At 41.1% G+C, this 144,179-nt stretch overlaps 4 protein-coding genes and 1 non-coding gene across 10 annotated transcripts in view; all 5 read right to left on the reverse strand.

Annotated features, from left to right (window-relative positions):
- Positions 1-325, reverse strand: part of LOC116988345 (tRNA selenocysteine 1 associated protein 1) — a 19,437-nt gene extending 19,112 nt beyond the window's left edge. For 4 of the 5 annotated variants that reach the window (XR_004415918.1, XM_033044965.1, XM_033044968.1 and 1 more), the window contains exon 1: positions 84-298. Coding sequence is in view for 4 of the 5 variants with exons in the window: in XM_033044965.1 (XP_032900856.1) it covers positions 84-110 (27 nt within the window). In the remaining variant the exon portion in view is untranslated. Of the gene's footprint in view, positions 1-83 lie in introns of all 5 variants that reach the window. The other variant, XM_033044966.1, reaches the window with a different exon arrangement.
- A 4,683-nt stretch (positions 326-5,008) lies between these two features.
- On the reverse strand, positions 5,009-29,235 carry ppp1r8 (protein phosphatase 1 regulatory subunit 8). Of its 2 annotated transcripts, XM_033044969.1 has the most exons (7): positions 29,096-29,235; positions 19,666-19,726; positions 16,501-16,654; positions 15,623-15,840; positions 14,996-15,140; positions 10,845-10,909; positions 5,009-8,400 (listed from the first exon to the last, which is right to left on the reverse strand). In XM_033044969.1, the coding sequence occupies exons 1-7, from the start codon at positions 29,137-29,139 to the stop codon at positions 8,041-8,043; spliced, it is 1,047 nt and encodes a 348-aa protein (XP_032900860.1). In that variant the 5' UTR covers positions 29,140-29,235; the 3' UTR covers positions 5,009-8,040. The 2 variants fall into 2 exon arrangements, with proteins under 2 accessions (XP_032900860.1, XP_032900861.1); XM_033044970.1 differs by lacking the exon at positions 16,501-16,654 and having other exon boundaries at positions 29,096-29,207.
- LOC116988682 lies at positions 18,538-18,693 on the reverse strand. Its single transcript, XR_004416033.1, has one exon.
- A 4,015-nt stretch (positions 29,236-33,250) lies between the features above and the next one.
- matn1 (matrilin 1) lies at positions 33,251-64,346 on the reverse strand. Its single transcript, XM_033044971.1, has 8 exons — positions 64,112-64,346; positions 57,637-57,980; positions 51,904-52,126; positions 50,543-50,665; positions 48,887-49,291; positions 46,200-46,349; positions 38,158-38,244; positions 33,251-33,687 (listed from the first exon to the last, which is right to left on the reverse strand). The coding sequence occupies exons 1-8, from the start codon at positions 64,212-64,214 to the stop codon at positions 33,635-33,637; spliced, it is 1,488 nt and encodes a 495-aa protein (XP_032900862.1). The 5' UTR covers positions 64,215-64,346; the 3' UTR covers positions 33,251-33,634.
- An 8,136-nt stretch (positions 64,347-72,482) lies between these two features.
- laptm5 (lysosomal protein transmembrane 5) lies at positions 72,483-88,677 on the reverse strand. Its single transcript, XM_033044972.1, has 8 exons — positions 88,413-88,677; positions 82,908-83,016; positions 81,959-82,035; positions 79,286-79,417; positions 77,119-77,214; positions 75,735-75,833; positions 74,885-74,922; positions 72,483-74,532 (listed from the first exon to the last, which is right to left on the reverse strand). Coding segments are annotated over exons 1-8 (648 nt in total). The 5' UTR covers positions 88,509-88,677; the 3' UTR covers positions 72,483-74,531.
- Between the last annotated feature and the right edge of the window lie 55,502 nt (positions 88,678-144,179).

The raw sequence follows: 144,179 nt of genomic DNA on the forward strand, positions 1-144,179 counted from the left end.
GGCCGCGGCCCCCGACTGACAGCGGCAGCTGCCCCCAAGCCCAGCCCCTGGCAACGCTCGGCCTCCCGCCGCCTCACACTCACATCGCCCATCCACAGGCTGCGCGACATCTTCCTCGCCCCCCGCGCTCTTCTCCTTCACAATCTACTCTCCCGGGGCGACCGAATACACCCCTCCTCACTCAGCCCCCGCGGGACGGGCAGACAGACAGACAGACGGACAGACGACGGCAGCCGGCCTCCACACGATCTTCCGCCTGAGCGGCGATCAGCGACGCTGTCCGCCCGCCCGCCTCCCCCCCGCCCCGCCCAGCCCAGCCTCCACTAGCTCGCTCGGCAGCGCCACCCGCAGCAGCGGAGGACCCGCCCGGACAAGGCTGTCGCGGTGGGGACACGGGGAACTGCAGATGCTGGTGTCTTGAGCAAAACACTTGGTGCTGGAGTAACGGGCAGAAACAAGGAACTGCAGATGCAGGTTTACAAAAAAAAAAGACACAAATTGCTGGAGTAACTGGCAGAAACAGGGAACTGCAGATGCTGATTTACAACAACAAAAAAAAGACACAGTGCTGGAGTAACTGGTAGAAACAAGGAACTGCAGGTGGTGGTTTACAAAAAAAAAAGACACAAAGTGCTGGAGTAACTGGTTGAAACAGGGAACTGCAGATGCAGGTTTACAACAACAAAAAAGACACAAAGTACTGGAGTAACTGGTAGAAACAGGGAACTGCAGATGCAAGTTTACAACAAAAAAAGACACAAATTGCTGGAGTAACTGGCAGAAACAGGGAACTGCAGATGCTGATTTACAACAACAAAAAAAAGACACAGTGCTGGAGTAACTGGTAGAAACAAGGAACTGCAGATGGTGGTTTACAAAAAAAAGACACAAAGTGCTGGAGTAACTGGTTGAAACAGGGAACTGCAGATGCAGGTTTACAACAACAAAAAAGACACAAAGTACTGGAGTAACTGGTAGAAACAGGGAACTGCAGATGCAAGTTTACAACAAAAAAAGACACAAATTGCTGGAGTAACTGGCAGAAACAGGGAACTGCAGATGCTGATTTACAAAAAAAAGACACAAAGTGCTGGAGTAACTGGCAGAAACAGGGAACTGCAGATGCTGGTTTACCAAAAAAAAAGACACAAAGTGCTGGAGTAACTGGTAGAAACAGGGAACTGCAGATGCTTGTTTACAAAAACAAGACACAAAGTGCTGGAGTAACTGGTAGAAACAAGGAACTGCAGATGCTGATTTACAAAAATACAGAGCGGAGGTGCAGAACCTGACGGACTGGTGCACACGTAACAACTTGTCACTAAACACCCCCAAGACCAAGGAGCTGATTATTGACTTGAGGAGGTCCCATAATGGAGAATACGCCCCAATCTCCATTTACGGGGAAAGTGTGGAGAGAGTGTCCAGCTTTAAGTTTCTGGGCACTCACATTTCAGAGGACCTCACATGGTCCACCAACACCGCTGCGCTGGTCAAGAAGGCACAGCAATGACTGTTCTTCCTGAGGACATTAAAAAAGACTGGTCTGCCCCAACAGCTGCTGACAACCTTCTACCGCTGCACCACAGAGAGCATATTAATGTATGACATCTCTGTGTGGTATCTCAGCTGCACGGAGGCGGAGAGGAGAGCTTTTCAGCGCGTCGTCCACAGAGCGCAGAGGATTATTGGGACACAGCTACCAGCCTTGGAGGGCATCTACCACACACGGTGCCTCAGGAAGGCCGTCAGCATCCATAGACTCCTCACACCCTTGTAACGGACTGTTCGAACTGCTTCCCTCCGGCAGACGTTACAAGGCCTTCTACGCCCGAACCTCCAGACTCAGAAACAGCTTTATTCCCAGAGCTATAGCGGCTCTGAACCGGCCCTGCTGAGTGCTCCCCATCCCCCCTGGACTGTCTCCCTCGGATGGTCACGTCGCACAGTTTATTTATTTATTTATTTATTTTTTACATCGGTTGGAAGATGCATACTAAATCTCGTTGCACTGATGTGCAATGACAATAAAAGATATTATTATTATTATTATTATTATTACAAAGACACAAAGTGCTGGAGTCACTGGTAGAAACAAGGAACTGCAGATGCTGGTTTACACATACTTGAGACTGGCTGGGACTTACCTAAGAAGCCTGGAAAGAATTGGGACAAAAAGTGGGTGACAAAACAAGAACTAACGACACATGACTATTGTAGCAAGTCTAAGTGAGAACATAGCCGAAATTCAGCAAACACCAGAGGGGAAATATTAAAAGGACATGGAAATCACTAATCAACAAGAGGACATCTTCTTCAAAGCAATGGTTGATGAATGTTTGTGTATTGCTTTTGCCAATAAATTTCACAGTATTTAGTATCTGGTGGCCCCATAGCAGAAGCATCCATGTCGCAGGGCTGGAAACTGGAAGTATCCTGAGCTTATTCTGCTACCATCATCATCTATTGATGGCTTCCACTGATTGTTGCCGGAAGTTGGTGTCCTTTTCAGGATGGATGATGACAGGTAGATCAGCATTTATAACAAGATGGACACAAAGGAGTATCTGATCCCTTGGTTTTTGTTGTATATATTTCTGATGAGGCCAAGATAAAAGTTTGCAGATAATACAATGACTGGTTGGCAATCAATGGTGTGGAAGAAAATATTAATATCCTTTCTTACTTAATTTTGATTGGGATTGAACAAGGTAACGAAAGGGTGTTTGGATGTGACAATTGGCATCTCTCGTTGGCCAGGTGTAGAAGAGGTTTGTGGGAATCGGCAAAGTAAGATTAAACATATTACCTCTTGTCTAGGAATGTGTTGAAGGGTGGATGGTAAATGTAAACATGAAATAGTAGATGGAGATAAGGAAGCTTGTTTCTTTCAGCAGTGTGTTACAGTAGACCACCCGCGCCCCCCTACCGCTAGTAGCGTAGATATGTTACAGTAAAAGGGGGCTTATGATTGGCTCAGAGAGGGGACGGTGGTGCGATCCGCCGAAAAGAGATAGAATCATGTCAAGATGCCAACGGGTCCACTTAGTCTAGTATATTTTGGAAAGATACGTGGGATACTTTATTTTAATAGCCAAGGTACACAATAAAAGAGCTATTTCATTAAAACTGCATGAAGTACTAGTTCGACTGCAGCATAAGCACCGTAAAAAATTCTGATCACATTATACAAGAAAAATAGGATTGCACTGGAGAGGGAGTCTAGATTTATAAGGTTGCCAGAGGGGTGGGAGATTGCAACCTTCACGTGGTCTACCCTGTTTCGATGAATGCAATCAACAAGGTGTGCACAATCTAATAGAACAAGTTGTCATACAACTTTAAGCTGGGCACGCCATACGTCAGAAGGTTGCCAAAACTCAAAATGTTTAGCTTTGATGCAAAGTTGAATAGGCTAGCATTGTTTTATTTGCAACAGAGAGTAAAGGGAGATTTTAATTGTGCCGTAGACATGAAATAGAAAAGACACATTTCCTTTACCTGATCAAAAACCAAGGAGCAAGAACCAAGTCATCAGCAGAAGTGTTAGTTGGGAATTAAAGGAAATGTTTCTCACCTAGAGGTGGAAAGGGCTACAGCCAGTTGCTGAAAAGAAATGAAATACTTAAAATGTACTTGAATGTATATTTGAAAAATCTTGATCTAAAGGGCTAGTCCATTGTTGGAAGGTGGGATTAGGCGAAGTAGCTTTTTTTTTTAATGGCCTCCTCTATATCATAAATTGTCCACGATTCTAAGACAGGTTTTTGACTTTTGCAAGTTTAATTTTATTCTGGAGTATGGACCTCTCAATGGTGCAGCTGATCATGAATGCTCCTATATCAGATCAGGCTGGTGCCAAAATTTTGGAAAGGGTTGTTTCCATATCATCAGTTGCCCATCAAGTTTGATGCACTTTGTTAATGTGGCCAAGTGTGGCTGGCAAGAGCCAATCTCTGGATTGTTATTCCAGACACCTGGTTTATGAGAAAAGGCACTAAGTCCTGGAGTAATTCAGCAGGTCAAGCAGCATCTCTGGAGAACAGGGAACTCAGCATCTCGACCCAAAACGTCAACTATCCATGTTTTCCAGAAATGCTGCCTGACCCGCTGAGTTACTCCAGCACTTTGTTTTTTTTTGTAAACCGGCATCTGCAAGTGTATCACTTGGTTTATGAATATTGGTGGTTATAACCACAGTACCACTACCAAACTTCTTAAGATGACGTTGAAGAATTCCAAAAATATATGGAGCTTATGTCATAAATTAGAACAAAAGCTGCCGTACATTTTACTCACATGAATCAGGTAGAAATTGATCAACTGCATTCTGATGTTTCTCGTGAAAGTGGGAGAAGAGAACACTGTCAGTCATTAGTAAATTGTAATTAGTTATTATATGACATCTGTATTCTAGGACATGTAAATAATTTGCAATCAATTTAAACTGTCACAATTTAAAGTTTTTAATAGAAAGATTTTCAGTTTAAACTTACTTTGGAAATAACAGGCAGCTGATTCAGATGACCGGAACTTGCCTATTGTGCAAAGTACCACATAAATTCTTACATTCTAGCTGATAAACTCAAAACCAATACAAAACCTTTTTCAGCCTCACTCTGAGCATACATTTGAAGGTACTCACGTTTCCTTCTGGTTGTGAACTTATTATAAATTCACATGGATGTAAATTAATGAGAGCAACTGAAATTGGTTTACATTAAACATAACTCATTCTTACACATTTAAAGGTTCTGCTGTAAACAAACCTTCCAAGGAAACGATAATACCTCAATGTATCCTTTCAAATGAAATAGAAAAAAGAACCAATACGTATGGTTATGAAACCAAGAATGATTTTTAGTATCTGTATCCATCCATTGAATGTTACAAGTTGTACAAACCATTGTTCACAAAAAACAATGACGTAAGGTGCCCTATTACAGCTTTGACAAATATGAAATACACAGCACTATTTAGCTACAGTAAAAAATAAGCAATGATGATATAGGTTAATGTAGTGCTTTATTTATTCTTTTTATTTTGCTTTAATACCACATTCCACCGAAAACATTAAAACCCTTCACTCTTCCTTCAGGTCTGCAGAAGGATCATTGACCTGTAATATCAACTGGTTTCTCTTTCCACAAATGTTGCTCGACTGGCTGTGTTCTTTCAACATTTCTGTGTCCTCCAAATTCCATTCCTAGAGTTAACATGTAAATGTTCAGGGCGGTTTCTCGTTACAATCAATCTGCACTTTGGATAATGTCCTGTGGCTTCTTCACCTCAAAAGGCCACACCTACTCAAAGCAGGGAAACTGAAACAAAGGTTGGCATATTTCACTTTAGCCCAGTTTCAAAAACATCCAGTGCTGAACCACAAGTACTTCATCAGTGGATAGATCATGAGAAGTATGTAAAGTGGAGGTAGATACATTTTTCAAAGATCAGGCATTGAGGGCACAAAGGAAATAAGGCCCGAGGTAGATCATCCAGTCATATTAAATGGCAGGCCAGGTTTGAGGGGCCAGGCACCCACCTTACTCTTTATGTGTACTTCGCAGATAATTCCAGGAAACGTATATCCTTCAAAAAACAGCAAAGTTCCACAAGGGTTTTTATCCTCATTCTTTTATCCTCAGCTAGCAACATCTTTTTACCCTCCCACTGTACTTCAGTGAATAACACATACATTGAAATAAATGAACAGAATTTCAAATATCAAGCAATGGGGCAGAAGGCAAAAAGGGTAGATAGATATGAAACCAAAATATAATTGTTCTACATTACAGGATTTCAGAAATTCATATTTTTGCCCATCCTATAAATATTTTGGTTTTTCTGAGGTTGTTAATTGTTTACATTTTTTCAATTTTTTCATATTGCAGAATTTATCTTTTACTAAAAGTATGATTGAAAATCTTAAGTACAAATGCTATGTACAAATCTGAAATCCAAATATTGGGCCTGGCCATTAGTTGCCTTAAACAGCACATTTCATTTTTTTGTCTCCGCAATAAGTTTATTGTCCATAGTTCAGTTTCTCCATCAATAAGAATCGCTTGTCACACCTCAGAGAATTCCCCTCCTAAAAGATATAAAGTATAAATTCATTGCTGTGTACTTGCAGTGCACTCTTTCTAAATCAATGTCCTAAATGTTGGGTGAACAGTTCAATGACTTACAAGTTTTGATGTGAATTTCAACCACAGGGTAAGTCATAATTAAATCTAAAACTAAAAGTAATTTAGTATATTCATTTGTTGACAATTCATAAAATCAAACAGCATTTCAGACATCAATTGTTATATTGACCTATATTTTTCCCAACTAATGTAAACAAGCCTGATGCATAAATATTAGTAATTAATTTATACAGCTGCAGTTTCTTTTATGCACAAAGATTAATTTCTACGGTGGTGGTGGTCAGATTTGAGGAATTATTGAAAATTAAAACCAATGTTATCATAAAACTGAACAGTACCATTTAACTAATGTGAAATATCAGACAAAGAATTCCTGGCTGTTTTGAATATAGCAAATTATCAGAAAATGACTGATCATTTAACTCAACCACCTGAGTTAATAGTTTTGCACTTCTATTTTAGTAAATGTTTAATTTAATTTAAGTTGGTAAAGAAACTTGCAGTTATGTAGCATGGATAACAAACCCAGTTAAATTTAGTTACATTCAATGCTACAACCCTCAAGTAACATTGCTGCTGTGATGTAGGAGCCAATTTGGCAATAGTAAGCTTCAAACAGCAATTAATTAGGAGACTAGATCATGTTTAACGGATAAATCCTGGCAACATGATATAACATGTTTAACTGGCAACATGATATAAATGACAAGCTTTTTGTGGAATAATGCAGAGGGATCTTTTGTAACTTCCCAAGGAGCAAGGTCTTGGTTTAATGTCTAATTGGAAAGACTGGATTTCCAGCAGTGCATGTACCACGGTAGCATTAGCTTAGATTGATATCGGGGCACAACCTGAATTTTTTTTTCCAACCTCTTGATCCACGGTTACTTAAAAGTTAATTTGAAAAATGGAAATAAAGTAAGCATACACCTACAGCTATACATAAAATTAAAAATACCCTAAAGTTAATCCAATATTCCTCAACTCAAAAGGCACAGTGGTGACACCTTAGATATTTAAAATATAAAGAGCTGTGAGTAATACATATTCAGTACACACCAATATAGTTAATTTTTGCAGAGATTTTTCAAAAAAAATTGAGTAGTTTTAATTTCATGACTGATTACTTCAGAATAAAACACAAGTGTCCACAATGGCCCCACTTCACAAAAATCAGACAATAAAGCCCCTAAAACATTGCCTCTCTTTAGAAAGAATTTTTCTCTAAATGACATTCCAGAAATTAAATGTCTAACATTTTGCAACTAGCAAACATCACTCCCAAACACAATCATACATGATTAAAATGAGCAAAAACTGGAAATGTGTAAAACAGTTATGAAGTACTAAGTAACAAAACCAGAGTAAATCATAAAAAGGAAAAATAATGTGATGTGGCATAACATATTGCAAATTGACATCTACATTTGTAGCATAAATTTGCTATCCAAGTGTTGCATTTTCCATTAGCCGTCTCATTAGCTATGAAGTCGAGTTTGAGTGTATTTAATCAATGCCCCAATTATACAGTCTGCAGGTAACATTAGTTGTCCACTTTTTCTACTAAACCTAGAACACAAAATAAAAACACTGTGAAGCCCTTCACCCATTATCCTATTCCAGACATGGAAACAAAGCACACACAGCAGAAAAATAGTTTATGTGACTTTAGTCTAACAAAATGGCAATGCCAAATGTACTTTACACTGAAATACAGGTTAGAAGTAAAAAGCAGTAACAGTATATGTTGGAAAGGCTGAACCTATTACACAACTGTACAAACATCTGTACAAAGCTCATAAAAATTTTAGGCATATTAACAGAATTAAAAGAAAGCCCCTCTTGGTCCTTGAATCCTAGGTGACTTTATTATAAAAAAAGGAACAGATGATCAAATAAGCAGTGATGGAGTAGGCTTCTTGCCCGGCCAGGCTTCCTTGGCATATTTCTTTTTCTTCGGTTCATTAATAGATTCTGCATTGAACACGCCTGGATTGGAAACGGGGTTTATAGTCATGGTTGTCGGAACCACAGCCGGTGCCAAGTCTACTTCGGGAGCAGGATTTGGGAATGGCATAGGCAGTCCTCCTATCATAGCGGTTCCCATTGTATTGCCGTGTAGCTGAGAAGCAGAATCACCACTAGTTGGAGGGAGGCCACCATATAAACCAGCATTGAACGGGAAATTCTGCATACGCCGAGCAACTCCATCCTCCAGACCCAGTGGACTGGGGCTTTCCGTCTTCTTTTTCTGCAATTTTCAGAAGAAAGCACAATTAATCTCTGGAAGCAATATTTTTGTCATTGTTAACTTCAACAGGATTTCTTTGAATAAAATCGTGAGGGGAATAGATGATGTGAATGCCTTTTACCCAGAGTAGAGGTATCAAGAATCAGGGGACATAGGTTTAAGGTGAGTGGGACAAGATTTAATAGGAACCCGCCAGGCAACATTTTCACTCAGAGGGTGGTGGTTATATGGGTAGTTGAGGCAGGTACTATAACAGCCTTTGAAATACACTTGGATAGGTACATGGAAATGACAGGTTTAGAGGAATATGGGCCAAATGCAGGCAAATTAGAATAGCTTAGATGGGGCATCTTGGTTGACATGGATGATTTGGCCCCAGTGACCAATTTTCATGCTGTATGACTATGTCTTTTTACAACACTGTGGAAATCATGATATATAAAGGTGAACAACTGTTGTAAAACAAGTAGTTGTACAGCAATAATGCATACAAGAAGAAAAACATTAACTTTAAGTTAATATAAAAAGGAACTGCAGATGCTGGTTTATACCAAAGATAGACACAAAAAGGTAGAGTAACTCAGCGGGTCTGGCAGCATCTCTGGAGAAAATGAATAGGTGTAATTTTGGGTCAGTAGCCTTCTACAGACTTCACAACTTTATTATGATCCTACTTGAAGAGCAACCAGATTAGTAACAATAACATTTGGGACGTCAAGGAACTACAAGATATCCTATTTATGGGCCTCGGAAAATTACAAGTATTTTAAGATTAGTGTTAATAATAAAAACTAAAAATATTGGCTGCTACACAAAAAACAAATATTTCATAATTATAGCAAATATGTAAAATTCAAACGAAAATTTGAAGACTACTGATCTGTAAGTTCAATAAATGATGTGAAACAATAAGTATATTATAAATTAAAATAACACATTTTATTGCCTAATAAATTTATGACAAAACAGGCAACGTACCTCTTTGTCGGGTACATTGAACAATCCTTGTTCGAGACGTACCAGGGCCCCATCCCCGACCTCTACCTCCGTTACATTGACGACTGCTTTGGGGCCACCTCCTGCACCTACACACAACTGACTGACTTCATCCACTTCACCACCAACTTCCATCCGGCACTCCAATACACCTGGACCATTTCCGACACTTCCCTACCATTCCTTGACCTCACCATCTCCATCGCAGGGGACAGACTCCTGACCGACATACATTACAAACCCACTGACTCACATGGCTATGTGGACTACACGTCTTCCCACCCTGCCCCCTGTAAAGACTCCATCCCCTACTCCCAATTCCTGCGCCTACGCCGCATCTGTTCCCAGGATGAGACATTCCATACCAGGGCATCGGAAATGTCCTCGTTCTTCAGGGAACGGGGATTCCCCTCCGCCACCATAGATGAAGCTCACACCAGGGTCTCATCCATACCCCGTAACACTGCTCTCTCTCCCCATCCCCGCACTCGCAACAAGGGCAGAGTCCCTCTGGTCCTCACCTTTCACCCCACCAGCCGGCAAATACAACACATAATCCTCCGCCATTTACAATACAATACAATACAATACAATACAATTCAATTTATTGTCATTTGGACCCCGTGAGGTCCAAACGAAATGCCGTTTTTCAGGGAACTCGACTCCATTTCCGCCACCTCCAACGTGACCCCACCACTCGCCACATCTTCCCATCTCCCCCCATGTCTGCCTTCCGCAAAGACCGCTCCCTCCACAACTCCCTCGTCAATTCTTCCCTTCCCTCCCGCACCACCCCCTCCCCGGGTACTTTCCGTTGCAACCGCAAGAAATGCAACACCTGTCCCTTCACCTCCCCCCTCGACTCCATTCAAGCACCCAAGCAGTCGTTCCAGATGCGACAAAGGTTCACCTGTATCTCCTCCAACCTCATCTACTGCATTCGCTGCTCTAGATGTCAGCTGATTTACATCGGGGAGACTAAGCGGAGGTTGGGCGATCGTTTCGCCGAACACCTCCGCTCAGTCCGCAATAACCAACCTGACCTCCCGGTGGCTCAGCACTTCAACTCCCCCTCCCATTCCCAATCCAACCTCTCTGTCCTGGGTCTCCTCCATTGCCAGAGTGAGCAACAGCGGAAATTGGAGGAACAGCACCTCATATTCCGTCTGGGGACCTTGCGGCCTTATGGCATTAACATTGAATTCTCCCAATTTTGCTAGTCCTTGCTGTCTCCTCCCCTTCCTCAACCCTCTAGCTGTCTCCTCCCACCCTCCCATCCGCCCGCCCTCGGGCTCCTCCTCCTCCCCTTTTCCTTCCTTCTCCCCCCCACCCCCCATCAGTCTGAAGAAGGGTTTCGGCCCGAAACGTCGCCTATTTCCTTCGCTCCATAGATGCTGCTGCACCCGCTGAGTTTCCCCAGCAATTTTGTGTACCAATGACTTATTTACCTTGAGTGGAACCACAGCTGTTTGAACCATATTTCTGAAGCGACCAACTGAAGGATCAATATCCTCTGGAAAAGGGATGCAAGGAAATAAATATTAGTTCATGCTCATATAATTTTAAAAATGCACGTTCAGGCTCATCTTCAAGGGGTTTCACAGACAATTTTATGCTAAAGTCACTTTAGTCACAAAAGTGCTAGTTTGCCTACAAAAGCATCGAGAATGACAGATTAGCATTGTTCTGACGGCGTGCGTGTGTGTGTGTGCGTGCGTGCGTGTGTATGTGTTTCAGAACAAAAGTAGACTAGGGTGGAAAAACTCCCTGATTATTTTCAAACACCACCACACAGCTTAAATATCTACCCGTACAGACACTTCAGACAATATCCAGATAACATTGACTGAAATCTTGCTGTTTTAAGCAGAGCAAAATTGTGAGCAGTACTTGTCATTATAGCATGATCAGATAGCAAATTTGGAATTACTGTTTCCTTGGAGTTTGGCACAGAAACTACAATTTTGCTATTAGTCATTCAGCCTTCCTTCAGAAATTGTGGGGGGTTTTTGCCTTCTCTATTACAATCAAGGAACATTTAGAAGCTAAAGATTAAATTTAGCTGTAATATTCCCTGAAAATATTATGCGTTCTTGCACAAGATCCAAGCAAGTTTTAATAATAAGCAAAACCAGATTTATTGGTTTAAAACGCATTCTGCATATTGAAATTCCTTCAAATATCTCTAAGAGCATTAATTTTTTTTAAATATGATTGATTGCTCAGCCAGCTTGACGAATCATTATTATTTTGTATCAGGTAGACTTTTGAGCCAAAATATGACACCAAACAATAAGGGACTGAGACTGAGACTGAGGGATTCTTGTGGACAGCTTATTTTTTGCTCAGTAAGCAAGCACTATTAATATGAACTCACCCAAAATCTAGATCAATCTGCTTGTTATCATAGTAGGATTACAAAGGACAAAGGACATTTATTGTCACGTACACCAATTGGTGTAGTGACATTTAAGTTGCCATTTGCAGCACACCAATAAGAATAAACACAACATTGAAGAATTTAACATAAAACATAAAAACATCCCCCCACAATGGTTCCCACTGTGATGGAAGGCAGCAAAGTCCAGTCCTCTTCCTCTGTTTCGGGCCCTCTCGCCGGATGATGGAGCTCCGGCGTCGGAAGAACACTCTCAACGGCTTGGAGTGTATGGAACGGCCGCTTCCTCCCCGGAGACCACGGCTCCGAAGTCCACAGGCCGCGCTGGTCGGAGCTCCAACACTGGCGATCTCGGCGAAAGATCCCAGGCTCCGCGGTGTTTAAACTCAGCGCCGCCCCGCAGCTGGACGCTCCGCGAATACAGCTCCGCGATATTGGAGTCGGCGGTCTCAGCACTCCGGAGCTTACCACATGGCGACCCGGGTAAGGCATCGCCCTCTCCGCGATGGTGCTTCGGCGCTGTGCCGCCGCCGAAGCTGAAGTTCTGGCCGGTCCCGCCAGGAAACGCTGCTCCAGTCCCGTTGGTAGGCCGCGAGGAAAGCCGCATGTCCGACCAGGTAGGGACTGAAAAATAGTTTCCCCCTCCCCCCCACCCCCCACATAAAAAGACTAGACCTCCAAAACAAAAACTTATCAACACCCTAAAAATAAAAAAGGGGTGAAAGGACGAACAGCTCCAGACAGGGCAGCCATACTTGACGGCGCCCCCACTCGCATATATTCATGTTAATATGAATCAAGAATCAATAATATTACGATTTCCCCTACAATAAGTGATATTCAAATGTTAAAGCTAATAACAAGCAATTTAGTAACTAGTTATGCTATGGACATTTATATTTCACAGAATATCCCTGGCAAACATGTGTAGGGAGGGTTTACAACAATGTGCACATGAACTAAACTGTGACAGCATGCTGTAGTAACAAACTATTTGGACTTTAGAATTAAAAATAAAAGGGGAAATTTGCAAGTTATACCCGTTAATACTGAAGACTGCAACAAAATACAAAACAACATGCTTATTAAACTGGACAATGGCAATGTATTTTGGTAAGAAAAATAAGGAGACCTTATGCAAATAATGAAATTGGTTAATTTGACTGTATCAAGCAAACAAGCGTGCACAATATTTTCTACAGACATAGTGGAAGTACATAGAACCATTGGTTTAACCACAAGGCATAATGCAAAATTTGATTATCATATGAAAAAATTTAAAAATAAATTTTCCATGAATGATGCCAGCATGGAGTGGTTAGGCATTTCAGGAAACACACCCTTTTGTCTAGGCAAGCCAATCTTGAAAGCTAAACCAAAAGGGGTCAGTGCTAAACTCAAGCTGGGAGGGTCCAGATCTCGGGGCAAAAAGGGAAAGAGTCACAAACAAATCCACAAGGAATTGAGATCTTCTTGAACCAGGCTGATCAGTATGAAGCAAACTAACGCAAGGAGCAACTGAGTTGACTTGTATTAAGGTATCGAAAGGTAGAAAGCTAAACATGATTTAGAAAAGGATAGAATTATGTCTGGATAGGGTTAAGTGAAGTGGTAGAATGGAGATAAGATGAGCTTGGTATTAATGGTGTAAAGTGAATGCTTTTTTGTGCTGCGTATTCTATATGCTGGTTCACAAATTTCAATTTCAATATATGATTATATCAAATTCCTCCTCGTCTCTTTCTGCAGAAGATATCAAACTATCCAACATAATCCAGCCAATATTATAAGGGATAGGAGTAGAATTAGGCCATTCGGCCCATCAAGTCTACTCCGCCATTCAATCATGGGTGATCTATCTCTCCCTCCTAACCCCATTATCTTGCCTTCTCCCCATAATCTCTGACACCTGTACTAATCAAGAATCTTTCTATCTCTGCTTAAGAATATCCACTGACTTGGCCTTTAGTCTTCTGTGGCGAAGAATTCCACAGATTCCACCCTCTGACTAAAGAAATTTCTCATCTCCTTCATGAAATAACGTCTTTTAATTCTGAGGCTATGACCTCTAGTCCTAGGCTCTCCCACTAGTGGAAACATCTTCTCCACATCCACTCTATCCAAGCCTTTCACTATTCTGAATATTTCAATGAGCTCCGTCCTCATTCTTCTAAACTCCAGCGAGTACAGGCCCAGTGCCGACAAACGCTCATCATAGGTTAACCTACTAATTCCTGGGATCATTCTTGTAAACCTCCTCTGGACCCTCTCCACGGCCAGTACATCCTTCCTCAGATATGATGCCCAAAATGGCTCACAATATTCCAAATGCAGCCTTATCAGCGCCTTATAGAGCCTCAACATTACATCCCTGGTTTTGTATATAACCCCTCTTGAAATAAAAGCTAGCAATGAGTTTGCTTTCTTTACTGTTCAAAAGGGAACTGCAGATGCTGGAATATCGAAGGTACACAAAATTGCTGGGGAAACTCAGCGGGTGCAGCAGCATCTATGGAGCGAAGGAAATAGGCGACGTTTCTGAAGAAGGGTTTCGGCCCGAAACGTCGCCTATTTCCTTCGCTCCATAGATGCTGCTGCACCCGCTGAGTTTCCCCAGCAATTTTGTGTGCTTTCTTTACTACTGATTTGACTTGCAGATTAACTTTTTGGGAATCCTGCACCAGCACTCCCAAGTCCCTTTGCACCTCCGATTTCTAGATTCTCTCTCTATTTTGAAAATAGTCTACGCCTTTATTCCTACTACCAAAATGTATGACTCCACACTTTGCTGCACTATATTCCATCTGCCACTTCTCTGCCCATGCTCCCTACCTGTCCAAGTCCTTCTGCAGAGTCCTTGCTTTCTCTACACTACCTGCCTCTCCACCTAGCTATATTTGTATCATCCGCAAACCTGGCCACAAAGCCGCCAATCCCCTTGTCCAAATCATTAATATACAACGTGAAGTGTAGCGGCCCCAGCACCGACCCTTGCGGAACTCCATTCTTCGAAAGAAGAATATTCTTCTTCTTACTAGTTCAGACAGGCATTTGGATACACCTGCACAGTAACGTCATGCAGGAAGTAATCCATCAGCTCACTATTTACATCGCAGTCCAAGCTTTGACCTTGTACGACAAATTTCCAATGTGCACATTGCTGCAAGAGACAGAAAAGCAGAAAGCTAAAGATGACCATACCTGGATTTATTATCTCTTCATCATCACTGAATGACACCCTGTAGCTCTTCCTTTTACGTTTCGGCCTCTGCATTTCCAAATTTCCATCTTCAATCGTCAGTGTTGATATTCTTTTGTTATGGGCTGTATTAAATTCTGTTAGATTCTAAGCAATGAACAAAAATTCAGTAACATAAATTCGAATTTCGAGATACATTCCTAAGAGTTACATAACCAATTAAACTGACAGAAACGTTGCTTCAGTCTCAATTGGACTGCTAAATGCGTTTCAATCAAACTGCTGTGAAATGTAGAAGACTTCAGAAAATAATACTCCAGGGAGTATTATTGAAATGTAGCTTATCCATTGCAGTAATGTAATGGATAAGCTAACAACAAAATATATTTTATAGATCCAACAGAAGCAGATAGATGTGAAACTTTGACAATTACATGACATTTGCTACATTTTGAAATTATCGCGAATGTCGAATCGCGTAAGTCTAGTGGTCGGTGTGGAAAGTTGGGCTGAAGGACGTTTCCACGCTGTATGACTAACTACATAAATAAAAATTGATTTACTTCTTTTAACTAGTCAATACGGCTCAGAAGAAAAGAAAACAGATATTTAATTAAATTACCACTCACATCAAGTTCTGTTTCCTCTTCGGGCAAACCCAACAAACCCTTCAGTTCATCATCTTCTGCAGCATTTTCATCACCCTTTATTGTGGAGGGCATTGTCTGTGGTTTTTCTCGTAATGTGTAAGCTCGTGTTGATGCTCCAAATGATAGCGTAGAGTCTATGGGAACTTGCTGTGGTTTTTGTCCCTCTAAACGTAGGTGTCCCAAGTACGTTCCATGAGCTGCAAAATGAAGTACATATCCAATCCTATTAATTTCTGGATGCAGAAATAAATGTAATTGATCAAATCCAAATTAGTTTAAAGCAGCATTCTGCAGTATATTTTTGTTAGGCAAGTATGGAAGACGTGAACGAAAATGGGAAGAGATAAAGATGAGACACAATTATTTCTAACCTGACAGGGCTGCTTTCAGAGATAAAACTCTCAATGAATGTAGTAATTTGTTCTCACTATTTATCCTGCAAAATTTGTCACTGTATTCCTAGTTACACAACCATATTTTCCAAATATTTCACATGAAACATCAGGTAGAAAAAAAATGCCAGGATTTATTCTTCTACAAAAGTGGAACAATACATTCCATTAAGATTGCAACATTTCATACACAAGGCTTCAAATGCAGATATTACTGATGTTGTCACATGTTTTTTGGGATCAACCATTGGTCTAAGTTTTCAAATATAGACAAAGGGTAGCACAGTAGGATGTTGGATTACCGCATTTTCAAAATGTTTATTCAACTGGTCCAAGAATATACATTACTCAAATTCATCTTTATGCTATAATTTAATATCATCTCTAAATTGGAAATTATATTCTTTAAAGAGGACCACGGCAAATGTTTCCCATATAATACTAGTCAAATATAATAGCACTTACTACTATTCAGGTCTATGATGAAAACTCTCTTTAAATGTTTGTGATACACTAATGCAGCGTGGATTCTTGAACATGACTGATGATCAATGGTAAAATCACATATGTCAGGGTTCCTTCCAAAGAGGTAGTATTTCTTCTCATCAATGATGAGTTTCTGCAGGAAAAGTAGCGATGCATGTTAAAATTGCATTTTAGGAAGTAAGAAATGGTAAAATCAGTTCATTATTTGTTACGATTCCAAATGAGAGGCAAAAAGTCATGAAAGGTTAGCAAGCAAAGCTGTTCTAGACTTGACATACAGTGCCCTCCATAATGTTTGGGACAAAGACCCATCATTTACTTATTTGCCTCTGTACTCCACAATTTGAGATTTGTAATAGAAAAAAATCACATGTGGTTAAAGTGCACACTGTCAGATTTTAATAAAGGCATTTTTTGTACATTTTGGTTTCACCATGTAGAAATTACAGCCGTGTTTATACATAGTCGTCGTCCCCCCCCCCCCCCATTAAGCCATTATGAGACGGAGAAACACGAATAAAACTGTTAAGAGACATCGGCCAAACCTTAGGCTTACCAAAATCAACTGTTTGGAACATCATGAAGAAGAAAGAGAGCACTGGTGAGCTTACTAATTGCAAAGGGACTGGCAGGCCAAGAAAGACCTCCATAGCTGATGACAGCTCTCTATAATAAAGAAAAATTCCCAAACACCTGTCCGACAGATCAGAAACACGCTTCGGGAGTCAGGTGTGGATTTGTCAATGACCACTGTCCACAGAAGACTTCATGAACAGAAATACAGAGGCTACACTGCAAGAAGCAAACCACTGGTTAGCCACAAAAATAGGATGGCTGGGTTACAGTTTGCCTAGAAGTACTTAAGAGATCAACCACAGTTCTGGAAAAAGGTCTTGTGGACAGATGAGACAAAGATTAACTTATATCAGAGTGATGGCAAGAGAAAAGTATGGAGGAGAGAAGGAACTGCCCAAGATCCAAAGCATACCACCTCATCTGTGAAACATGGCGGGTGGGGGGGGGGGGGGGAGTTATGGCCTGGGCATGTATGGCTGCTGTAGGTACTGGCTCACTTATCTTCAACTGTAACGCGGAAAGTTCAGCTGGTCCCTCAGCTCAGTGCATTGTTGAATTACCGAGTCGAACACTGGTGTGAGATGTGATGTGCGCCGTCATCTCACCTCCCTGGGTTCTGCACATTCTCTACTGCATTACATGCTGAAATATGCTGACATGGGCGCTGTAGCTAGTCAGTGATTCTCTACAAAACTGCCAGCTACTCATCAGCATTTTATTATAATGTCAATTTAACCCTTGGAATATATTTTATAATTTCATGTTTATGATATTTTTATGGTATTTGCTGGGAGCCTAACAACTTTTACATGCTTTTAAAATTAGGTGGATTAAAAAAAAATCAGCAATTGATTACCAGATAAGGATAGGCTGCGAGACGAGAGTTGTTTTGGACAACTGACTAGATTGCAGAATGGTTGAGGCTCATGAAATCAGATCCCATCAATATTTCTATTATTAAAGCTTTTTTATACTTGTACCTCTTTTTCTTACTAAATCTAATCTCCCCTTATAATCCTTTAGAACCAAACAAATATTATAGCAATATGAAGCTATAGAGGTAGATACAATGACGACTATCAAAAGACTTTGGGACAGATATACTGTATGAATAGGCAGAGTTAGAGGGACGTGGACCAAATGCAACAAATGGGTCCAGCCTAAAATGCCAACTTGGTTGGCAACCTTGGCCAGTTTATGTCCTGTACAACTTTGTGACACTAATATACTCTATTCCTTTCACATTATTTGCTTTTTCTCTATCACTAAATGTTATTAAAACCATTGGTTCCAATATTTACCCCTGTTGACTATTACCAATTTTTATTTACAGTAATTTATTGGATGAAAAATTTGAGCTGTTCTAAAATAAAGACAACACAAGGCAATCTTAAATGTTCTGAGCAATTAATGTGAAATAACAAACTACAGATTGAACAAAAATGTGCCTCTGAGTTATAACTCATGGTGTTTCTCCATGCGCCGAGCTAATATACTCCAGGCTTACTTTGATTTAGCACCATTTGGACCCAACAATCATGGTTTGTCTCAGGTATAAAGCTGTGACATTGATAGCAAGGCTAGTATCTGGTGCACTGTCCTTTTTAATGTAAATATAATATTATCATACAGATCCAGATAGGCACACAACATTTCCTGAAAGGAGTAAATCAGAGCAGATGACTTGATAATAACTATCACTGTTTCTCTTTCAAAGGATATCCCAAAGTATTTTCCTGGACAGTCATAGGAGGATGTGAAGCTACAGGGTGACATGTTGACGCAGTGGTAGAGTTGCTGCTCCACAGACCCGGGTGTGATCCTGACTACGGCTGCTGGGTTTTCTCTGGGAGTTCAGATTTCCTCCCACACTCCAAAGACGTACAAGTTGAAGGTTAATTAGCTTCAGTATAATTGTCCCTGGTGTGGAGGATAGTGCTTATGTATGGGGATCACCGGTCGGCATGGACTCGGTGGGCCGAAGGGCCAGTTTCCACGCTGTATCTCCAAACTAAACTAAAATAATACAGACTGACATATTCGTAACGCCAAGTCAAGATGAGATGGGTTTCAAGGTAGTGCTTAAATAGCACTTTAGAAGTAACAAAACCTCCAGGGCAGCTGTGGGAGAGTGTCAAGGCATAGGCACTCATTGCAAGGTACAAGAAGAAATTCACTGCAAGAGGCTGGAGGCCATGGTGAGTATATGGGGGGTGCACAATCTCAGAAGTGAAGAGAATTTTAAATTTCAACTACATTATCCTTATTAGCTTACAATAAAAATGGTAAATTATGAATGTCAAATGCATTTTCGTTGTCTCTGTACTGTACACTGACAGTGACAATTAAAGTTGAATCTGAATCTGAATTAAATTGCCATTTTTTACTCAACCAGTAATTTCCTACAGTAAAACAGCTTCACAAATTACAGTTCAGACACAAATAAGATGCATTCAATATTTTAGGCACAGCCTTGAGCAGACATTTTCATCATCAAGATAATTGCCAGGGCATTTGTATTAAGGAATTCTGAAGGAAAAAAAAACAGGAAGTTAAATAACTGTTCACCTCTACGAGCTTGTCTCCTTTTACAACATCCAAGTGCAGTCCTGGTGGAGGCTTCCCCCCCCTGAAATGTAAAACAAAATGTTGGGTTACAACACATTGTCCAAAATCTATAAAATCTTGAAATAACGTTTCAAGGCTGCAAGCGAAACGTCATAATAGAGGACTGGCTCTAACTTGTTTGTGAAAAAAAACATTGAACACTTCGCATAGTAGAATTAGCCCGTGTAATTGAAGCTAAATCTGATGTACTAACTTAAAGCTATTTTGTTTCCTTGATACAAACTAGAGATTTCAAACCTTGAAACTTAAGTTCTTGCATCCTTTGTAGCATTAATCAAAATTTGTTCCACTTAAAACCCATATCCATGAACAATCTTTCAATACTATATGAAATCCAAAATATATACCAGCCAGTGCTTTGCATTTAACACGTGGTCACTTGTGGAAGGGAGGAGCAGAGTAGTTCTAGCCCGATAAGGAGATTAGTGGAGGCAACAATTGATCGACAAGGAGATCCATCACTTTACAACTTTAAATGTCTCCCTTCTTGAAGACTATCATAATTATAATATCCAAGATCTCTTACTTGATGTTCTCTTCTTGATGCGAGAGACAAGGTCCCAAATTCTCATCACAAGCACTTCTCTATGATGTTTTTGTATTTCAACAGCTATTGTGTGCTCTCCCAAATTCCTCGTTTTACAGCCAATGGTTGGTTTTTCAACAGTTGTTGTGCTATGGCTAGTCCAAAGCTGTGATGGATAATGGTCCGTGGAATGGTTGCAAACAATTGCATCAAAGATCAGATCTTGATTGATAAAGTCTTTGGAGTACTTCTTTGAGTGAGCACTAACTGCTTCACTGTCCTTGAGGTTTTTCTGTACTTGGCTGTTAGTGGGGTAGATTATTGGGAGTTTGAGGTATAGATGGCCTCGGAAGCACTGAAGAATCCTCGCTTGCCATGGTTATCAGATTTTGTGTTCTATTTCCATTCATGCAGGTGGTGTGTTTCTCCTCTTGCGTTGTGATGTTACTCCAGTCCAGGAACGGCTTGCATTATGATTTATTGGCTTTGTGATATTCTCAGCAAATCAGTTTTGCTATTTTCTGCTAGAGAAACAATATCCTCTCTCAAATGTCAATTATGATGGACCTTAGGGCAGACCGGGCATTGCAGATGCTGTACTCCCAGTAAGTTGGGAGTTGCCAGGTTGATGAAAATGTGTTGACTGAGTACAGCTTAAAGCATGCATGTTGAGGATATGTATACTTATGCTATTAGTTAAAACATTTTGCTGTTTTACATTGAAATGCTTGCATATGAATGTTATATGCAGAGCAGCAATTAAAGTTGGTTTCAATTATATTTCTGAAGCTTTGTAATGCTTTTGTCTTTCAATATTAATCCCCTTTGGCAATTTCTGTTGCCACTTTTTAGGGAGCTGTTGATGGAAATTAAGAACAAAGTAGGCACTTGGTATTTCTTATTGTAAACTCTGGCACAGCACAGAAGCAGGCCCTTCGCCCCACCACATCCACACCAACTCTTTTGCCCATTTACATGAATCCTATTTACCCACTTTGGGTCCATGTCAGTCTATCTCTTCCCTATTTAAATATTCCTTCCTAATTACAATAACCTCCACCACCTCTTCTGGCACAGATCAACCTTCTTAAACTCTTTTCCCTCAGATCCCCTTTAAAATTCCTTCCTCTCACCTTAAACCGATGCATTGTTGCTTTACTATGGGGGAAAACATTCTATATACCTTATGTCCCTTATAATTTTATATTATCAGGTCACCCTCAGCTACCTTTGAACCAGGGAAAACCAAGTCCAGCCTATCCAATCTCTTCACATACCAATCAAGAAAACATTCTCGTGAATCTCCTCTGCATTCTATTTACAGAGCAATCACTCTCATACAGATAGTACAGGCATCCTTATGAAACCTTCCTCACACCTTGACATAGACTAACAGATGCCAGTACCTTGGTCAAAATGTTGCCACGATGCATTGTATTTGTCTCTCTGACAAAACAAACATGGGAAAGATTATGCCTTAAACTCTTCATTAGGAGAATGGCTCAGACTCTTACTGCACAGAATCAGATCCTATGGCCGACTGCATCCATGCCAATCATTCTACTGCACTATTCCCATTCACCCACATTTGGTCTGCGGCCTTTTACATCTTGGTGATTAGATTAGATTAGATTAGATTATTTAATGACCACACAGTCAAGCTGGTGGAATTCAGGTTCAGTACAGGATGTTACAAGGTAGGCTGATTCCCGTCAAACATAACATAAAACACAACATCATACAATATACAGTACATGCATGGGGAGGATATGTGCTGTTGTCATAGTGTGTTCAGAATTCGGATTGCGTGTGGGTAAGTACTTGTCCAGATGCTTCTTAAATGTCCTGAATATCTGCCTCTTTAGACAGTGCAGTCTAGACTTTAACTTTCAGGGAAATCAAATCTAGCCTACCCAGTCGCTCCTTATAACCAAGATGCTCCAATCTATGCCACATCTTGGTGAATCTTCTCTGCAGCTTTTACAGAACAATCACATCCTTCCTTTAGCATGGCAACCAGAAGTGCACATTGATGAAGCCTCACCAATGTTTTCTGAAGTTGTTACATGATGCCCCCGCTCTTATATTCTAGACCATGCCTGATGAAGACAAATGTCCCATATTGCTCCTTCATTACTTTATCCACTTGTGCTACCACTCTATAGACTTGTACCCAAGGTTTTACCATTTACAGTGAATGATCTACCCGTGCACGCCCTCTCACAATTCATCACCTTGCAATAGCCAGGACTATATTCCATTTAAGCAATTCCATGTTATAAACTGGTTCTGCCCAAATTACATTTAATCGGATTTACAAGAAATGTAGCCAGGTGACTAATTACTACAGACGAAATATATATTCATAAACTGGCAGCTTGTTAGCAGAGATACTGATTTAATCAGGCAGCAAACCATTTTGTATTAAAAACTGCAAGATTATTAGCAAGATCAATTCTGTACTAAAATTTTAAGGAATAACAAGGTAAACTTATGAAAATTCCACAATGTATACATGAACATAGAGAAATACACAGCTATCATTACCATCATTGGTAAAATGCTTTGCAAAGTGTAAATGCTTTTGGCTAGAGTAAATTTAAGACCACGAGAAAACAGGGAGAAAGCAAAAATCAGCTTTAAAGTTTACAAAAGACGAAAATAAAACACTGTGGAAAGCAAATAAACAAAATATTACTTTTGATGCATAACCAGCTAAAGAAATTGAGTGACTAAAGAATTGGTCAAAGGAGAAAGTAGCAGGATGGTTGTTTGTAGATTGAGACATAGAAGAAAGGCTTGAATTCGTATAGCAACTTTCACAATTTTAGGACATTCTGGAGAATATTACAGCGGATAAAAGTACACTTTAAACACACAATGGAAACAAAGTTACTAGAGTAGGACATGGACAGATCCTTGATTCAGAAAGTCCTTGATGCAGATTTAGTTTTAAGTGTTGTGGAAGGATAGGATGTGGGTGGAGAAGCTGGATTTTGCAATGGAAAGGATATGGCCTTGAAAATATAGGATGTCTAGGTTTTTATAGGATTTCAGGATTGTTGGTGAAAACTGCAGGAAGAGCAGAGTTTACAACAGGGATGAAGAAAATGGCTTGAACATTCTCAATATTTAACTGGCAAAATTTGCAGCTCGTCCAATCACACTAATGCTGACCCTATTTTTTTGGACATCGTGGCTGAGAAATAACATGAAAATATGGAAGTAAAGCTGGAAGTAAAGCTGGAAGTAAAAGCTTTTCAGAATTTTTTCATGTTTAATATTGGGACAAGAGAAGTCATTGCAGGAAATGTTTAGCTACCAATGCAACAAACTATAGGATGGACAACAAAGTTACTGGATCGTTAAGTGCTTTCGGCATTTTTTGACACGACACTTCAGTGAAACTACAATAATCCATAGGCTGACAAATTGGTTCTGCACCTACCTGGTCAACGGGTGATGTTTCCCGCAACCTCCTGAAATCTATTAGGATTCTGTTTCCCGTGCTCCTCTGGGACAATGGTGCCCATGCACCCTTTCACTTAATAGGTTCATGGGAAAGTTTATTCTAATACTGTGTAACACCTTAAAAAAAAGTAAACTTGAAGTGTGTTGAGAATAAGTTCCAATAGTCTGTAAAATCTGTACTAAAGTAATGAGCATACAGGATTAGCAGAGTTTTACTCCACTAGGAAAATAATGATATAATTTAAATAATTAAGGATAATATTTTAATTTATTTACAAGCAGCATGAGTACTTTCAATAATGTATCAATCACAGAATTCTTGAGGTTTATAAATCTGTATTTATATTCTGTCTTGGCAGCTACAGTCTGCTACATGCAAAAAAAAGTCTGCTTTTCCTAGGGATAGAAAAAGTGACATTGCACCAGGTTCGACTCGCAACTTACTTGTTTATTCACATATCTATCAACCACATTGGAGCATCCTGCTTCTGTTTATAACATCAAGTATGCCATTTCTTTTTTTTCGTAATTGAACACTTGTTTCCATAATGATTCCAACATTTATCTTCAAGAGCAAAGCACACTTAAATTTGAGCTGGACATCTGAACATGCATCACAATCTAGTTCTAAATAGTCATGACCTTAAAAATATCTTTGGCAATTTTGCAAGTTTCCGCCTGCAGTGAAATAGTCGACAGGTCCTGAGATTCACTTTGCCATAGATCAAACAATTACATAATATACAATGTGCTAATTTCAACATACGCCAACACTTTTCATTTGTAAAACTCAATCCTATAATTCTGAAGAAGGGTCTCGACCCGAAACGTCACCCATTCCTTCTCTCTGGAGATGCAGCCCGTCCCACTGAGTTACTCCAGCATTTTGTGTCTATCTTCCCTATAATACAGTTTATCTACACTAGATAGGCAAGCAAAAAGATTTTTAGCAAAACCTTAAGTACAAACAGTGCTGGAGTAACTCAACGGGTCAGGCAGCATCTCAAGAGAACATGGATAGGTGGCATTTCAGATCAGGACCCTCTTCGTATGGATTGAGGGGTGAGATGGGAAGAAAGCTGAAAGAGAGGAGAGGCAGGACAAAGCGTGGCAGGTGATGGGTGGACACAGGCATAGGGGGGCAGATGGTTGGAACAAAGGCTAGAGATAAAAGCATAAAGGGTGAGATAAGATTGAAGAGTTGTGCACAAAGCCAGAAATAGGTGGGGCACAATGATGGAGGGGTATGTGGGGGAGGGAGAGGGTTGTTAAGAGTTTACCTAAAATTGGAGAATTCAATGTTCATTCCGTTGGGGTGTAAGCTATGAGGTGCTGTTCCTTCAGTTTGTGTGTGGCCTCACTCAGGTAATGGTGGAGTTCCAGGACAGAAAGGTCAGTGTGGAAATAGGAGTTCAAATAGTTAGCAATCAGGAGATCCTATAGGCCTTGGTGGACCAAGTGTAAGTGTACAGCGAAACAGTCATCGAGTCTATGCTTGATCTTGCCAATGTACAAATTTAGTTTAGATGAACTTTTGCAAAAAAATCACACTTACAAGAAGAGCAGGCAGTTTGTTTTAAAATCAAAATAATCTCACTCTAATTCTTTTGAGGAAAATAAATAAGAGACAGTGTGATCTCCCAATTATTAAAAAACAATGTTCTTGGACTGCAATCAACTCTGGAACCAATTGTGAGCAGAACAATTTGTCTACACCACAGATAATTTGTAAACTTTCCCTTTCAATCGTATTCAATTCTTCTGAGTGCCCTTTACCTATTTTTGTATACATTAGAACTTAGAAGAACATTTTGAAACAATCCATGCAACCTGCTAGATCTAAAAAGTACTTCTGGAAATTTCATTGAATATGCCATTTCTTAACATTACACTTTTTTGCATCCAATATCGAGGGGCCAGCTAAGAGAAAAAATAATACAAAGAATTGTATTTTCCATAACATCCATTGATTTATTCACATTTATTCAAGGTTAGCAGATCTGCTTCTTTAGTTCTGATGCTTATCAGTATCAATGAGTGAACAATTCAGTGAACAGATAAAACACACCACAGACTGTTGTACAAAAGGCACAACACATGTAGGAGGTGCAGGTAGTGCAGCTGTTGCACAGCATTGGGGACCTGGATTCAATCCAATGTGTGGAGTTTGCATGCTCGGCTTGCAACAGTGCAAATTTCTCTCCGGTGCACTGGTTCGCTCCCACATCCCAAAGGCAAGTTGGGAGGCTGGCTAAATTGATAACTGTGAATTCCTACTACTGTAGATTGCTGATGAGAAAATTAGGGCAAAGAAGGGGGAAGGGGTGATGTTGATGTGCAGTTAAGAGAGATAAGACTACAGGAAAATAAGTGGGAGAATGTGATTGCTCTAAGAGCTAGCATAGAAGTGATCACATGGAATATGAAAAAAACATCTTAATTTTGAAGAGTAGTAAGTTGTCTACTGCTTGAGATTTTACAATTACTAGTCATTATAAAAAAACAAACTATTATAAATGCTCATTCTGCAGTTGTTCAAATTTATGAAACCTTTTTTTACATTTGTTTAGAACAATGTCACAATTTGCAACATCGCATCTAATTAGATTATATAATGGCACGCTGGGTAGCACGGTAGAGTTGCTGCCTTACAGCGCCAGAGATCCGGGTTCGATCCCGACTACGGGTGCTGTCTATACGGAGTTTCTACGTTCTACCCTTGACCGCGTGGGTTTTCTCCGAGATCTTCAGTTTCCTCCCACACTCCAATGACGTACAGGTATGTAGGTTAATTGGCTTGGTGTATGCCTAAAAAAAATTGTCCCTAGTGTACGTAGGATAGTGTTAATGTGTGGGGATGCATTTCACTGTACTTGGGTACACGTGACAATAATAAACTAAACAGAACCTTTATAGATTATAAATATCTTGCATTGTATTTCCAGCATTAACTTGAAGGTAGACACAAAATGCTGGAGTAACTCAGCGGGTGAGGCCGCATCTCATGAGAGAAGGAATGGGTGACATTTCGGGTCGAAACCCTTCTTCAGATTCTCTCCTTCCCTTCCCAGTTCTCCCACTAGTCTTACTGTCTCCGCCTACATTCTTTTTGTCCCGCCCCCTCCCCTGACATCAGTCTGAAGAAGGGTCTCGACCCGAAACGTTGCCCATTCCTTCTCTCCTGAGATGTTGCCTCACCCGCTGAGTTATTCCAGCATTTTGTGTCTGCCTTCGATTTAAACCAGCATCTGCAGTTCTTTCTTACACACTCCAGCATTAACTTCATATTTTAAATAGGACCCCTGCAGCCACAAAGGAATCACACACACACTGGCTCAAACAACCTAACAGGTACAATATGGATTAAAAATCACACAATTACATCTGCTTACTACTTCAAATCACAGGGACAAGTTGCTACCACCTGCAGGCCAACATATATTTTCACCCTGAAAAGAAATAACATACCTGCCGTCAAGAATGTGGAAATCATTGACCAGCGAACTATTGGTTTAGGTTTAAATTTATTATTGTAACATTTACCAAGCTACAGTGAAAAGCTTTGTTTTACATGCTATCCTATCAAAATCAGATAATACTCTACATATATACAATCAAGCCAAACTCATGGACAAGAGGTAGGGAAAAGGTAGAGATACAGAGAGCAGAATATAATTCTCAGCATTATCGCACAACAGTTCCGGAGACAAAGTTCAATGTCTGCAAAGGGGTAAAGGAGAATTGGACTGAGCCATAGCTTACGAAAGGGACGTTGAGAACTCCAATTAACAAAAAGGAACTTGTCTCTGAGTTTGGGTTCCAACTTCCATATCTTTTGCCGGACATTAGCAGGGAGCAGATGGATTTACGGATGTGGGAGAGGTCTTTGACTCCGTTGGTAATGTCTGCAATCTTTAGATGGCAAAGTCAAACATAACCAGGACAATGTAAAAGGAGGAGAGGGCGAATGGGGTGGCAGGGAATTGCTGATTGGGGAGGAGGGGTGGGGGGAAAAGGGGTTGAGAAGGCATAAGGAGGGGACGGTGTAGTTGGGCCTGAGAGGGGGCAAGGAGTAGTTGTTTGGGGAAGAGGGGGCTGGGGATAAATTGGGTTTGAGAGGGCACGGATTTGGCATGAAGATGGGAGAACGGAGTTGAGCACAAGGGGGGAGGCAGGGAGTTGTTGATTGGTGAGGTGGGGCGGGAGATAAGATGGGAGACTGGGAATGAGATGGAGAGGAGAAGGGGGTGGGGATAAGATGCGGGAAGAGGGGATAAGATGGGGAGGAGGAGGGGGGCTGGGGTTAAGATGGGGAGGAGGGGAGTGAAGGGGTTTGGGGTTAAGATGGGGTGGAGGGGGGGTTAAGATGGGGAATGGAGGGGGGGGGTTAATATGGGGAGTGGAGGGGGGGGGGGTTAAGATGGGGAGGGGGGAGGGGAAGGAGGGGGTTAAGATGGGGAGTGGAGGGGGGGTTAAGATGGGGAGTGGAGGGGGGAGCAGGGGTTAAGATGAGGGATGGTGAGGGGGTAAGGGAGGAGGGGATTGTGGATAAAATGGAAGGGGGGGACTGACGATAAGATGGGGAGAGGGGCGGGGGATAAGATGGGGGAAGGGGCTGGGGATACGATGGGGGAAGGGGGTGAGGGGGATAAGATGGGGGAAGGGGGTGGGGGATAAGATGGGGGAAGGGGGTGGGGGATAAGATGAGGGAAGGGGGTGGGGGATAAGATGGGGGTGGGGGATAAGATGGGGGAAGGTGCTGGGGGTTAAGATGGGGACTTGGGATAAGATGGGGGAGCTGGAGATAAGATAGGGGAGGAGGGGGATAAGATGGGGGGAGCTGGGGCTAGGGATAAGATGGGGGGGGGGGGTGAAAGAGGGAACTGATAAGATGGGGGACTGGGTTAAGATGGGGTGATAAGATCGGGGGGGGGGGGGGTGAAGGCATGGGGATAAATTGCAGGTGAGATGGGGTGAAAGAGGGGCTGGGGAGAGGTGGTAGGGGTAAGATGGAGGGAAGCAGGGACCGGGGTTGAGATGGGAGGTACTGGATATAAGATGAGGTGGGGGAGGTAAGATAGGAGGAGGACCTGGGGGTAAATGAATGAATGGATGGATGGAGGGAGGGAGGGAGGGAGGGGGACTGGGTTTGTGATGGGTGGGGCTGGAGGTAAGACGAGGTGGAGTATAAGATGGAGGCAGGGAGCGAGAGGAGGGAAGGGGCGCCGGGCCGGGCCGGGCAGCCACACTACGGCCGGGCCTGGCCGTGTAGGCCGCACGCTCTACCTCTACCTCCACCCCCTCCACCTCCACCGTCAGGATGCCCCGTGTAGGGGAAAGGCCTCGGGCCGCCGCGCCGCGCCACGGACTCACCATGTGGGGCACTCGAACGCGGGTTTGATGGGGACGGCCTGCATCGGGCTGGCATGGAGAGCGCGGCCGCGGCGTCCGGCTGCTCGCTAACGCGCGCGGCGGGAAGGGCGGTGTGGGTCCCACCACGCATGCGCGCGGGGCCCGCTGGGAGATGTAGTTCCCATTAAACCTGAAAATTATAAGTGACAGGATAAGAATCAGGCCATTCGGCCCATCAAGCCTACTCTGTCATTCAATCATGGCTGATCTATCTCTCCTTCCTCACCCCACTCTCCTGCCTTCTCCCCATAACCTCTGACACCCGCTCTAATCAAGAATCTATCTATCTCTGCCTTAAATATATCCACTGACTTTGCCTCCACACCCTTCTGTGGCAATGAATTCCACAGATTCACCACAAGCCTGACAAAGGGTCTCGACAAGACAGCTAACAATGGCCTGTTTCCTTTATCATCGTTAATTTTTTGCATATCTTTCATTCATTGGTCTTTATTTCTCTACGTCATCGTCGAGATAGGGCTCTTAAAGATAGCGGAGTCAGGGGATTTGGGGAGAAGGCAGGAACGGGGTACTGATTGTGGATGATCAGCCATGATCACATTGAATGGCAGTGCAGGCACGAAGGGCCGAATGGCCTACTCATGCACCTATTGTCTATTGTCTATATTTCTCGTTTCCCTTTTCCCTAACTAGTCTGAAGAAGGGTCTCGACCCGAAACGTCACCCATTCCTTCTCTCCAGAGCTGCTGCCTGTTCCGCTGAGTTACTGCAGGTTTTTATGTCTACGGATTAAACCAGCATCTAGTTCCATCCTACATATAAGATCATAAGTGATAGGGTAGAATATAGGCCATTCAGCCCACCAAGTCTACTCCGCTATACAATCATGGCTGATCTATCTCTCACTCCTAACCCCATTCTCGTGGCTTCTCCCCATAACCTCTGACACCCATACTGATCAAGAATCTAGGTACAGTATCTCTGCCTTAAATATATCCACTGATTTTGCCTCCACAGCCTTCTGTAGCAATGAATTCCAGAGATTCACCACCAGTCTGAAGAAGGGTCTCGACAAGACAGCTAACAATGGCCTGTTTGCTTTATCATCGTTACTTTAGTGTATATGTTTCATTCATTGTTCTTTGTCTCTCGTCATCATCTTTACATCATCATCTATATCTATCCTTTACCTTTTCCCTAACTAGTCTGAAGAAGGATCTCGACCCAAAACGTCACCCATTACTTCTCTACAGAGATGCTGCCTGTCCCGCTGAGTTACTCCAACATTTTGTGTCTATCTTTGACTAGAAGCATCATCTATTCCTTCTTTCCAGAGATGCCGCCTGACCTGCTGAATTACTCTTGCATTCCACGTCTTTCTTCAGTGTAAACCGGCATCTGCAGTTCCTTTCTATACGTTCCCTTCCATTCATTGGTTGAGCACCAGAGAAAGTGAAGAGTGTTTCATTGCCATATGTTCCAGATAGAACAATGACATTTCTAATTGCAGCAGCACAATAGAACATGTAGTAAATGGGAACACAATGTAGTAAATGAGAAAATAATCCATATAATAAACATTATATCCATATAATAAACATGGATAGGACAGGATTAGAGGGATATGGACCAAATGCAGGTGGGTGGGTAGGAAGGAACTGCAGATGCTGGTTTACTCCAAGGATACACACAAAGTGCTGGAGTAACTCAGCGGGACGGGCAGAATCTCTGGAGAGAAGTAATGGGTGATGTTTTGGATCGAGACCCTTTTTCAGACTGACAGTCAAGGGAGAGGGAAATGCAGAGATAAGGAAGGGTAAGGTGTGAAAACGATACATCAAAGGGGACATATCAAGGAAAATGTAAAATAGATCATTGCTAGCTAGGAGGTGCTCATATTTCTTTGGGCAGGTTACACCCCAGCGGTATGACTTCTCTACCTTCAAGTAACCGTTGCTTTTCCTCTCCATCCCTGAAGAAGGACCACAACCCGAAACGTCACCCATTCCTTCTCTCCAGAGATGCTGCCTGTCCCGCTTAGTTATTCCAGCTTTTTATGTCTATCCTCCCCCTTTCTCGTTCCACGAACAGTCTGACTGTTCCCCTAATTAAATTTTATCTCTGTATGCTTCGTTGTCACCTTCTCCTCGTTAACAATGTTTATGATAGTTACAATGGTCATGAAGTTTACAAAGTTCATCCTCGATTATGCTGGCGGCCTTGCTGAAGCAGCATGAAGTGTAGATGGAGTCAATGAAAGGGAGGTTGGTTTGTGTGATGGTTTGGGCTGCATCCACAATTTTCTGCAATTTCTTGCAGTCTTGGGTGAAGCTGTTCCCAAACAGTGCTGTGATGTATCCCAATCAAATGGTTTCTACTTCTGCAGCAGTTGGTGAGAGTCGTTCATCAATGTTGTGCTTTATTCTGACAATTATGTTCTGGGAACCTTCCAAATGGAGGTTGGGATTTGGAATATTTAATAATTACTCAGCTGAACCATTCAGTTCTGGTCTCTCTCTCTCTCTTTGCTCCACCATGCGGTGGGCCTTGCCTTTGTTTCACTCTGCAGTGCCCTTTCCCTTAATCTCCATATAGAAACATAGAAAATAGGTGCAGGAGTAGGCCATTCGGCCCTTCGAGCCTGCACCGCCATTCAATATGATCATGGCTGATCATCCAACTCAGAATCCTGTACCTGCCTTCTCTCCATACCCCCTGGTCCCTTTAGCCACAAGGGCCACATCTAACTCCCTCTTAAATATAGCCAATGAACTGGCCTCAACTACCTTCTGTAGCAGAGAATTCCAGAGATTCACCACTCTCTGTGTGAAAAATAGACTTTAGCGTTATTGATAAATCTAGACTTCAGCGTTATTGTGTTCTGCCTTTCTATTTTCAATATCCATCCATTACGTCTCCTACGCCCTCACCTATGACTTGTTCTTCCCTACACTCTTGGTGGTCTTTACCTTTTAAACAACCCACCTGATAGTGACGTTCTCTTCCGCAGTCATGACTTTTCCCTTTTCCTAGGATATGCGCAACTGTTTTTAACTTCTCCACTGTGGTGCCCCTCACCCCTTTCTGTGTCTCTGTTATGGGCCTTGCCTATCCCTTCATTTTCTTTCCTTAGGCCTTAAGGTCAAGCTTTCAGTCTGAAGGATGAACATTTTAATCAAGTGAGACGTAGAGTCCAACAATCTCACTGAAATAATTGAGATAAATGAAGAGACCATCGCGCAAAAGTTTGAATGTTTTTGGGCCACTTTTATTTTCCTGTTATTTCCTGACACAATACGGTTTTACCAAAGTGACAAAACAGAACATCCAAACAAAACTCTTAAGAATCCATAATATCTTTTCTTTTAAAATATACATATATAAATATCTGAATTTAAAAAAGACACACAAGATATTTTGAGCTAGAATTATGTCTTTGGTCACGAGCACCAAGAAGAATGTATATATTATTTATTATCCATCTGTTGCAATCTGCTCTGACATTCAGATCTATTAAAACTAATAGACCCTGTGATCAGGATGGGCGTGCAATAGGCAGGAGAAACTATGCTCTTGGCCATGCACAAATTTTAACCATTTCTGTTTCTTGATTTTGCCCAAAGATGTCAGAGATATTACATATTTGTAATGTCCCTTACTATTACAACTGAACAATTATAGCTGCTCTGAACCGGCCCTGCCGAGTGCCCCCCACCCCCATGAACTGTCTCCCTTGGATGGTCACGTCGCACATCGACCCGGCACAGACATATTTGCACTTTAGACTGTTTTACTGTTCTTTTTATAAATCATGTTTCTCGGGGTATCTAAATCTAAATTTTATTAGTTGTTTAAGTTATGACATCGGATGGAAGCTGCATACCAAATCTCGTTGCACCTATGTGCAATGACAATAAAAGATATTATTATTATTATTATTATTATTATTATAGTTTACTTCTGTATTTCATTGCCACAGGCAAATAGAACCAGCTCAGTTATAAAACTTGGTCAGCATGAACGAGTTGGGTTCAAGAACCTTGTTTCCGTGTTGTGTGACTCAATGTAGTACTTAGCCGGTCAATTTTCAGAATATATGCTCTTTATTATAAAGGATGAGGTTACCGAGTTCGTAGAAGCACATGATAAAATGTATTATGATTCATAATTTTTTTTTACTAGAGGACAAAATATAAAAGCTTGTATTATACGCCAATGTTAGTATCAAACAAGTAAATTACAATATAAATACAAATGAAATTATGATTAAGTTTCGTATTTGGTGTCTTCCTTTTTTTAATATACAAAAAATATTGCCAAGAATATCAATGTTTCTGGCATATTTCAGTGCTTTGTCCAAATGAAAATGGCTGCACTTACTGTTATAAGGTTCCTTTATAAGGAGAAGGTAACTAGACTAGACATTTTAAAATTAAAGCATTTTTTTTAGTAATTCAGATACTCTTGTATATTACATAAGCATGTTTTCAGTACATTTGATGATGTTAACAGTTGTCAGGAAAAGTGCAGTTGAATCTTTTAGACAAGAAGTCTGTTCTCAAGAGCTGCCAGTTTTTTTGCAAAGGTACCTAGTATAAAAATTGTTAAGGACCATATCGCATGAAAGTCAAAGCATTCAACCACAGTGCTAGATTCAGAAGTGGCTTCAAGTTTTAAATGAATTAGAAACATAGAAACATAGAAAATAGGTGCAGGAGGAGGCCTTTTGGCCCTTCAAGCCAGCGCCGCCATTCATTGTGATCATGGCTGAACCTCCCCAATCAATAACCTGTGCCTGCCTTCTCCCCATATCCCTTGATTCCACTAGCCCCTAGAGCTCTATCTAACTCTCTCTTAAATCCATCCAGTGATTTGGCCTCCACTGCCCTCTGTGGCAGGGAATTCCACAAATTCACAACTCTCTGGGTGAAAACGTTTTTTCTCACCTCAGTGTTAAATGGCTTCCCCTTTATTCTAAGACTGTGGCCCCTGGTTCTGGTCTCGCCCAACATTGGGAACATTTCTCCTGCATCTAGCTTGTCCAGTCCTTTTATAACTTTATATGTTTCTAAACTCCAGTGAATACAAGCCTAGTCTTTTCAATCTTTCCTCATATGACAGTCCCGCCATCCCAGGGATCAATCTCAAATTAAATGACTAAATTGAAAATCTTTAAGCATATTTAAAAGAAAGTCAACTTTCAAGTCAGTAGTTGCACTGCACCCCCCCCAACTTTACCAGCTCTTCAGCCCATACCAGAGAAACCCCTTCAGTCCCATCAGCTCGATGGTGCATCTTAATATTGCAACATACTTTAGGGTTTGATTTGATTGTAAGTAATAATATCGATTCAAATTGTTATGCAGAAGAGCAATTGTAAATGAAGAAGAAATTAAGGAGGCTGGAAATCCGAAATAAAAACTTTTTTAAAGTCATCTGTAATTTTTGGCTCAGCTTTCCTCTCTTCATTGGTACAGCCTGACCTGATGAAAATATGTTGCTGCCCTGCTATTAGCAGACACAGACAGAGACATGTAACCACACTCAGTGCACCTTTAACCCATTTGGCCTGTTCGCACACAATCAAAGATATTCCCGTTGTCCTTAGCCATTCTTTCCCTCTCCCTTCCACCTTCTCTGGTTTAGTTTATTGCCATGTGTCCCGAGGTACAGTGAAAAGCTTTTGTTGCGTTCCAACCAGTCAGTGGAAAACAATAGATGGACACAAAATGCTGGAGTAACTCAGCGGGATAGACAGCATCTCTGGAGAGAAGGAATGGGCGAAACATTTCGGGACGAGACCCTTACTTCAGATCCGAAATTTCACCCATTCTTTCTCTCCAGAGATGCTGCCTGTCCCGCTGAGTTACTCCAGCATTTTGTGTCTATCTTTGGTTTAAACCAACATCTGCAGTTCCTTCCTACACAGGGGAAAACAATACATGAGGGAATTATACTATATTAATTAAACTATGTTTATAATTCCTCGTTCCCAGCTCTGACTAAGGATCTTCACCCTGAAACATTAATTATGTTTCTCTTTATATCGGTACTGCCCAAACTACAAGAGAGAAGCGAGTGTCACCAAACTTCTGAATTCTCTGGGGTGGAACCCTCTCCAAGACAGACATGAAGCTCACCGTTTGACCTGTTTTTACAAAATGTTAAATGGTCAGCTCGACATAGACTACAAGACTTACACCAAACCCAAACCAATTAGGAGCAGGCGAGGGCATTCGATCCAATTTGTGATCCCAGCTACAAAGACAGATGTATACAGCAATTTGTTCTTCCCCCGCACAATTAATGCATGGAATAATCTCCACCCAACTATAGTTACCCAACCAGACGCAACTAAATTTAAAGTAGCTCTTTCTTCCCAATAACCCTTTCTGGCTTAAGCCCTCCCTTCACCACCTCCAGTTTAAATTCCATTTGGAATATTTTGGAGGACCAAGAAACCAAGAACCAAGAACTGCTGACATTTTTTTAAACTACAGAACAATATCTATTTCTTAAACCGTTCTATATCAGAACATGCTATGTGGTATTGGCTGCTCGTGGACATGTAAAGGCATCAGCTTCACACACAGTTTTATTCTGTTGGTTAAAGAGATAAGGAACATTATTTATTGATGGATTGGAGAAATTGGACTTGCTCTCATCAGAACAAGGGAATCTGAAGTGATTTTGTTTAAGATAAGATACAAAGTGCTGGAGTAACTCAGCGGGTCAGGCAGCATCTCTGGAGAAAAAGGATGGGTGATGTTTTGGGTCGGGACCCCCCTTCAGACTGAAGGAAGGAGGTGGGTGGGGAGGGGGGTGAAGATGAAGGGAAGAGTTGGGGGTGAGAATAGACCTGACTAATCCGGGCCAGCCACAAATGACCTCAGGCAGGGGGGTGCCAGGTAGGACCATTGTTGGCTCGGGAAGATGTGATCTCGAGAGGGATACAATATGGAGAACTGTGGAACTGGTAAAATAGCAAGGAAGGAGGGAGGGGAGGGGGATTGTAAGTAGAAGTTACTAAAAATTGGAGAATTCAATGTTCATGGAAAAGTTAAGAACGCGAGGAAACAGATTTAAGATGATCAGCATGAGAAAAAAAAGCTTTTCCACTCAGCACGATGATGTGATCTGGAATATTTGTTTTATTCTTTCATGACCTGTGGGAATCACTGACTGGGCCGACATTCATTCCCCCATCCCGGTTTGCCTATGTACTAAGCGGGGGTTTCTGGGCCATTTCATAGGGTGGTTAAAGTCACACAGAGTAACATATATCTCAGGCAGAATTCCTTGCTGAAGGACATTTGGGAATGAAAGGACAGCGGAAAGAAGTTCAAACGCAACTTCTAAAGGAGTTTTAAAAAGTACTCAAGGAATAAAGTTATCGGGCTATGAGTAAAGAGATTGAGGCCAACAAGAACCCAGCAAAGGTTTCCTCTACTTTAGTGATTCTATGACTCTAATACATATACTGGAACATTAGAGATCCTCAGGTGGGGAATGTAGTTAAGTTGGGGGTGAGTTGCGTTTATTCTCAACACCAAAGCAAAAAAAGTTAATATAAGTGTGTCACATTAAAATATATTTAACTTTTTTAAAGTCCCAACTTCTTCAGGGACGACAGAGGGCACAATGGGCTAAGTGTTCGGCTGGCAACCGGAAGGTAGCCAGTTCGAATCCCGCTTGGAGTGCATACTGTCGTTGTGTCCTTGGGCAAGACACTTCACCCACCTTTGCCTGTGTGTGAATGTGTGTGAGTGATTGGTGGTGGTCGGAGGGGCCGTAGGCGCAGATTGGCAGCCACGCTTCCGTCAGTCTGCCCCAGGGCAGCTGTGGCTACAGAAGTAGCTTACCACCACCGAGTGTGACTGAGGAGTGAATGAATAATGCGATGTAAAGCGCCTTGAGTATTAGAAAGGCGCTATATAAATCCCATCCATTATTATTATTATTACATAACATCCTCATTTTGGCTCCTTTGTTTTAGGCCTCCACAGGTTTTATACAGAAGAGACATTTGTAATACCTGCGGATGCAATCAGGCTTGGATCTTTGATTATATGAACTTGCTATTTGATATAATGTTAATGGACTCTAATGTTAAGACAATGGTCTCTTGATATCCAATGTAAACTCTCTCAATGGCTTCAGTTATTAAGGAAGCTTCCCACCAGAAGGGCCTGAAGACCACTCATGGATGCCTTGTGGCCAGTAGCTCCATCTAAAGTGGCCTTGCTGTTAAACTCTGAGGTCTGTGCCAAAAACCTACTCTTGCCGGTTTCCTGACCTTATCACCACATCCTGGCCAGGAACTCACCTCCAGGGTCCATATCCCAGAATATATCACTGGATAATCCTACAACGATCCTTGTACAGATAATAGTTTAGTTATTTTGCAAGCACAGCTTGGAAATAGGCTCTTTGGCCCATCAATCACCTGTTCACACTAGTTCTATGCCATCCCACTTTTACGTCTACTCAGTGCATCTACTTAGGGCCAATTTACCTACAAATCCACACATCTTTGGGATGTGGGTGGAAACTGGAGCACTCAGAAGAAACCCACACAGTCACAGGGTGAACGTGAAAACTCCTCACAGACAGCGCCCGAGGTCAGATTCAAACCTGGGGCTCTGGTGCTGTGAGGCAGCAGCTCTACCAGCTTGTAACTGTGGTTCCTTAAATTGCGATTTATTCAATTACTTTATTTTACCTAATTACTTTATTAGATTATTTTAGATTGCTCACCTCCCCTCAAGGGCTTTGAACCCAGGTCTCTGGACCAATGGTTCAGATGATCGGCTACTGTTCCAGTAACTTACCCACCACCCTACCATATCCCAATGTTGTATCATTCATGGCTTTCGTTGATCATTCATTGTTATCAAATGTAGGGTGATCATAAACAGTAAGAGGCAAATTGCAATAAAAGTCCCAAAATGAACCCTGCATACATTGCACACAATTTTTCAACATTAAGGTTAAACTAAATTTGAGATAATTTTATATGAGTATATATTTATGATAAACTGCACATGAGAATAAAAGGATATGTTTGGACGTCAGTGTTTTAATAATTTTCTCGACCTTTGTTTGGAACGCCACTAGTGACTCGCAGGCACATGGGTCTTTAGGTGAAGCTGAAAGCAAAAACAAGACAGGTGAGGGGACAATACCAATATTCTTCAATTTCTCCGTGAACCAAGGTTGCAGGTTGCAGTGTAGATATTTATTGGTAAGTAAACTGTTGCAAATGCTGGAAACGACGTTCTTTGTCTACAGAGTGGGCATTTGTTGAGTGAACATTACTTAAATCTAAAAATACTCAGCGGATCAGGCAGCTCCTGTGGAGAGAGACACAAAGGTAATGTTTTAGGTCAGTAACCGCTTATCAGAAACTATTCTGTTGCAAGATCATTGCCATTAACTGTTTTATATTCTTCACAGATGCTGCCTGACCAAATGAGTATCTCCTGTGTTTTTGTATTTATTGCAGATTTTCAGAATCTGCAGGTTTTTTTGTGCTTTCAAGATACTTAGACGTAAATTTGCATAATGCATTTCTCATTCATTCCTTCCACTGATTTACTTTACATCTTTAGATATGTTATTTGTGACAGGCTGGGTCAGTGGTTCAGTGACTTTGTTGACGATCCATCATAGATCCAGCATCACTGTGGCATTGATTACTAGCACCCTGGCAATGATTATCAGCTGGCAACAATGCCAGGTATTCCCTGGTAACTGGCATCTGGTAACACTCATGGCATTAACGGGGTGGGAGATTGCAACCTTCACGTGGTCCACCCTGTTTCGACGAATGCAATCAACCCGGCGTGCACAATCAAATAAGATTTTACTTCGGAGTCACGTGAGTGACTTCGTGAAGAACCCCGCCTACGGCGCATGCGTGTCATATCGCATACACGCATTGAACGTGTCGGACCTGGGGAGGACGTCCCCTTGAACGGGAGAGTTAAAAAGCCGGTCGACGGCAGGTAAGTGATTCTGCATTTTCACCGTTTTTTAGGAATGGATAGAGGACGCAGAAAGGCTGTGAAGAAGCTGCAGGATGTCGGCGGTAAAGGTGCCGGGGACCCGCAGCAGCAGCCGACGGCACAGGCAGTTTGCGTTGAGCCAGCTGTGCCAGATTCAAACCCCGCGCCGGGAAAAACTAATTCTAGACCGGGCGGGAAGGCGAAACGCAAAACGAACCGCTGGGAAAGTGAGCCCGAAAAATCGCCGGTAAATACTTACTTGTATAGCAGTGATGATGACCAGCTGCCGGGCATAGAGCAGCCGGCAGCGATCGCATCTGCAGAGCTCGGAAAACAGTACGAGTGGCTGCAGCATGTGGGGCCGTCATCTATCTGTTTGGAGGAGTACCGGGACGGCGAAAAACGGCGTTTGCAGCGGCCGGGAGCAACCAGAGCCGGTAGGCATGGCGACGAGTTGCGATTTAAACCGCGTGCGACTAGTGCCCGAGGGCACGAAAGTCGGCAGGAGCGGTGGGCTAAAAAGAAACACCCGCGAGCGACTAGTGCGGGAGAGCACGAAAGTCGGCTGGAGCGGTTGTGGGAGGAACATCTCCATAGTGTCAGGCTCCAGAAAATGGATAAAAGCCGCACACATACAGGTGTAAGTCCCTCAGAGCATGGCCAGAAAAGGCTGCTGGACATATCATCCTCATCTGAAGAGGGTGTTCAAGGGCTGCCTGACTCGGACTCTGAACAAGAGTCAGAGCCACGTTCCCATATGGAGGATGAGGGAACACAGTTGCTGGACATGGTGCACACATATTTCCAGCAAGAAGAAACTGGAAAAGACCTAGAGGCCAGGATGGCGGCCAGCATTGATTATATGACGACCCATCACCTCAAAACTGATACCTTAGCTGAGGTATGGGCAAGACATTTACCTCCGCGAAATTGTGCGGCTCTGAATGTACCCAAGGTGAACCGAAGCATTTGGAGACACGTGGGGCAGGATATTCGGAGTCTGGATATAAAAATACAGAATGCTAGTAAAGGACTCTCGGCGGGTATAACAGCTTTGGCCCGTAGGCTGGAAAATGTGGATATGTCCAATGACATGAAAGACGCTTTAGCACTGTTTTGCAATGTTCAATTTGAACTGAACAACATCAGGAAAGGGGCTATTCAGCCAACGTTAGACCCAAAATTTGCAATCCTGTGCAAACAGAAAGCCATAAAACCTCAAAATTTGTTGTTTGGGGGTGACCTATCAAAACAGGTCAAAGATTTGGAGGAAGAGGCCAAAACGTTGGGCCTAATAAAAGCGACCAAAGGATATGTCGGAAAACGGTATCATCCTTATGGGACGACTAAAAAAGCAAGTACTAGTATGTATAGTACGAAAAATTGGAGAGAGGCCAGAGGAAACCAGCAACAGCGTCCTTTTTTAGGGGTTGGCCCGGGACGCCCACAATGGAAAATGCGGAAGCCTCCACTTCAACATTTACCCCACTTTCAACCTCAAGGCCCTCCGCAACCTCGGTTAAGACCAAGAAAGTAACACCACCGATAACCATGGAGGTAGGTGGGTCTGTGCCTCAAAAATTAATAAGGAGCACAGAACTTGGAGGGAGGTTGCAATTTCATTTGGAAGCATGGTGTAAGTTAACTGTGGATAGGTATATCCTTAGCAGTATTAAGGGATATCTTATAGAGTTTATACACATACAAGAACCTCCAGTACAACATACACCGGACAGAACTTATATGCTTACCAAATTAGACAGAGCTAAAGCAAAAATTGAAATACAAAGGTTGTTCACGAAAGGAGTAATTGAAAAAACCAAACATGAACAACAGGAATTTGTCTCAAATATATTCATTAGACATAAGAAAGATGGGGGTTGCCGGATAATTATTGATTTATCAACACTTAATAAGTTTGTACAATATGCTCATTTTAAAATGGATACTTTTAGTACTGCTACAGAGCTAGTGTCGGCAGGCTACTTTATGGCAAGTATTGATCTGCAAGATGCTTACTATACGGTACCCATCAGAGAAGAACACAGACGGTTTTTGAAATTTAATTGGATGGGTCAGCTTTGGCAATACAAGGCGCTACCAAACGGGCTAACGTCAGCCCCTAGATTATTCACAAAAATTCTTAAACCAGCTTTGGCATTTCTTAGACAACAAAACTATAGAGTGATGGCATATTTGGATGATATCTTGATTGTGGGGAAAACTTATGAATTGGCTAGTAGAGCAGTGGTTGCCACAAGAAAATTGATGGAACAGCTGGGATTCATTATCCATCCAATTAAGTCAAGATTAACACCTGCAACTAATATTGATTACTTGGGGTTCACTATTAACACACTTGATATGTTAGTGACTTTACCTATAGGGAAAGCCACTGAGTTCCAAAAGGATTGCACAGAGCTTATTAATACCGTTAAACCATCCATTAGACGGGTAGCCAGGATTATTGGGAAAATTATAGCCACGTTTCCTGCCATTCAATTTGGACGATTGCATTACCAAAATTTACAGAGAGAAAAAATTAGAGCACTAAAAATTAATAGAGGCCATTTTGATAGGCCTATGGAGCTAACAATTAGAGCTATAAAAGAACTACAATGGTGGGAACAAAATGTTATATATAGCTCCAACCCAATAGTTATTCCAAACCCATCTGTGGTATTACAAACAGATGCCAGTGCACTGGGTTGGGGAGCAACGGATACCATCTCGAGCTCTGGAGGGAGATGGAATATACAGGAAACTAACCTACTTACCACAAAGGGTATAAATTACTTAGAAATGTTGAGTGCTTTTTATGGTTTAAAATCTTATTGCTCGGGAATGATTAACCAGCATGTTAGATTGCAGATAGACAATACCACGGTGGTGGCATATATAAATCATATGGGTGGAAATATATCAATATCCTGTGATGAATTGGCAAACCATATTTGGGAATGGTGTATCCAAAGGAATATTTGGTTATCGGCTACGTATCTACCAGGGATACTTAATTCAGTGGCAGACGCCAGGTCACGAAAATTTAATGAAAATACGGAATGGATGTTAGACAGAAAGATATTTGCTGATATCACAGCAAAGTACGGAAGGCCGGATATTGATCTTTTTGCATCCAGGTTAAATCATCAGTTACCTAGGTATATATCATGGGAACCAGATCCTGAGGCAGAAGCTACAGATGCATTCTCTTTGCACTGGGGGAAATGGTTCATTTATGCATTTCCTCCTTTCTGCCTCATCAATCGGGTACTACGGAAAATTCAGCTAGACTCGGCATCTGGGATTCTCATAGTACCTGATTGGCCTACCCAACCATGGTTCTCGGTGCTGCAGGATTTGGTGCTTACACCATATATTACTTTAAAACATAGTCCTCAGTTGCTGGTGCATCCGGTGACTGGGGACAGCCATCCTTGCCATAATTATCTAAATTTATTGGTTTGTAGACTCTGAAGGAACCATTTCGGCATATGGGTTTATCTGATAGAACTGTGGACATGATCACAGCAGCACAGAGACTTTCCACTCAAAAACAATATTTATGTCATGTCAAGAAATGGACTAAATACTGCCTGGACAACAATCTAGACCACAGAAAGGTGGATATTCCAGCTGTCCTAGAATTCCTCACAAGCCTGCACTTTGAAGGACTCAGTTACAGCACGGTCAATAGTGCTAGGAGTGCCTTGTCCAGTTATTTATGGGAAGGCACAGAAAGACAGGGTGTCGGCTCACATCCTCTAGTAATAAAACTGCTACGAGGCATCTTTAACACTAACCCACCAAGGGCTAGATATAGCCAAATCTGGGATGTGAGCGTAGTCCTAAAAATGTTACGGAATTGGTCACCGGCTACGGCATTACCGCTAAACTATCTAACTATGAAAATGGTTATGCTTATGGCGCTGGTCACAGCGCAAAGGGTCCAGTCATTACAGAAGTTAAGATTGGATAACTTGACGGAGGCGACAGGAAGGCTGATTTTCGTGATCCAGGGCCTTATTAAGCAAAATAGACCAGGATCAGCGGGTCAGGTGATAGAGTTCATAGCCTATCCACAGGATGAACGTCTCTGTGTAGTAAAACACATCATGTTATATATGGACAGAACGAAGGCTATCAGAGGCAATGAAAAGGCTCTTTTAATTAGCCATAAGAAGCCATACCATAAAGTCTCGACTCAGACCATTTCACGGTGGCTGAGATATTGCTTAGTTCAGGCAGGAGTGGACACTAATGTATTCAAATCTCACTCCACCAGGGCTGCATCTACATCAGCAGCTAATCGCCTGGAGGTACCGATGGACAATATCCTCAGAACTGCAGGATGGTCATCAGAGAAAACGTTTCGCACATATTACAACAAACCAGTTAGAAAAGAAGAAACGTTTTCGGGCAAAATTTTGAGTTCTATTTAATTTACACCTGAAGCTTATAAGGTTTATAAATTGATTTAATAAATATTATTTACAATTTTTGCTTAAAAATGTTGGTATCATTGTGTTTTTTTTTTTTTAAATACCAGTAACAATTTCTCCCAAACTACCAAGGCAGTTGTGAAGATTGGACTCGTTCCACGGCATGAGGTCACAGAGCTTTGAAGTCTTCACGAAGTCACTCACGTGACTCCGAAGTAAAATAGTAAGATTAAACGAGAACTTACCAGTTTGAAGTTTGATCTTTATTTTATGAGGAGGAACGTTGAGGGAATACGTGCCCTCCGCTCCCACCCTTATATGGTCATATCTTAAACTGGTATCTCTTTAATAATCTTACTATCTTAGGTCATTATTTTCTATCTGTGACCTCACACCGCTGCTTTGAAGAATGACACGCATGCGCCGTAGGCGGGGTTCTTCACGTATTCCCTCAACGTTCCTCCTCATAAAATAAAGATCAAACTTCAAACTGGTAAGTTCTCGTTTAATCTTACTATCAAATAGAACAAGTTGTCCTACAGCTTTAGGCTGTGCACACCATACGCAAGAAGAAGAAGTTGGCATTGATATGGGCAAGTTGCAAATTAAATTGAATGTTTCTTATAAATTAATTTATAAACATTTCACAGTGTGTGAAATAAGATTGATACTTTGAAGGAGAATCCGAAATCCTATAGAATGTTTTAACAATTGTTTTTGTTAATTTCAAATTTTGGAATTTTGAGGTTTTAGTTTAGTTTAGTTTAGAGATACAGCGGGAAAACAGGCCCTTTGGCCCTCCGGGTCCATACCAACCAGCGACCTCCGTACTCTAAGAGCTGTGCTATACAATAGGGGAGAATGTCCAAACTCCGTACAGACAGCACCTGTAGTCAGGATCAATCCCTGGTCTCATTCTTAAGAGGTATGCTCAATTTCTTGAGGTAACTTCAAAGCTTTGGTGGGAGAGGGGGAGGGGGGAGGGGGGGGGGGAGGGGGAGGAGGAGGAGGGGTGGAATCACCATTTTGCTAAATAACACACTTAATCCCTGGTCCATATCAATATTTATATTATGCACCTGTAGGAAAGGAATGGATAAAATAATTTCACGTGCCTGAAATTCAATACATGTGAATACTCTGTGAGGACGTGTGTTTATTCTGCCAGAATATTTATGTAATTATGTATAGTATACAAATAATTATTTTATAATTTTAAATTTACTTCTGGTGGAAAAATATACACAAATCCCCAACAGGTCTACCATCCTTTAGGTTTGTAATGGGATTCATTTTTAACAGTTTAGCTGAATAGTATAGTTATTTGTATTTTAACTAAAGCACCACTTATTCCCCCAGAAGGAACTGCGATTACCAGGTCATTACTGAAAATTAGATGAAGAATCTTGAAAATGCAGATTACATTCGTAACAAGATGAGTAAAAAAGAATAGCTTCAGAGGTGATTATAGTTGATTTTGCAACACATTTCATTGATCACAATGGATTATTTCTGTATCAGAAGATTGATGCCCCTCATTATACAGACACAACATAAGCTAAGCATCTGTTGTAGATATGCTTCTTCAAACCAATGTGATTTTTTTTGCAATGACAGTATTATATTCCTTTGAGTACTGTAGTTCATACTTTAGTTTGAAGTTAGGATTTGGGTTAATGGATATAACAGAAACACCTGCATTTTTCTATTGTCCCTTTCACATCCTCAGAGGACTTTCTTCTAAGTAGTGTCCCACAAACAGCAGAGTGATCTGGTTCAGTTTAGAGAAACAGCATGGAAACAGGCCCTGCGACCCTCTGTGTCTGTACTCACCAGCTATCCCCGCAGACTAACACTATTCTACACATTAGGGACAATTTTAGATTCATACCAAACCAATTAACCTACAAATCTTTGTACAGCTTTGGAGCGTGAGAGGAAACCGAAGATCTTGGAGAAAACCCATGGGGTCATGGGGAGAACGTAAAACTCCGTACAGACAGCACCCGTAGTTGGGATCGAACCTAGGTCTTCTATGCTGTAAGTGGTGCAAGGCAGCAACCCTACTGTTGTGCCACCTTAATGATGGCATAATGCTCACTACTGTTCAATAAGGGATAAATATTGATCAGGAAACTGGGAAGAACTACCACACTCTTCACTGAAATAGTGATGTTTTATTTTATGTCCATTAAAAAGGAGCGACGGAGGAGTTTGATTCGCATTTCATTTAAAAGACAAAATCCTAAATAGCAGGCAAAGTCGTAACTACCCAACTACAGTCTTTCCAATTCAAACGTTTTTACATATGTGAATATTCGATGTCTCAGATAAACATTACAAAATTCCATTCCTTTTTGAAATTAATCAAAAAATTATTTGTTTGCGATATTTCGGTTTTCCCTTCAATCTCAGGGTTAAGTTTCACTGAATATTATCTGTTGTGCTGCTGCTGCTTGTAAGAATTTTATTGTTCTGTTTCAGGACGTATATGACTATAAAACACTCTTAGAAATCTAATACTATGCAGAATGATGAGAGCATTTCACATTTGCAATGCTTCCCAGTCTGAAAAGTTTTTTAAAAACCCTCTAGATTTACACCAACAGAAACAAGAGACCACATTTTGAAAAATGAGGAAAAAAAAGACCTTACCACATATTTTGACTTGTAATTTGTCTGCGATTTGGTTCATTGTTTTGAAGTCTGCGGTGTAATGATAATGATCCTTCACTGGATCTGAAGCAATTATCCGTAACTCTTCCTCAAGTGCATTCCCAACTCCTATCGCAAACATCTTAATTCCTGAAAACAGTTAAGAATGAATCACAGATTGCATTTTGAAAACCTTCCAAGAGATCGCTGCTAAGAGCCTACGGGGGAAAATATCAGCATTCCAATACTGTTCATATTGTTGTAAGATTTTGACATCATTCTGTCACTTATCATCAATAACTAAAATACTGAACTCTAGACGGTCGTGTAACAAGGAGAAACATTAATGCTCTGGTGTCATCCGATAACTAAATGGTGCTGAGAAGTCTGTACCGCATGCTGCAGTCCAATCCTTAATTAGAATCAAGATGCCACAGTTGAGCTAATGTGGGAAATAGAAAACAAGCTTTGGGATTGCTCTGCTGAAGTTGGGGAGGGAATGAAAGGTCTATGTGTACTGTTATCAGGCAACTGAATCATCCTACCACAACCAGGGAGCAGTGCTGAACTACTATTTACTCATTGGTGTAATGACTATCAAGACTATCCTTGATCTGACTTTACTGGCTTTAACTTGCACTAAATATTATTCCCTTAGCATGTATCTGTACACTGTAAATTGCTTGATTGTAATCATGTATTGTCTTTCTGCTGACTAGAGTGGAGCGGCTGGGCTTGTATACTCTGGAATTTAAAAGGATGAGAGGGCATCTTATTGAAACGTATAAGATTATTAAGGGATTGGACACGTCAGAGGCAGGAAACATGCTCCCGATGTTGGGGGAGTCCAGAACCAGGGGCCACGGTTTAATAATAAGGGGTAGACCATTTAGAACAGAGGTGAGGAAAAACCTTTTCACCCAGAGAGTTGTGAATCTGTGGAATTATCTGCCTCAGAAGGCAGTGGAGGCCAATTCTCTGGATGCTTTCAAGAGAGAGTTAGATAGAGCTATTAAAGATAGCGGTTAGGGGATGTGGTGAGAAGGCAGGAACGGGGTACTGAATGTGGATGATCAGCCATGATCACAGTGAATGGCGGTGCTGGCTCAAAGGGCCGAATGGCCTACTCCTGCACCTATTGTCTATTGTTTATTGTCAATAGCACGCAACAAAAGCTTTTCACTGTACCTCGGTACAAGTGAACTGAACTGTGAGGATTCCATTCTCAACAATGTATGCTGCAGGCATGTGTTATTATGTGGAATACCACGGATGTGTTACATCTTGAGTGATTTAGGAGCACCATAGCAGCAGCATAAAAGTGTATTCCTGTGTGTATTTTTATTTGTTTGAAACAACATTTTGCAGCCATTTACCGTCTGTAAGTAAACAAGCTTCAGCCCCACAGTTAACTCTCTCAACTTATTAGCTGCAGAATTATGTTAAGTTATTTATGCACTGAAATGTTTGAGCAGTTTATCATGAGGCAAATTTGCACAGTGTGAATTAGGTTACTTTAAGGAGCTTTTTTCCCAGGGCAGTTATTAACGTCACCCGACTGAAGGGAGAAGCTGATTGTAGGCATGGTAGAGAAAGTGTGTTTATCATGTTGCTTACATATGTTTTATGACATTGAGCTCAACTGGAAAATTTACAGCAGGTTAGGAGTAGGCCAGCATTCAATATATTGATTGTAAATGAACATTAGCTGAAGGGACTTTAATAAAACAAGGGGGAAGGGTTATCACTGTTTCCTTACAGAATAGGGAATTGAGGGATATGGATTATGTGCAGGCAGATAAGAGTTGGTTTAGTTTAGAGAAACAGCATGGAAACAGGCCTTTTGGCCCACCGAGTCCATATCGACCGAGTCCATATCGATCATCTGCTCACACTAATTCTGTTACCTTGCCTTCCCTTCCACACTCTACACACTAGGGGCAGTTTACAGAGGCCAATTAACCTACAAACCTGTGCGTTTTGGGGATGTGGGAAGAAATGGAGCACCGGGAAGAAAGCCATGCGTTCCCAAGGAGAACGTGCAAACTACAGACAGACAGCACCCGAGGTCAGGGTCAAACCTGCGTCTCTGGTGCTCTGAGGCAGCAACTCTACCTGCCAAGACACTGTGCTGCCCAGACATCATATCCAGCACAGACATTGTGGGCCAAAGGGCCTGCTCCTGCCCTGTACTGTTCTATGTTCTATGTTCTAGTATCAATTTCACCGTACAGAAGGAATATGTCTGCCAGATCTTTGGCAAATCTATTCAATTAGTCCAATTTCTCAGCTCATTGCCCTTATAGACAATAGACAATAGATGCAGGAGTAGGCCATTCGGCCCTTCAAGCCAGCACCGCCATTCAATGTGATCATGGCTGATCATCCCCAATCAGTACCCCGTTCCTGCCTTCTCCCCATATCCCCTGACCGCTATTTTTAAGAGCCTTATCTAGCTCTCTCTTGAAAGCATCCAGAGAACCCGCCTCCACCGCCCTCTGAGGCAGAGAATTCCACAGACTCACAACTCTCTGTGAGAAACAGGGTTTCCTCGTCTCCGTTCTAAATGGCTTACTCCTTATTCTTAAACTGTGGCCCCTGGTTCTGGAGTTGGCCCCTTAGTTGTACAATTCCCTTCCATGCCAAGCATATGGGGTCTATAAACAAGAGCACTTTGTCAACATCACCTTGATTTTTGATTTTTTCTGCAAAACTATTAATGTAATCTTGTGAGCGACCATCAGTGAAGACAATTCCGACTTTTGGGATGTTGTCCCTTGCTCCTAGGGACGGGACAAAGACCTTCTCGGACAGGTGTTGCAGAGCCAGGCCTGTCATCGTTCCTCTCTCCATGTACTCCATTTTCTTGACGGCAGCCTTGATGCTTTGCTTTGTATTGAACTTGTTGAGGGGGAATTCTGTCCTGACCGTGCTCGAGTACTGGACAAGGGCCACCCGTGCCTGCTGGTCACCAATATCCAGGGAGTCGACAATCTGGTTGATGAATTTTTTCACCAACTGAAAGTTTTCAGGTCTCACACTCTTTGACCCATCGATAACAAAACTTAAATCAACAGCTCCTGAACTGCAAGCTGCGAGGGAAAAAAAAAAAAGCAAGAACAAATAAATAAATAAATAAATAGATACAGCGTTTACATTTACCTTGTGTCATTCACATTCTCAGGACTGAGGCTAACAGGCGCAGCAATGATACAACTTCCTGCTGAGCGGAATAATCCACTCTTGAAAAAGCCAGTTTTTCTTTGTAAAGGCCTATCCCACTTGGGCGCCATTTGCACGTCACGCAGATGGCGTGCAAAGATTTTGTACATCTCAAAATCCTGGGGCGCGGCGCACAACCGCGCGTCCCTGCCTACGTCACCACGGACCATGCACGTATAATGCACACCATGCGCGCATCACGTGAGCGTCACAACACGCGTGTCGTGACGCGTAAATGATGTCTCGTAAATGACGTGCAAATGACAACCAAGTGGGACAGGCCCTTTGAGGCAAGAATCAATAATAACATTTTAAAATTAACAAGAGTCCTGTGGCCAGTCATGGCAGCCCAATCTACAATGCCCAGTTTACAAAAGGAAAGAAATGCCTTGTGTGTGTTTATGTTCATCTCTTGTCTAGATCTGGTGTTTCCAGTTTAGCATCACAAATCGTAGGATTTTCTCACCCCGGGCATTACTTCTTCTCCCTGCTCCCATCAGACAGGAAATACAGAAGCTTGAAACCGTGCACCACCAGTTTCTTCTCATAAGATCATGAGACATGGGAGCAAAATTAAGCCATTCAGTCCATCGGGTCTGCTCCAACATTCGATGGCAGATGATCTATTTTTCAATCTCAACCCCATTCTGCTGCCTCCACCCCATAATCTTTGACACCCTTACTAAACAGGAACCTTATCAATCTCCTCTTTAAAAATACCCAGTGACGTGTCCTCTGCAGCCGTCTGTGGAAATGAATTCCACAGATTCACCACCCTCTGGGGCTCCTGGACAGAGGCAAGGGAGACTTTTGAGGAAAAGTGAATTCGGAGAGGGATGATTGTCTTGGAAAATGTATAAGTAATGTAAACTGAGCACAGCAAGGAGAACAACCTTTACCTTAAATCAGGTAAAATTGGACACATTTTTGCACTGTGGGCTATTCCATCATGAACTACAAACCTGTGCAATCATCTTGGATTGTGTATGCTAGTGTTGTTCATGAGGTCATGCAGACTAATGGATAGTTTTGTGCATTTATGTAACTGATGTAAACAGATGAATAGGCTAGCTGATGTTCAACGTTTTAACAAAAATATTCTACACGTAATCAAGACTCACTCCCGCAAGTTTTTCCATCTGGGTTGAGTGTGAATCCTTCATTGCAGGCACACTTATAAGAGCCAGGAACACTCACGCACACCTGCTCACAGTCATGATCGCCGCTTGCACACAGATCCACCACTGAAACACAGAGTTCAAACCAGTTAAAATATCGTCAGGGAAAATAAGCAATTTCCAAATGCAAATTTGGCCAAAGAGAATTTCAAAAATAATTTGCCAATAGATCCAGACACCGCGTGCCGGAAGGAGCTGCGGATGCTGGTTAACACCGAAGATAGACACAAAATGCTGGAGTAACTCAGCGGGACAGGCAGCATCTCTGCAGAAAAGGAATAGGTGACGTTTTGGCGATCGTAGAAACAGGTTCTTTGGCCCATCGAGCCCACGTCGACCAGCGATCACCGATTGCCTGTACACTGGTTCTATGCTATCCTACTTACACCTCCACACCCTACACTTGAGAGGCAGTTTACAGAGGCCAATTAACATACAAACCTGCACATCTTTGGGATGTGTCAGGAAACCGGAGCACCCCCAGGAAATCGACACAGTCACAGGGAGACCATGCAAACTCTGCACAGACAGCTCCCGAGATCAGAATCGAACCGGGGTCCCTGGCACTGTGAGGCAACAACTCTACCGCTGCGCTACTGTGCCGCCCAAACTGCATACAAACATAGTTGAAGGATAACTCACTGTGTGAGGAGATACATTCAGCTGCAGTGTTTAATGGATGTAAAAGGCCAATAAACTTTGGCATTTATTTGGGTAATATTCCATTAAATTTCATGATTTTTTAAGTCATATAGTTGGTGTTCGGTCTCTTGCTATATATGTCAAAGTATAAAGGTGAAGGGAATTCAAGGCCACAAAATCAAAACAATTAATTTATTGATCTGAATGTACAGCATAATAGGTCTTGGAGTCTAAATCCACGTTACCTGTATGTTAGGACAAATTGCAAAATAGCCTGTAGTCTTGTGTATGCCTCCTTCATGGGATAAATTCCACTTAAGATAGATACAAAGTGCTGGAGTAACTCAACGGGTCAGGCAGCATCTCTGGAGAAAATGGATGGGTGACGCTTCGGGCCGGGAACCTTCTTCAGACCTACTACTACTAAATTCTACCTAGTTCCTTTCAATAATGCATATATATTTTACATATACTGTTTAAAACATTTCTGTAAAGTATGGAGTTTAACATTGGCATTGCACAAGTGTTGCCCCAACACCTGCTGACCATTATGTCCCTGTCTTGCAACATTACAAGCATGAGGGCGACATAGGCTCTGATCTGCTGTCCTACTTTGCTAACATCTTTCCGTATCTTTCCATATTCTTTGCTGTTTTACTCACCACAGAAAGCTTCCTTAAACTTTTTGGAAAGTTTTTCGATGGCACTGTAGCTCTCTACGTAGTCCAGGTGGTCTTCCAGAGGCTCGCTGGCGATCTCGCGGAGGGAGTTCAGCTCTGCTCTGCCCACACCGATGGCAAAGATCTCAATGCCTTTCTGTTTGGCACGGGTGGCAGGATCTCGCACGCGGTCCTGGGGTCGGCCGTCGGTCACAATGATGGCTACCTACGGGCAGAATGGGCACAAAGTTTGATTAGTACGGGTATCACGGGGTTATGTGGAGAAGGCGGGAGAATGGGGTTAGGAGGGAGAGGTAGATCAGCCATGATTGAATGGTGGAGTAGACCTGATGGGCCAAATGGCCTAATTCTGCTCCCATCACTTATGAAAGTTGGTTACCCTCTTGCATTAGTCACCAATAATGGAGCTGAGTTTGTGGGCGATTTCATAAGTTCACAAATCATAGGAGCAGAATTAGGTCATTCAGCCCATGGAGGCTACTCCGCCATTCAATCTTGGCTGATTTATCTTTCCCTCTCAACCCCATTCTCCTGCCTTCTCCACATAACCTTTGACAATCTTCCCAAACAAATACCTGCCAATATCTGCTTTAAAAATACCCAATGACTTGGTCTCCATTGCCGTCTGTGGCAATGAACTCCACATATTCACCCCCCCCATCCACACCTAATTTCTAAAGGGATTTATCCCCCATATCACTCATTTTGTAATAAAGTGAAACTAGAAAGACGGTTACACTATTAAATGTTACATTATCAAAGACAGTTACATTATCAAAGCATAATTACATAATGATTATCGTGTAACTTTAGTCCATGCTTTTCTAAAGTATTTAATTTAGGATCAAACTTGCATTAGCAATGGACTTGGTTCTTGGGCAGAGATGCACAGAGAACATTAAGGCTGAATGTATCAGATGTTTCACACTTATAGCACGATTAGATCTTATGATGAATTTATTTTTGAAGCTTGCTGAATTAATCTATTTTCACAATATGAAAGTGTGAACAGATTAGAAACTCCGTAACCATATATTGGCAGAAATTAATTATTACAAATCTTTTTTATAATGAGATTTTCTATAGTGCGAGGTTTCTTAAGAACCAACCATTGTGTTATAGCAACACTACCTGTATTAGACAATAGACAATAGACAATAGGTTCATGAATAGGCCATTCGGCCCTTCGAGCCAGCACCGCCATTCAATGTGATCATGGCTGATCATCCCCAATCAGTACCCCGTTCCTGCCTTCTCCCCATATCTCCTGACTCCGCTATCTTTAAGAGGCCTATCTAGCTCTCCCTTGAAAATATCCAGAGAACCTGCCTCCACCGCCCTCTGAGGCAGAGAATTCCACAGACTCGCAACTCTCTGTGTGAAAAAGTGTTTCCTCGTCTCAGTTCTGTATGGCTTTACCAATTGACCTGACCAATACTTCTGAGTAATGACGTGGTTCCAACAACGTCTGGTGATGCACAATTTTAGAGTTGAATTTGACATTTTCGCATCAAAAAAAGGTACCAAAGAAAGACCGTTGACCTGAAAGTTCAATACCATTTTTCTCTCTAAAGGTGCTGTCTGACCTGCTGAGTATTGCTTGTATTTTCTCCTTTTAGTTTAGTTTAGTTTTAAGATACAGCACGGAAACAGGCCCATCAGCCAACTGAGTCTTTGCCGACCACCAATCACCTTGTACACACTAGAGACAATTTACAATTTTTACAAAAGAAAGCTAATTAACCTACAAACATGAACGTCTTTGGAGAGTGGGAGGAAACCAGACCACCCGGAGAAAACTCACGTAGTCATGGGGAGAACGTACAAACTCCATACAGACAGCACCCGTAGTCAGAATTGAACCCGGGTCTCTGCGCTGTAATGCCCGTCCCACTTAGGAAACCTGAACGGAAACCTCTGGAGACTTTGCGCCGCACCCAAGGTTTCCGTGCGGTTCCCGGAGGTTTTTTGTCAGTCTTCCTACCTGCTTCCACTACCTGCAACCTCCGGCAACCACCTGCAACCTCCGGGAACCGCACGGAAACCTTGGGTGGGGCGTAATGTCTCCGGAGGTTTCCGTTCAGGTTTCCTAAGTGGGACAGGGGCATAAGGCAGCAACTCTACCGCTGTACCACTGTGCTGCCCTTACACCATTCAGTTTAGTTCAAAAAGATTGAATTTAACTAGTTCACAGCAGTTGGGTTTTAGGGAGACCAATCCCTTAAAGGCATGCATGTTGCTTTCATCAACTAGTTTCCCTGGGTCAGGAAGTATTTCCTTACAAGTGGTCCAGCGGTGGTAGAGTTTACACTAATGTTGGAATATTCGACTGCATTATTACTCATTTTCAGCAGTGGAATTCCATTCAAGGTTGGAGAGTAAATCAAGGATCGAGCGCACCAAAATGTGGAGTTTACGAGTTATTATTTATCACTAAATGAATGTCTTATTTCAAAAATGTTTCTGTTTATTTCTGTAGCAGCCAAAGTCTGGCAGCAGCTGACCTGCCCTCAGGAATTTTGTCAGCTTTTTTCCCAGGCAAAACCCCGATGAACCTGTGATCGTTCCCCCAATATTATCTTTCTCTCAGTGGCCTCTCCATGGTGCCCGCGCATATCCAGGTTCTGTTAGTGAAGTGTGGATTCGAGCAAAAACAATGTGGTTTAGTGTAGGAAGGAACTGAAGATGCTGGTTTACACCGAAGATAAATGCAAAATGCTGGAGTAACTCAACAAGACAGGCAGCATCTCTGGAGAGAAGGAATGGGTGACGTTTCGGGTCGAGACCCTTCTTCAGACTTGATGTTTCCGGTCGAGATTCTTCAGTTTGAAGAAGGGTCTTGAACCGAAACGTTACCTATTCCTTCTATCCTGTGTGGTGTAGAGTTTGTGCAAGTGTACCGTGCCATTCTGCCATTGAACCATTAAAGGTCACAATAATGTGAGGGGAAGGAACTACAGATGCTGGTTTACACCAAAGATAGACACAAAATGCTGGAGTAACTCAGCGGGACAGGCAGCTCCCTCTCCCCTGACTCTCAGTTTGAAGAAGAGTCTCGACCAGAAACGTCACCCATTCCTTCTCTCCAGAGATGCTGCTTGTCCCGCTGAGTTACTCCAGCATTTTGTGTCTATCAAAGGTTACATTAATGTCCTTCATGCTGGAAACCAGTTGTTTATCGTGGTCTCATTGGTTTAATTATTTTTAAAATAATGTTTTCTTAAAGCACTAATCCTTCTGTAACTGTAACTTCATTCAATATTGTGCAGACATACCCTGTCAAACAATTTCACACAGCAGATGTATTATGCTGCGCTCAGACAGATCTCCTCCAGAACCACGACAGGAGTCTCTTTGTAGACTGTATAATATTCTCAGCTAGCTTTTTACCATTTGAAAGAGACGCCTTTTTTTAAAGCCTGATTACAGGCAAACAAGAACCAGAATTCTTAGAAAATATTGCTTAAACGAACTCCGTGACACAATAACAACTGTAAGGTTATGAAAAACCTGGAAGTGTTACAGAATGACGCGGAGAACTTAAATTTCCAGTAAAATTTAATCCATGAGTTCTAATGAAAAGCCAGTGACCTGAATTGCTAATTCAGTTTACTTTATCAAAGATGCGGCCTAGCTCACTTTTTCTCTCTCTTGTTCTTTATCTTTTCTTTTCCTTTATTTTAAAGCTAAAAAGTTAAAATTGAAGCTGTACATTAACTGTATTATTTTATATGCCGTTTGTTCTACTCTTGTACATTTGCTTCTAATAAATAAATAAATACATTAAAAAAAAAGATGCTGGCTAATAATAATAATAATAATAATAACTTTATTTATAAAGCACTTTAAACAACTGCAGTTGCCACAAAGTGCTGTACATGAGAACTCATGAACAAAAAGCTATTACAAACAATTAAAAACCATTAAAAACCGTAAAACGAAGGACTATAAAAAACACACTAAAAATTAAAAGACATTAAAAGCACTAAAAACAGGAGCAATGCCTCAGCCAGTGTCGAAAGCCAAAGAATAAAAATGTGTTTTTAGGGAGGATTTGAAGATGGACAGTGAGGGGGCCTGTCTGATGTGCAGCGGCAAGGTGTTCCAGAGTGCCGGAGCAGCAACAGAAAAGGCTCTATCCCCTCTGAGCTTCCGCGACTGAGCGGGTCAAATAGTCTATTAGTTCTTAAATTTTCCTTCATTCATTTTAGCTAATTGAAATTGTGTATTTTTTGTATACCATTTATTTCACTTAAACATTTGAACCACTTCAAAGCGTCAATGGATTCATGGATTTATCACAGGAACTGTGTGTTTTAAGCATTTTCTTATTTTGTTACAGAATTTAAGCATCAGCAGTAATTTTCTTTCTGTTAAGAAAACAAACATCCTCATTGAAATCAACGGATATTTGATTTCACATTTTTTTAATCATTTGATTAGCAAAGTAGGTTTAAAGTTCCCTTCTTCAGACTGATGGAGTGGGGGTGGGAGATGAAAATGAGAGGTAAGGGTGGGGCAAGGCCTGGCAAGTGATGGGTGGCTACACATGAAGTTGGGGGTTTGAGGGGGTGATCGACAGATGGGTGGAGGTGGTGACAAAGGCCAGAAGTGAAAAGGAGACAAAATGGTGTCAGATTGGGGAAGGAGTGAAATATAAAGCTGGAGAAAGAAAATTTGATGTGAGGGGACATTGGGGAGGGGTTGATAATGAGGGGTTGGGGAGTTCACTTGAAGTCAGCGAAGTCATTGTTTGTACTGTTGGGTTTTTCCACACCAACAGTAAGGACAACACCTCATATTTAGCTTGGGTACCTTAAAATCCAACAGAATGGGAATATCACGAGTTCCTCTTTTTAAATTATGCCGGGAACAGGCTTGGAGCAGGATGACAACACTGGATCAATAGATCAGTTATGATTTGACTGAGCGGGTCAAATAGTCTATTAGTTCTTAAATTTTCCTTCATTCATTTTAGCTAATTGAAATGGTGTATTTTTTGTATACCATTTATTTCACTTGAACATTTGAACCACTTCAAAGCGTTAATGGATTCGTGGATTTATCACAGGTGATTTTTCAGCTGAATGTTCATTAGATAGTTATCTGTATTGACTAAATAGTGAGCATCAAATCTGATATCTTGCACTCAGCATTGTTACTGTCCAAGGGGCAGAAATGGGGACACCAGGCCTTTCGATGAAGATGGAAGCTATCCCTGGAAGGATGAAAACCTATTGCTGAAGCTTAACACTTCTAGAAGGTCATAAGCGATAGGAGCAGAATTAGGCCATTTGGCCCATCAAGTCTCCTGCACCATTCAATCATAACGGGAGAGATAGATCAGCCATGATTGAATGGCGGAGTAGGTGATGGGCCGAATGGCCAAATTCTACTCCTATTCCTTATGACCTTATGACCATTCTGAAGAAGGGTCTCGACCCGAAACATCACCCATTCCTTCTCTGCAGAGATGCTGCCTGTCCCGCTGAGTTTACTCCAGCTTTTTGTGTCTATCTTCGACCTTATGGTCGATCTACCTCTCCCTCCTAACCCCATTCTCCTGCCTTCTCCCCATAACCTCTGACACCCGTACTAATCAAGAATCTATCGGTCTCTGCCTTAAAAAATATCCACTATTACAGAAACCTGGTGTAAAATCAGACTGAATGGATAGTCTCTTTGGTTGTATTATTAAAAAGTAGCGATAGTTACCTTGCTGGCAGCGTTGGATTTCACCCGTGCTCCGCTGGCCTCATTGAAAGCGATGTTGGTTGCAAAATTGATGGCCAAGCCAGTCATGGTGCCGGAGGAAAGTGGCTTGATCTGGGAGACTGCCCGCAGGACGGCGGCCTTGTTGCGGTGTGCGTTGAGGGTGAATTCGGGGTTGACCGTGCTGGCGTAGTTGACCACTCCAACCCGGGTGGCATTTGGGCCGATACTAAGGGATTCGATGACCTGGGACACAAACACTTTCACCTGTTCAAATTCAGAAGGGCGGACACTCCGAGAGCTGTCGATGATGAAGACAAGATCGGTGGGTTTAGTTCGGCAAAGACCTGCATGAAAGGGAAAGAAAGAAAGGAAGACGTGAAGGAGGGCAGAAATGTAGGTGACAACAAATTGAGGGATAGGTGCAAAAAAACCCCCCTAGCTTTCAGCTTATTGAGAGCGCCAACTTTGCAGTATTTGTTAAGAGTTCTGCTTCACAGCCAGTGGTATTGTGCATTTTTGTTTCAAATTAGCTTTGAATATTGCCCCTAAATCCATCGGACGTTTCATCGGACACAATAGCTCGGGGAAGATACCAGTATAACGTATCAGCAAGACTACATGGATTTGGGAATCATAAGTGAGCAATTCCATGTTCTTTGTGTTTTGACTATGTTGCACGGTTTACAGCAGAGCAGGGTTAAGATAATTTACTGGTATGAATCTTCAAGGTGTATTCCTGCAGTGAAGGAGCAAAAGGACCAACTCAAGTCAAGTCAAGTTTATTGCCATCTAAGCACAAGTTTGGGAAGGTACAGGTACAATGTTAATATTTCTTGCAGCAGCGTCACAGGTTTGTAGACGGCCAATGTACAGAAACCAAAATTATAAATTACACTTACATTCTACAAGTCTGTGAAAAATTAAATACTGAATATAAAAAACATGAATGCAAAAGACAATTGGAAAACAAGTCCATGGTATTGCACAAGGTGGTCCATGGTGTTCCATTGCCAGGGTATGATTAGACATGTGTTAGTCGGTTCAAGAACTTGATGGTTGTAGACAATAGACAATAGACAATAGACAATAGGTGCAGGAGTAGGCCATTTGGCCCTTCGAGCCAGCACCGCCATTCAATGTGATCATGGCTGATCATCCACAATCAGTACCCCGTTCCTGCCTTCTCCCCATATCCCCTGACTCCGCTATTTTTAAGAGCCCTATCTAGCTCTCTCTTGAAAGCATCCAGAGAGTAGGAAAGTAGTTGTACTCGAACCTTGTGTTGCGGGACCTCAGGCTGCTGCATCTCCTGCCTGACTGGAGCAGCATGAAGAGGGTGTGTAGCAGATGATGGAGATGTTTGATGGTGGATGCAGCACCCCGTGTAGCTGCTCTCCATGATGGGGAGAGCTGTGTCCGTGATGGACTGGGCTGAGTCCACGTCTCTCTGCAGCCTCTTGCATTCCTGTGCATTGGACTTGCCATATCAGGCTATGATGCATCTGTTATTATATATATATGTATCCAGAAATTTGTTAAGAGTATTCGACGACATGCATCCCTGTGCTGAGCCCAGGATAGGTCACCCCAGATGTTAACGCCAGAAATTAGAAGCTGCTATCTCACTCCACTGTTGGTCCACATGCAGATGGTCTCCTGATTTCCCCTTTACGAAGTCAATCATTACTTATTTTTGCTGACATTTAGCGAGAGCATGCTCGTGCGGCATCGCCCAATCACTCATAGAGTCATAAGAAGTCATACAACATGGAAACAGGCCCTTCAGCCCAACTTGTCCATGCTGCCCCATCCAAGCTGGTCCCATATCCTCCAAACCTTTCCTGTGCACCTACCTGTCCACTCTTGGCAACATTGGTGGTATTCTGATAATCTAAAGCGTTGCACTTGCTTCAGGCACAGCATTGATGCACAATTACTCAACCATTGCATTCTACAAGGATTAGTTGGTTCCATCGACTTTAGCTGCAATTCTTATACATTATCACAAAAGATACTTTATTTTTATTGTGTGGTGCCAAAGTCAAAACTATGTCAGTTGTCATGCGATGAATTTATAGATACCAGGATTCCCTGTTCCTTATGGTAGACAAAAGTGCTGGAGAAACTCAGCGGGTGAGGCAGCATCTATGGAGCGAAGAAAATAGGCAACGTTTCGGATCGAAACCCTTCTTCAGACTGATGTGTGGGGGGGGGGGGGGGGAAGAAGAAAGGAAGAGGAGGAGCCAGAGGGCCCTCAGAGAGCTGAGAAGGGGAGGAGACAGCAAGGGCCACCGGAAATTGGCCTGTTCCTTATTCCTGGCACTTCCCATTTTTTTACCTCTCTACATTTTAATCTGTAAAACCGATTTTAATCTGAAACTAATCTTTAAACGTAGCACATTATTTGTGGAAATAATGTACGTGATTTTCCAAAACCTATTGGAGAACTGGAAGAAAACTATTGTCTGATTATAAAATATGGGTAGACAATAACATGTACTCAAGGAATTAAAACTAAAACTATGAAATTACTCTGTAAACTGAAAAGATATACATCTGCTTCACAGTGCCAGTCCAGATGTGGATAATGTGTTATTACTGGGCCAATATTCTGAACGTAATGTTGGAGTATTGCCTAAATAGACAGTAGACAATGGGCAATGGGTGCAGGAGTAGGCCATTCGGCCCTTCGAGCCAGCACCGCCATTCACTGTGATCATGGCTGATCATCTATTGCTTAAATATTTTTGCAAGCTTCTGTAATTTTGTTTTTAAGTTTTGATCATATGATGTTCACATCTGGGCTGAAACAGTAATCATCAACGTAAATAACACAGCCAACAGGGACCCTCTCCCCGCCAAGCATTCATAAAAAGCACTCGAAACTATTAGAAATAGGTAGCTGGGCATTCAGTATGTGCTGTAACTAGTGACATAGTGTTGGACTTTTGCATCACATTTTAAGAATAAAGCAGTAATTTTCTGTGATAGGGTTGGGGCAGCTCAGTGGCGCAGCAGGTAAGGCTACTGCCCCATAGTTTCAGCGACCTAGGTTCAATCCTAACCTCTAGTATTGTCTGTTCAGTTCAGTTTAGTTTATTGTCACGCGTACCGAGGTACAATGAAAAGCTTTTGTTGAGTGTTATTTGCATGTCCTATTTTTGACTGTATGGGTTTCCTAGCGGCATTCCAGTTTCTTTCCACATCACAAAGAGATAAGGTTTGGTACGTTAATGAAGCATTATAAATTGCCCCTAATAAATTCGGAGGGGAGTTGATGATAATGATGGGGAGAATAGATTTACAGGAAAAATTAGTGAAGAACTTGGATTGATCCAGGGGCTGGTGTTGAGTTGATTGCCTGAAATATGGAAAGAGCATAAAGAATCAGTTAAGATTGATGGAACAAGCTGGCCTTTGTAATTTAGGCAACAGTTAAATAATTATGCACCAATACTGTGGCTGAAGCATGTGTGATGCAGTGACTTACCAGAACAGCATTAATGCTGCCAAGAGTGGCTTTTTTTTTTTTGCCTTTACACTGTATAAAATATAAAAGAGAAAACTAGTAAAATGCCTTAACCCTGCTCAGAGAATAATCTGTGATCTCACTGGCACCTCCTGAATGAGCACAGGTTTTGATTTAATGTGGAACTTTCTACACCAAATGACACACTAGCCATTCTGTTCACTCTCTATGACACTGGGGACTTTTCAAGTCATGTCAAGTCAAGTTTATTCGTCACATACACATACGAGATGTGCAGTGAAATGAAAAGTGGCAATGCTCGTGGACTTTGTGCAAAAAGACAAACAAACAAACAACCAAACAAACTACAAACAGAATGGAACAGAATCACATATTATTTTACATATTAAATATTGTAGGCGGAAGGAAAAAGGGAAAAAAACAGCACTATTTAAAAAAAACAGTAGAATGGTACAGTAAAAGTTTTGGTTTGTTTTCAATAAATTGAACAGAGCAGGGTGGATGAAAACTATATTGAAAGATATAGGCGAATTTAAACTTCAGGCAGGCTTGATTTCTCGCAGAGTGCAGGCAGGTACAGTGCAAATCCTTTCAGATGACTTTCCATTAGATATAGTTTCCACTTGAGTTACATACATATTTGTTGGCAATTATTAGAAATTGATCATCTGAATATGGGCAATGCAACAAAAAGTATAATGATGAAGGAGAAGGCCATTTGACCCATCGTGTCCATGCTGGCTCCCAAGGAGGCAAAGGGGTAATTATTTCCAACTATCTGCTTCTGCCTGATACTTCAATCTTGGACAAATGTACAATCTGGAACTATGTGCTAAAATCAGATTTTCTACACGCTTCAGAATTTACCAAAATTAAATCAATGTCTAGAATTCATACCTCTAAATCCTTATGTTCCTATCACTTATTTATGAATGGTACAACTGCTGTTTTTAACACAGGTATTTTTTCATTGAAAATTCCCACTTCCTCAGCCTGAATGCTTTATTGAGATGCAGTAGCACTATGGGGCCCCTCTCTCCATGGGACATTCTTGGAATTGGAACAGCCGACCATTATTAGGACAGGGCTGGAGCCAATGCCTCTCACTGCCTTCCAGTAGGGGTCACTGCAGTTATTTTCTCCAATGGACACGGTGGCCAAATGAAGTATTCCTACCAACCATGTAGAATTGGGTAAGCCAACAGTAGTCTGAACTGAACCCAGTGTGTCTCAGCTGCATTGTAATAACACTACTTTCAACAACCACAAAGATAATAACAACATTTAAAAAGTTAGGCTTTACTTTTCAACAGATAGCATCGTCTTTGCAAACTATTCCAGAATCCTACAATCATACACATTGAATTCCATAGAGACAGTTGAACAAAGTAGGGCGACCAGTTCCCAACAGAAGTGAGGCTGCTTTCAATGAGTACTCTTCGAAGGGTCAAGTACAACTTTTCACTTCCAATCCCATCAACTGTAAATCATTTATAATAGTGACATAATAATCTGTTGCTTGCAGGCTGGGGTGAAACGCCAAGAAGCATGAAAAACACAGACACTGATCAATCATTTGACAAAGTGATCGGAACCGGATACATTAAAGCACAGATGGACTGCGGTAGGCATTCACGACATTCGGGTGACACAATCACACAGAAGTACATAATGAAACGTGGAACACTGAAGATGTTAGCAGCTGAAACCTAATATTCATTTTATTGTCTGTAAATATTTACAAGGCAACTACGATAATGCTGGCATACGTTGCAACACGACCAGTCCCCATCTAATAGTCTATATAACCAACAAAGTGATGGATATGCAAAGAGAATTTCCATTGATATTTTCCCTCCACAAACCCATTGTCCCACAGCATCAAAATGGTTATTTTGAGGATGCTCCTGATACTGAAATAGGGGAATAATTTGTTTATTATAGTACAAGTACAGACACATGGAATTTCTTTCAGCTTTCTTCCCCCCCCCCCCCCCCCCACCCAACAATCAGTCTGAAGAAGAGTCCCGTCCTGAAACATCACTATCTGTGTTCTTCAGAGATGCTGCCTGACCCCCTGAGTTACTCCAGTACTTTGTGCCTTTTCTTGTAAACCAGCATCTGCAGTTCCTTGTATCGATATGAAATTTCCCTGGTTTCATACCTGGTCAATGTCATGTTTGGATAGCAATGTTGGTGGCTCTTTCGTTACAATGCATCTTGGAATTTTTATGTTGCAATGTTGATGTTCACAATGTTTAATGCATGTCCTACGTAAGTGTTTTCTGCAATGATTTATTATTATCAATAAGACTGTGGAAAATTAGCTCGAATTTCTTAGCACTAACCTAGTCCAGTTGATACACCATTAACATTATTTATGGTTTGACCAGTTAGAATGGTTGCCTCTCTCGTCACTTGGGTTTAAATGCCAAATACAATTAAAGACGTTGCTAAAGTCTAGGTGTTCCTTCAGTAAGTAACCATGGCAGCACTGGGATGTCCAATTATAACTCCTGAACTAATACATGTAATCTGCAGGATGAATAATCTGAAGATTTTGAACAAAAGATAACACGAACAGTCAATATCGTTCATAATTTCAGAATAATATTGAAATTATATCATGAGTTGTGCTATTTCACTCAATATTGATTTGGATGCAAACAACTCCTTAAAACAGGTGAAATTCCTTAAGTACATGTTGGAAAAAATGCATTAACACTGGTCATTTGGGCAGGAGATATCTAAAGAGTAAGAGACATGAAATTTATACTTAATCTACCTTTATGGGCGGGAGAGTTCTAAATTATACGTTGATGAAACATACTGTATGGGCGGGGAAATTCTAAAGGATAAGTAACTGATGAAACATACTTATTGTACTTTATGGGCGGGAGGGTTCGAAAGTATAAGAAACTGATTAAAAAAAAAAGGTGGAATAACTTTTGTTTTCATCAAGAGTATATAAATGTATCTTCTTACCGGCTGGAGTCTGTGGACCGGGTTTTACTTTAGGTTTAGGCACCCCATTGACCTGAACGAGGAGTAAGGCAGACAGGAGCAGTCCAGTGCAAAGTCCCATCATCTTGTCCAGCGAGTTGTTGTGAGAGTGCAGGCTGCAGTGTGGCAGGGAGCGCCACCGACTCCAGGTATTAACACTCTACCCCTTGCAGAGACTGCAACGCAGCCGAACACGTGTGAAAGACATTATAAAAGAGTTCCAGGAAACGCGTTGCAACTCAACTCTTTGATTAAAAAAAACCCCAGTCCCCTGGGCTGCCGCGGTTTACAGATAGGGGAGGGTTAATCGAGCCAGGGAGACGGGCAGACTTAAAGCAGGCGAGAACCGCGGAGAGAAGGTCAAGAGAATATTGGACTGACTGAGTTTACATCACCTCGCCTGACATTCGAAGCCGTACCTGTCATACGAGAGAAATTATTTTTGTTAAAGTTTTGTAAACGCCGTTTGATTTCTGAAGACCTTTGTTTAGTGTTACGCGCAGATATGTAGCCGTTTCCAGTTGACACACACACACATACCGTATCTCAGTCAACCGTGCTGGGATCTGACCACTCCCGCCTCTCAGCACCGTGAAGATTTTAAATCAGCCGCTCACTCACTCTCTCAGAATGTGGACAAAAATGCTGGAGAAACTCAGCGGGTGCAGCAGCATCTGTGGAGCGAAGGAGATAGGCAACGTTTCGGGCCGAAACCCTTCTTCAGACCCGAAACGTTGCCTTTCTCCTTCGCTCCATAGATGCTGCTGCACCCCCGCTGAGTTTCTCCAGCGTTTTTGTCTGCCTTCGATTTTCCAGCATCTGCAGTTCCTTCTTAAACACTGTCTCAGAATTACGCCTTTGAAGCCTTTTCTCAGCTTTTTTTGCAGGTTTTATACTCATTAAATATGCCCACTAAGATTTTAAAATCAGCCACTCACTGTCTCAGAATCACGCCTTTGAAGCCTTTTCTCAGCTTTTTTTGCAGGTTTTATTCTCATTAAATGTGCCCCACTTATTGCACCCTGCTCTTTCCCAGCAGTAGAACATTAACGCGAATCTACACTAGGGTTAGGTTAATACGGAATTTGAATGACTGAATGTGTAGGAAAAGGAATTGCAGGCACAGATGCTGGTTTAAACCGAAGAGATGCTGGATTAAACAGTTGTTTATGAAGGAACTGCAGCTGCTGGAAAATCGAAGGTAGACAAAAGTGCTGGAGAAACTCAGCGGGTGCGGTAGCATCTATGGAGCGAAGGAAATAGGCAACGTTTCGTCCCGAAACGTTGCCTATTTCCTTCGCTCCATAGATGCTGCCGCACCCGCTGAGTTTCTCCAGCTCTTTTGTCTACGATAGACACAAACAGCTGGAGTAGCTCAGCGGGTAAAGGCAGCATTTTCTGGAGAGAAGGAATGGGTGACGTTTCGGGTCGGAGGCTCAGAAGGGTCAGACTGAAGAAGCGTCTCAAGATTTAAGAGAGAGTTTATTGTCATGTAATAATAATAATAATAATAATAATAATAATAATAATAATAATAATAATAATAATAATAATAATAATAATAATAATAATAATAATAACATATTTTATTGTCATTGCACATTAGTGCAACGAGATTTGGTATGCAGCTTCCATCCGATGTCATAACTAATAACTAATTAAAAAAAGTGTCCCAGATAGGACAATGAAATTCTTGCCTTGCTTCAGCACAACAGAATATAGAAGGCATGAATGAAGAACAGATCAGTGTGTCCATAATACCATTGTATAAATATATATATACACACATCCGAAAAGTCACCCGCTCCTTCTCTCCAGATGAGTTGTTACTCCAGCTTTTAGTGTCTTTCTTCTGAATGATTGAATATTTTGGGTCTGGGTGATTTTTTGAGCTGAACGAACGTCAGTGAACCGGCAACTTTTCAACACTGCCCTTGTAAGTGCTGCCGATTCCAACCAACCCTGAGGATTTCCCCGAGGACTTTTTTTTAATTTAAACTCAGGATCGCGGAGCTCAGAAGCGATGTTGCTTTTTTTTTTAAAGCATCTTTCACTTTCTCCACCCCATCTCTCCATCGCGGCACAGACCATCAGAAGAAGGGTCTCGACCCGAAATGTCACCCATTCCTTCACTCCGGAGATGCTGCCAGTCCCGCTGAGTGACTCCAGCATTTTGTGTCTATCTTCGGTTTAAACCAGCATAGAAAAAAAGGTGCAGGAGGAGGCCATGCGGCCCTTCGAGCCAGCACCGCCATTCATTGTGATCATGGCTGATCATCTGCAGTTCTTTCTTGCACACTTCACTCAACCCATTCCGGGAACCTCACCCTTCGCTATGCAGCCTCCCCGCCATTCATAAATCACATTCCATTTTTTTTAAATCATCTAGCCACATCCACATTTCGCCCAGATTAGGTTAACCCAAATTATGCGACTGCATTCCAGATCTTATGAGATTCTTATGAGATGTTCTCTAGATATGTCGGAGTAAAGGGATTGACAACAGAATTTACCGAAGGTAGACACAACATGCTGGAGTAACTCAGCGGGGCAGGCAGCATCTCTGGAGAGTCAATAGACTTTTATTATCATGTGTCCCAGATAGGACAAATTAGATTCTTGCTTGAGAGAAGGAATAGGTGACGTTTCGGGTCGAGACCCTTCTTCGTTTGGAGACATATTTACTGGTCTGAATACCGATGGAGAGCGGCACAAACATTGGTAAATCAAAAGTTTCTCTGCTTTAAATGTACCTTCCCCTGCTTCCCCTTCCCCTTCCCCATTCTGAATCTGACCTGATTCTGATCTTGCACGGAAGGCAACGGGGACTATTGCTTTGCCACCCCTCCAATAAGCGCCTTAAATAAGAGGCGGAGATTTTTAAAGGTCAGGACCACGTGGCCTGATAAATCACCCTCGGCTTCAAAACTGTTTAAAAAAAACAATTTCCCTTTAATCATCGAAATTTAACAACGAACAGCCTTGGAAACGAAACATTCGACCCTCGGTGTCTGCGTTGGGACATGGATTACTCGGGAATATCCATTCTCCCGCCCTATTTTATCTAACCTCACTGCATATCTTTTCAGTCCCGGTGCTGGATCTGTGTGAATTCTCGAAGATAGACACAAAATGCTGGAGTAACTCAGCGGGATAGGCAGCATCTCTGGAGAGAATGAATGGGTGGCGTTTCGGGTCGAGACCCTTCTTCAAAGGAGTTTTCCTTTTGATATATTTAGTTTATTCACTCCAGTTCTCCATTCTCAAGGAGCAGGGAAAAATGATCTCCCAAATTTATCATTACATTACGAAACGTTTTATCGTTTATGGCCGTTAGTTTTGGACCCCACCAGCTGATGCCGAAGCATTGACTTTGAAGGCACTCTGGCGTCGCTCGGCTTTCCGCCCCATCCAGTAGCTAAAAACGCTGGCTTCCAAGACCCTGTGAAAACTATTTGCATCTTCTCCCGTGTCTCTCTACCCTTTTTGTAGCATGGACATGTAACGGGTTTGTAACTTGTAGCTGTATTCGGACTTCTAAATGTGGTGGACAAAATCTTGAAATATTTGACCCTTCTTCCCCACCCCACACACACAAATTTTGGAACACTTGCAAATGCAATTTCAGCAAATATTCCGTGAAATGTTACAAACCCCCAAGGCAAACAGCACACTGCTTTATATCCAGCAGTAGGGGACTACTACTGATTATCGCAGGAACAAACTCCGACTTAGTAAATATTTACTTACTCTGGTACTTTTCCAAAAATTCACTTTACAACAGATCTTCATCTATGCAAAATGGTCTGCATGAAAAATGGCTTCTTAAATGGCATGCTTTAAGGTCTGGGGGAGAGTGGTTTAAGTGCAGGTGCCTGAATTTCCTGTGTTTGCAAATGTATAATTGATCAAACGATCTCAGAGCTTCATGTTTCCAACAACTGCACCTTCTATTGCAGAAAATTGATCCGTTGGCTGAATGTAAAGGTGATGGCAGCTTGATAGCAGAGGGTCAAATACAGCACAGAATCTGGCCCTTCAATCCAACGTCCATGCTGACCAAGATGTCCCATCTAAGCTAAGCTTGCGTGCGTTTGACCCATATCTTTATAAAAGGTGGCACAGTGGCGCAGCTGGTAGAGCTGCTTCCTCAATAGTGCCAGAGACCTGGGTTTGATCCTGACCTCAGGTGCTGTCTGTGTGGAGTTGACATTCTCTCTGTGACCGCGTGGCTTTGCTCCGGGTGCCCCTGCTTCCTTTCACATCTCAAAGACATACCTGTTTGGTGGTTAATTGGCCTCTGAAAATTGCCCCTAGTGTGTCTGCGTTGATGAGAAAATGGGATAAGATAGAACTAGTGTGAACGGGTGATCGATGGTCGGCCAAACTGCCTGTTTCCTTGCTGTATTTCTAAAACTAAATAACTAAATCCTTCCTACCCAGGTATCTGTACAAATGTCTTAAACATTTTTTATTGTACTTGCCTCGACTATTTCGAGTAGATTGATCCATATACTCACCGCCTAGTTTGAAAAGGTTACCTGTTAACTTCCTATTAAATCTTTCCCTTCTCACCTAAAACCTGTGCCCTCTAGTTCTTGATTCCCATCCCCTGGAAAAACTGCATTCAACTCATGATTTTATACACAATACAATACAATACAATACAATTCAATTTATTGTCATCCCCTCAGCCTTCTGCGCTGCAATAAAATAACATCGTGAGCCTACCCAACCTCTCCCTCGAGCTCAGACATAAGGTAGACAAGGATACCAGCATGGGGTACAGTTACATTGCAGTGACAGAGTTGCTACATGAGTCATCCTGATATGATAACTGAAAACATTCAGATAAGTACTCTAGAAGCTCCTTCCAGCAGACTCGCTCATCCCATCTCATCTTTGAATTCAGTACAATTCCAGACCACTTCAAGTCCCTGATAGAGTATCATCGTGTGATGTCACAATGCCCAATGTTCACATATGTCCAATCGGAATGGATCCATTTACATATGCCTTTGCAGGAGCACAAGCACTTGGTGAACGTTCCATCGTGTGATGTCACAATGCCCAATGTTCAAAGGCATTGTTGCCATAGAGGGAGTACAGAGACGGTTCACCAGACTGGTTCCTGGGATGTCAGGACTTTCATATGAAGAAAGACTGGATAGACTCGGCTTGTACTCGCTAGATTTTAGAAGATTGAGGGGGGATCTTATAGAAACCGATGTTGGGGAAGTCCAGAACAAGGGGTCACAGTTTAAGGATAAGGAGGAAATCTTCTAGACCGAGATGAGAAAAACATTTTTCACACAGAGAGTGGTGAATCTCTGGAATTCACTGCCACAGAAGGTAGTTGAGGCCTGTTCATTGGCTATATTTAAGAGGGAGTTAGATGTGGCCCTTGTGGCTAAAGGGATCAGGGGGTGTGGAGAGAAGGCAGGTACAGGATACTGAGTTGGATGATCAGCCATGATCATATTGACTGGAGGTGCAGGCTCGAAGGGCCGAATGGCCTACTCCTGCACCTAATTTCTATATTTCTAAGTTTCCCTCTCCTCACCCCTCTCCCTCTCCCACCCATCCCTCTCTCCCCCACCCCCCTTCACTCTCTATCCTATCCCCTTCCCTCTCTCCCCCCGCCTCCTTCCCCTCTGTCCCTCTTCCACCACTCCCCCTACCCCTCCCTCCCCACTCTTCCACTTCTCTCCCTCTCCCTCACCCCACCCCTTTCCCTCCCCCACCCCTCTCCCCCCCCACCCCTTCCCCCTCTGACCCTCCCCACTCTTCCACCTCTCCCCCCTCCCACTATCCCTCCCCACTCTTTCCCCTCTCCCCCCCCTTCACTCTTCCCCCTCCCTCCACTCTTACCCCTCCCTCCTCCTCTCCGTCCCCATCCCTCCCCCCCACATCTCTCCCCTCCCCATCCCTCTCTCCTCCCTCTCTTCCACTTCACTTCTCTCCCCCCTTCCCCCTCCACTCTCCCTCCCCACTCTCCACCCACCCCTCTCCCCTTCCTTCCCTCCTCCCCTCCCTCCCCATCCCCCCCCCCCTCACCCACATCTCTCTCCCCATCCCCCTCTCACACCCCCTACCCCGCTCTCCTTTCCCTCCCAAATCTGGCCCGTTTCCTCCTCCTCCTCTCCCCTCCCTCCCCTCTTATCACCCCCCCTCCCCCCACCTGTGTGTTTGGGGGGTGGTTAATGTGAGTGTGATGCCTCAGCCCACCCCCCCCCCCCCCCCCCCCCCCCCGCAAACGCCGTTGGGGAAACAGACCCAACGGGTCTGCACTTGGTCTAGTTAATATATAAAACTGTGTGTCTGCCGTCCGGCTGCCTTTCTGCCTTTTGATTCGTTCCATCGTGTGATGTCACAATGCCCAATACTCGCAGATGTCCAATCGGAATGGATCCATTTACATGGACGGCTGCCGGCCGCCTTTCTTCCTTTGATTCCCTGCAACTCCGAAACCAGACGCAGAATCACCGACATCTTTTCCATTTCGGTAGAGATTTCACTTTTCTTTCTAAGTATCCGCTCCTGATTACATTTCGTCGTGTTTAAGTACACGCTTTCAATCAAATCCTTCTCCCCCCCCCCCCCCCCCCCCCAATATTTCAAAAATAAACGGGCTTCTCACCCATAGAAGCAGCCCCAGCCCCAGCCCCTGGTGAACGTTCCATCGTGTGATGTCACAATGCCCGATGCTCACAGATGTCCAATCGGAATGGATCCATTTACATATGCCTTTGCAGGAGCACAAGCACTTGGTGAACGTTCCATCGTGTGATGTCACAATGCCCAATGCTCAAAGGCATTGTTGCCATAGAGGGAGTACAGAGAAGGTTCACCAGACTGATTCCTGGGATGTCAGGACTTTCATATGAAGAAAGACTGGATAGACTCGGCTTGTACTCGCCAGATTTTAGAAGATTGAGGGCGGATCTTATAGAAACTTACAAAATTCTTAAGGGGTTGGACAGGCTAGATGCAGGAAGATTGTTCCAGATGTTGGGGAAGTCCAGAACAAGGGGTCACAGTTTAAGGATAAGGGGTAAATCTTTTAGGACCGAGATGAGAAAAAAAAATTTCACACAGAGAGTGGTGAATCTCTGGAATTCACTGGCACAGAAGGTAGCTGAGGCCAGTTCATTGGCTGTATTTAAGAGGGAGTTAGATGTGGCCCTTGTGGCTAAAGGGATCAGGGGGTATGGAGATAAGGCAGGTACAGGATACTGAGTTGGATGATCAGCCATGATCATATTGAATGGTGGTGCAGGCTCGAAGGGCCGAATGGCCTACTCCTGCACTTAATTTCTATGTTTCCCTCTTCTCAGCCCTCTCCCACCCATCCCTCTCTCCCCCACCCCCCTTCCCTCTCTACCACCACCCCCCTTCCCTCTCTACCCCACCCCCTTCCCTCTCCCCCCCGCCCCTCTTCCACCGCTCCCCCTACCCCTCCCTCCCCACTCTTCCACTTCTATTCCCTTACCCCACCCCTCTCCCTCCCCCACCCCTCTCTTCCCCTCCCTTCCCCCACCCCTTCGCCTACCCCTCTGTCCCTCTTCCACCACTCCCCCGTCCCTCTTCCACCACTCCCACTACCCCTCTACCCCTCCCTCCCTCCCCACTCTTCCACTTCTCTCCCCCTTCTCTCCTCCCCTCTCCCTCTCCTCACCCCTCTCCCATCCCTCTCTCCCCCACCCCCCTTCCCTCTCTACCCCACCCCCTTCCCTCTCTCCCCCGCCCCCTTCCCCTCTCTCCCCCACCCCTTCCCCTACCCCTCTTCCATCACTCCCCCTACCCCTCTCCTCCTCCCTCCCCACTCTTCCACTTCTCTCCCCCTTCCCCTCCACTCTCCCTCCCCACTCTTTCCCCTCTCTACCCCCACCCCTCTCCCCCTCCGTCCCTCCCCATCCCCCCTCCCCCACATCTCTCTCACCCCCTACCCCGCTCTCCTTTCCCTCCCAAATCTATCCCGTTTCCTCCTCCTCTCCCCTCCCCTCTTCTCACCCCCCCCCCCCCCCCCCGCAAACGCCGTTGGGGAAACAGACCCAACGGGTCTGCACTTGGTCTAGTACAATATAAAATCGTTTTATTCTCAGTAGCCTAACACAGGAATAATGTAAGATAGACACAAAATGCTGGAATAACTCAGTTGGTCAGACAGCATCTCTGGAGAAAAGGAATAGATGATGTTTCGGGTCGAGACCCTTCTTCAGACTGAGAGTCCCTCAGTCTGAAGAAGAGTCTCGACCTGAAACGTCACCTATTCCTTTTCTACAGTGATGCTGCCTGTCCCGCTGAGTTACTCCAGCATTTTGTGTTTATCTTCAGTTTAAACTGTATCTGCAGTTCCTTTCTAAACAGGAATAATATAAATGTGCAGATTGTGCATTTTGTACATACAGCGTTTTCATCAACTACAAGCTTCCAACATTACGGATTTTTGCACAACTCAAAACAATTTGTATTGCTTGTATAATTTATTTAAGTAAGCTCATTGTACAGAAGAACCAGCTAAAACAAATGATTTGTTACTGATTGCACTAAATGCGAGGACAACTGCAATTGCCACAGTTCAGCCATAACATATAGTACCACAGATTTCAAAATGATATAGAAAGCTACAAATATACCAAGAAAGATTATATTCTATTTGTACAATTTTACAGTCAAATTTAAAAGGGCACATTTACATCTTGCCACTTCAATGCTCCCCTATCTTTTCTCAAGTTGTGCATTTTGAACAATTAAAAAATAATAATCAAGCCAATGTTCCTTTTAAATGGTCCATTCCACTGATAAACAGGGAACTTTACTTAAAGCACATATTATAGAAAGAGAAAATTATGGGTAATAAATAGAAAATAATTAAATACTTAAGCTATGGATTCCAAGTTTTAAAACTAAATTTACAGTCAGAAAATTGTGATAAGTATTGAAAGCATGTGAAGCTTTCGTAAATAGTGGCAAAAATCAAATATGTTTGAAGATGTTATTTAAGCTCAAATTATAACTAATTAGCAGAAAGACATCTAGATGCCTTTCTCAGGTGGTCATCATGGATCAAATATTCGGTAGCCAATTGTGATTTCAAACATGAGCAACTTTGTTATTTTGAATAAAGGATTACAATATTTAAGTTCTGCTTTTTCCCTCAACTAGCCGATTGAAATCTGCTTACTAAGTCCCGCAAACAGGGAGCTCGCTTGACAAATGCGTTCTGTTGTGTTGTCGCTCAATTGGTGGACTTATTGAGACTGGACAAAAATCCACTGAAGCTTCAAACTTCTACAATCAAACTCTGATACATGCAAACATGCCACCCTTTCTGTCTGAGTAACATTGTGACAGTACTGGAGGCAGATAAAGCAGCTTGTGCTATAAATTATGATTCAGGTGCTTCTCCAGTATTCCACAAATTGCATATTAGTCCATGAGAAAATGATTGTTTAAAAATCTTAATAGTTGTTGAATTAGGCTGTAATTATTTTTTTAGTCAACTGCAACATTCCAAACTGCTAGGAAATCATTCCTGAGTTGTGGCCATCATCTGATGACTATCAGATGTATATTTTGGTGTCAGTAGGTATGGTAAATAAAAAGTAGTAGATAAAGAAAAACATAATGGGAAATGGATCTTTCTCAGCTCAAACGGAACCACTATAGGAGAAAAAAACCATTGCATTAGTACCGGAAGAGGGAGAAAATTTGAAATGTGTGGTTATTATCCGCTTATAATTCATTCCTGATGACCTGTTGATTCCTTTTCTAAAAGGAGTTGTTCTCTGCAGTCTGGAATTCATGGGATATAGCTCACTGAATCTGCTGATTATTCCCAGCGTTTTGCATTTTATTTCAGAATTTGCCGGCTGCTGTTTAGTTTGATGGGCATGGTCTTAAACTATCTGGAAAACACCTGCGGCACCCAGGAATGGATGTTCATGGCCCAGGACTGAAAGTGTGACTAGTCGGCTTTAACTTTTACCATTAAATGTGCCACTTTACAGACACACGTATGGTTTCTAATAGCTGTCAATATCAGAATTAGGTGTTTAGCAAGTACAATGGACATTAACCATAAGCATTCAAAATGTCCTCACTTGTGTAGGTTTTGAGATTATAATGTACAACACAAAATTCTCAACGATCACATGTAACAATTATAAAACCCATTATACCCAAATAAAAAACTGTTTGAAGTTCAGGATTTTACCCAGTGTAATACTGCACGCTAACATTTTTCACAGGTACCGAACATACACATGTTCATGTCAGGCAACTGTTAAATACATTGTTGTGTCGGAAGATGGAGACTTCATCATTGGCAATTCTTCTAGTGTTTTGTTTACAACCTCCTCATTTAATGGCAACTTGATAATATATGCTGGAGGCCGGGTCTGAATGAGAAATACATTTCATTACACACTGATAATAGTGAATAAAATAAATGAGAAAATGCATCAACTAAGGCAAATGCACAAAATAACAGACTTTTCCAAAAGGTTCATATAGTCAACATATCAAAACAAATGATGATAGAATTTGTAAGCATGATTATGGATTGGTTTAACTGAACCATGAAGCAAATGCATTTCAAATGACACAAAGAAAACAGTTGGACAGAATACATCAAATCTGTTAATATGCTACAATTGTATATCTACCCCCAAATTGTTTACAACAACTCGTTTTTTTATTTCTAAGGATGATTTGCATAATTTATAACTGCCTAAACTAAACTATACTCACTATTGAGTTTTCGGTTTAGGTGTTGGTGTAACTCCTTCCTATTTGAAAAACACAGAAACAAGAAAAAAAACAATTTATATATTTAAGACTGAAACTATATACTTGACCAAGGAAAGTCAATTCCGATGTCCAACAAATACAGATTAACCTCTAAATGAACAGGCATTAGTTATCTTCATATGTTCCCAAGAAATTCCAACATCTTTTAGCAAATGAAATCAGTATCATGCTACAGACTTGTAATAAAGTTCAAGTACAATATAATTGAAAATCTGTTAACACAATATGTGAGTGAGCCATGTAATCAACACAGTTCCCATCTGATTTAGTATGTGTTGGGTCGCCTAAACTTAGCGGGGCTACATGTCTTTAAAGGGCTGTGGGAAGGAGTAAGGTGAAGAGACGCTGTGGACACATGCTTTGTCGCAACTTGAAATTGCACAAACATTCAATCTAACTACAACGATCCTGATACTTGAGTAACACATTGCACCAGGACAGATCAGTCAGTTGTGATGGTATCTGATCTACCTCACTGTTTTAGTTTCCAAGGGGAAGATTTGAGAGAATAATGACCCATTGGAAATGTACACATAATTAGTATAAACTCCACCAGTGTAACCATGTGTATTACCAGAAATTCTTACCAATTTCATAATATCCATCAGTATAACATTACAATCAGCAGAAGTTCAGAGATAACGTGTCCACATGGTTCATGGGCAAAATCTCCATATACTTGGCTTCTAATATAAACAGTTAAAATCTCTGGTTTGACCATAGCCAAAGGAAGGAAGGCAGCATATTTAATATACATCTATTTCCTGCTCATTGATCAAGTGAAACCAACCCGAGAACGAAGATCAAGGAGCGTGTCCACCAAGCTGCTCTCGTGTTCCAAATCCTTAATAAACTTGTAGCATTTGCACACAGCACGGATGAAGTAGCACTAGAGTCAAAATCAGAAGACGATTTGGGTCACAATACTTACATCAGCAATGTTTGTACACATTCATGGATATCAAATAGGATTCACGCTATGATGTAAAAAATAGTTTTATCATTTTAATTGAAATTGCCTGGCAGTAAATAAAAATACAAGGTTTGGGAGGCAGCAACATATTAAATTCCTTTTAAGTTGTCACTGGTTAGTTTACACTGAACTTTGTAGAGGCAAAAAAAACAATAAGTACAATTCAATTAACTTGTGTAGTTTGTGTAGTAACATTTAATGTTACCTTACGTTTTATGTCTCCTCCCATTTACTGTTCTTCTTAGATATTGTGAATATAGAGCAAATTATAGATTGAGGAAAGAATTAATTCCAAAACTATATGTATTTCTTAGCGGAAGCTATAACATGCCAATTAGCCTTCATGCTTTTACTTGATTTACTGCAGTAATCAAGATACCAACAATTAAAGTACAATTATCACTGCATAGAATTATTGGAATGTCAATCTGAACTAGAATTTACAAATCAGTGGAGGAACTATTTTAGCTTCCAACTATGACCAAAGCAAATACTTGAGTAAAGGAAAGGGGGAAGAACTGTCAAGGTCTTTAGTCAGGAGGCACCTTCCTGATTGTAGAAGTACAAACTTCTATTAAGCAAGAATAAGTATTAAACAAGCACCAGAGTTCCACTTTAAAAGCAATGGGTGCATTACTAAATGTACCACAGTGGGGCAGCACAGTGGGGCAGCTGCTGGATGGAGCTGCTTTAGTGATGCAGGTTCAAACCTTACCTCTGCTGTTGTGGGCAAAGCAGTAGAATCTCGAGATGGGTTGATGGCAACGTAGGCAGAATAGGTTACAGGGAAAATTAGTGAGGGAATGTGTTTGCTCTGCAAGCTGGCACAAACCCGATCGGACAAACTGGCCTCCTTCAATATTGTGTGGAATTATCAAAACATTTGAAGTATCAAAATACTTCAGTACATCAAGCAGAAAAAATATTAACTCCAAAGAGAGGCAGAAAGGACCTGGTGTACAAGTATTCCAACAACCATTAATTTGACATTGCAATTCAAATTTAGACCAAAGATTTCACTTAAGATCTTCAGCATTGAAGAAGAGCAGTCAGTCGTTCCACTATATCTTGATGCACGTATTATGCAGTGAGTTATCAAAACAACATGCTGATTGTCCCTAAAACATGTGTTAACATTATCACTGTTATATTTTATGACACCAACATAAATTTGATATTCAGCAAGATTTGGATTTCTTACCTTTAAAAGCATAACTGATATGAACATAAGTGAAAACATAATCATTGCTCTTCTGCTGCCTGGGCCAGAAACAGCTTCCTTTTCTGGGAAATAAAACTTAGCACGAAAAATATGATTTACTTAAAAATACAACCCATACATACATACATACATAGCACAAGTTCTACATGCCAACCCTCCTTTGAATGTTAAAAAAGTAAGTTTGGTGAAGTTACTAATTATAAGCAGTGAAAATCAAATCAAACCCAGACGAATGGGATGAATATCCCGTCTGTACACCAGCTATAAAGAATCCATGTGATCAAATAAACACGTGGGATACTTCCAAGTGAAAAAAAACACTTTAATTCCACCTGGGCAACCAAGCTGTACAAGTGCAGAAAAATAGTGGTAAGCATCTCTTCAAAAAGTTAGTAAATTAACAAATATATCAGCATGTCAAGAAATGTCTTGAGATTAGAATCTCTGGATTGCAATACGTCGCAATGACAACAACATGACCAATCCTAAAATCTAGAAACAAAGACCTGCAGATGCTGGATAGTTTAAGTGCTGGAGTAACTCATGGGGCTCTGGAGAAAAATGATGGGTGACATTTCGGTTCTGAAGAAAGGTCCCGACCCAAAAGTCACCTATTCCTTTTCTTCAGAGATGCTGTCTGACCCGTTGAGTTACTCCCGCACGTTTGTCTGCCCAAAATCTAGAAGGTGAGAATACATATTGATCAGGAAATCTAAATAAAATTAGCATTTATGTGGCATTTTTTCAGGTAGGAAAACATTCCAATAACTTGCATGAGAGTGAAGGTTGTACAAATGAAAATTAACATTAGCATCAAAAATGGATTAGCAGGAACAAATAAAAGCAGGAATGTTTTAAGGAACATATCACAGAGTGAGGTGGGGAACAGACAGATTTAGGGAGGGGGATTTCACTGTGTAGGTCACAGATGACTGAAGGCACCACCGATGAGGATGAGAAAATCCCCCACAAATGGCCAAGTTAGAAGACTGCATGAAATTATTAAAATTCAAGATGTGATCTGAAGGAAAGATACTAAATCTGTGCAGATAGATAGGTGAGGAAGACCTAATGTGGATTAGGATATGAATGATGCGCGTTTATTTCTGGACTGGAGGGATTAAGAGCAGATGAGAGTTTTAGCAATAGGTCACTTCAGGTGCAATAGAGCTGAGTGTTGCTACATACATGGAAATAGACATTATGTGATGAGGATAATGTGACAGGAACTTAATTCAAGACCAAATTGGTCAAGCTGTCTGGGTCACCTTGTGACAGTGGACTGAGAGCAGTCAGATTCTCTCTAGAGGAATGATTATGGTTCCACACGGGAAAAGTTCATCTGATTCTGTTTTCTTGTTTAAATAAAGGAACTTACTACTTAACTGCACTTTAGTTGAAGTAATTTGTAAAGTTGCCTGTTAACTCTTCAGTTTAGTTTCACTTCCATGAGAAGTTTGTTAATGATGCTGGACAGGTCATGTTGTTGGCCTACCCCATACCAGACATCCAAAAAAAATAGTACTAGTCCCAGTTCTGCCACCTGAACACCAGGAAGGCTGAACAAAAGGCAGGAGCGCTGAATGATGGGGAAGGAGATGATATTGGAGATTGAAGAGTGGCACCTGGATGTGTCATCTTCAGATGGAAGGAAGCATGCAAGATATAGTTGGTGGCAGCCAAGGGTAGATTCTAGGGATTTGTGATATTGCTGGTGGTTTAAGAGGAGACCCTGCCAAATATTTTTCTATCATGACTTAGAACTAGAAGACAACATTACCACTCAATTGAATGACAAGGATGTTTTGTAGGATGTTGAAACAGTCAATTGTGCTGGAAGCTATAAAAATGGATGTGAAATGATGTGAATGTGCACTAGAAGGATACTACTTGTAAGTTTAAGCACTGAAGTAAGCTGGAAACATAAATAGCAGGGAACATGCCAGGAACAACTGACATGATGGGATGCAAGGACAGGGAAAATGGTGTGTTATTTTACAAGAGTGTGATAACAAAATATTTCTGGGGAATAATACCCAAGGCATGGGAACACCATTTACAGCAATTTAATAAACACAAGCTGGAGAGGAACAAAAGAGCAATCATTTTCAATTCCAAGTCGAAAGCAAGCAAGTTAGGTACTTACCACGTTTTTAACATAATACTTGACATGTACGCGTTCTGGTAACTCAACGTAGATGCCAACTACTTCTATGCAATAGATGATGAAGTCCACTACCAGGTAAATTATAAATGGAATCAGAAAATACGGATAGTACTAGATCAGAAAATAAACATGGAAAAATAAATCAGTAGCAGTATTAAGTTCCCCATGTCAATGGGGTTGGTTAAACTGGACAACTATGAAATAATTACTTATGCAAAATATGTTATTTATGCTTCAATTGCCAGAAGAATTCATCCAAAATTTACCAAATCAGTGCAAGATATCAAAGCATTTCACGTGGATGTCCCATAAGTAAAAAATAAGTTTTACACTGGAGATATTTCCTACCCACAAACCAGCCACATTCAAATCACCATGAGGAGTATCTATTAATTGTAGACGCTGGCACACCTTATTGAATTTTTTTTTTAAAAAGATAACATTTTAAGATAGGGTCTGGTTAGCATAATTTAAAAAGTTTTCAAACGTTAATTAAAAGTTTATTATTTGCTATATCTGTTTATAATTAGTCTATCAGAAGGCAGGCTCAATTCTTTTTTTATTTCCTTCTTTTTAAAAAAATTAGAAGTACAGTACATTACAATAGTACAAGCCAAATATATCTTATTACATTATCTTATTACATTACATTATCAAATATATCTTATTACATTTATTGTACCAATTCATTTTTTAAGCTTTAAAGAGAGAGAGAGAGCAATGAAGACAAAGGCCGAATCAGCAAATTTAATATCATACTTGTATAACATCATTCTAAATATAGAAATACCATCAACCGACGGTATTAGAAGAGACTGGGAACAAGAACTAGCTATAAAATTTTCAAAAGAGAGGTGGGATAAACATGTACTATATGTGCATAAATGCTCGATCAATGTAAGACACACTCCAATCAATTTAAAATCTTACAGAGATTATACTATTCAAAAACAAAAATAAGTAAACTTTTTCCTAACGTCTCACCTATTTGTGATAAATGCCCATCTCAAAAAGGTACTATAACGCACTCATTTGTTTTTTGTATAAAAATTCAAAGATTTTGGACAGAAATTTTTGAAATCTTCACAAAATTATTTAAAATAAAATTGATACCAAAAGCAGAATGGATTATCTTTGGAACAATGGAAGGTAGCCCTGAACTAAATGTGTTTCAAAAAAGGCAGGCTCAATTCTAACACCATGGATATAGTTTGGATCAATTTACCCCCTTTTGCCTCTTGCTTCTTTTCACAACCTGAAAATAAGTTTTGCCATAGGACAGCTATAAGATGATTGGCTGACATTTGACTCCTTTGGTAGGCAGATACAGGCCCAAGGAATTCTGTGGGGTGATAAAGTATGCCAAGGAGCATAGCTCAATATTGAATCCAAGTGCTTTGTCTCTATCGCAACAATCACCATACCCATTGAATGCCAGTTAATTAAATGGTGATTATTCCAATTAATGTGTAGGAAAGAACTGCATATGCTGGTTTAAATCGAAGGTAGACACAAAATGCTGGAGTAACTCAGCGGGACAGGCAGCATCTCTTGAGAGAAGGAATGGGAAACTGAAGAAGGGTGTCGACCCGAAACGTCACCCATTCCGTCTCTTCTGAGATGCTGCTTGTTCCGCTGAGTTACATCAGCATCTAGTGTCTACCTTATTCCAATTAATTTTTCCTTTATAAAGGAAATATCCCAATAAAGAAAAAAAATATTCAGCAACTAAGTTACAGAGAAAGGTTGAATAAGTTATGTCTTTATTCTTTGGAGCGCAGAGGGTTAAGGGGGGGGACTTGATAGAGGTCTTCAAAATGATGAGAGGGATAGACAGAGTTGATGTGGATAAGCTTTTCCCATTGAGAGTAGGGAAGATTCAAACAAGAGGACATGACTTCAGAATTAAGGGACAGAAGTTTAGGGGTAACATGAGGGGGAACTTCTTTACTCAGAGAGTGGTAGCTGTGTGGAATGAGCTTCCAGTGGAGGTGGTGGAGGCAGGTTCGATTTTATCATTTAAAAATAAATTGGATAGGTATATGGATGAGAAAGGAATGGAGGGTTATGGTCTGAGTGCAGGTAGATGGGACTAGGGGAAAATAAGTGTTCGGCACGGACTTGTAGGGCCGAGATGGCCTGTTTCCGTGCTGTAATTGTTATATGGTTATATGCTTACACAAGTCTTTCATGTTCTCATGACATCCCAAAACTAACCAAATTGTTCTGAAGTGCAATCACTCCTGTAACATAGGAAATACAGTGCCCTCCATAATGTTTGGGACAAAGACCCATTATTTATTTATTTGTCTCTGTACTCCACAATTTGAGATTTATAATAGAAAGAAATCACATGTGGTTAAAGTGCACACTGTCAGATTTTAATAAAGGCCATTTTTACACATTTTGGTTTCACCATGTAGAAATTACAGCAGTGGTTATATATAGTTGAGTACAGTCATGAACCTGTACATGTGGAGATGTTCCTACTAGTGCATAGCATCCTCATACTGGCAGTCTTACCAGTTTTACAAGTTTGCTCTAATACCATTTTTATTGTGTATAAAAAGGAATGCGGCTTTGCACAATTTAAACAGATGCTTGCTTCAGATATATACTTGCTAAATTACCATACACCTGGCAGCTTCTTACCTTAATAATTCCATAAACTGCCAAGCCACTGACAGCAGTCAGGAAAATGACAAAAATAAGAGATGTAAAAGTGTCCACTGAAAGACATAGTACATTTTTAACATTAATAGGAAATGTCTGTGAATAATGTCAGTATACTGTTACAATTAATCATCAAATCAAATAGAACATTGCCTTAGGATTGATAAGCACTGTACATAGATTTTACTTAGAGTCCATAGAATTGCATTTTAATTGAATTAGTTAACATAATAGAATAATTAGCCAACATTTTAATAATTCCAATTCAACTGAAATTGGATGTGAAGAAAACTACTGTGCATATATATAGCACCTATTGCAAGCTCAATGTGGTCTTAAATGCTTTGCAGCTAATGAAGTGCATTAATCCTTTGATAGCAATCTTTTAGGAATGTTAAATTAGGGGCAAATATTGTTCTCTACACTGAATATGTGCTATTCATTAAAATAGTGGTAGAGGACTTTTTGCAGCACTTGAGGGGACAGATGAGATTTCAGTGCAAGATGCCATTCCAAAGCCATCTGATAGCTCTGACAGCAAAGCACTCTCTTAGTACTACACTGGAATGGCAGCCTGGATGTGTGCACTGATCGACAAACCTATAACTTTGAGACAGTCAAAAACATTCAAATTCTCAGGCTATTTTCTTGTGCAGCCATGAGCTTTTTTTGAACGTGCTTATCAAGGCCAAAAAATATAATAAATAATAACAATTGCTCATCATGGGAGATGTGAGCGGAATAAGCATTCAGGATAAATAGGTTAATAAACCTTCATTTGATTTAATAACAGCTGCAAGTTGTTTTCTTTTTTTTCACCAAATGATCTACAAATTTAGAATAAATAGATTGTTGTGAATAACATTGAAGATTTTCTCATCTAAACTGCATTAAAAATCGGGAAAAAACATTCAAAGTATTCACCTACCTCCCTGAAAAAAGCCTTCAAAATGAATACCGACCACAGAAACATCTACTTTTGAATCTGGCCTGAATAATCTCACCAGTTCAAATCCAGCCATTACAGTCCAGATAACCTATCAGAATACAAATTATTTAGCTATTATCTAATGGGTACATCAACCGCCGTCAATCAATGTTCAATAAGAGTGGTCATTCAATAACATATTTTTTTTCTTTAAACCTCCACAAAGAGCGGAGAGGAACTTCTGCAAGGAGTTATCAAACATCTACTCAAATAAAAGATGAGAAGATGAATTTTCAGTTGTCTTACAAAGAGAAGATATTCTTTCCGACTGCTGTAAACACACAAGGCATGAATATTTTTCAATGTAGTAGAAAAATCCATCAAGTAAAACTGCAATATTTTATTTTGCATGCATGCTTCTTGGATTCATCATATGACAAAAAGGTAATAAAATATGGATCAAAGTCTAAGTTGTTAACATCTCATGTTATTCAAATTGCAGATGTATTTATGATATGCAAGACATGAGCAGTGTATTTCGCTGATCACAAGATCACAGAGAGAACAAGTTAATAATAGACATATTTAATATTATTTGAGTGACAGTATCAGACCAGGACACAGCAGAACTAATCTTTGTTTGTCCATTGCACAAAATGGTCTTTTATATCTGCTTGAGATAATAAACATACATTAAAGCAAGTCAAATACAAGTCAAGTTAATAATGCAACCTTGGATGTTATACTTAGGGTAAATCCTCTCAAATTTGAAAGGCAAACAAGCAAGCTCTAAGAGGATACGAAATAGACCCACATGAACATTTAAATGTAATCAGCACTTCTTTCAGGATTCATCAATGTATTTTTCTCTCAAGTACATGCCAAGGTCCCATTTAAAGATCAGTAGGAATTTTAAAACAGTGGTCAATAGTTAGTGAGCGCGCCCATAAAGCTGCTGCAATTACATTATATACGTGCTCTCCAACCTTATCATTCTAAAACCTAACTGGATTGTATTCAGTCCCTTTAACATTTTTAAAAGCTTCAATTGCATGTATTTGTTTTCAGTCTATACTCTTATTAGGTAATACTCCAATGATTAGGACCATATTAAATGATTGAAGTTATTCCCCTGTGTATCATCTCCATAGCATTATTCACCTTCACCATGTGAAAGGAACGAAACAGATGGCATTCCAAAGATAGCCTCTGTTGCTAAGTGTTGGAGTAACTCAGTGGGTTACGCAGCACCTTTGGAGAAAAAAGGATAGGTGACGTTTCAGGTCGGGACCCTTCTTCAGACTGAAAGGGAAGGGTTAGGAGAGTTGGAGGGGTTGAGCTACAGGTGAGAATAGATCAGGCCCAATCTGGGCCAGCAACAAATGACCTCAGGCAGGCAGTGTGGTGCCCTGGTAGGCCAATTGTTGGCGAGGAGAGGCGTGAAGAGGGATACAATGTGGTGAATTGTGGAACTGGTTAAATGACTAGGGTGGAGGAAGGGGTCAAGGGGGGAGGGGAGTGCATTCCGATTGCAAAAACACTAATGCACTAAAGCATTAAACAGTCCACATATATGCCTTAAGTTGTGCTTGTTTAGTCATGGTCATAAAACCTAAAATTGTATTTCCTTTTTCAGCTGATGGATAAAGTTCTCTTTTAAATACTCCTTTCTGCACCAGGTAACTTTGAATGTTACACACAAGCTTGGGAGTTTCTCAGCCATGTGAAACTGAACTTGGACACAATGAAAAGACAGGGGTCATTACCCAATAGCTCTAAATTGGTCAGCACCTTGTTTTCATCCAAATTACCACCATCTAAGAATTTAGGAGGCGTTTTCTTCTCAAAAATAATATATACAGAAAAACTATATACAGGGAGGCGGTGGAAGATTTACAATCCAAGTACATATCTGAATGCTGAAAATGTTCAGCAGGACATTCAGCAGTATCAGTTGACAAACAAATGTACTGATTTCAGTCAGTGACTTTTCAACTTCCCCAATCTTAAAACTAAATAATAATTAATGACCCCATGGAATTCAGCAGATAATTGAAACCATTAGATTTGTAACTATTTGGATTAATCCATCTCCTAATTATGTAAGTCAGTAAAACTGAAATGACGTAATCATTCCTCTGAAAATGGATCTATGGTCATTGAGAATTAGAAATTTATCTCAAATCAGCTATTTTGTTGGTGTCCTTCCTTCTATTATGACCAGAAGGGGGAATGTTTTCTGAAGATTATGTAATATTGATTTTTTAAATAATTCTTCAGCCTATTAAGTAGTCCATGCCAGGATGCAACAGGACCTGTTAAAAGGCTGATAAACGGCAAGTAACATTCACTCTTCAAGTACAAGGCAATGAGAATCTCAGAGCCTGATCTCTCTTTATGGGATCTCCCACCATGGGATATCACTATTAGTGTGAAACTTAAAAATGGGACAAACCATAAATGTAACTGCTGCAACAGCAGGTCAAAGATTGGGTATTCTGCGCACGATATCAAAATCTTCAACACAATGGTTAAATTACTGGACTAACAGTCAACTCCAAATAATTGATTCAGTAACACGATGGCAGCTGAGGAATTTATATTCAGTTAAATACAAACAGATTTAAACAAAACTAATCTCAGAGCCAGTATCGACCTATGAGAAAGCCAAAAACACAACTGGCTCACCAATGTCCTTCAGGGAAGAAAAAGTGCAATGCCAGACTCATTAACGTACTTGATTCATAACTGCCTCCTCAGCAATAAGAAGTTGTCAATAAATGCTGGCAATAAATGATGTCCACGACCCATGGTTGAAATAATAAAACAAATTAATAAAAAGTTGTACAGCAAAATATTCTTCACTTGGCCAGATGAACACCTAAGCAGCTTGATATCATTCAAAACAGCAGCTCACATAGCAGTCTATCTAGTAGCCTGAACATTCAATAGACAATAGGTGCAGGATAAGGCCATTATGAGCCAGCACCGCCATTCAATGTGATCATGGCTGATCATCCCCAATCAGTACCCCGTTCCTGCCTTCTCCCCATATCCCCTGACTCTGCTATCTTTAAGAGCCCTATCTAGCTCTCTCTTGAAAGTTTCCAGAGAACCGGCCTCCACCGCCCTCTGAAGCAGAGAATTCCACAGACTCACAACTCTCTGTGAGAAAAAGTGTTTCCTCGTCTCCGATCTAAATGACTTACCCCTTATTCCCTCTTTTCCAATGCTTCATGAGACTATAGGATGTACTATCTACCAAATACTCTTCAGAAATCTTCCACGGCTCCTTTGTCAGCACTTTCCAAACAGCAACCTGTACCACTTAGAAGGACAAGATCAGAAGGCATTTGGGAACACTATCATCTGCAAGCCCATCTCCAAGTCATACACCACTCAACCTTTGGTAATATATTTTCATCCCTTTATTATTGGTTATAATTCTCACATGTATTTGTACCTTCACTGGTAATCAGCATCTCTAATTAGCAAATTTGATTGATCATAGACATTCCATAGCCTTAGAATTATCCGATCAAAGTGTCAAGGCAGCATCACACAATCAATGATCAGATGCAATGAAGACCATAACAGCCACTCACACATTGCGGGAAAGAATAAAGCAGAGTAAACCAGTATGATTCATGAGACCCATATACACTTAATATCAAATGTAAATTCATATGCGGTATAAAATTCTCTTATATCAGAGTTTTGAACATCAAACTGAGGCTATATGACTATGTATTATCCCATTTATTTAAAGTGTAAAGAATTCACGAAATCAAGGGATATGGGGAGAAAGCAGGAACGGGATACTGAATCAGGATGATCAGCCTTGATCACAATGAATGGAGGTGCAGGCTCAAAGGGCATAATGGCCTACTCCTGTACCTATTGACTATGTTTCTATGCAATTTTATTGTTAATTGGGGTATGTTTTAGATATATCCAGGCATCTTAAACAGTTAATCAATTATGTGAATCACAAAACTCATATGCAATGGTTTCAAGAAGTCAGCATTGTTCTAGGATTACAGGATGATGCTGGAATAATAAGCAGTTTTTGGTAGATAAGTATAGTCTTCAATTGGGCTTATGTGCAAGTCTGGTACACCATCTGTATCTTCTGTACTGTAAATTGATAACAGCCAGTTGGTTTTAAGAGAGCCTAGGCATTGAAATGGAGGGTAATATACAGCTGAGAAGTTTGGTAGGTATAGAAATGTCAGAATTAATGCAGACTGCAGGCTGGACAATTTGGATTTATAAAATGCTTTGAAAATAAATATAAAGTGCTGGAGTAACTCAGCGAGTCAGTTAACATTTCTGGAGAACAAGGCTGGGTGACGTTTCAGGTCGGGACCCTTTTACCCGAAGTGTACTGGGCAGATACATAACCAAGGTTGGGAATATGAACATTGGTTGAGAGCGATACCAAATATGATGGTCATATGCCTAGCTAAGGATAAGTAAACCCAAGAGATGACAAGACCAAGTGCATCCCAAGAGTTTAACTGGTAACCCATGAGATTGAAAGACCAAATGCATCACAAAAGTTCGCCTCATTTTCACCCTACAAACAGTTTACAATGGCTTGTTTCCTTTATCATCGTTACTTTTTTCCATATCTTTCATTCATTGATCTTTATCTCTCCACATCATCGTCTATATCTTGTTTCCCTTATCCCTAACCAGTCTGAAGAAGGATCTCGACCCCAAACATCTCCCATTCCTTCTCTCCAGAGATGCTGCCTGTCCCACTGAGTTACTCCAGCATTTTGTGTCTATCTTTGGTTTAAACCAGCATCTGCAGTTCCTTCCTACACAAAGGTTCGCCTATCTAGTACACCCCATAAGATCGAAAGACCAAAATACATCCCAAAAGATCGATGAGAAATTGGGCCAAGGATGAGTGCTTAAATGATTGATGCTAAACCAAAAGAAATAAATTGTGGTTAAAAACAAAACCTTACCCATTCCTTCCCCCCATCCCGCAATATAAGAAAGCAACATGGGTTAATGTTTTAAAATAAATATGCCATTATTGAAAAAAACGTAAAACGTTAAACTTAAAGGTATTTCTAAACAGAAAGGTTTTAATTTTGAAGGCCAGGTTCCATCACTAACGGCCGGGGGGGGGGGGGGGGGGGGGAGGGAGGAGCTCGCGCCCGCCGACCGTTATCGTCCGTCCGCCCGCCAGCGGCGGCAAGAGGAGGCCTCAAATGCAGCAGCCGGCCCTCCCCCAAAACATCAAAACAGACGCATCTCCTCACTGCAAGTGTTCATTTCCTTTACTGCTAATCGCTTAACTTTTAAAGAAAATGCGCCGTTGCTTAATTTTTATCAATAATTTTCGGTGGCGCCTCAAGCCACCGCCTCATGACCTGCCCTCTGTAGCCCCAGGTGGGGGATTCTCCTCACACACACACATGTTCGTCGGTTCATTATTTTGTGCCATCATTTTGCTTGCTAATTCGTTTTCAAATTTGCCGCACTAACCGTGTAAGTAGCGGTCAGGATGATGCAGCCTGTTCGGAAGTGGCAGCAGAGGCACCTGTTACTGCCCTGGTAAAAGTTGGAGAAGAATCGCGCCATCTTCCCCGCTGACAGTGTTGGCCAAAGATACTAGAGGAGCTCCTCTAGTATCTTTGGTGTTGGCTCCCTGTCTCTGTAAACATGGACCAGTGTCTGTGTGTGTGTTGTGATGCGGGGGACAGGTCGCTCAGGCTGGTTGTTGTCCGTTAAACGGCGCCCGATGGAACTTATAGCGTCGCCACTTCCTGCTTCCAACGCATGACACAACAAACAAAAGATCCAAACTTTAATTCAAAGCCTTCTCCCCCTTTCCCCATATAACTCCCTGTGAAGCAAAGATACTAGAGGAGCTGTGAAGTGTGAATCAGCACTTGTATATTCATTTTATCTTTTGTTGATAAGTTATTGTTTGGTATCTTGTCAATTTATACTTTGATATATAACACCATCTGTTTCTGGTGACGATAAAGTTTCCAATGTTTAAGAAAGAACTGCAGATGCTGGAAAAATCGAAGGTAGACAAAAAAAAGCTGGATAAACTCAGCGGGTGAGGCAGCATCTATGGTCCTTCGCTTCATAGATGCTGCCACACCTGCTGGGTTTCTCCAGCTTTTTTGTCTACATAAGGTTTCCAATGTTATGTTTACAATTATTGGTATGCTTAATGATGGGTTGCGATACATTCTTATTAAAATATTTGATAAGAAACACCAACTCCACCCCCCACCCCTCCATATTGTCCCCTCAAGGATTTGACCTAAAAATGAGTGAGGCATGGTAAATAGACCATAGCAGTATTCTGTGCCAGTAATGTACGTGCATTACATATCTGAGCACCATAAGCCAATTTGGGCACAAGGTTTTGAAGCAACTGTTCAAATTACATCACCCTGTTATATATTAGAATTGTTACAAAATAAAACTATTCCAAAAATGTTTGTGGCAGTCATTTTGTGTTATTTTGCTAAACAGCAAACAATGGTTTGTTTTAAATAGCTTTTAAAATATTTTCTTTTTAACGGGCAAAGATTATATTGATGACTCTTTAAATGGAAGATTCCACAAAATGCAAATTAATTGTTCGACCTGCAATTCATTTAGTTTGTTGGAAACCAAAAGAAAGAAAGGAACGGAAAAAAAAGGAATCAACGTTCTATTGCAAGAATGAATTGAAATAACTACAGTTTTGTTGTAGAAGCAAATGTACCAATTGTACCTTGTTATTCAGTGTAGAAAATGTACAGTGTACAGGTACCTATCTTGTAAATAAACAGTTTCAGCCACAGATTTGCGTCTTGAAATGAGCTAAAGAAATAGAACTCTCGGAATAAATGGTAAAAATTCCATATCACCAGAATAATGTCAATGTTGAAATTGACTGAAAAAATATCAACAGTAACCTATGGTCATTGCATACACTGCGTACATGAAATATGCCTGAAATGATTGCTCAATTACAACCCAAAATCAATTGAATTGGCAATGAATTTGTGGAGATGCTTGAAAATGTAAGCAAAAATGTAAAGAGTTTAATGAAAGACATGAGTGATTTAAATAAGGCTCACTACATCTTTACGTGGATGTTAGAGCTAAGCTGCGACCTTTACAACAGCTGCAAACTAAGTGAGCCAGCGAATAGAAGTCTTTGAAAAATTCAACAAGCATTTGAGCCAAAATCAGATCACTGCATCCACAGCTACTGTATAAATTCCAAAGCTTGAGGCAGGAGCCAAAAAAGCTTATTGATGGTTTCCTTTCAAAGACTTATAGCAAGGTGAGGAATAAATGCAAATTCATGGAAATTGACTAAATGGTTCTTGGACCAACTGATCCGAGAGTCAACCTATGCAACAAGGCAGAAAACATTAATTTGGAAGGAGTATCTTGAGCTATAGTCAGAATGTAGATGTAGAAGTTGACTTCTCAAACAGTCCCGAGAAAGGAATTAGGTTAGTTGATGGAAATGAAAGAATAAAATAAAACAGAAAGTAGGGTAGGCAGAAGTTGTGGACTATCATATAATTTTACATGGGAAACTTGCAAATTGAAAGGTCATCAGGCAGAATTAACAAAAAGGACAAATGATAAAAAAAACTAAATTAGAACATCAACACCACAGAAATTGACAGAGAGTTTGAGCATACACCAGCTATTGGTACTACATATGTATGAAATGCACAAATATTCCAGAGAAATGAAATCCACATTATCATGCAGACAAGAAAAAGGATGAGAAACAAGCTCACATTCATCAAGAGCTAAATAAAACTGGGTGTAGGAGGGAGTGCAAAATAACATGATACCTCTCAGGTTATAATACTAAAAGCCTGAAAGTAAGAAGATAGATGAAGCAAAATATTATGATGATGACATGTGGAGGAAGCAAAATTCCACAACTTGAAATGAACCAATTTGGAGGGATGCATAATGGGAAAACAGGAAAAGCAGTTGAGGGGGCTAAGAAGTTAGAAGGAACTGCAGTTGATCTCAGTAAATGATAGACGAAACAAGACTGAAAAGTGCCTTGTAAGAAGAAACATAACAGACCTAATTTAAAAGTTCAGTCTGAAGAAGGGTCTCGACCCGAAACGTCACCCATTCCTTCTCTCCAGAGGCATACAAAGATGAAGATTTGCAGATGCATTTTTTTCATTGATTGAAGGAAAGATTGTGCTACTCATTAAGATTATTTTGTGTGTACTATGAATGAAGGTAAATTGTGCATCACAATTCCCTTACCTATTTTTCAATGTTGTAGAATTTGGCCTTCCAAAATGATTGACGGAGATATGTAATGTCTACAGTATTAACTGAAGTAGGATTATTAACGGTAAAACCAACAAAAATAGGAGGTGGTAGTCATTGAACCTAAAGAAATGTGAATAAACAGTTTTTTTTAACGAAAACACCTAACTGACTGTCTGAAGAAAGAAAGAATTAGTGATTCAGCTGTTGCACTGTTAAAGGAATGCAAGTTCAACATAAAATATGGTATGAGCCATGGATTTCTACTGAAAAAGTAATTTGATTTACAGAACTTTTTGTGGCTTTGACCTTTGAATGTCTATTGAAAAGGTAATTTGACTCACGGAACATTTTGTGGCTTTGACCTTAGAATGTCTATTGCTATGTAGCTGTTTGAATGTGAATGCAGGGCAACGTTGTCAAGTACAAGATTTCTACGCATTCTTGATGGCACTGTTGAAAGGTACCTTATGTACCAACTAAATCTTTTTTTAAATGTTGACTTTATATATACCCTTGGAGAGCATGATAGTACATGAAAAAGCTGGAAGAAAACCAAAGCATTTAACTATAGTATCTAGGTAAGAAACATAAAATAAAGCAACTATATTTTTAACTGTCTAGACTTCCCTTGAATGGTGTCCAAAACTAAGTGGTCAGCATATTAATGCATATTATTTTTAATGTGAAATAATCCTAAAGATATTACTATTTTTCAGGAAACACAGTAGAATTTCATAGAAACATAGAAACATGGAATATAGGTGCAGGAGGAGGCCATTTGGCCCTTCGAGCCAGCACCGCCATTCATTGTGATCATGGCTGATCATCCACAATCAGTAACCCGTGCCCCCCTTCTCCCCATATCCCTTGATTCCGCTAGCCCCTAGAGCTCTATCTTATTTCAAAATAAAAAGCGAAATGAATTAATGTACTCAATATGGCATCAGATATTTAATCAATATATATATATATTATAACAAATAGGATTTTACATAAAACCAGAGCATAATTGCAACTGACATTAATGAACATACTAACTTTAAGCAAGTTTATAAGATGATGGTTAATTAAACATGACGCCTTATGCATACACATTCATATTCCTTCAACAATCAGAGATCAGTTTCAGAATACTGATTGAATATTTCAGACCAGGGCAAGATGCAATAAATTATTTATCTGCAATTGCAGTGATCTTTCCCAAGAATTATATTGTGTTCAGTCACCACCTCATTTTTGTAGAAAAATATACTGAGTGGTAGATTGCAGGTTCAAAGTTGTATAATGCTGAGATTTCAACATGAATATTATAGAGGATGTTAAAAAGTGGCTTCATTGTTCTTGATAAGTGAAGTGGAAACATTCTTGATCTTAGTTGTTATTCATTGTTTTAGTTGAATAGTGTGTTGATATCTCAGATGAGGATAAGAATCAGTTAATTGTCATCATTGCCATTATTAACCAACAAAGGTTTTCCACTTCAAAACAAATTTGCTGTTGGGTTTCCAAAGTGATGCTTAGGAGACCACAGTTTTGACATTTTAGCAGATAATTATTGTGGCATTTATATGTAAACATATTAAATGCCTCTCAATGCAACAGTTCTAAGGTCCACTGTAGTGAGCCCCTGAGGATCTTTTGCTAAACCACAGCAGCTTGTATGACCTTTTTCTTTGTGGCTGCATCTTTTTGGCTTATCCTTAATTTTGCTTTTACATTTAGCATTGACTGGTTGTAATAATTCTGTTTCTCCCCATGTATTTGTAGCATTTTTTGGGCCAGTATCTTCACCGGTTTCTTTTTTGGCAAATTATCTGGATTAGAATGCTAATCCAACTTTTGTTACGTCTCTGCAATAGTCTGAATTTCTATTCCATAAATTAATGCAAATATGTAGATTGTTACAAGCACAATGGACATGCTGGGATTTATACTTATAGGAATTTGTAATGTACAATATTACTTAAATCCAAAGAAAATCAGTATGGAGAGAAAATATGAAATCTTGCAAAACATGAATGTGTGCTGCACTTTTACAAGGTTATAAAACAATACATTCATCAAATAGCAAAAGTCTTAAAACAATACATTCATCTATTCCTTTTTTGAACGCAGCCATTAATCTCAGGTTGACTGATTAAAAGGTTATGACTTAATTACAATTGTAGGTAGAAAGATGTTCTACGTATATATTATGTGATTGATTACATTGTTGAACATATTAAATGGATATACAAACAGCTTTTAAGTTCATTAATGTTATTATTGAGCAAGATTTTAATGTTTCTTTTATTCACAAAAGTTAGGAGAATGTAATTTTTTTCTCAGCAATTAATAAGATCTAAGTAAATCACAAGAAACTGCAGCTGACCAATGTGTAATCTCCAAGACTACAATGTTACATGCCAAGCATTAATGACAAATAAGACATGAAATTATCCCATCTCGTTGAAAGAAGTTTATTCCCATTTTACTCTGTATTGTATCTATCTATTTGTGTAGGAAAGAACTGCAGATGCAGGTTTAAATCGAAGATAGATACAAAATGCTGGAGTAACTCAGCAGGACAGGCAGCATCTCTGGAAAGAAGGAATGGGTGACGTTTCGGGTTGAGACCCTTCTTCAGACTTGGTACTTGGTGCTCTGCACTATTAAAGGATAAATAAAGTATAGTAAATCTGAATAAAATCTGAATTTAAATCTGAATATTTACGTCATCCTTTTTCCTCAGATAATAAATATTAAACTATTTCATCTTAAAGTTCTGTAATAACTTTAAATGGCCCAAACATAATGAAAATTACAAGAAGATAATGCCTTTAACATCAGTTAAATTTTAGTTATAAAAATTGAACTGTACCACAGTAATCTCCTTGAATTTATCCAAAATTCTGAAGCAGGAATTTAGAAGTGAGTAGTTTATGTTCACAGTTTTACAAAAAACAGCATCATGTTCCTCTGGCCATGGCTGCTTCCTACCACATTGAAGATTCTGCAACAGTACCTCTATTTGCCTAATAGATTTTAGCAGACCATTGGAATGCAAGGTAGTCAAAGGGCACTCATTCATATTCTGAGCCTGAGAACTGCTTAAAACTAGCAATCAAAATAGTGAATACCTTCCACACAGTTTCAGGGATTTGCAATTTATAAAGAACATGGCCACAATTTCTATTTGTTTTTACACATTTCAAACCAAGTTCAGCTCAACTATGTTCAAGTGGTGTTCAAGACAGTGGAACTCTGTCTGTGCAGTACACTGAGAATATCAACAAGGGGTAGCGAACAGCAACCAGCTTAAAATTATGAAGCACCTTTTATTTTATCAGGAAATTCCGTCTTCCTGCGACTCCATTTATGTGTCCTGTCTCCCGAAGATCCAGAAACAGAACTTAAATTACGTGACTGAGAAAGGTGTTAGCAATTGATATATACGGATTAGTTTTGCAGTTTAAACTATAAACAGATTCTCTAAGTATTCATATTTTAATTACTATTGGCATAACCAAACTGAAGTGCATCTGTAGTGCAAAACTATATGACATGAAAACAATTATAAAATTATCTGTAATTTTGTTGTCCCTAGGTTTCACTAGACACATTCTTTGTTGGCCATCCTCTCATTTTGCATCTTCTGCAAACTTTTCATCTAAAACTTTGTTTCATAACTTGCACTGTAACATTTTGGCTTCTACTTTATTAACAAATTCTCCTCACTTTCTAAATGCTTCATGGTTTCATACCTCTTTAAAGCTGCACCCTCCTTCAGGTTCTCATCATCCCCTCAAGATCAATTTGGCCCAACTGTAATACCTTACACATTCTTGATTTTCATCTATGGTTATTTATTTGAATTTGAGTATTTTGGCTTTAAATTCAGAAATTGCTTTTCTAATTCATTTGCCTTTCTACATCTCAGGTCAGGTCAGATCGGGGGGAGTTCCTCCCACCATGGGTACAATGTAATCCCGTGCTACCTGCTCCATGGTCGGATAGTCGGCGACTAAACCATCTCCCCCACCTGGTTTGCCAGGTGAGGGGGGGGGGGGGCTGTGGACTCCCAGCAGGACCAAAAACAAGACCTGTCAAAGGGCGGATGAGCTTCTAGCGAGCCAACGGCCATCCACAATTCAGTAGAAGTTGCGATCACTGTCATACATAGCATTGTAAAGAACGATGATAAAGCACATACACCAAAATCCTATACTTCCAGCGGCGGAAGTCCGCAGGAACTGGAGGACAGAGATGTGTCGTGCGTCCATCACCGTTCCCGTCGGAAACCAGCACCACTGCGTCGCTAATGTTTTCAACGATGATGAATGAATGAATTTCTACATCTCCTTCTTTGAGACTCGGTTTAAAACGTATTTCTTTGATGAAGGCCTTTGTCATCTTTTCTAATATCTATTTATGTGACTGTCAAATGTTGCAGGACCATTGAATATTTTACTATGCAAACACACCATATAATGCCAATTTATTATTGTTTTACAATGTGTTTTGGAATTAAACCAAGAACAAAATGTGACATTACCAATGCAGAGTCCCACACCATCAATTTCCTGGGGTCACCATTGACCAGAAACTTATCTAGGCCAACCACGTAAATATAGTGGCTATTAGAGCAGGTTAAGGACAAAGTGTCCTGCAATGAATGACTCACCTCGTGACACTTAAAACGTTTTCCATCATTCATGATCACAAGTAGGATAATCCCAAGGCATTTTTAAAAGCAAACAAATAACTAGTGAAAGGCAGGCAAGTCATCAAATTGGATCCAAAATTGGCTTGGTAATAGGAGACAGGAGGGTAATGTTTTTGTGATTGGAAGCCTGTGATCAGCAGTTTACCACAGGCATTAGTGCTGGTTTGGGAATTGCTCTGCCAAGGACAAGAAGGCTCTGCAGAGAGTAGTGCGTTCGGCCGAACGCACTATGGGAACTTTACTTGCCCCCCTGCAGGAACTATACATCAGGAGGTGCAACTCCAGAGCCAACAATATCATGAGAGACCCCTTCCACCCCTGCAACGGACTGTTCCAGCTGCTACGGTCAGGCAAACGCCTCCGTTGCCATGCGGTGAGAACGGAGAGGTTGAGAGGAGTTTCTTCCCAGAGGCCATTCGGACTGTAAATGCCTATCTCACCAGGGACTAACTCTACTGAACGTTTTTCCTTCCATTATTTATTATGTAAAAGAATATGTGTGTTATGATTGTGTTTATAGTTTGTTTGGTTGTTTGTCTTTTGCACAAAAGTCCGCGAGCATTGCCACTTTCATTTCACTGCACATCTCGTATGTGTATGTGACAAATAAACTTGACTTGACTTGACTTGACTTGGGACCCTTGCTATCACTTATAAATGTTGTTGAGTTAGATTTCCCTAACGGAGACGATGAAACACTTTTTCACACTGAGAGTTGTGTGTCTGTGGAATTCTCTGCCTCAGAGGGCTGTGGAGGCCTGTTCTCTGGATACCTTCAAGAGAGAGCTAGATAGGGCTCTTATAGATAGCGGAGTCAGGGGATATGGGGAGAAGGCAGGAACGGGTTACTGATTGGGGATGATCAGCCATGATCACATTGAATGGTGGTACTGGCTCCAAGGGCCAAATGGCGTACTCCTGCACCTATTGTCTATTGTCCATTGTCTATTTCAATGTAGAAGGTATGATTAGTAAGTTATCAAATGACACAAAAATGGTGGTGTGTTGATAGTGCAGAGAACAGTCCGGCTACAGATTGATAAAACTCAGTTATGTTGGGCAGGGTGCTAGCAGATAGAATTTAATCCTGATAAGTGTGAGGTGATACATTTTTTTTGGGGGGGGGGTCAAATAAGGGTGGGTCATATATACAAGTAATGATTGGCTCCTAGTTGAAAAACAAAGAGGTCTTGATGTATGTTCAAATATCCTTGAGGATGGCAGCATGGATAGACAGGCTGTGAAGAAGGCTTCTCAGATACAAACAAAAAACTCCAGCTGCTGGTTTATACCAAAGATAGACACAAAGTGCTGGAGTAACTCAGCGTGTCATACAGCATCTCTGGAGAAAAAGGATGGATGACGCTTTGGTTGGCACCCTTCTTCAGACTGAAAGTAGGGGGTGAGTGGGTGGGGTGAAGACATGAAAACGAGAAAAGACCAAGACTAGTCAGGGCCAGCCACAATGACCTCAGGCAGGGTGGTACTCTGGAATGCCCATTGTTAGCTAGGGAAGATATGACCTCAAGAGGGATACAATGTGGAGAGCTGTGGAACTGGTTAAACGACTAGGGGGAGGAAGGGGGCAAGGAGGAGCACAACACTGCAATCTTGCTCTGCTCAGCTTTACCGTACACAGAACTGCTCCGCTGCTCGAGCTTTGGTCCACAACAGGTCATCTTGGTTAACATTGACCAGGAGCTCCACGTCCCCCATGGTCCTCATTTCTGTGCCTGGGGTTAGAGATGGTCGGAAGTTGAAGATACTGACACTGATAAAAAGGAAGACACAGAGTGCTGGAGTGATGCAACTGGTCAGGCGGCATCTCTGGAGAGCATGGATGAGTGAGTTTTCGGGTGGAAACCCTTCGTCATTCTGAAGACTGAAGGGCGGCACAGTGGCGCAGCGGTATAGTTGCTGCCAGAGACCCAGGTTTGATCCTGACCTCGGGTCCTGTCTGTACGGAGTTTGTACATTCTCCCTGTGACCATGTTGGTATTTTCCAAGTGCTCTGGTTTCCTCTCACATTCCATTGACGTGCAGGTTTATAGGTTAATTAGCTCTGTAAATTGTCCCTAGCGTGTAGGAGTGCTGTGTATGGGTGATTGCTGGTCATTGTGTACTCAGTGGGTTGAAGGGCCTGTGTCCATACTATCTCGAAACTGAACTAATCTAAACAGCTCACTTAATACCATGACAGCCTGCATTCATATTTCAGAGAGAAGTATTAAAATATTGAACCAATGGAGGAACTGTTATTAAAAAGTTATTTTTCAAAAATCAGTTTTAAAGAAGAAAGAGTGGTGGAGGGACTGATGGGATTCCAAAACTTATGACCTGAATTAGAGACAAAGCTTAAAATGGTTCAATTGTAGTTTATTGTCACAGGTAGTGAGACAGTGAATGTCATTATTGTAAAATCATACTATTAGCAAGAGCACAATCATGGAGCTGGAGGTGGGTCTGCCAATGTGATGAACTGGAGGCCAATAATAGCAGGTGAGGTTCCAGGATCCATCTTAAGGGATTGGACAGACTAGATGCAGGAAAAATGTTCCCGCTGTTGGGGGAGTAAAGAACCAGTGGTCACAGTTTAACAATAAGGGGTAGGCCATTTAGGAATGAGATGAGGAAAAACTTTTTCACCCAGAGAGTTGTGAGCCTGTGGAATTCTCTGCCGCAGAGAACAGTCGAGGACAATTCACTGGATGTTTTCAAGGGAGAGTTAGAAATAGCTCTTAAGGCTAACGGAATCAAGGGATATGGGGAGAAAGCCGGAACGGGATACTGATTTTGGATGATCAGCCATAATCATATTGAATGGCGGTGCTGGCTCAAAGACCGAATGGCCCACTCCTGCACCTGTTTTCAATGTTTCTATGTTTCTATCTGAAGAGGAAAGTTATTTCAGGAATAGAAACTATTGCTGCTGATGCTTTATTTGCGTTGTGTTGCGTCTTTGCGGTTGCAGCTCCTAGACTGTGGAACAGCATCCCTCTTCCCATCAGAACTGCCCCCTCCATCGACTCTTTTAAGTCGAGACTTAAAACTCATCTTTACTCTCAAGCCTTTCTTGACGTCCTCTGAGGGAGGGCTATATGTATGCATTTATGTATGTACTTAATCTATGAACCACTGTTGCATAACGTTAGTACCTCCACCAATGTAAAGCACTTTGGTCAACGAGAGTTGTTTTTTAAATGTGCTATAGAAATATAAGTGACTTGACTTGACTTGACTTCATTATGACCAGGGTGAGCACTATGAAACTATGCAAACAACCCCATTGGGATGGATAATAGATAAAGAGCACCATGGGAGTATAACCATATAACCATATAACAATTACAGCACGGAAACAGGCCATCTCGACCCTTCTAGTCCGTGCCGAACACGTATTCTCCCCTAGTCCCATATACCTGCGCTCAGACCATAACCCTCCATTCTTTTCCCGTCCATATAACTATCCAATTTATTTTTAAATGATAAAAACGAACCTGCCTCCACCACCTTCACTGGAAGCTCATTCCACACAGCCACCACTCTCTGAGTAAAGAAGTTCCCCCTCATGTTACCCCTAAACTTCTGTCCCTTAATTCTCAAGTCATGTCCCCTTGTTTGAATCTTCCCTACTCTCAGTGGGAAAAGCTTATCCACGTCAACTGTCTATTCCTCTCATCATTTTAAAGACCTCTATCAAGTCCCCCCTTAACCTTCTGCGCTCCAAAGAATAAAGCCCTAACTTGTTCAACCTTTCTCTGTAACTTAGTTGCTGAAACCCAGGCAACATTCTAGTAAATCTCCTCTGTACTCTCTCTATTTTGTTGACGTCCTTCCTATAATTAGGCGACCAAAATTGTACACCATACTCCAGAATTGGCCTCACCAATGCCTTGTACAATTTTAACATTACATCCCAACTTCTATACTCAATGCTCTGATTTATAAAGGCCAGCACACCAAAAGCTTTCTTTACCACCCTATCTACATGAGATTCCACTTTCAGGGAACTGTGCACAGTTATTCCCAGATCCCTCTGTTCACCTGCATTCTTCAATTCCCTACCATTTACCATGTACTTCCTATTTTGATTTGTCCTGCCAAGATGTAGCACCTCACACTTATCAGCATTAAACTCCATCTGCCATCTTTCAGCCCACTCTTCCAACTGGCATAAATCTCTCTGTAGACTTTGAAAATCTATTTCATTATCCACAACCCCTCCTATCTTAGTATCATCGGCATACTTACTAATCCAATTTACCACACCATCATCCAGATCATTGATGTACATGACAAACAACAGTGGACCCAACACAGATCCCTGTGGCACCCCACTCGTCACTGGCCTCCAACCTGACAAACAACCATCCACCATTACTCTCTGGCATCTCCCATTCAGCCAGTATGGTGTCGTTTGTACAGTTTCCTCACTTTCATTGCCATAGTGACCAAAATGATGGTTCTTTTCTCCATCTGTTCTTAAACAAGTATCTGCAGTAAGACATTGATAGGTGCACAAATACCAATTAAAAAAAAAATGACATCCTTCCTTCTTGGTGAAGATGTGTTATACCTAACAAACTCTCATAAATTATGTCAGACTTTGGTAACCATCTTAAAATTGTGGCCTAGAAATTGCCTTGTAGTGAAGTGGAAGTTTCCACCCCAATCACCACATCTCCGTCAAACATTTAAGTATTTAAAATTAGTTTGGAGATTTAAAACGGACCTACCACTAACAATCATTGTTATCTACAATGAAACATTATACTGGTTTCACCTCTGTACAGATTGAATTTTAGCTTTAATCCTGTCATCTTGAGAAGCTGACATATGGTCCACCAAGCCCTGCTAACATCATCCAGTATAACCAACTTCATTCATTATATCCTGTCAAAGATCACAGAAATAATTAATCAATGAATGGCATCACTCTCTGTACTGAAGGAGTACTATATGAAAGTCACTTACAATGTAATAGAAGCCTAGTTTGTGGAGATGACTGCCAATATTTATTTTCCTTTCCAAAATTGTTCTTTCATTGTATGGACTCCTCTGAAGATCCAGCCAAGAACATAAAACTCAGTTCCTCCATCTGGTCTGATAAATAATCGCATTCAAAACCTGAATTTCTACACCTCTCTTCAGAAACTGACCTTGCAGACCTGCACAGGATTTTATAGTGGCAATTTAAATTTCCAGAATTTGCAAATTGTTGTTTGTGTTGCTGTTAAGTAATGATTATTTCATGCGCACATGCTTCCCAATTAAAATCACAGAGAAACTCCTTTCCCCTGAGTATATCTCAGCAATTTATCCTGAGTTTGCTTAGTGTCCAGATATCTGTCAGATCCCAAATCCACATCTAGCTTACGTTCAGATACATGCTTTAAGTTTTCAATCATGTTTCTACTTCAGCTAGAACAACAGAAATACCCAGTCTTCTCAAAGATCTTTATAGTTTCAAATTGTTAGAGTGATAGAATATCAACAATCCTCTATCCACTGGTCCTTGTTTTCATCAGTTTCTCTTGCCTTTGGAAATTATTTGATTTGGATAAACTACACCAAATCAAGAGCAGTAAATAGCACAGTGAATCGGCAAGTATTTTCCCTAGGGTAGGGAAGTCTAAAACTAGAGGGCACAGCTTTAAGATGAGTGGGAAATATTTAAAAGCACCTGAGGGTCAACTTTTCCCCCACAGAGGACGGTGCATAATTGGAACAATCTGTCAAAAGAATGGGTAGTGCGGTTACAAGTACAACATTTTAACACTTGGATGGTGGCTGGATAAGAAAGATTTGGAGAGATATGGGCCAGCAGCAGGCTTGTGGGACCAACTAGGTAGGGCAGCATGGTTGGCATGGACATTTAGCTGTTTTCACGCTGTACACCTCTATGACATACATATATATATATATAATCATCATACATATCATCATATATATATACATCAGTCTGAGGAAGGGTCTCGACCTGAAACGTCACCCATTCCTTCTCTCCAGAGATGCTGCCTGACCCGTTGACTCCTTCTCTCCAGAGATGCTGCCTGACCTGCTGAGTTACTCCAGCATTTTGTGTCTACCGATATACAGTAGATATAACTCATGACACCTGTGATATTTGTTTTCTCTGTCCAGTCTACGGCCTTCAGAGTTATGGATAAGTATCCATCTAAATTCATGACTTCCATGTTATGAGGTCTTGGAGATACTCTATAGACCATTCAGAATTTTGTAAGTATCAGTTAGATCCCCACTGATTCTTCTAACTATCATTTAGCAATGTTTGCTTAGATAAAGCTTAAATAAACAGACCATGGAATTCATTTTAATTAGGTTTAACTGGGGCTGTGCAAGAGAACCGAATGAAAGAACATTACTCTTATTCTAAAGTCCTAAGTTGATGCGCATTATTGCATATTTTGATACAATCAGGTAACTAGGAATTAACATAAATATATATATTAATAGATTTAGTGTTTCAGGTATGATGATGGAATATTACAAAGGTTACTTTCATCAAAAGAGCTTTGATAATTTCTTGTAATTTAATTGATAATTTACAGTATATGTTTCTATTCATGATTTTTCCAATAATGAGGCAGTCAGTGTTAACATGCAAAGTTTAGGCAACAGTGTGCTTTTGGATGAATAATAACAAGTAATATTTGTGCCAGACATTGGCCAGGCATTGACTAACTTCCCACAGGGTTAGAAGTACTGTCTATCCCTGTGATCTTGGTATTTTATGGCATTACAAATATTGAATCTTCTATCATCAACATCCTGAGGTTCACCAAAGTAACTGGACTAAGAACGTATGTGCTGTGGCTGTGTTTCTATCATTTCATTCATCTGACTAATCAAAGCCTTTCCTAACGTTTGATCATTTATAAGTTAAGTTTCAATGGAATATTTCAGTGGAAACTTGCTTGTATTTGTGTTGCACTAATGATGCTCAAGAATCACAACAACTTGTAGAACAAAGCTGGCAATATGATTGTTACCCTATCAATATAATCTTTCACTCTCTCTCATTGGACACTTTATTTCATGTTATATACAAAAGGAAATACGGAAACTTGCTAATACTTCTTTGAAAGCACCTCCATAACCTCCAACCCCTTCCTCATAAAAGTACAAGGTCTACAGCTCTGCCTTCATCGACCTTTTTGGTCACATTTTCAAAAAACGCAATCAGAGTACCACCTCTAAATCATGCATTGACTTGACGTGGAACTGTTTTTGTAATTTCTTCATTGTGCCTTGGAGCAAAACAAAAGCTCTGCAACACTCCAGCAATTAGGACGATTTTAGCTACTTTATACCAGTATTCTGAGGGATAGGACACACAAGGGCTGATTAAGGTGAGTCAGCACGATTCTGTACGTGGGAAGTTGTCTCTCACAAATCCGATTGAGTTTTTTGAAGATGTGACCAAAAAGGTAATTGAAGGTAGAGCTCTAGACATAATCTAACTACTAGACATTTAGTAAGACATTTGACAAGGTTACGCATGGTAGGCTGCTCTGGAAGGTTAGATCTCGTGGAATTCAAGGGGAGATAGCTGAATGGATAGGAAATTGGCTTCATGGAAGGAAGCAGATTATGGTGGAAGGTTGCTTTTAGGACTGGAGGCCTGTGGCTAGTGGTGTGCCTCAGGGTTTGGTGCTGGGCCCATTGCTGTTTTTCATCTATATCAATGATTTGGATGAGAATGTACATGGCAAGGTTAGCAACTTTGCAGATGACACAAAAGTGGGTGGTATTGTAGATAGTGAAGATGGTTGTCAAAAATTGCAGCAGAATCTTGATTGGTTAGCCATGTGGGCTGAGGAATGGTTGATGGAATTTAATACAGAGAAATGTGAGGTGTTGCATTTTGGGAGCACTAACATTGGCAGAACCTACACGGTGAATGGCAGGGCTCTGGCAAGTGTTGTAGAGCCGAGGGATCTAGGAGTACAGATACATAGTTTGTTGAAAGTGGCATCACAGGTAGATAGGGTGGTCAAAAGGCACCTTTGGCACATTGGCCTTCATCAGTCAGAACATCGAGTATGCAAGGTCATGTTGCAGTTATATAAGACGTTGGTGAGGCCGCGTTTAGAGTATTGTGTTTAGTTTTGAGCACAATGTTTTAAGAAAGATGTTGTCAAGCTGGAAAGGGTGCAGAGAAGATTAATGAGGATGTTGCCAGGACTCGAAGTCCTGAGCAATACAGAGAGGTTGAGCAAGCTGGGAATCTATTCCATGGAGTGCAGGAGGATGAGGGGTGATCTTATAGAGATGTATAAAATCATGAGAGGAATAGATCGGGTATGCGCGCAGAATCTCTTACCCAGAGTAGGGGAATCGAGAACCAGAGGACACCGGTTTAAGGTGAGGGGAGAAGATTTAATAAGAATCTGAGGGGTAACTCTTTCACGCGAAGGGTGGTGGGTGTATGGAACAAACTGCTGCAGGAGGTAGTTGAGGCAGGTACTATCGCAACATTTTTAAAATTTTTTTTTTAGAAGTACGGTAAATTACAATAACACACAACACATATATCTTAATACATTTTTTGTACCGCTTCATTTTTTTTTTTTTAAAGCTTTAAGAAAAATATAGAAGTAAGGAAAGTAAAGAAGGTGCGCAAGAGTTGTGAAGTGCAGGAGAGTGTTGGGAAAAGAAAGCCCCTTAGAAAAGAAGTTAGAGAAGGAAGTAAAGTAAGAAAGTAGACCCTAGAAAAGAAAGAAAAAGAAAGTAAGGACAATCGCTCTATTATAACATTAAACTCCGCAGAAAGACTACCAACCAAGTCTGTTTTTGTTGTTTTATCTCCCAATGCCAGGTCCTGATACCATTTATTTATTTATTTATTTTTAAAATTACTATTGCACCTCATGCTTGTAATAGATCCATAAACGTAGACCACGTCTTTTGGAATTGGTTTGCTTTATCTGCTAAGAGGAATCTCATCTCTTCCAGATGTAATGTTTCAAACATATTTGATATCCACATTTTTATTGTTGGTGTGGGCGCATTTTTCCAGAATTTAAGTATGAGCTTTTTTCCCATTATTAGCCCGTAATTGAGTAAATTCTTCTGATACACGTTTAATTCAGGGATACCTTCCGATATCCCAAAAATGATCCATTCTGGTTTTGGTACCAGTTTTATTTTAATTAATTTTGAAAAAATATCAAATATTCCATGCCAGAATTTTTGGATTTTTGTACAAAAAACAAAAGAGTGCGCTATGGTAGCTTCTTGACACAGACATTTATCACAGATTGCTATCGCAACATTTAAGAATCATTTAGACAGGTACATGGATACGACAGATAGGAGTCAAGTCAAGTCACTTTTTTTTCTATAGCACATTTAAAAAACAACTCTCGTTGGCCAAAGTGCTTTACATTGGTGGAAGTACTAACGTTATACAACATTGGTTCATAGATTAAGTACATCCATAAATACATACATATAGCCCTCGCTCAGAGGACGTCAAGAGTAAAGATGAGTTATAAGTCTCGACTTAAAGGAGTCGATGGAGGGGGCCGTTCTGATGGGAAGAGGGATGCTGTTCCACAGTCTAGGAGCTGCAACCGCAAAGGCGCATTCACCCCCGAGCTTATGCCTAGACCGCGGGATGTTCAGTAACCCCAAGTCGGCAATCTGAGGGACCTGGAGGTGGTGTGGTGGGTAAGCAGACTTTTGATGTAGGTGGGGGCAAGCCCGTTAAGGGCTTTGTAGACATAAAGAAGGATCTTGAAATTTTAGAGGGATATGGCCCAAACACAGGTAGGCGGGACTAGTGTAGATGAGACATGTAGGCAAGTGTCGGCAAGTTGGGTCGAAGGGACTGTTTCCATGCTTTAGACTCTATGACTCTAAGTGGCTCCTCTTTATGTTTTCATGGACAATGATTGCTGTTCTTTCACATGAGAATATGTGAGAATTTAAAAAGTAAATTTAGTATTTGGTTTACTTATAAACTTACAACAAAACTAACCGACTACTAGACTATTTTTAAAAGTTGGCATATCTAGCAATAAATATTTAATTGTAGTTTATTGTAAAAAAGACATTTGGTCTCCATTGACCTTCACTAAAGTCTCAATAATAAATGTAAAAAGGAAATGATCAGGATTTAGCAGATTAGGTGAGCCTCACTAGTTTGTGTGCTTAGTGGCACCATAACATGGAGCAGATACATATTTATTCTAATTTATTCCCCACAGAGCTCTAAATAACATTTACTTTTTTACCCATGTTCAAGTGCAATCTTTGGCATCAAGTGTTTGTAAAGTTTTTTTAAAGCACAAAAATATTAAAAAATCAAAGGAATATTATGCCATTGTGTAAATCACGTTATAAATATTTATGGTTATTACACTTATTTTGACAAAATTGTAATGTTTTTGTTAATTTATTTTTTGACAAGCAGTAATTATCAGAGAACAAACAGAATCCACAAAGGTATATCATCTATAATTTGTAGTACTAATTCATGAGACATCCAAAGGCAACATTTAATGCTTTTCTAAATTTTCATTAGAATCTGGAGGTGATATCTCTTCTTGAACCACTGCTCTCTATATTCTATCAGATGGGGAATTTCCAGAGTAGGTCTCAGCCACAATAAAATATGCCAATGTATTTACAGGTCAGGCTGCTGTGATAGTGTTCCCATGTGTATCCTGCCCTTGTATTTGGTGGAGAAGAAGAGTTATAGCCCTGTCCCACGGTACGAGTTCATTCCAAGAGCTCTCCCAAGTTTAAAAAAAATCAAACTCGTGGTAAGCACGGAGAGTGAACGTAGCGGGTACGTCGGAGCTCGGGGACGTCTCTTAGCGGCTCGTAACCCTAACGGCAGGTACTCGGGAAGACTCGCTAACAGCAGGTAAGCACGGGAAGACTCGTGAAGATTTTTCAACACGTTGAAAATTGTCCATGAGAGCCCCGAGTACCGTCGAGTGGCCATTACCGTAAATCTCCGAGTTCGAATCAGGGCAAACTCGGGAAAGCTCTTGGAATGAACTCGCATCGTGGGACAGGGCTTTTAAGCCCTTGTCCCACTTTCACGACCGAATTGGCAACTTCTGTCAAGTTTTCCCTTGACTCATACTTGCAGCATGGTCACCACGAGGTCGTAGGAGGTCTTCGTAACTCTTCCTCATGCTCGTGAGTGGTCTCCGCGTTCTCGTGGCCTCAAGTAGGTCGCGGAGTTTTTTCCAGCCTGATATAAAATGTCCACAAGTTAAAAAATGGTTAGAATGGAAAAAATTGATACTTTTTACTCGTAGGTAGGTCGTGGTGGTAATCGTAGGTAGTCGTAGATAGTCGTAGGTAGTCGTAGGTCGGTAACTGGCCTGAGAAAAACAAAAAACAAACATGACATAATTTTATCATGTGATCATTTCAACTCGTAGCTAGTCGTAGTTGGTCTTAGGTGTTGAAGACAGGTCGAGGGGGTTCGTAGGAGGTCGTAGACATAGTCATAGGAGGTCTTTTACTTCGATGAGTCAACACGACCGTGACATTTATTTCAACTCGTCTATGGTCTTCTAAACTCATGGATTAGGTCGTCAAAATGGGACAGGCCCTTAAGTTTTTAAGTTCGAGGACATTTCGCCAGAATGGTTTTCATCTCTACAGGTGCTGCTTGATCTGCTAAGCATTTCCAGCTTTATCTGTCATATTTTGGATTGTTAGGAAGCTTGGTAGGATTCATGTTGCTGCCATGAAAGTACTTTGGTTGTTGATGTCTCTGGCTAAGGAAATTGTAATTTTAACCAACCTGTAGGTCATGACCTGGAAAGCATGTGGGTTAAATACATAACAAAACTAGATTTCATCATTCAATCATATGTACCTTGACAAAGATATTGTGATCATGTCACTTGTTTGCCATTGTTGCTTTGGATGTTAGGTTGTCTCTAAATTGTGGTTCACAGTTACTTAGCATCATTAATTAATTGGCTCTCTTGAAGAAATGCAATCAATTTCTTCGTCTATAGAATGAATTCAATGATGTAGGAAGTAAAACATTTATGATAGATAGCAATGAATCATATGTTATCCCACAAATGTTTTATAACATTTGTGGGATAACAGTTTCTCCAGCATTTTTGTGTACCTAATGGTATATAAAACCTTGGTTGAGCCGCATTTAGAGTGCAGTTTTGGTGGCCCCCTTACAGAAAGGATGCAGGGGCTTTGGAGTGGTTGCACAAGCTGCCTGAATAAGAGGGTATTAACTTTATATAAGGGTATTAAATTTGTAAAATGATGAGAGGCATAGATAAGCTATATACAGTCCGAACTTTTTCCCATGGTCGAAATGTCAAATGGTAGAGGACATAGCTGTAAGGTGAGAGTGGGAAAGTTTAAAGACAATGTATGGGGAAAGTTTTTTCAAGCAGAGAGTGGATATACTTGGAATTTGTTGCCAGCGCTGGTGGTGGAGGCAGATATAAAAGTGTAATTTAAAAGACTTTTAGATAGGCACATGGATATGCAGGGAAAGGAAGGATATGGATCATGTTCATGCAGAGGGGATTCGTTTTGGCATCATGTTGGGCGCAAGCATAATGTGCCGAAGGGCCTGTTCCTGTGCTGTACTGTTCTATGTTTAAAAGTCCTCAAAATATCAGATTTTAGTAAAGTGGAAAGCTTAGTGCAACACTTAAAATAAGTCAATCTGATTGTGTAGTGAATGGACTGCTCCATATACAACCATGACATAATAAGGCCTCAGAGGTTTTTTTCCATATAAATGGCATGTAAACGTATTAATTAGTAGCACAAAATATCAAACACCACTTTCTTTTAAGAACACATTTCTGGCCTAGTTTCAGAGTATTTTCTTGGAAAGTTTTGTTTATATATATCATGATCACTGGTTTCATACACTACTCAAAATAAAGATATTCAGCTATATATATGTATAGAAATTACTTGGATATTTGTGGGAAGACTAAAGTATGAATAAGGGAGTGTGCAGAAGACCATTAATAACACAGACGCTAAATTTTGGCTTATTTGAAATAATGTGGTTGCTTATCTAAACTTCTTTGAACAGCAGCAGAGGTATGTTGCCAGTAAAAAAATATGTTAGAAAAATAGTGGTAGTTCTAAAAATGACGATGGAATGCGTAGGGTGTGGGTGCTGTAATTTAATAATCTGTTTTTCTAACTGATATAGCTAATATATATATTTTTTTAATCAACTACCTTTAAACTAGTAATTGATTTCTGCTAATTAGTTTTCTTCTTTGTCAAATATCGACCATATAATGCAGGAAATAGATTTGGTAACTTCCTTGGTTCTAAATGAATTTTGGTACTTAAAGTATTCTATCTATTGAGATCTTAGTCAACAGTGCAAGGACTAAAATCTTCACATGGAGCAAAGTGAATACACGGATGCCACATTTCTGTGTATGATTTGATAAATATGACCTATGGAGTGATTATTAGTGCATGTAGTTGTCTTCTGTTATTCTTCGCAGACACTTCTGTTGCATTTTTATTTAGCAGTGAGGATCTTCTCATGGGTCTGCTCCTAGTGCTGTCCCGGGTAAGCACCAACTCATTAAACCCAGGGAATATTTTCCCTTGTTCGTTGTTTACCTTTCATGGCTACATCCAAACTGATTTGTTAGTTGGAGGGTAACTTGTAATTGGTGCCACCAGTGAACTGTAATACATATATCAACACAGAACCTGCCTGAGAAACACAGTGGGTCAAGCAGCATCTATTTAGTATCTACAGCTCTGATTTTACCGATACCAAGTTGATGAACTGACTCAAGGAACTCTGATATATAACTTGTCTATTAACAATATTATCAATTTAAATGTAACCTATTTAAATTATTGTACCAAATTAAATTGAAAAGTGATTCATGGAATTGATTAAACCTTTCAAGTACTGCTAGCTTTTCATGATCTCAAAATCTTGAGGGACACTCTGATAAAAAAGTTAGAAAGAAAGGTTCGGAATTTAGCTTAAAGCAACTGCACGCTGTCGTGACAAGGCACAGGAACAATCAAATGCAATGGAGAAGATTTAAGACTGCCAGTTCAGGACATACTATCAACTTATGAGGGGGGCTGATGGATGTTTCCAGCCTATAGACTGAGAGGAATCAACTTCAACTGGTTTGCTTCATGTGCATGAACCTCCTCTGTACACTCGCTTGAAGAAGGAGTATGTATTGCTCTAAGCATCTCAATGGCTTTGGTTTGGTATTGGACATTGTGCTAGAGTCTGCATACATATCCAAACTAGAAGTGGGAGTAGACCACTTGTTCCCTCGAGCATACTTTGCCATTTAATACGATCGTGGCTGATCTGATTGCACCCAACACAACATGCTCATCCTTTTGTGATACCCCTAATTTTATGTTATCCCACAAGAAAACATGCTTTTCACATCCGCACTGTCAAGACCACACAGTCCCTTATAGTTTCACTCAAATCAATTCTTATTCTTTTAAACTCCAGTGATACAATTGAAAATAATTTTAAAATCCTGCAAATGTTGGAAATCTGAAATAAAGTAGAAGATGCTGAAAACACCCAGCATCCAACCTGCAAAATTAACTCTGTTTATTTTTCCACAGATGCTGTCTGGCATGCGGAATGTAGATTAAGTGAACTAGTGTTAACTTCTTCACTCTTGCAAATATCCCCATTGTCAGGGTTGTGTTTGCATCCAGTTGGCTCCAATATGCAAGTCATAATATTTGTTTGTCTAATACGGTGCCCTGGTACAGGCATTTGGCTCCAAGATCCATTGTGACAAGAGACCAGAAAATAATTAATTTTATGGCAGAGGAAACATTTCAAGGTATTCTCAAACCCTCCATGATCCTTACACAATAACATTTGGATGTGCTTGGAACCTTCGACTCAGGTTTGCAGCTGGATATGGTGGCACTGCAGTTTTAGATCTAACCCATATATAGTGGAATCACATTGTTGGCCACTGCAGTGTATTTTCATGTTATCGCTTTCATTGAGCCTTCACTCCATATGTAGCAGAGTGGCTCCTGTTCATTACTGAGTGTACAGTGTATCAGTATGCTTGAGTAATTCAATGATCGGATGGAATCCTGACTGCGAATGTCTTCGTTTCCAATGTTGCACATCTCCCAAAAATAAACACTTAAATGGACTAATTCCACTCAAATTATTTTATTTATCTTTTAAATTTCTTGCTCAAACATTCAGGGAAAATCTACAAGAGTTTCTGTTGCACATTAACATTGAATTGGGAAAGTAGTAGAAAGAAAACATCTTTTTGCTTAATAGCAGGAAGTCAAGCTAATTCATCAAGTAAATGATATGGTTTAGTATTAAAAATACATTTTACTTATGTATGAAAAGTGTGTAATATAAGATGAAATAAAGTGTAGAGGGTAAAGCAAACAAGGTCAGCAGGTAGACCAGGAGTGTGGAAGGTCTGAGAGGCTAAACAGCATTTTGTTAGGGATTTTAGGGAGAAACATGGAAGCCAGTTAGTTTGGGGAAGTGAACAGTAATATTCTAGAGCATATCAACATTATGAAGGAGTAGGTGTTGGAGGCTCAGGAACGAATAGAGGAAGATAAATCCCCATGGTATACTGGGAGGCTATGGGAGGAGATTGCCGGGAAGGGGCAGGCGCAGTTTGTAACTTTGTTAGCCACAGGTGGTATCTGAAAATTTGAGGATAGTCAAACTTATGCCTTTATTTAAGAAGGGGAGCAGGGATGAGCAACTACAGACATATGTAAGTGATAGAAAGTTATTGGAAGGGATTCTAAGAGACAAAATTAATTTGTTTTGGAAAGGCATGGACTGATTACCATATAACATATAACAATTACAGCACGGAAACAGGCCATCTCACCCTTCTAGTCCGTGCCGAACACATAATCTCCCCTAGTCCCATATACCTGCGCTCAGACCATAACCCTCCATTCCTTTCCCATCCATATAACTATCCAATTTATTTTTAAATGATAAAAACGAACCTGCCTCCACCACCTTCACTGGAAGCTCATTCCACACAGCTACCACTCTCTGAGTAAAGAAGTTCCCCCTCATGTTACCCCTAAACTTCAGTCCCTTAATTCTCAAGTCATGTCCCCTTGTTTGAATCTTCCCTACTCTCAGTGGGAAAAGCTTTTCCACGTCAACTCTGTCTATCCCTCTCATCATTTTAAAAACCTCTATCAAGTCCCCCCTTAACCTTCTGCGCTCCAAAGAATAAAGCCCTAACTTGTTCAACCTTTCTCTGTAACTTAGTTGCTGAAACCCAGGCAACATTCTAGTAAATCTCCTCTGTACTCTCTCTATTTTGTTGACATCCTTCCTATAATTAGGCGACCAAAATTGTACACCATACTCCAGAATTGGCCTCACCAATGCCTTGTACAATTTTAACATTACATCCCAACTTCTATACTCAATGCTCTGATTTATAAAGGCCAGCACACCAAAAACTTTCTTTACCACCCTATCTACATGAGATTCCACTTTCAGGGAACTGTGCACAGTTATTCCCAGATCCCTCTGTTCACCTACATTCTTCAATTCCCTACCATTTACCATGTACGTCCTATTTTGATTTGTCCTGCCAAGATGTAGCACCTCACACTTATCAGCATTAAACTCCATCTGCCATCTTTCAGCCCACTCTTCCAACTGGCATAAATCTCTCTGTAGACTTTGAAACTCTACTTCATTACCCGCAACCCCACCTATCTTAGTATCATCTGCATACTTACTAATCCAATTTACCACACCATCGTCCAGATCATTGATGTACATGACAAACAACAGTGGACCCAACACAGATCCCTGTGGCACCCCACTCGTCACTGGCCTCCAACCTGACAAACAACCATCCACCATTACTCTCTGGCATCTCCCATTCAGCCACTGTTGAATCCATCTTGCTACTCCACCATTAATACCCAACCATTGAACCTTCTTAACCAACCTTCCATGAGGAACCTTGTCAAAGGCCTTACTGAAGTCCATATACACAACATCCACTGCTTTACCCTCATCAATTTCCCGAGTAACATCTTCAAAAAATTCAAGAAGATTAGTTAAACATGACCTTCCAGGCACAAATCCATGTTGACTGTTCCTAATCAGACCCTGTTTATCCAGATGCTTATATATATTATCTCTAAGTATTCTTTCCATTAATTTGCCCACCACTGACGTCAAACTAACAGGTCTATAATTAGAGATTAGAGATAGTTAGAATAGCTTTGTGTGTGGCAAATCATGTTTCACAAATTTGATTGAAATTTTTGATGAGATGACCATGAGATTTGATGTGGTCAGGGCAGTAGAGGTTGCCTACATGGATTTTACCAAGGCCTTAGATATGATTTTGCATGGCAGGCTGGACCAGAAGGTTAGAGCAGATGGGATCCAGGATGAGCTGGCAAATTGGATACAAAATTGATTAGGTAGTTGGAATCAGAGAGTGATAGTGGAGGGTTGTTTTCTGATTGGATGCCTGTGATCAGTGGTGTGCTGCAGGGTTTGGTGCTGTTTGTCATATTTATTATTGATTGAATGAGAATGTAGAAGGCATGATTAGTAAGTTTGCAGATGACACCAATATTGGTGGTATAGAGAACTGGGATGAAGATTGTCTCAGGGCACAATCAGATCTAGATCAACTGGGAAAGTGAGCAAAGGAATGGCAGATACAATTTAACTTAGACAATTATAAATATGCATTTTCGGAAATTAAACCGGAGCAGAGCACACGCCGTGAATGACAGGATCTGAAGAAGGTTGTTGAACAAATAGACCTGGGAATACAAGTACATAGTTTCCTGAAAGAGGCAACACAGGTAAATAGATTAATGAAGAAGCCTTGTGGCATGTTTGCCTTTATCAATCGAGGCATTGAGTGCAAGAGTTGGAATGTCACATACAGTTGTACAAATGTTTGCATAGGCCACACTTGGAGTATTGTGTGGAATTCTAGTTGTCACATTACAGGGAAGATTAAGTTGGAGAGGGTTCAGAAAAGATTCACAAAGATGATGCCTATATTGGAGAAGTTGGATAGGCAGGGTTTGTGTTCCATGGAGCAAAGTAGGCTGAGAGGTAACATGATAAATTTACATGAAATGAAGAGAGGTGCAGATACGATTGATAGCAAGATTCTGTCTCCATGGTAGGGGTGACTAAAACTAGGGAGCACAGGATAAAAGTGAGATTGTGGAGTTTTGAAGGGAATCTGAGGGGTAAATCTTTCAAACAAAGAGCAGTTGGTATCTGGAATGAACCTTCAGACCACAGGGTAGGAAGGAAGGAACAGTCATGTCTGAAGGTCCTGACCTAAAATGTTGATTGTCCATTTCCCTCCACATATGTTGCCTAACACGCTGAGTTCCTCGAACAGTTTGTTTTTTGAAAAATATTTAAGAGACATCTTGACAGGCAATTAATGAACAAGGTAAAGAGGGATATGGAATTAATGCAGTCAAGTGGTATTAGTATAGATACTGATGGCATCAATGCAATGGGACAAATTGGTTTGGGGCCATTTCTATTGGTACTTACTTAGTCAAAAGACAGACTTCACAAGGACTTTAAAAGTACTCATTAATAAATCTAGTGATTTTAGTTAAAGATTTTGCTGTAATTTTATTGGAAAGTAGTCCTTACCACTTGATTTTCTGTCTCCTTCTCCTTCCAATCCACTTCCAGTCCTCCCATGTTTGTTACCTTACCTAAAGCCTATTCTAGCCCCCATCACCTATTTAGATTTCCCTCCTCCTTCTAGTTCTAGCTACCTACTATCCCTACACTCCACCCACCAGATTCTCCTCCCCATGGGTCTATTTGCTTTTCATCCACCTCTTTAGAAATGATGAAAAACAGATATCACTGGTCAGATAGCAGAGTTTTCATTTCAGGTCAATGGCAGCTTATTACAACTGTCTTGATGAAGGGTCCGCAACTGTAATCATTAACTCTAGTTGGTTGAGCTGCTAACATAGCAGAGAAAAACAAAATGGAATTGAAAGGTACTTCACAGTCTTCAGCTTATGAGAACATATAAAATTGGTCCATTTGTGAAATTATATCCTTTCCAAGTTTTAGAGAGCACTATTTGTCAATTGGTAGCAATTCCATCCTATGCTTGTGTAGAGGTCTTGTGTCCTTTGGCTGTAGATATAGAACTTTGTGCTTGTTTTCCGAATTGCAGCTTTACTTACCCTGTGGTCAGATTCCCTGCAAGTTCCAACATTAATGATTTGAGTGGATACGTCTAAGAAGTGGGGACTTGGTTGCTGTTGGTTTATTGCATCTGGCCAGTTGTTCTGGTTGCTTCCCTGCACTTAAGTGCTTGTGATTTAAATCATCGTAGGGTGACCATATATTAATAAAATTCCTTTCATGATATTATGTGGTTTGGTCAATGTGAGGTTTTGCTGGAATATATTCAGAATTTAAAACATTTCTGTTGACAGAGTTCATTTGAAAGCAGCCACCCCAGTAATATTAAGTCATACACAAATATTCATATTTTTTTTGTTTATCAGTGCAGAAAATGTTATGGTTGATGGAAATTCCAATCTGAAGACATTCCTATTGCTTAAAATATTGAGTTTTTTTGCACTAAATAGTCAGAGTGATTATTACCAATAAAGATTTGTCAGGTGACTGCAGTATAAGATTTATTCATCGATTTCAAAAGGGAATTGATCATTTCAATAAAATTTAAGGAAATATTGATCCCTAGAAATTCCACTGCATTTGACTTGGTGTTACAGGCCACCAATGGCAGCTGTTTTTCTTTTGGGGGGCATTTGCTGACATCTTTCTTGCTCCACAAGTTGAGCAGTTGATCACTTTCATAACCAAAAATGTGCCATCTGATATTCCTTTTGGAGGTTTGTCGCGGTGGGGTGAAGTGGGGGCTGTTGGAAACCTCCCATTGAGCGGTCAAGGTGTGGGTGATTTGGATGGGTGGAAGGAGATGGATTTAGATTTGGTATTGCAGGCGGGTTGAGGGGTTGCATTTGAATACATACAGGCTCAATAATGTTCTTCATAGAGAGACCCATTTTGGGCAATTGAACGACTTGGAAAAGGCTGAGATTGGAGGTTAGTAGATGGGGACATTGCAGGGAGCTCATTTGGGAGACGGAGGTTCCACTTCCAGGTTAAGCTGATCACCTCTAAAGGACACATAACAGATAGCAATGTTGCAGTAAATATGGCCATTCATGATAAGCAAGGACCTTTGTAGATAAAAGAGTTATCAGATCTTGCCGGACTTTTGGGGACAAGCCTCCTGGCAACATCTTGGCCTAGTCCGTGCTGATCCAGTGAGCCTGTGTGGATATATCTACATCGAAGTCTGGCTCTTTGATTAAAGTTGATGGCAGTAGATTGGAGACTGGGGCTTGGGTGTTTGTGATGGGGAGAGAGTGAGGCATAGAGATTGAGAGGTGAGGAGTAGTGAAGGGGCACAAGATTTAAAATAATTTATTTCACCGAAAGGCTTCCCAATCTGTGGCAGCACTGTGAAGGCCAGGACGTTCCTTTAGATGAGGATGAATTTCTTCACCCAGAGGGTGGTGAATCTGTGGAGTTCATTGCCATAGACGGTTATGGAGGCCATCACTGGGTATTTTTAAAGCAGAGAATGATAGGTTCTTGATTAGTTAGGGTGTCAACGATTAAGGGGAGAAGGCAGGAGAATGAGGTTTAGAGGGAAAGATAGATCAGCCATGAGTGAATGGCGAAGTACTTGATGGGCCGGATGGCCTAATTCTGCTCATATGTCTTATGATCTTATGTCATCATGAAGTTGTCCAATGACAAATAATCATTAGATTTTTAGTTTTAGTTTTAGCGATACAGCGTGGAAACAGGCCTGTTGACCCACCGAGTCCGCGCCGACCAGCGATCTCCACACACTAACACTATCCCATACACACTAGGGACAATTTACAATTATACCAAGCCAATCAGCCTACAAACATGTACATCTTTGGAGTATAGGAGGAAACCAGAGAAAAAAACCCATGCAGGTGTCGGGAAGAACGTACAAACTCCATAAAGACAGCACCTATAGTGAGGATCGAACCCAGGTCTCAGGCACTGTAAAGCAGTAACTCTACTACTGCGCCACAGTGTTGCCCAATTTGTGTCAAAGTAATTAGACCTCCTGCAATATTCTAAAAGGAGTGCTTCAGAGGGAATTATATCATCCACTGTAACATGAGCATTTGGGATGATGCCCATATATATACTGTCACATATCTATGTTGATGGGAAACGATCAGGTGTTTGTTTTTTGAATTTATGTCTGATAAAAATCAATTTTCTCTCACATAAACAGCATTGTGTAATTGAATTTCTAGGCATAGGCATCTGCCTGCACATATCCAATATGGAAGTGATTTTGAAAAAGAACATAGGAAAATAAATCGGTGCATGAAAAATTAATTTAGGTTTAGATTTATTGTCACGGGGTACAGTGAGGAGCTTTATTTTGTATGATATCCATTCAAATCAGATAGTATCAAATCAATAGCATCAAGTCAAACTCAAGTTGAATAGGTAGAGCAAAGGGGAAGATACAGAGAGCATTGTAGCGCATCAGTTCAATGGACAGAGACCAATGTCTGCAATTGGGTAGAGGTGAGTTGGATAGTGATCCTAGCTTATGGAAGAGCTGTTCAGAAGCCGGATAATTCCTATGCCTTATACATTTGACTAGTTAATGTGAACGCTGTGGATTTTTTGTGCTTATCCTGAAGCAGTTGTGGACCAAATTTCCAAAGAAAATATGTTGATGAATTATCCAGACAAGGGACTACACCGGGCCTCCACTTTGGAAATGAGGCTGGGCAACTGGCTAATAAGACTGATAGATTCATAAAGTCATACAACAACCCAACTTGTCCATGCCAACCCTGGTATTTTCCTGGGTTCAGAACAGTTCACAGGAATGGCACCGTGCCATAAACTGGGGAGAATCTGTACTATGATCCAATAGCACTTTTATCCATAGTTAGTGGTTCACTTCAGATGTGCCCAACTTATTGCTTTGAAAATCTGAATTCTCTTCCATTTTTTGCTAGTGGCTAATTCAATGTTTGATACAAATACATCGATAGATGCTCCTGAACACATCATCAGTAACCTGGGGTCATTGGGTGTTTCGGGTCTTTCAACATCAGATACCCTCACCCAGGCGACCCAGCCATGGTTGATCAGACCACGACTTATGTTCAGGTGGCATTCGCTCCTCCCCATGGACCTCCTCTCCTGATCCAGAGCCATCTCGAGGCCTTCTCCACTGCCTCTGTGGTGTTCTTGATGGCTCTTCTCCTCTCCACTCCGTTGATGCCCAGTGCACTCAAGGCTTTGTAGAGCGATTGCCCTGCAAAACCTCTGCAGCCAACCTCGATGGGCATACACCTTGCCTTCCAGCCCTGCGTGCGGCAGTCTATGACCAGCTCTTCATACTTGGCCATCTTCCTCTCGTGGGCCTCCTCCAGACGGTGCCCATAGTTTCATGGGCATCATCAGGTCAGCAAGGTGATTGTTTCCATTTATGCAGATGGACTCAGGTATTTAGCAGTTTTTTTACACTAGGGACAATTACAGTGCTGGGCTAATCTCTTTCCTGAATATCCATTGAGTTAATTCAAAAACATATCATGGTTAGAAAACTCATTAAAAACAGGAATCCTGATTTTTGTTTTCTTCTTCATTTTTAAGGCATAGTCAAATTGAATTTGATATTCTCATGCCATTCTTGCGGTTAAACTGTAATACTTTATGTTCTGTTTGGATTTGAAGTGATTTGGTCTCTAATGCTCTTGTCCACAGTCACAAAAATCATGGACAATAAGGACAGGAAGTCTCCAGGTTAAGACAGGGCTCCGTTCCTGATAAAGCACAGTCCATAAGTTGCAAATGAACAAGGACGGTGTGTAGGAGAGGATCACTGAAACAGCTTTGACGGGAGAGTGAGCAAGTATGGGAACAGCAGCCCCCAGTTGGCCTCCCTGACTCAGTGTGTGAACTCAGCATTGCCAGCTCTATGTAGCCCCTGACTGTTGCAGCTCGGCGGTGGTGGGGAGAGAAGGCTTGCGGAATTAGTCCGTTCCCACCCAGCAGAAAATGCCTGCAGTCCTGCAACAGCCACCAAATCTCTCCCCAACTGGTCTCCCAAATGCCTGTTCGTATGTATGGGGTATCCATAATTCGGGTTCTTGTATGTTCTTCCATTTTTCTTTTTTATTCTTTTGAACTAAAATATTTATATAATGGAGGAAGATTACCTGTGTGAATTATCATTTAAATCCATGGGTGCTGAGCTGCATGTAGAATATAGCTGTCTGCACTGAGCCAACAGTAGACAAACAGTTATCCCTTAATGCATTAAACTGTTAAAAAACAAAGATCAACATCAATGCAACACTTACTTATTTTTTGTATAATTTATTTTGGAATGTGGATGGCACCATTCTTTAATAAACACAGACTCTGAATTTAGCTTTATACGGCATGCTATGTTGATTTGTTGATTTGGCATATAGTTCAAATTAATCTCTCACTGACTTCGTTTGGAAAGAGCTGTGGGAGCCTTTGAATTTTGAAAAAAATGAGAGCTTTTTTTGTAGGAGTGGATTAGGATGGTCTTGTTCTCAGGAGAAAGGAGCAGTGGGCTCTTTGGGACTAGTGACCAGAGGAAAAGGAAATAATAGTGGTTGCCCAAGGTTAATGATCGTAATTTATTGGATGAAGAAATTAAGGCACTCTCTGGAAAAGACGGTACCAAATTTCGATTGAAAGAGCTAGGGAACAGGACAGATATAGGAAGGAATGTATTGAGAGAAATGGTGCAAATAGAGTTTGGCTGTTTCATTAGAATCTTGAGAGAACACCATGCCCCAGTCAGTTACACCAACTTAATTACTGCTTTGTGTCAATATCTTAGGGCAGTAAATCTTAGCAAGTCTCCAGATGCCAGCATTTACCTTGTGTGCCAGTCCAAACATTCCTTCCAATACTTCACTGAGCTTTGAGTTGTAATCTTGAATGAATAGGGCTTTCTGAATATTTTCGATAATTCAGCTGTCGAAACTTTCTTCTCTCCTCTAATGCCGAAGAGAAAATATCAGAAGTGAAAATACAGCAGGTCCTCTTGAGAATGTCCTCTTGAAAATGAAGTAAAAGGGACCATTAAATGCAATTACATAAACAAATTGGAGAAGGCCACCTTTATGCTTGAGAATGGAATCTTTCACTTAAAAACGTTGTTAGGGATTTCAAAACAACATTCTCGGGTCACACTTTTTATAGAGCCGTTGGGAGAATAGAGACTGGCTCTTATTGTAAATTATATCAACAGGAAGATTGGGCTAAAGGCGTGTGCATTTTAAATTCAACTTGTAATCCCCAGTTTGTTTCACAAGACATAATAGTAAGTATTCTTCTGATCAGCAATTCCTCAGGTTTATATGGGAACTTAAAAGAATCTTTCAGCAGCAACTGGGTTTAAGTCTGGCTAAACATTCAGTCTGTAAGCCCTTGTATCCAGGGAATGTTGGAGACACATTGCCAATTTACAGAGTTTAATTGCACCATTTTGAAGACTAATACCTTTATATTCTATAAATGCCATCCTTTAATTCTTTTGTTTATTGGTACAGTGCTACATACATCAGACATTTCAGTGTTGCTTTCTGGAAATTTTCGTAATGCCACATGTAATTCTGTGTGTTTGTAATTCATTAACTTATTTTGCATATTTTTATACTTTTGTACTTTTTCATTTTGGTTCCAAAATTAGCACATTACCGATTAGAACACAAATTATCCCAGGCTTTCCCAGTTCTACATTGCAATTCTGCACAATTGGAAAATTGTGTGATCAATTGGGCTCCAAACTCCATTCCATGTTGTGGGGGGAATGCTTGATCTTTTTCTTGTGACTCTGGTCCGAGATCAGAAATCGACAATGTTGAGAATTTCATGAATGAACTTGGTATACGACACATTGGTACATTCCACTTGAACAGTAGAGACTCCGGAGACCAATTATCAAATGGTAATTGCATATTAAATCTGTGACCTTTCGCGAGTACGGCTAGTGACCAATGAAATTCATGTTCATTCAACATAGAAAATGTGAAAAAAACAGAAACATATTGCGAGGATAAAACATCAAATGCTGAAACTGATGTTCAGATTTGGAACTGTGGAGAAAGAAATAGCTAACTTTTTGGATTGAAAACCTGAAAATTATGTTAGAACTTTTCTGAACAAGGAGACGTGCGCTATGAGAATAAGGGAGAAATGTAGCCTATATTATTCCACGTGATTAGTTTTTTTTGTTTGGGGTACAAGAAGGCAGCAGAGTGAATGATGGATCATTCTACAGAAAGAGGGAAGGATACATTAGTCCAGTTCATTTAAATCTATAAAAAACTAGACCAAGTGCAGACCCGTTGGGTCTGTTCCCCCAATGTGTGGTTGTGGGGGGGGGGGGAGGCGGCATGCAGCGTCACACACACACTAACTATCCCCCCCCCTCCCCTGCACTCACGCTAATTACCCCCTTGATATTATATTAATATTATTAATTTGCTCCTTTTACCCCATAACCACCCTATCTACTGACGCATAGCCCCCAACTTGCAGTCACATCTAGAGAGGGAGGGAGGGGTTAGAGAGTGAGGGCAGAGAGAGAAGGGGCAGAGACACAGAGACACGGAGAGAGGGACAAGAGGGATAGGGGGGTGGAGAGGAGGAGAAGAGGGAGGGTGGGTGAGGGGGGAAAGGTGGGGGAGGAGAGAGAGAGGGTGAGAGTGAGGGGGAGAGAGAGGGGGTGCTGAGAGGGGGGTGAGGGGGAGAGGTGGGGAGCAGGGAGGGGGGAGGGTGGAAGGAAGAGGGTACGGGGTGTGGAGGGGAGGGGGTTTAGTGGAGGGAGGGAGGGTGGGGGAGGGGAGAGAGAGGGGGGGAGGGGGTGTGCTGAGAGGGGGGTGAGGTGAGGGGAGGGGGAGCAGGGAGGGGGGAGGGAAGGGGGTAGGGGTGTGTGGAGGGGAGGGGGGTTTAGGGGAGGGACGGTGGGGGAGGGGATGGAGGAGAGGAGAGGGAGAAAAAGAGGGGAGCGAGAGAGAGGGGGGAGGGGGAGGAGAGGAGAGGGGGGAGATGAGAGGGGGGGAGAGGAGAGGGGGGGAGAGATGAGAAGGAGGGGAGAGGAGAGGGGGGGAGAGGAGAGGGGGGGAGAGGAGAGAGGGGGGGAGGAGAGGGGGTGGGAGAGTAGAGGGGAGGAGAGGGGGGGTGGGAGAGGAGAGGGGGAGGAGAGGGGGGGGGGTGGGAGAGGAGAGGGGGAGGAGAGGAGAGGGGGGGATCGGGAGAGGGGGTGGGGAGAGAGAGGAGGGGAGAGAGAGAGAGGAGGGGAGAGAGAGAGAGAAAGGGAGAGAGACGGGGGAGAGAGAGAGAGAGAGAGAAAGAGAGAGGGATAGGGAGAGAGAGAGGTGGGGAGAGAGAGGAGGGGAGAGAGAGAGATGGTGCCTTTTTACCCAAACCCCCCAAACAACCATTTGCAGGCAGTGCTTTTTTCCTCAAACTAACCATATTTTCATTTTCAAACCACATTAAGGGTACTCACAGCTGTGGTGACATTTGTTCAGTGTCATTCAGAGCTCTGATTGAGGCACACCACTTGCAGAGACTGATTGAGGCACACCACTTGCAGAGACTGATTGAGGCACACCACTTCCTGGTTTTATAGTCCCTCCCCCTCCCTCCAGCAGGGGCAGCAGAGAGAATGGGGAATTTTCTAAAAAATATTAAGATTTTCATCGACAGGAAAAATCCTCGGCACACATGCCGCGGAGGGGGGCTCTGAGCGAGGTGGCCAAAAATGACAGCCGTAGGTGGCAGCGTTCTCTCGGAAATCGCAGCACAGAAGGCCAAAACCGGTCAAGAACAGACTTTTAGTAATATAGGTGTTTTATTTTTCATGTGCTTTACATTTCTTTAAGATGCCTCTAATATTTGGCTGTTAATGAATTACATTAAACACGTACAGCATTTAAAGGGTATTTGGATAGGTGCTTAAATAGGAAAGGGCTAAATGGCTATTGGTCTGCAGTTAGGCTACAAAACCTGAAAACTCTTATTAACCGTTAGTTAATTGCTGATAATTCTTTATGCACTCTTTGCACTTCAAAAATGTTAGCTAGCTGGCTCAAGCTTTCCTTGGATAATGACTGATTTTCTGATAATATTTGATCCAACGCTCAATAGCTTGAGTCACCCTTACAAACCCAATGTTCAAGTTCAAGTTCACATTTATTGTCACAAGCACCAATTGGTACAGTGAAATTTGAGTTACCTTACAATAAAAAGAACACAATAGACAATAGAGTTTAAAAGAAAAATCGACCACAGTGGAATCAACATTTCTCACTGTGATGGAAGGCAATAAAGTTCAGTCATCGTCCTCTTTGTTCACATGTGGCCGGGGCCTTTAAAACTCTGCAGTCGCCCCATGTACAGGCCCTCTCGCTGGGATGATCGAAACTCCGGCATCGGAACGGATCGGAACACACTCTGCGGCTTGGAGTTTCTGAATCGACCGCGGCTTCCTAGACCACAGATTCCGCCGGACGGAGCTCCAACACTGGCGATCCCCGGCAAGGGATCGCCCCGCTCCGCGATGGTAATTCCGCGCTGCGCCTGTTGCTGAAGCTCTGGGCCGGTCACCGGTAGGAAAGGCCACGCCAATCCAGTTGGTAGGCCGCGAGGGGGGCAAAGATGCGACATGGAGAAAAGACAAATCTCCGTCCAGGTAAGTGACTGAAAAACAGTTTCCCCCTATTGCCCCCCCCCACATAAGACTTACTGGGAAACATTAAAACATCCATTTAAACACACTAAAAATAACAAAAAGGGCAAAAGGACTAACGAGCTGCTGTCGAGGCAGCCACTGCATCATATGACTTCTGCATCAGGAATTTACATGAGCGTGATTAGGCCCAAAATTTTGTCGGGGCGATGGAAGCTCCCACGTCGGGGCGATCGAAGCTCTCGCGTCGGGCAGATCGAAGTTCCGGCATCAGGGCGATCGAAGTTCCCATGTCAGGGTGATCGAAGCCCCCACATTGGGGCGATCGAAGCTCACGCATCGAGCGAAGATCCTGCAGACTCCCCCGATTGGAGTTCCCGAAGTCGGTCTCCAGCAGAGGCTCCTAACTCCTTGATGTTAGGCCGCAGTGCGGTTGGAGATACGATACGGAAAAAAATTGCATCTCCGACGAGGTAAGAGATTTTGAATAAGTTTCACCCAACCCTCCACCCCCCCACCCCCCCCCCCCCCCCCACATAAAACAAGCTAAAGAACACTAAAAACATACATTTAACACGTACTATCACACAACAAAGAAGGAAGGGACAGACAAACTGTTGGCGAGGCAGCCATTGTTGGCGCCACCCGGTGGAAGTTTGAGTGAGAGTCAATTAGACACAAGAAAGATAAAATCATTAACAATGTGTTACAAATTTGCATTTTACACCTGTCATATTAAGAATTATGCTTTCCTTTTTCAGATTTGGCAGTTTATTAAATCCTGCATGCTGCCAGCAGAATCAATGGAAACTTATGTCAGGTTAGTTTTTAAGGTTAGCTCCAAAAATCAATTGGCAGAAGGTACCACAATGTGGCGGCTCCCAAGGCTCAGGCCATCCTAACTGTCGAACCCCTCGGCACGGGAGTGGTTCAGTCCGGAGGCGGCCCTTAACCAGAGGGTTTAAAGGCAGGGGTTTGGGTGCCATCTTTCTCTCGTGTGGACTTCCATACAACGGAGAACAATAAAGGTGCCTCTCGAAATACCTGACTCCTCTCTTTCGTTTCGAGACCTACGCACCACAACAATATCATTTCTTTGAGTCATGCTTGCTCGCAGGATGCATCAGCTGCATTTCTCCCACTACCTCATCCATTTAACTATCCAGAGTATTCTTTTTGCCATGAAAGGAGAGGAACTGATAAATGACGAGATAATGGAGCAACAGCATGAATGAACATTTCATGATCAGTGGCAATAAACAGATGCCTCACTTTAGAATGATATTGTATCGGCATGTGATCTATTACCCTGCTACTGAGGTCAATGTCTGTTTTTTTTCTATTTTGAACTTTTAAGCTCAAAATGTACAATCATTTCAAGTACTTTTTAATTGTTTAGTCTAGAAATTTATGAAGAATTTGTCAGGCTACTAATTTAAACAAAGGCATTCAGAATTGGGTTTGAGTTTGAGATTAGTTTATAGTCACGTGCACCGAGGTACGGTGAAAATGCTTTTGTTGCGTGCTACCCAGTCAGCGGAAAGAAATTCCTTTAAGATTAAAATTACTGTGAACTTCTAATAAGTAGAACTTGATAATGATTTGAACCTAGAAAGAGATTTTTTCCCACACAAAAATGCATACTAATGGTGCCATTAGCAAGGTCGGTATTAATACCTGTCAGGCAGAAGATAAAAGTTTGAAAGCATGCACCAGATTCAGGAATAGCATTTTGCCCACTTTTTATCGGACTACTGAAGGGACCTCTCCTAAGCTAAAAGTGTGATTCAGATCTCCCAAACTACCTCATTGTTACCCTTGCACATTTTTTAACCTGCACTTTCTTTGCAGCTGTAACACTGTAATGATGTAACACTATGCTCTGGTGTTTTTCTCTTTGCATCTCCTGTTGTACTTGTGTATGCCTTGTTTTAATCATGTACAGAAGGATTTGACAGGAGTCACATACATGACAGACCTATTAAGGGCTGAAGGTTTTCTTCTTCAAACGACATAGGTGAACAGGTCAAACATTTAGGCTAAACTGACATATTAATGGTCACTTTTATAGGTATCAGATTTTTATATTTTAGAAAAAAATCTGTTTTTCTAACTGCATTAACTAAGGGCTCCGGATTGCAGGTTTGTAATATATCCTCTACTTTGCTCTATATAATCTTTAAACATGCTTTTAACATTTACCAATAATCATCTGCAATTTGTAATGGAAATCCTGGTTACCTATGGTAGACAAAAGTGCTGGAGAAACTCAGCGGGTGCAGCGGCATCTATGGAGCGAAGGAAATAGGCAACGTTTCGGTACGAAACGTTGCCTATTTCCTTCGCGCCATAGATGCCGCTGCACCCGCTGAGTTTCTCCAGCACTTTTGTCTCCCTTCGATTTTCCAGCATTCGCAGTTCCTTCTTAAACTCCTGGTTACCTATGTTTGCTTAGCCCAGTGACTATGCCAAGTGTTTAAGAAGGAACTGCAGATGCTGGAAAATCGAAGGTAGACTTTGCAAAGTGAAAGCTCTGCACATCTTTGTCTCTATGTCTCTATTTTGACTTTTGATAACCTTGCAAATCTATTAAATTCTGGTTTGATTTGATTTTTAATAAAACTGATTTTATTTTTTTGATTTTTAATAAAACCATCTTTTTTTTCCATGTCTTTTTTTCTTCCATAGTCAGCATTTCATTATTTTATTATCCTGACATTAGTTTCACAATTGGTCAAGCAGTAAGTACCGTGTTCAATATAAAGGAAAATCAGGTGTGTAATGCGCAACTGACTGAATTATTGCACATTATTATATTATTCCCAAATTATAATGACCAGCTTTATCTTGCTTGTGCAGTGTAGGCAGTGACGAAACTGCATTGGACACATTCACAGTCGTCACAATAAATTATCTTTCAATACTTTGAAAATTCTTTCTTTGAATATGATTGCATGGAATTCCTTTGTTCATCATTTTGATTAGATCAGCACATTTATTTTAAATGCTGATATGATTTAAAAAATCATCCACATTTATGAATTTGCAAGCACTAATAAACACAGAAATTGTAGTATTTTAATTTCTAGTTTAAAATCAGTCGAGTTGAGCCCAGTGGCAGGTTAACCACCACAGTCCACAGAGTCCACACAGCTCTCTGGATCGCCTCGGCGCAGAGGGAGAATAAGAAGGGATGAGACAAAGACTTCAAGCTGATCAAAAAGGCACAGCAGCGCCTTTATTTCCTGAGGAGGCTCAAGAAAGCCCACCTGTCCCCCCAGATCCTGACCAACTTCTACAGGTGTACCATCGAGAGCATCCTGACCGCCTGCTTCACGGTATGGTACAGCAGCTGCACTGTTGCGGACAGGAAGGCACTACAACAGGTGGTGAAAACCGCGCAGCACATCATCGGCGCCCTGCTCCCTGCCATGGATGCCCTCCACCGAAAACGGTGTCTGAAACGAGCCGGGAAGATCATTAAAAACCCCTCCCACTCCAACCATGGACTGTTTGCCCTCCTCCCATCAGGGAGGCGGTACAGGAGCCTCAGGTCTCGTACCAGTAGGATGAGGAACAGCTTCTACAATCATACCGTCGCATTGCTGAACTCGGAGTCCCGCCGATAGATTCCTCCGGTCCCTCCGTCCCCATTGTTTAATTTATTCTGCATTTTTTATTGTTCTGTATCCTCTTTTTTTTTTTTTTTTTTTAATTTCTATATTGCACTACTACGGACTGACGCAAAACTGCATTTCGTTGTACCCATACTCAGTATTTGTGCAATGACATTAAAGTTGAATTGAATTGAATTAAGACTTTTGCCTTCCGTCACAGTGAGGAGGTGCCTGGTGAACTCACTGTGGTGGATGTTAATTTGTGTTTATTGTGTGTTTTTGTCATTTTGTACTATATGTAGGACTGACAGGCAACAAAATTTCGTTCAGACCGCAAGGTCTGAATGACAATAAAGGCTACTTTGACTTTGACTTTGAGGGTATCAGCACCCCTGGCGAAGCTCAACCAAGTACTGTCCCACCAACGGACATGAGTCCAGAGCCCAACCAGCCACAGTCAGCGGTAGAGAGGAAGATGGAAGGAAAAATGCCGAATGGAGCAGTCACTGGCTGTGGCTGAAGAGAAAAGATGCTGTCTGGGCTGCCACGTGACTATCTGGAGGCTAACCATAAGACACACACCCAGGTCTGATCTCCCTGCGGTGGGCCTGCCTCGACTAAGGGTATCTTGTGATAAAAGGCTGAAACACCCAGTGACGTTGAGGTACACAACTGAAGATGTGTCTGATTGGTAGCAAAATCACCTAGTGGTCATCCCCAAGAATACCAAATGTCAATTGTAGTGAAAAACCTTAGGGATTGTAACATCCAGTCCTACTAATCAAAACAAAAATTTTGAATGGTCTCTTATATTTATTTTCAACCCAAAAGAAGGCCATTTGCCCATCCAGTATATTGCAGCTCTGAGAGCAATTCCAGTAATCTCTTTCCACCCCACTTATTTCCATTGTAACAATTATCTCCCACTTATTCATGAACATCCATCAGATTCTTCTACCATCAACCGCTACAAAGAGGTAATTTACAGTCACCAGTTACTGTCAGGATGTATTAGAAATGTAGGAGAAAACTAAAGTACTTGAAAAACACACCCACAAGGAGATTGTACAAATACCACATACACAAAACCAAAGGTCAAAATTGAACCTGGGTTGATGAAGCTGTGTACAAGCTTTGTATTCTTAAATGTCACTTTTTCACTTTGACAGATTAAGGGCCAGAAATTCCGAAGGGCTTTTCAACAGATATTTTGTCCTCGAATCTTGTCGCTGTTCATTTGGTCATTTCTTCTGTGACAATGCTCAGTTTTGGGAACTTGCCCAACAGAGTCAAGTGACTGCAGTTAGGTCTTAATGCTGGCGAGGGTAGCCAGGGAGAGGAGTCTGAAGAAGGATTTTGGCTCGAAACTTTGCCTATTTCCCTCGCTCCATAGATGCTGCTGCACCCGCTGAGTTTCTCCAGTATTTTTGTCTACCAGAGGAAGAAGTCAAAAATGCCACATGCCAACATCAAACACAACAGGCTCTCGGATACAGATGGTATACCTACAAACTTTCTCAATCTTGACTGTGGGGAACTTCAGTCCAAAAATCCATTATCTTATTGCCCACAACTGGGGAGGGGAGATTATGTCAGGGCCTTCAGAGATGCCATTTCATGAATATTTTCAAGAGAGGTGACAAATCTGACCGTTACAACTATAGAGCAATCTTCTTGATGTCCTGCTCGGCAGCTGAACTGGGGTATTGACAGAAAATCGCAGGTACAGTTTTTGTTCCTTTTGAATTTTGGAAGATGCTACAGTTGAACTTTGTTCAGTGTTGCCTCGCAACAGGGTGGAAACTCCACCTGATTATTACCAAACCCAACCCTACAATGCTGGAGTAACTCAGCGGAAGAGTCAACATCTCTGGAGAAAATGAGAAGGTGACGTTTCGGGTCGAGACCCTTCTTCAGACTGGGTCTGACAATGCTTTTGCATGTCTTCCTCCCTGGACATGGAAATAAAAATGAACCCCCATTGCTGCTTCAGCTGACAGTCAGTCGAGTTCTGGATTGTACGTGGAAGCGTCCTAGTCTGCAGAATTAAGTCTCACACCATGTTGTGTTTATATTCACAGAGAATCCCCTGTTTATTTGTTTGCTCATAGTTTCATCTACTTTGCCAAGTAATACAAAATCGACTTTTGGGCTATTCATTAAATGCAAGGAAAAACTAAACATTTTCCCTGAAAACAGTTCTATTCAGTCAGTTTTCAAACTATGAATGACACCTAAATATATTTCACGCTGTATATACCCAAGATATCAACCAAAGAGGACATTGGTCAATGAATAGATAAACAAAGAATACCTGCTCTCCGCATCCTTGGCCTCCATTGTAAATATTATCAAACTGGTGTTCATGGATCCTCTGGGACATTAGATTAGTACATCAGTTAAAATTACTTCACTGGAAAAATATCAACTTGTTTTTACAAATTTGGTTCACAAGTACAGTTCTGTGCTAATGGAGTAAACATGAATTTAAGAACATCTCTGCTGTAATGGTGTGTTTTTTGGAAGATGAACTGTATTTTATCCTGCTGAGGAGATCGGAAGAGTTTTGGTTCAGCAGTACTCTACTGATTAAAAACATACACTTTGTGGATATTCTGTATAAATATAAATACGTTTATGTCTGGAGTGTTCAGAAAATGTGTTTATCTTGTAGAGCAAAGTAGAAACACATACGTTTTTAGTCTCCCCAGATTGGAAGAAGTAATCTGAGTGGTGTATCGTCAGGAAGCTAATCATTATTCAGCCACAAAACTGATTTTGTTTAAAATCTATTTTAATTAATATGCTACACAAACAAAATTTAAAAGTTTATAGTTCCTTCCTCCCAGTGGTATGTAAACGTTCTAGAATAGAATAATTACTGATTTAATCTTTGCGTATGTTAAGCTACTAATTCCGCTGGAGTCAGTGTAGTCTATGGCAAAGGAAAAGGAAATAATTGTTAGTTAATGGGAATTAATATAGTCTTTTAAATACTATCACACTTCCCAAGGAGGGATTTTCAAAGTTTGATATCAAGCCCCTTTGGAAAATATTAAGAAAGGTGAATTTTAAGGAGGAAAGAGAGATTATGTGATGAATGAAATCCGATGCTTTTGAAGGAATAGTAATCACAAGTAGTTTTTAAACTAGGAATGTTTAGTGGGGGTGGGGGGGAAAATGGGAAGGGTGACGATATCTTGCAGGATAGTATGTCTGGAAAACATTATGAATGAGAGTCAAAGCAATGAAAGAATATGAAAGGATGAGAATTTTAAAATGGTCTTTCCTTAACTGGGATCAGTGTGCATCTGCAGGCGGGAGACTGATGGGTTACCGTGACCTTGTGCAAGTTATGGCAAGAGTGTCTGACTTTTTGCTGGATGACCTCCAGCTAAAAAAAAAAAATAGTGCAAGGGAGTTGGTCCTGGAGAAATTGAAATAGCTGATTTTTTAGGAGTTTGTTCCAAAAGCAGAAGTGGAACTAAAACAATCTTATAGAGTGAAGTTTGGTGGTTTTGATAATAGCATGGATGTTTGGTTAGAAACTGACCTCAATGCCAAAAATGCCACCAAAGATGTGAACTGTCCTGTTCAGTTTAAGAAAATCGGAGTTGGGGAATATGGCTTCAGTACCAAACTGGTTGAATCACTGGAAACGCACACCATTAGATCTTTATAGAATCTGATAATTGTTTTAACAAGGTTAAATTTCAGCTAGCAGTCATTTCGCCATGAGAAAGAGTGGTTAGCCACTTGCCCAAATGTGTTCCATTCAGACTTCAGTTTGGTTTTCTATTTTATCTGAAACTATACTGCTATTACAGACACAGGGAACTGCAGATACTGGTTTCCAAATACAAGCATAAATTACTGGAGTAACTCAGCAGGTCAGGCGGCATCTCTGGAGGACATGGAGATGCTACGTTTCATGTTTGGGTCGTTCTTCAAACTGATCAAATTAGGGGAAGGGGGAGGGAAAAGGGGGGTGGGATAATGGTAGATATGGGTACATATCTGGGTGGGACACAGGGAAGAGAGGGGGGGGGGGGGGGGGGAAAGGCGGGAGGGGATGTTACCTAAAAATGGAGAATGAAATGTTCATACCATTGGGTTGCAAGCTACCCAATGCTGCTAGTGTTCCTTTAATACCTTTTTTAAACAAGGTATTGTTTTTTGTTTAACATTTTCGTCTGGTGACATCCCTATCTTTGCCGTTTTAACCACATTTCCTCTTCCTTATCAGTTCTCTTAAACATTAGTTTCCCCTGTTCATACAAATGGATATCACATTTGGGTATCTCTCTATCCTATGAATGCAGAGTTGTCTTTTATCCCAGAATGATGATTTATGTTGGGGTTTCCACCTCACTATCCCTAATTTCACAATGCCACTGTGCCAGTACAACTTGTATAGGTTAGAAGATTGCAAGATTGATCCCTGGGATGGCGGGACTGTCATATGAGGAAAGATTGAAAAGACTAGGCTTGTATTCACTGGAGTTTAGAAGGATGAGGGGTTATCTTATAGAAACATATAAAATTATAAAAGGACTGGACAAGCTAGATGCAGGAAAAATGTTCCCAATGTGGGGCAAGTCCAGAACCAGGGGCCACAGTCTTAGAATAAAGGAGAGGTCATTTAAGACTGAGGTGAGAAAAAACTTTTTCACCCAGAGAGTTGTGAATTTGTGGAATTCCCTGCCACAGAGGGCAGTGGAGGCCAAGTCACTGGATGGATTTAAGAGAGAGTCAGATAGAGCTCTAGGGGCTAGTGGAGTCAAGGGATATGGGGAGAAGGCAGGCAAGGGTTATTGATAGGGGACGATCAGCCATGATCACAATGAATGGCGGTGCTGGCTCGAAGGGCCTCCTCCTGTACCTATTTTCTATGTTTCTAAGATGCTAACCCTTATCATTTCTTAAGCATTTTCCAATCACACCTTTGTTTCTGGTTTTCACTGATTCTTGCAGAAGAGGTGGTGGTGCGCGTGGGGGAGCTACCAATGGACCAGGGAATCGTGAAAAGAGTGATCCCTGTGGAAAGTGGAAAAGTGGTGGGAATGGGAAATGGTGACTGATGGTACACGTTGGCAGAAACGTTGGAGGATTGTGTGTTAGATGCAGGGGTGAAGGGTGAGGACCAAGGGAACACTATTGCTGTTCTGTCTGTGGAGTAGGGGATAGAAAGGACATGCAGGAAATAGAGGACATGTGCGTGAATCACATCATTAAGCTTCTTGTACCATCAGTAACTCTCTCGCTATCCTGGCAACCTGCAATCATAATTTCAGTCAAGCAACAATACGAATGACATGAGCATTGCGGAAAACAATCCTGACAGTTATCTCAGTAAAGCTATATTTTAATTATTAATCTGATTTATTCAGGGTGAAAAACATCAAGTGAGATTTGTAATTTTGATGTTTATGAATTTGTTCATACTGCACAAGAAAAAGATAAAGAACCTGCATTTACACAGGTCTTACATGGGAGAGTCCAAACTGCTCTTAGTCAATGACTACCTTGGTAGTCTTTAAGAAGGAACTGCAGATGCTGGAAAATCGAAGGTATTAAGAAGGAACTGAATACCTTCAGTCTGAAGAAGGGTTTCGGCCCGAGACGTTGCCTATTTCCTTCGCTCCATAGATGCTGCTGCACCCGCTGAGTTTCTCCAGCTTTTTTGTGTACCTTGGTAGTCTTCCTTATTATGCAAACAATTTTGTAAACTAATGTATATAAGTTCTGCCAGATGAAAATACAGCAAATGACCAATTTATCTATCCTTCACAGTGTTGGTTGAGACAAAGTCAATCTTGGCAGCATCCTAGGCTGCCTCGTGACTTATACGAGGCAAATGTGCTGAGCCAAGGTGCCCTATAAAGTCATTAACCATTAGTTGGTTCTATTTGCTTCAGGACTTTGTTTTATTTAAAACAATTTTTAAAGGCTCTTCCAAAATAATTCTGTCTGTAGATTACCTGTTGAGTCCTTCTGAGCTGTAGTTCTACAGGTAGCTGGCCAATAGATCTTCAACCTTTACTTTTCTTTTAATATTGATGAGCTATGACTCAATCTCTGAGGAACACTGTCAAATAAGGCTGCGCCAAGTCACTGTTCAGTTGTTCACTGTGGCAGACAAAGGGATGTGCTCTTACACTAATATCTACAGGACTTAGATCCTTTACCAACACTGCCCTCTAATGATTCATGGCGAGATTCTGGAATGCAGAAACATTTCTCATACCTTTGTAGCCACCTCTTGATGAAGGCAACCATCAATAATGGGTAAGCCATTTAGAACGGAGAGGAGTAAACACTTTTTCACACAGAGAGTTGTGAGTCTGTGGAATTCTCTGCCTTAGAGGGTGGTGGAGGCCGGTTCTCTGGATAAGTTCAAGAGAGAGCTAGATAGGGCTCTTAAAGGTAGCGGAGTCAGGGGATATGGGGAGAAGGCAGGAACGGGGTACTGATTGTGGATGATCAGCCATGATCACATTCGAAGGGCCGAATGGCCTACTCCTGCACCTATTGTCTATTGTCTATTGTCTATTGTAATGATTAAATTCACCATTACCATTACCATGTGCCAGCTCGAAACTCCTGCCTTCTGAGCTCCATGTTTTCATGCTTCTGAGATCTGAACTATCTACAACAAGCACCTCATGGCACTTGAAAGATATCCTGACTGGGTGCATCATGGCCTGGTTACAGCAATTCTAACACACAGGAACGCGAGAGGCTGCAGAGAATTCTGCTCAGCACAGTCCATCACAGTCAAATGCCTCTTCCCTATCAAAAGCATGTACATTAGGCACTGCCTCAAGGCGGCATCTATCATCAAGGATCCCCACCTCTTCTTGGTGCATGGAGACATGACTACTTTATTTGTTGAGAAGTTGCAAATGGAATTGTATATTGTACACTTCTAACCTTATGTCAGAAGGAAGGCCATGAAGCACGATGTTGGTTGGGTCTATCAGACGAGCCTCTGCAGTAATGTTACTACGCTAGATGACCTCCAACAATCATAGTCATCTTCTTTTGATTAAGGTATGACTCCAGATTGTTTTTCCCTTTGATGGCCTTCGTCAAATTTTGAAGCCACGCTCGAGGTTATCTTGATGTCATTTGCAGTCACACTTCTCTTACCTCTGAAATTAACTCCCTTGGTCCATGTTATGACTAAAGTTGTAATAAAGTTTGGAGCTGAGTGGTTCTGGCTAACCTCAAGATGGACACTCGTGAGTAGTGCCACTTGATAGCACTGTCAATGATAGCGTTTGAGAATTGCTATTGGGCTGTACTTCACTGGATTTAATTTTTCTACTTTTTGTGAGCAGTACAAACCTGGGACAATTTTCTACAATGTTGGATAGATGCCAGTATTTTAAATTTGATGGAACAGGTTGACTGGAGGTGTAGCTAGTCCAAGAGTACAAATCTTCAGTACTATCTACAGGGATGTTGCCTGGTCTTTTGGCCTGTGACGTATCCAGTGTTCTCTGTGATTTCTTTAGATGTCAAGGAGTGTAGCAAATTAGCTGGACACATTCTGAAATACTTTCTGAGATGATGGAGATCTCAGGAGGAAGCTGAGATGGAATATCCACTTGGAACTTCTAGCTGACTATGTTTGCAAATGCCTTTTCTTTAGCATTCTGTGCCAATATCACTGAAGATGAGTATATTCCTGGAGCCTCCTATTCCTGTTGGCTGTTTAATTGTCCATCTGCATCCATAACTTAGACTTAATCCAAATCAAATTAAATTGTGAGGTTGCTTAGCTTCTACATCGTATGTTATTTTAGCTTTTTGAAAATGTGCCATCTTCAATTGCAGTTTCTTTAGGCTCACCATCATTATTTTAGGTATGCCTAGTGTTGCTCTGGGCAACACAGCTCAAAGGACTAAGCTGGATTCCGATGATAATACTGACTGAGAATTTGATGGGGACACTAATTTATATCTAATAGGATACTGATATCCATTTTGAATCTTCCAATAGTTACTATTTGTTAAATATCCAAACACTAGCTACATTCATAAAAAGAGACACAAGGTGCTGGAGTAACTCAGAAGGTCAGGCAGCATCTTTAGATATCATGGATAGGTACCGTATTGCTTACCTGAATATAGCTAAACATAAGGCAAGCTGCACTTATGATTCAGGCACACCAGATGGCACTATTGAGTTAGAATTTATAAATTAGTCATTAAACTTGAATTCTACAGCCAAATATCAGAATGTATTTACATTATGCAACAAAGTATTAAATAATACTTACCACCTTGCTCAGGATGATTTTGAGCCCCACCGCGGGGCGTGGACTTACCATCGAAGCCGATCCCTTGCCTGGGATCGATGCTCCAACCACAGCCTGCGGACTTTAACATCAAGGGCTCGCAGTCTCGGGAGAGACCGAGTCGGGAAGCTCTGAACGACGCAGAAGGTTCGACCAGCCCCGACCCGGGGTCGATCGCCAGTGTGGGGAGCTGACATCCCCCCAATGCAGGAGCTTGATCGCCCCAACGCGGAGGACCCACCGCTGGCTTCGGGAGTAAGATCGTCCCATCAACGGAAGGCTCGAGGTCCCCGAGATTGAACTTGTTTTCGCCTTCCATCACAGTGAGGAATGTGGAGGAGTCTCGGTGGTGGATGTTCATGTTAAAATGTATTTTGTGTGTTCTGTTGCTTTTTAGTTTAATTTAGTTTAGAGATAGAGATACAGCGCGGAAACAGGCCCTTCGGCCCACCGTCTCTGTACCGACCAGCGATCCCCGCACATGAACACTATCCTACACACACAAGGGGCAATTTTTACATTTACCAAGCCAATTAACCTACAAACCTGTTCGTATTTGGAGTGTGGGAGGAAACCGAAGATCTCGGAGAATACCCAATGCAGGTCACGGGGAGAACGTACAAACTCCGTACAGACGGTACCTGTAGTCGGGATCGAACCGGGTCTCCGGTGCTGCATTCGCTGTAAGGCAACAACACTACCGCTGCGCCACCGTGACCGCCCTCTGCAAAAGAGAAACATTATTAGTATGACTGTATGGCAAATCAAATTCCTCGTATGTTGCAAAACATACTTGGTTAATAAAGTATGATTATGATTAAAGTATTAATTTGTAAACCTTAACATTTCTAAAATAATTATTTTTAAACTTCCTGCTCGTTCTTTTCTATTACTTAGGAAGTATTTAATGTAAATTGATGGACTTATTTTTTATTGGTTACTATTTTCATTGGAGTTGCCTGTTTATAATACATGCCTGATTTTTCTACAAAATCACTGAGTTCTCTAAAATGTACTGCCCAGGAACATAGGACCTGGTCTCTCTCAAGAAATGTAATCCCAAATAAAAGATTTAAAAAAAATAATTATAATATGATGATATTCAGGCCACTAACCAATCCCACGCAACAATCCTACTCTTCAAACCAAGAGTGTAGATTTTGCAGAGTAATATGCAGAGACATGGCGAGCCACCTGATCAATATAATGTACCCATGGATAGAAACTACCACCCATTAAACACTGAGAAGCCATTGTGACAAGTTCCATTTGCTAAGTATCAACTTCAATGTTCCACCTTGACAGTTGTCCAGACTAAACCAAACGTGCAACCTAGGGTAACCAGTTTTGCTTTGATTTGTGCTTTGGACCACATATCTGCATCATCTGAAGAAGGGTCTCAACCCGAAATCTCACCCATTCCTTCTCTCCAGAGTTGCTGCCTGTCCCGTTGAGTTACTCCAATTGTTACTCAATTGTCACTAATGATGCTGCTGAGCATATCCATTATCTCTCCGTCCTATTTAGCTCATTGCTTTTCACCAGCTAATCCATCAGGAGAGCCTCTCCAAGCAATTTATAACAAGAAAAAAAAAGATGGTGACCTGCCAGTATTTGCCCAAGTGTTACAGTGTCATGGGTCACTATGGTATTTGTCTCATTGGCAAACAGGAGGTGATTTATAAGTAAGGATCATGAAGACCAGGAATTGAATACTGGACTTCATTCAAATCCAGACCATAGAATTACATTATAAACCATGGGAGAAAAAAAAATAAAAAATCACGTGATCTAATATGTTCATTTCAATCCTGGGTTGGATTTTTGTGTTAAATTTATGGTAAAGATGTTGCTAGCAAGATCAAAATGGATTGCCCACTCCTAAATACATTTGAGGACAGGGTGGTAGATCATTATCTTAATCTATTGCACAATGTAATGCATTCCTTGTGGTTAGAGGGTTCCAGTATTTAGATCCAACAAGGATTTAGGACTGCTTCTTAAGAGTCAGGCTGGTGTACATTTTGAATGAATGAATCACTTTATTGTCATTGCACATGGTACAACGAAATTTAAAAGTCAATCCCACGGTGCGATTCACAAGAGCAATTTTAAATATATATGAAAAGGTAAAAATATATACATATTAAAAACAATTACAGATAAATAACAATAGCAGCTGAGGTAGAACCATTCAGTTGAATGTGAGTGTTATTTCTTATTTTGCATTGTTAAGTTCACGTATGGCTATGGGATAGAAGCTGTCTCTGGGTCTGTTTGTGCGAGTTTTGAAAGACCTGTACCGTCTGCCAGAAGGAAGATGGACTTACAGGTGATGGCATTCCCATGTGCTTGCAGTCCTCCTGCCTAGCCGAGGTGTTTAAGGAAGAACTGCAGATGCTGGAAAAATCGAAGGTAGACCAAAATGCTGGAGAAACTCAGCGGGTGAGGCAGCATCCATGGAGCGAAGGAATGGGTGACGTTTCGGGTCGAGACCCTTCTTCAGAAGAGGCTGTGGGTTTGTGAGATGCTGTTGGAGTAGGCTGTGTAATTAACATGGTGCATTTTAGAGGCAACACATAATGCATCCATTGTCTGTCAGTGTTGCAGGATATTTAGGGTGGTGACAATATGAGAAATTTCCAGCAAGTACATTACATTTGAAAGAAATTAAAATGCCTTTAGAATGGTCACAACTAAGCTTTCAGAAAATTGTTGATCTGGAGAGGAGATACACCCAACAAAGGGTTTAATCTTCTGATTAAATTCAATTTGACGTTATGGTGTTGTATTCATTGGTACTTGGAATGATAGTACACAAAGGAAAGCATTTTGACTCAACTGACGTTTTTGAATAGTTTTTGATTAGTTTCACTCACCTCTGCTCTTCACTGAATGACACTGCAAATGTTTCATTTTCAAATATAAGTTGCTACAAGCATCTGCCATCCCTTTCTATCATGCATTCTATACCTGACCTATTCAGTACACTAACAATTTTCTATCTGTCAATTCTTTTATAAAATAACCTTAAATCTCAGCTCTCTGGTTACTGACCTCCTGCCTGGGAAACAATTTATCTTTATTAGAGCCTCTCTTCTCAATCTACCTTAACCTTCACTTCTCCAAAGAGACCAATTTTAGCCTCAAGTTTTCACACCTAATGCAAGTGCTTCATCTCCACATGGTCACATAACAACCCAGACATCATATTAGGGTCATCATTTAGAGAGTCTTCTCTGTGTTTGACAACTCCCCAATACACAGAAGGAAAGTTAATTCCAAAACTGCAGGATAAAATAACTCCTTATGCACAACCGTTATATTGCTGCCATCATTTTAATGAAACCCCCGACTGTGTTTATGCCATCACTTGGTTTTCCTATGGTACCAGTGTGAATATGAGCTCCTAACCTTGTCCTTGTGCTGAACTTTAAATGGACATTCAAATTATACTGTTTGTTATTGTTCCATAAATAATGTTAGACGATGTGCCAATCTGGAATCCTCTTTACATGTTGCAGTGCCAGTATCTCTAAGCTTTTTGGGCAAAATAATTGTAATGTCAATGGACTTCATTGTCAACTTTTAAACTGTTCAGAGAATGACACTTAGGAAACCTGAATAGAAACCTCTGGAGACTTTGCGCCCCACCCAAGGTTTCCATGCGGTTCCCGGAGGTTGCAGGTGGTTGCCGCAGGTTGCAGGTAGTGGAAGCAGGTAGGGAGACTGACAAAAACCTCCAGGAACCGCACGGAAACCTTGGGTGGGGCGCAAAGTCTCCAGAGGTTTCCATTCAGGTTTCCTAAGTGGGACAGGGGCATAAGGGTCGAGAATTAATTCACGGCTTTTTTTCTTCTGGAATAGCCGTTGTGCCATATGTAGAGAGTTGTAGCCTGATAGTAAAGCTAGAAATATGGTTGTGCACTGTTGCAGACATAACAATTAAATTCAAATTTGTTTTAATGGGAAACTGGCTTGATTTTATCATCACTTTCTCAGTGAGAGTTTAACTGCTTAGTGTAATCACACTGGCAGAACCTAACTGTTTACGGGGGGGGGGGGCTGAGGAAGATTGGGAAGAAGTGCTCTCGGCTTTTTTCATGTATTTATTTATTGGTTTCTAGACATCGCAAGCAAGGTAAACATTTATTGACGTGTCTAAACGCCCTTGAGAAAGTGGTACTAAGTATATCCATTGCTTAAAGTTATCCAATAACTCAAGGCAAATCATTTAAGTGATTTGTAGAAATAGTTCTTTTTCTAGAGCAACAAGCAAATGCTCACAGCTAGTTTATCAAGATTTACAAATATTGTTCTTAACAACATCACCCCGGTCCATTTTAATATTGCTAACTACTCAGGATTGCCCTGAAGCTCTTTGAAATTAAGGGTTCATTGTCAGGCCAATGCTGGAACAATTCAAGAAGAAAAATCTGATAATTCAATTTCAATCAAACGTTTTCTTTACCACTTGGAGTTGAGAAAGAGAAGACTGGTGGTTAAGAATAATGGAATGAGGTAGCAGTACTTGAGGTTTCCAATTTGCTGTGGACCAAGGGAATGGGATTGCTGGGACACCAATATTCCAGGACTGGAGCAATTACCAGAAAGAAGTAGCATGAGGAAATCTCCAGGATTAGATCTAAATAGTGTTGACAACTATGGAGAGGAGTTGTCTCTGGAGAGGCAACTGGCACAGAATTGGCACTCATGATGCCGGTCAGAACCAGAAATATCCAAGACTTAGCGGCCATACTCGGAAGAAATTTAATGGTTGTAAATAAATTGATCAGCTAAGGCTATGCCTCATGTCTCTGGTTCTGTGATCAGTTTTTCTACTGTTCTAAGCTACCTCCAGCATGTTTAACAAGCATCCACACTGCACACAGAAAATAACTCGGATACCGTCCATATCATAAGCCATCGGACCAGACAACATTCCTGAAGTTGGACATGTTCTTCGGTCTATGAAGAAGGGTTTCGACCCGAAACGTCACCCATTCCTTCTCTCTAGAGACGCTGCCTGTCCCGCTGAGTTACTCCAGCAATTTGTGTCTCTCTCAAAAATTAACAATAGTTCTAGCCAAACTGTCATGTATGTTACCATTTGGAAAATTACTGATAACAATTGACTACATCTAATAACTGCCAAATCAATTTATGTTCAAATGGCAAAGTGATAGAAGTGTTATCAAGAGAATTATTCAAGCAGCCATTAATCACAAATGATATACTCACTGCCCAGTTCAAGATTACTTGACTCTAGACATCGTCACTGCTTTGGCCCAAACATGGATCAAGGAGCTGACTTCCAGAGCTGAGGTGAGAATGATCGTCCTTGACATGAAGACACCATTTGACAAAGTGTGGTTTCGAGTAGCCCTGGTAAAATTGATGTCAATGGGAACAAGAAGAAAACACTTGAATATTTTGTCATTCATTGCGTAAAGGAAGATGATTTTGAGTACCATAGGTTGTAGCTTCAAATCCTGTTCCTGTGCCTGGAATACAAAGATGTAGGCTGACAATCGAGTGCAGCTTTGATGAAATGTTGAACAGTTTGATGCCATTTTTCAGCTGGAATATTAAACCGTGGCCCCATCTGTTCCGTTAGAACAAGTGTTCCCAACCTGAGGTAAATTTACCCCCGGGGGTAAGTTTCAACTACCCAGGGGGTAAATTTGTTGATTGTGGATTTGTACATATTTTTTCTCATTGACTGACTGTGTTTGGTTCTGGTATATCGGTATCTGTTCATCATTAGTTGCTCATAAATAAGTGAAATAACATTGTTATGTGCTATTAAAGTTGCCTGGGGTGAACGGGACGGAACAGGTTGGGAAGCCCAGATTCTATGGCATCATTTCAGAAAAAAGCAGATTTGTTATCCTGGACTGTTTATATCTAAATCAACATTGGTTATTGCTGTGAGAGCTTGCTGTGCAAAAATTGGCTGATATGATTGGCAAGTACATTATAAATTTACTCAATTGGCTGTAAAATGCGTTGGAATGTCCTAAATAACTTCAGGGAAATAAGGACAAACATTTTCTCCATTGTCTTTTCTTTTTCTCATTTCCATCATATGTTCTTGCTCTTCCAGTCAGTGGATTCAACATGTTAAGCAGTGAGCAGAAGGATCTAAATAGCACTCGGGAAAGAGCAATGCACAACATTGCTCTCATGAGGGAGAGGGCCGTGTGCTGAAAATATTTTTATTGCTCTGATAATTGCCCAGTTTATTATTGTGTCTGCCAAGAATGACTTGCATGAAAACTGAGATTCCCTAGATTGTCAGATAGGACAGCGATAGCCAGACAGAAAAATGCGACATACTTTGAGGATGTGTCTGAGTACGACAGCAATACCTAGTTTTCCAATACTTCCTGTGACCTGCCATCTGTTGTTAGATACTTGAGAAAGGAAACACAACCCTCCCTCACAGATGGAGATAAAAAGCAACACTGAATATTTCAGTTTCAGTTTCTGTTTAGTTTATTGTCACGTGTACCGAGGTACAGTGAAAAGCTTTTTGTTGCGTGCTAACCAGTCAGCAGAAATACAATACATGATTACAATCAATTTATTTACAGTGTATAGATACACGATAAGGGAATATTTATATATTGGTGCACATCTGATAAACATTTCATGATTGTTTGGGAACATGCTGTGCATAAAATGACATACAAATGACACATTGCCTGAACAGGCCAATCCCTGCAACTCTGCCCCAGTGCAGCCACCAGGACAATGGGCCTATATGGCCAAGCTAAGACTCTAGCATTTAAAAACAAATCAGACTTAAAGAGTACAAGATGGCGCCTAAAATGTGTCAACTCCTGTGTACAGACTCAATGTGGTCTCTGATCTTATACTTTTATAATTAGTTCATTTAATGACGATAAATAAATCGATAAGCTAAGGCAGGAAAAATGTTAGCCGATGTTGGGGGAGTCCAGAACCAGGGGTCACAGTTTAAGAATGAGGGGTAGGCCATTTAGGACTGAGATGAGGAAAAACCTTTTCACCCAGAGATTTGTCAATCTGTGGAATTCTCTGCCACAGAAGGCGGTGGAGGGTGGAAGCCAATTCACTGAATGTTTTCAAGTTAGATTTAGCTGTTAAGGCATCAAGGGATATGGGGAAAAAGCAGGAACGTGGTACTGATTTTGTTTCATCAGCCATGATCATATTGGCTCGAAGGGTCAAATGGCCTATTTTCTATGTTTCTATGTTTCTATAAGGCTATATGCCGAATGTATAGCAAGATTGTCATTGAAGTATCTGCAAAAAAAAAATTTCTGTACTTAAGCACATGTGACAATAAAATACCACTGAACCATAACTGCAGTCTTCCTACATTTCAGCAGGGGCTACTATTCAAACATTATTTATTGCCTGTAAAGCATTTTGGAATATTCTGAGGATTGTGAAGGGTGTGGAATATGCAGAACCCCATGCGTACCTCCAGATGGCACAATTTTATCTTGTAGCTTCTTGGAGAAATAGTGGGTGTAGTTATTTTAGCGGTCTCTGCTGCAATCTCTTACATTTTACACTCTGCAATGTTTTCTGTTTTTCTAACACGTAGCGTGTCCATTTAAAAGGGCAGGAGATTACATAATGAGGCCTGTGCAGGCTACATTTCTACTACATCCAGAAAGCTCTGAGGCTATTCAGAGGATAAGGATAACATTCAAATAGTTGGTTTCATTTGCTAACAGAATTACAGTTGTCATACTGTGCAGAAGCTAAATTCACTTTTATTATCGTATTCAAAGACAATATGGGAGAGGAAACATTTGTTCACAGCAAATGGTAGAAAACATCCTCATTGAGTTAAGACAGGCATTGATCTGGCATACACATGGGCAGCAGTAGTCCACAGCTCCTTAAACCTGCTCCATATCTAATGAGATTATGGCTGATCTGAAAATAACCTCAATTTTGGTTTCCTGCCTATTTGCCTTCTTTTAACTTTTTAACTCCTTGCTTATCAAGTACCTTTCTAAAATATCAAAAGACCGTACGATCACTGCCCTTTGAAGAAGAGATTGCTGCAATGTCGATCTCTTTTTTTTTTACTACAGAGGTATTCAACACTTTAACATCAAATATTCTTTAACTTTAGATGATTTTACAAAGAACCTGACATGGCAGTCACTCAGGATAAACTCCCCCCCACAGAGAGAGAGGAGGCGAAGGAAGGGAGCGGAGAGAGAGAGAGGAGAAGCGAGAGATGCGAGCAGAGAGGAGAGAGAGGAGAGAGAGAGAGAGAGATGAGAGAAGAGGAGCGATAGAGGGAAGAGCGAGTACAAGCGACAGAGAGAGACAGAAGAGCTCGAGCACGCGCGCGCACAGCCCCGGGCCGCGAGGGCGCTACTTTCTCGCAGCGTAATTGTATTTCTCCTAGCATTCGCTAACTTCTCATCTCTATTTCTCTCGGGAGTGGAATCGGTGCAGTGATGCAAGTTTTGGTCGAGGGAGAGTAGAGC

The sequence above is a fragment of the Amblyraja radiata genome, chromosome 27, assembly GCF_010909765.2.
Source record: "Amblyraja radiata isolate CabotCenter1 chromosome 27, sAmbRad1.1.pri, whole genome shotgun sequence".
In the NCBI taxonomy this organism is placed as follows: Eukaryota; Metazoa; Chordata; class Chondrichthyes; order Rajiformes; family Rajidae; genus Amblyraja; species Amblyraja radiata.

Bases quoted from the DNA above. Each gene is read 5' to 3' on its own strand.
- ppp1r8 (XM_033044969.1), bottom strand. From the start codon at position 29,139: ATGCAGGCCGTCCCCATCAAACCCGCGTTCGAGTGCCCCACATG. The intron at 16,655-19,665 runs GTGAACAGTTAT...CTTTTCCTGCAG, and splicing joins AAGGAGACAAGCTCGTAGAG to AAACTCATCATTGATGAGAA. The intron at 15,841-16,500 runs GTAAGTGCTATT...TTCATTTTGCAG, and splicing joins CATCATAGACCTGAATAGTA to CTCATGGAACGTACTTGGGA.
- laptm5 (XM_033044972.1), bottom strand. From the start codon at position 88,508: ATGGCGCGATTCTTCTCCAACTTTTACCAGGGCAGTAACAGGTGCCTC. The intron at 75,834-77,118 runs GTAAGAAATCCA...TTTTGACTCTAG, and splicing joins TATCAGTTATGCTTTTAAAG to TGCTACTTCATCCGTGCTGT. The intron at 74,923-75,734 runs GTTGGTTTCACT...TTTTTCAAATAG, and splicing joins TCCTTGATCTTCGTTCTCGG to GAAGGAGTTACACCAACACC.
- matn1 (XM_033044971.1), bottom strand. From the start codon at position 64,214: ATGATGGGACTTTGCACTGGACTGCTCCTGTCTGCCTTACTCCTCGTT. The intron at 57,981-64,111 runs GTAAGAAGATAC...CCTTTCATGCAG, and splicing joins CGGTCCACAGACTCCAGCCG to GTCTTTGCCGAACTAAACCC. The intron at 46,350-48,886 runs GTGATGTTGACA...AACTGTTTTCAG, and splicing joins AGAAAAAATCAAAAATCAAG to GAATTAAGATGTTTGCGATA.